The following is a 144,179-nucleotide window of genomic DNA, read 5'->3' on the forward strand; positions in this document are numbered from 1 at the left end:
CGTGTGCAACATCTCCCGCTGCTGCGTCTGCTCAACTTCTCCCGCCGGGATATTAAGAACAGCGGGTTCTCCTGGTTCGTATTTAGTATTTGACAGGTAGGATGCCTCCTTGTTAACCTCTAGAGACAGCCGGATGGGATGAAAAGCTCCCCCAGCAAATAAAACGGAGATGGAAAGCAGAATTGAGAAGGAACATCCTTTAATTGGAAAGGGAGTCAAAGATGGTGGTATGTTAGTACAAATGGTGTAAAAATGGGGTAATGAGTAGAGTCAGGAGTTATGTCAGAAGCTGGATGGACCTGTCAACATCTGGAAATAATTTGCTTCAAATGTGTGATAGTGAGTTCAGTTATTTAGTAAATTATGTCAGGAGATAGATAGTGAATAAAGATCAGCTAGAAACAGTGTGAGATGTGGGATAATGTTGTAGACTTCATAACACTTAATAGACCAAGTCTAATGGTATATTGAGTTTTTTAGTGAAAAGCACTAGCAGTTGGGTGATGAGAAGAGTTCAGTCAGAAGTGATTTCAGAAGTGAAATAAACTTCTGGAACATCTCATTGTCATGATTAAGGATGCGAGGCACCTGTGTGCGTTCCTTGGCGCCAACAGCCCTGGGCGCTGATTGGATCCCTGGCTCTTTTTAAGACCCCCGCCTTCCTGACACCACTCGTCAGATCGTTTGTGAACCCACGCTACACGCTAGGCAAACTTTTATGACTCCTGACTCTATCCTGCCCTGTTCTCCGTCTGATTCCCGTTGCCGACCTTTTTCTGAACCCGTTTGTTTTTGCTCCTCCACCCTGGCCATCGACCTGTTTTTCTCGTTGTCAACAACTACCTTCGCTCAACCCTGAAGTGCCACGTCCGCGTTCCAGCTATCTGCTACCTGTGACCAACGATCATCTTTTCTCCTTCTAAATAAAACGAACGCAATTGGGTCCCGTCTCCGTTCCTGGTTCGTGACACTCATGTCCGAAGTGTGATGGTTATCCAAGATATTTAACTAATTGTCTCAGAAATGGGATGACTGGTAGAGATCCCTCAGCAAAAAACTGTAGCAGGAATCACATATATGAGGTAAGTACTGACATTAAGGATGCAGAAGTTGGGGAGAGACAAGAGCTGTGTGAATGAAGTGTTTCAGAATTTGGGCAGTTCGTAGAGTTCAGTCAGAAACTGTGTCAGATTTTGGACAGATCTGTAGACATCTACAATGAAATGTGTCGCATGTGTAATACAGTGGGACCTCGCTACTTCGTGGTTCCACGTTCGCGGGTTCAGAGCTTTGTGGGTCTAAAGAATAACAATAATAAAATAAAAAAATAAATAATATATATATATTTTTTGGTCCCCATTAACCGGGTCTAAAAAAAATAATGATAAAATAAATAAATATATATATAATTTATAATTTTATTTTTTTTAAGCATTTTTGAAGGGGTGTCGCTACTTCGTGGTTTCACGTTCGCGGGTACAGAGCTTCGTAGGTCTAAAAAAATGATATTAATAAAATAAAATAATTTAAAAAAAAAAAAGTTGTTTTTTTAAGCATTTTTAAGGGGCGTCGCTACTTCACGGATTTTCACTTTTCGCGGGTGGTTTTGGTCCCCATTAACCGCGATAACCGAGGGATTACGTAGTAAATTGAATTATTTAGTAAACACAGTTTGAAGATAATTGATTAAAAAAATATCTCAAATATTGTATAAGAATTAGGATAGGGTTAGAGACTTCACAGACAAATCTGATGGTAAGATATTGGGGTAAATAGCATCAGAAGTGTGTTGATGAGAAGAGTTGAGTCAAAAGGGATGTAAGAAGTGGGGTAGGCTTGTTGACTTTGGGAGAAAAACATGGACAAAAGCTAAATTTTTGTAAATGGTGTCATAAGCGGAATGACAAGCTGAGATAACTCAGTGAAAAATTAGTGTCCGGAGTCAAAAAAATTAGGTCAGGTATGCGATCAAGAGTGCCAGAAGTCTAGCAATTAGATAAGTTTGTTTTAATGGTGTGAGAAGTGTTTTAGGATGGGAGACTTTTGGGGAAAACATGACAATAAGCTGGGTTACTTTGTAATTGTGTCAGAAGTTGGAAGAGAAGTTGACAACAGTCAGGTTCTGATATTGGAGGTGTCAGAAGTTGAAAAGTTACAATACTTGTACGAGTACATGTTTTTTCAAGTCATGTGGCAAATTAGGTCTGAAGTGGGCTTCATTTTCTCGAATTACTTTAATTAATTGCATGAAGAAAGCAGAATGATTAGTAGAGTTCTTTGAATGACTGGTGTGAAAATGGGATACCTGTCAGGGACCAGAACAGACTCTCGGATCCAATAGCGTTAGTTTCAGAATCGTTTTTATTTGAAAGAGTTGTTGGAGCTGGCTTGGGACGTCGGCGCTTGTTGGTCGTCAGCCTCTTCGGGCGGAATGGCAGCTCCTTGACGGATAGACGGAAGGTGCAGCTTAGCGGGTAAGTCGATGGCCGCGGCGGGAGAGTAGGTCGCAAAACGTGGAACGGAAACAGGTCAAAAACGGGAGGCAGGCATGAATCAGGCAAGAGAAGTCGTGGGTACCTTGTAGTCTGGAGAAACACTCAGGGATACGAAGAGTACACTCGAACGTCCATCTCTGGACGCAGACCGCTTAAGTGGAGAACGTCAGCCAATCAGGAAGTGCGCTTCAGCGCGCCAAACGATTGCCCCAGGTTACTTCACTTAGGCAATCACGACAACACCTTGGAGAGTTTTCCCCAAAATACTTTTGCAAAGTTTCTAAACAAATGATTTCAGAACTTAGCACCAGGAAAGGTAAAATAGTCCATATCAAAGTGAGTTGGATGAGTTTTTGAGTTTGAAAAAAAAAAAAAAAATCAATATAAATGCTTCAGAAATGACTACAAGCTCAGTAAACTAACCCGTGTATTTGTAAGTCAATATGCATGTGTGTGTGTGTGTTTTATGAATCCGTGCGTTATTGTTAGACAAGAGCGATTCAGACACTTTGTGACCCCGCGGTTACAAATATGTCGGTCAGAATATGACTATGAATATGACTTCCTGACGGTGCCACTGCAGGCAAAATGGTGGTGTGCACACGTTGCACATGAGGCCATAAAAAAATACTGATAAATGTTGTGTGTGTGGATAATTTGAGTGGCACTGGGGCTGTATGGTTAGCGCGTCAGTCCTATGGTGCAGAGGTCCAGGGTTCAATTCCAGCTAATAACCTCTCTGTGCAGAGTTTGTATGTTCTCCCCGTGACTGTGTGGGTATTCCGGTTTCCTCCCACATTCCAAAAACATGCATGGCTGGTTAAATTGCAGGTCCAAATTGTCCCTAAGTTGAATGAGCAAGTTAATTGTCTGTCTCTGTGTGCCCTGCAACTGGTTGGCAACTCACTAACTGAGTGTCATATCAATGACGCTGCAACAATAATGAATCTAGATCATCTCAGGGGCTGTAGAAAACCTGCTCACAGGCTAGATGTGGCCTGCAGGCACTGACTATGATATGCATGCTTTAAAATCCTTCACAAAATGAATTTGCCGCTGTGGCATTTTTCAATTGACTTTTATTGACCAGTGAACCAAGTGTACCGACATCAGATACGACACAGGCCGAAGCGGACACAAACAACCGATGACGACCGGTGGATACACAGCAACCAAGTCAGTTGTTCTTTTTTTTTCTTGTTAAATCTCTTAAAAGTAAGAAAATGAGTAAGGCCTCCACAAAGTCACCTACTTATTTAAATAGTAGCTTTAAATGTCTTCTGAACACATTATTTTCTTTTAAAATATGAAAGAAATGAGTCAAACGACACGGACGACTACTTGGCAACGTATTGTATGATAAACAGATGTAGTACAAGTGCTTCAACTTTTTTTTAACACCTGCTATTTACAGTAGTAGAACTTTGAAAGTTCTGTGTCCATTTCCCCCAAAAAGAGTCCGGCTTCAAGGGGGCAAAAGCCCAAAGTTTATTTACATAAGACTGCCCGGCCAGGACACGATGGTCAACGTGATCCTTCCCCGAAGTTCTTTGAGCAGACGCACCAAAGCCATGTGGGTCATACCCCACGTGCTCTTTCCGTTCACCTCCAGTAAGATGTCCCCGCACCTGCAAAAACGATCGTCAATAAATAAAAATAATAATACGGTGATACATCTTCGAATGAGCTTAATGAGTTCCAGGAATGTGCTCGTAGATTTAATTGCTCGTGCAATGAGCACATTTTCCTTATATGAGATAATTAAAAACTTATCGGTCTATTCCTGTCCTCCCAAAAGCATCCAAGTCAATCCTAAATAGCTATAAAACACATCTTCCTGAACAATGAAAACACATTGAAATAGTGATTGAATGCAGTAATAAGATAAATAGGACAATATATCCGAAATAAAAAGCGAGTTTATTATGAACACTTACCATGGAGGCACTGTAACAACGGTGTGCGGAGGAAGGGGAGTGTTTGCAAGAAGAAGTGGAGGAGATCACATACCTCTCAACTTATATATTGTTTGATCATTTCAATTTGTGTGCGATGTATAACGATTTTTATACGGGAATAAAAAAAAAAGACCGATATCGCCCCATTTAGGCTCTAACGAGGATTGTCTCGATCACTGGTACGAACGTCATCTAATATTGTCGAGATATTCTACATATGAATGAATGAATGAATGAATGAAAACTTTATTTCGAACATTAAAATAAAAACAGGACAAAACAATGAGTCAACAACAAAATAATGTTCGAAAAGCGATAGTTAGAAGCAGATGCTTATTTTCCCTATCCCTTTATCTTCCCTATTAAAACATTTTTACAAATCCTCTTCTCCTCTTGTGTCTAATATAACAAAATCTCATGGATATACTTATTACATAGGTCGGATATTGATAATTATAATAATTACAATAATCACATATCTTATTCACTAATCTTCGTAATACCCATCCCTCAACGTCATAATGCCACTAGTTACCAAACATCACTGCGGCACAAATGATAATAACAATGAAAATACAAATAATATTTATAATAACAGTTATGATATAATAATAGCAACAATAACAACAAAGTTAACCAAAGTTTTAAACGCAGTATTTCCAATGTCACTCATATCCAATTTTCTTCATCCCTGTATTTCGCCAGTAATGTTTTTTTGTATTTAAATTTGAACACATGAATAGTTGTTTGATCTCATCTTATAAATTATTCCAAAGTTTGACTCCACACACAGACACACACATACTTTTCCTTGTTGTTCTCACCTTTGGAATTTTGAATTTATTACAGCCCCTCTAGTTATAATTTCCCTCTTTCCGAATAAACAATTTTTGGATGTTTTCTAGCACCATGTTTTTGTTGACCTTAAAATAACAGTTGTGAAGTGAAAAATTGTATTAAGTCATCCAATTTAAATATTGTCTGTTTTGCTGTGGGTAAGTAGGTGTCGCATTTTGTTTACAAGACATATCATTCCTAAATAAGGGGAAGCAATTGCCGAGGTTGACCGGTATGAGATCGAGGGACTCTCGATGATACGTAAACACTTATTGTGCACTTAAAAATAAAGTTACTGTACCTTCAATTGAACATTCACAGAAACAAAAGTGCATTTTTTTGCCTGTAGTAGTTTTCATGAGCAAAGTGGAACAATCGTTCACTAGTGGTAGGAACGCTCGTGACCTGGATTTTCCGTTGTATGCAGGGCAAGATTTTTCTTACATCAAAATTCTCGTGTTCAGAGGTGCTCGTAACAAAAGGTACCACTTTGGTAAAAATACATAATCCCGCTTTGTATGTTACCTTATGCCGCCATCGTTGTAGGCCGGTGTGCCCTTGACGATGGAGCGTATAAAAAAGCACTGGTTGCAGTTGACTTCCTCATGACCCCCCACGATGCTGAAGCCCAGGCTGCCTGACATGCTTCGCCGTAGCACAATGTCCTTGCAGCTGTACAGGTTCCTGCAGCAGAAAGCAGAAAGGGGGCGCTGTGTCTTGAATATTTGAGAAAAAAACGTTTTGTGTCATCAAGCATGGACATGCAAAAAAAAAAAAAGGAATGTAGCTCCTGAAAGCTGTTGGCATTGCCTTTGATTTAAATGAGTCAATTGTTTTTTTCGACTCATTTAGACTCAATTAGGCTCTAAAAAAACAAAATATTTGTATTTTGTAGTATTTTCCATACTATAAGACGCATCCAATAACAAAAAAAATTTAAAGGTTCACTTGATGGAATAAAAAATTAGATTAAACTGAAAGAAGTTAAGTTAAACTGGAAATTAAAACTCACAGATCTCATAATGTTTATTTTCTATGAAATAACTTTTACACGTACTAAAGAAACACAAACAAAATGACTTCAAGTAATGCTATTCCCTTTAATGCCTAATGAGATGCATGAGATGCTCTGAATTCATGATGATAGAATCCATATCTAATACATTCTCCGTCATATCATGCTCAACAACACACTTTTGCCATATTTTCGGGACTATAAGTCACTCTGTAGTATAAGTCGGTCCAGCCCAAAAAACATATACAACCCTACCTAGTATGGAATCACTAGACTTGTCCAAGGCTGATGATTCTATACTTTTTGCTAGGGGTTGTATGAGTTGCACTTGGATTAAAAGTCACATTTTTGGGGAAAATGTATTTGATAAAATCCAACACCAAAAAATAGTCAAACTATGGCTGGTCTCAACTTGCATTTGCAGTAAATTATCGCTTAAATTGTTAAAAAGTCATTTTTTGCTTCCCGTAACATTTTTTTACCAAGACCAAAAAAGGGTCCGTGGCCCACTTATGGGCCCTGATCCATGAGTTGAGAAACACTACTTTAAAGGACTTTTACGGGGTCGAACCACCAACCTTGGCAGCTGCAGCCACGACACCCACAGCGGGGAGTAATCGCCATTGGGCAGCGGACCTTTGGAGCTGCTGTCTGGCGAGGACGCCAGGCAAGGCGGCAGTTCGCTCTCGGGCATCCCCTCATCGGGGGGCCGCATCTCCAGCACTTTTAGAACCACGGGCGATGACGTGTTCTTCAGGTTTGCCACCGCTTCGCTCCGTGTCACGCCCGTCAGGTCCACACCGTTCACGTTGAGCAGGATGTCGCCTGAGCAAAAATGGGAATCGAGATCCATGAAATATTCAAATGCCCGGAGCGAGCGCCACCTGCGCTTGGACCAGAAAGGTTGCTGTGCGAGCATATTCAAATATCAGGCTAATTTATTCACCCTTCAGTTAAGTTTCGGGTCGAATCCAGAAAATGATTTTTCTCCTTGGCTTGATAATGTCACGTTTTAAAGCTTCAGTCAAAAAAACTGGGTTCGTAATGACAAAAGATGATAAAAAATGTGTTTCCGCCTCTTTGATAATATATTTGTCACAATCACCCGGATCGGGAACACCTGGGCTCAGGATTTGGCGCCAACAGCCAGGACAGCTGATTGGCGCACCCTGTCCATTTAGATCCTCAGCGTCTGGAAACAAGCTGTCTGATTGTACTATGCTACCTGTTGCCATCTGCTCAGAAAGCCTCCTGTTTTCTTCTACTTGATCTCCGTTGCCGACCTGTTTCCGAATTTGCCTACAACCTGCCCTGCCCGTCTGACTCCTGCCCGTCTGACTCCTGATCACTCTTCTGAACACGACCATTCTTCTCCAGCCCCGACCAACAACACGACGATTACGCCTGTCCACGACCATTCCCCGCTAAGCCTTTACCCGCCTGTCAAGCTTCGTCAATCCGTCAAACAACGGATCGAAGAATCACGTCTTGTCATTCCTTCCTTCCAATAAAAACCAAGAAACGAGTGCAAGTGATCTCCGTTTTCCTTTCGTCTGACAATATTGCTTCCCTTATTAATGTTTGCAATTCCGGTCATTGAGAATAAACCTTACAAACATAACGCGGAACCTATTTACACACAGCAAGAGTATGTAGAATAAAAACAAAGATAATTTGTGTGAAACAAGTTTATTATATTTACCAAATAGATAACACAAATAATTCAGCATCTTTTTTAGTTCTTTACCCACTTGAAGTAAATTTAGTGTTGCTTATTATACATAGAAGTATTTTAAAACAAAACTTGTTATAAAGCGTGCATAATTCAAAATGATCAAAAGACATAAAATCCCGAAAAACTTATAAGTTGACAAGTATGCTAATCAGGTTTTAAACAATGAATTACTCATAGACTGCGATCAGCAGCGATATATTTCAAAAGCTCGGGAATGAACTGAACAATTTTGAATTTAGTACAAATACATTTAATTGAAAAAAAAGGATTTCAAAAAAACAGTAGGACAAGAATAAAATAAATACCGTATAGGAACTTAAAAAAAAACATAACCACCTCTTCTATGTTAGTTTCTTTTTAATGTTTGTCATTTATTATTTTTACTTTATTTTTATTTTTTTATTAATTTGTATTCATCTTTTATTTAATTTATTATTATTCATTTTTATGTATTTAATTTTGTATTTCTATTTAAAAAGGAAGAAAGCATGGTTGGTTTCTGCTCTCATCAGTTTATTTGTCTTTAATTTTTTATGTTTATGTTTATGTTATATTGAATGCAAACACATCTAAAGTAAAAAAAGAAAGTATTTTAAGAAGAGTAAGACACAAATAAAAGATGCAATCCTGGAAGTCTGGAAGTTAAAAAAAATGAGCCACTGTTACCTAGTATAATATCTTTACACCATTGGATAATTGTATTTGTCATAAAATGGTTAGTTTCTTTTTTAAATTACTTAAAAAAAATATATTTGATTTTTTTTTTCCATTTTTTATTGAATAAACATTTTTTTTCCTAATTTTGCATTTTCATTTATTTTATTTTATTTTGCATTTGTATTTGATTTGATTAGTCTTTCATTTTTGTATTTATTACTTTATTTCATTTTAATTTAATTTTATTTCTGCTCTCACCAGTTAATTCATCATTCATGTTTATTTTTCTATGTGCCGCGTGTACATTTTTATTTTAAACAATGGCTATTCCTGCAAATCCAGATTGCCTCATACATTGACAAAATAAATATAGTTTCATAGAGAAAAAAATACTTTATAGAAAAAGAAAGAGAGCGTAAGAGCAAAGATCACATGCAATCCAGTAACACGAACCATTCAGGCTTCACATAGCCATTAAGGGAGATTCATACCCACCGGGTCAATGACATGCTTAATATGCATTAAAGATGGCTGAGTCAGCAAAACCTCCCGCACGAGTGTTGCAATGACATAAAAAAATCTTGAAGATCACTCCTTGCTTTCTGATGCTATGCTATTGCTCATATTTTCTCTGTGTACGAGACAAATTGCAGCACGCACAACCACCCTTGTCGCATGATTAACTTTTATAATCAAACACGTGTTCCTTGATTAGTTTGTAGCATGGGTCTGTCATCACTGCTTGCTGCAAGTACTGTATTTCCCGGACTATTAGGCGAACCCCAAAAACCCAAATCGGCCCAAAAATTGAACGTGCACCTTATATGCGGGCAACATTGGAATTGTGTTACCATATCTGTTCATTTATTGTTCAGTTGATAAATGTAACACTGACAACAAATGCGTAATAATGATGCTATAGGGGATCGAACCGGGTAACAATAGTACCAAAACCAGACTGCTAAGGACATGGATTTGTCATGATTACTGATTCTGGGCACCTGCGGCTGCCCCGTTGGCGCCAACAGCCATGGGACCTGCCTGATTGGCTGTTGGACTCTTTAAACTCCCGTCTTCCGAAAGGCACCCGTTAGACCGTCTCTGAACCTATGCTCTCAGCTAGACAAGCTTTTGAACTCTCCGACATTATCCTGCCCTGTTTTCCTACCTGATACCTGTTGCCGACCTTTTTCTGGACCCGTTTCTGCTTTTGCTCCGCCGTCCCAGCCATTGATCTGTTTTGCCCTGTTTCCTGCCTGATACCTGTTGCTAACCTATTTTCTGGACCCGTTTCTGTTTTGCTCCCCCGTCCTTGCTATCGACCTGTTTTCTCGCTGTCAATGACTACCCTCATTCGAAGTGCCACTTCTGCGTTCCTGCCATCAGATACCTGTGACCGACGATCATCGGATCGTGGATGCAAGCGCTGCTCTCTTTCTTAATAAAAACTGAGTAAAACGAATGCTATTGGGTCCTGTTTCAGTTCCTAGTTTGTGACAGGATTATTGTTCACAATTGCATTACAATGAATGCAAGGGGGCTTTTAGTGGTCAAAGGCCATCTCATTATCACACTATGCTCAGTCACGGATTCAGATATGTTAGAGTGGAAAAAATATTGTTTCACTTTACTTTTTCTCAGCTTAAACTAAGCATTGTAAATGACAGACGTTCTTGATATGTGCCGTAATGCGTTCATATATTTCAGGAATTTCAAATTATTTCTTACAATGTCGCTCTCTTAATTCATTTCTGAATGACATAATTACTTCCCACTATGCCCGGACAAATAATAAGATTAGAATTTGGTTCCGGCTAAAATAATTGTGATACTGGGATAAGAGCGAATGTATTTTCATGTGTTGTCTGTATCCTTGGTGGCTTTATGAATAGGATTTGACGCACTCCACGTCACGGATCTGGGTACAATTCCTGTTGGATCCAATGTTATACAATTGTGATCCATAATACATACTAACTGGTCAATCACTGCACAAATATGACACTTTTTACCTATGAAGTATGCCTAGCCTTAACTGCAATTTTAATTCCATTACATTTGAAAATAAAATCTCAATATTTTTTCGGGTGCACTTCATAGTGGGAAAATAATTGTGTCATTACCAACTCTGAGGGACCACAGATTTGTTCCCGTTTGTTTTTGGCATAGCTAAATAACAGAATTTCCACTTCTGGATGTTACCTTTGCGTATGGAACCCTCCTGGCCTACGACTCCATCAGGGTCAACGTTAGTGACGTAGATGGGCAAGTCCCAGCCGCGGCTGGACATGCCACCGGCTACGGCCATGCCCAATGAATCGTATGGCTCCTTTGTTAGCGTGACCGTCTTTTCGTAGCAGGCGGGCTTCTGGCATGAGTCCTACGGGATTAATGATACAAATGTAATCTAGATTTAAATTAGAGTAGAAATGTCATGTTTGTTTGTGAGCTAACCAGCAGAGTTTGCTCAATGTCGACAGGGGAATATGGCGGCGGGCCGTCCATGGCCCACGGAGCTTCTTGAAGGATATCAGGCGCCGGCAGACAAATCTGGCGGGACACGACAAAGTGGACGCCTTCATCGCTTGCCTGCCGAAAGAAAAAGTGTTTAGCATTAAAGGTGCTTTTTTTAGTCACTATCACCATCTTTTGGCTTTTATCAGTTCTTGATGCGTGTGCAAGTACGTGCGTTATTTTAGATGTGCTTGAATAAACTCTTCTTTTTGTGTATTATATATTATTGTGGGGCAGCACGGCGGTGCAGTGGATAGCGCGTGTGCGGCACAATTCTAAGGTCTTGGGCACCTCCTGTGTGGGTTCAAATCAAGCTATCAACCTTCCTCTGCGGAGTTTGTATGGTCTCCCCCTGCTTGCGTGGGTTTCCTCCGGGCACTCCGGTTTCCTCCCACATTCCAAAGACATGCATTTCAGGTGGATTGGCCGGTCCAAATTGTCCCTAGGTGTGAATGAGCGAGCAAGTTGTCTGTCCCTGAGTGCCCTGCGATTGGCTGGCAACCAGTTCAGGGTGTCCCCTGCCCACTGCCTGATGATTGCTGGGATGGGCTCCAGCACCCCCGCTGACCTACTGAGGATAAGCGGTGCAGCTAATGAGATGAGATGAGATATTATTGTGTAAATTATAACCTTTATCTTCTTTGTTCCTTTATATTGTGTAAATTATAACCTTATCTTCTTTGTTCCTTTATCTTCTTTATTTTCTTTTATCCTCACTGTTAAATGTGAAACTGGAGTGCCACGTCCAATTTCGTTGTTACAATATGTTCAACCCATTTTGTAACAATGACAATAAAGGTATATTCTATTCTATTCTATTCTATTCTTTATTCCTCTTTTTGGGCATTTGGCTTGACGTTAGGACTGTAGGGTTTTTCTTACTTTAACCATTTCCATGCTACACTAACAAAAAACTGCAGTGACAAGCATAAAGTCACTCTCCAACCACCACCTCCACCTCCCCTTTTTCCTCCTTAGTAATGTGTTCCACGCCCCAAAAAATATAAAGTAATTTTTAACTCAGTTAGGCATTTCAACACATAGTTAATAGAGCAACTATTTCTCTTTCAACTTTTTAAGGACACTTCAGATGACGCATCCACCTCTAAACTAGTAGACCTGAAATTACAAGGTTTTTTTGACCTTTCTTTTTTTAAATGTGTCTTTTGTTCAATTTATTTGCTTTTCCAAAAAGAAGAAATCTACTCCTAAATACAATATTTTAGAGTAAGCTAAAGTACTTCAACAAGAATAACAACACATTTGTTCATATTTGGTCATGTTTTATAAGTGTAGTTAAACAAACTAGTGATGGTAAATGCCAACCTCCTGAGCCTTTTTATCGTTCGAATAAAGGTAGCCAGCTAATGTTAGCCTTACCCTGAAAATTAGATACTTTGCTTTGTTATACAGCCATTTTATATATTTATCTTCTTCATTCAAATTTCAGATAAAGACCGAATCAAAGAAAGAAAACTGTGTATTTACGTTACTTTTCACCTAATCAAACAAAATCATAAAAAAAAAAATACAGGAGCTGCTTTGAGATGAAGCAGCATTTTACATCAAATTAATCCGTTATCAAGCTAACTTCACCTTGCTCGCTAACATTGAGCTTCATTGAAAACAATACTACACAACACATTACTTTTTGTATAAAAAGACATTCATTGGTTTACAGCGAAGGATTTTATACATTTGACTATAAAGGATTTTATACGATTGAAAACAAGTTACATTCATTGAGTTTAATGCAAGATATTCACTGACTGGGCTTTAGTTCAATGACGGGTCACGCTGTTCCAAATGCAGAATATTTTGACTAGGGAATTTTAATAACAGGACTCTGACGGAGGACGACAGGCGTTGTTTTGAGAACAAAGCACTGTGTTGTGAGAACGGTGGGTGCAAGACAATTCCTTGGCACGCCCATGGGAGGAGCCGAGTCGCTATCTTGCGGGGAGACGTGGGCCAAGAAGAGAAAGCTAGAGAACTTCAGAAGAGGGCTTCCCAGAGACTCCAACGACACCAATTCGTCCGTTTTCGATGGAGTACACTTAGTTAAATTGTTAATGAAATTAAATCTGCCCCCGTGTGGAAATGTCGGCGTTCCAGTGCATCTTTTCCGTCAAGAAATGAGCGCGCATAAATTGTTGGTTGAATGTAGGTTGTGGACGTTATTTCAGACACTGCTTATTGTGAGTATCAGTGTTCTCGTTTGCCCGCGTCCCTGCGTCCTAGACGCGTTATTTTTGCTGGGGACGCATCGTGCCAAATCATCGTGCGTCCCCGGGACGCAACTTTTTGACACAAAATTGTCATTATAATTTTTAACAAAGATTTACCGCCAAACTTTTCGTCAGGCAAATCCGCCATTATTGTTTTGGTCTCGCGGTTCGAGTTTACGTCTGCACGCCGATCTCGAGTTCGAGTTGTGTAGTGAAAGTCGGTCTCTTTTTAGAGAACCGGCTTTTTCGGCTCAACTCATTAAAGAGCCGGCTCTCAAACGGCTCACTTGCTTTGATGCATTATATTACGAATGATTATGTTGTATAAAGAAGTTAAGAAAAAAAGGAAGTATAAAAGGAGAAAACGAAAAAAGACAGGTTTGTGGTGATCCCTTTTAATCAGTATATTACCAACAATAATTTAAACAGAAAATGAATTAATACTTTGAATAAGATGGATTATTCTACTTAATTATATTTGCATATATTTTTCCATCTGCAGTGAACGTCCAAGCGACTTCATTTTTGAACTTTTTTAATAATAAACCTCATTCAGTGTCTCCAACAAAATGTTCATTAACAATATATATGATATAAGGAAACACATGTACAATATAACATGTTAAACTACATAAATAAACATGTTTAAAAAAAAAAAGATTTTTTTGTATTTTGTAAGGGAAAATACGACAGTTTGTAAGGGCATGGAGCACACTAAATTTCGGGGACCCATAGATTTCTGTTGGGACCCATAGATTTTTGAGCATGCGAGTCCCCGGGACCCATCACTTTTCAGAGGTAAAATGAACACTGGAGTATATGTGATAATTTCTCACTTGAGAGTTACTTTCAGAGTAACACGTTACTTTCAAGTGTTAGTAATCTGGTAGAAGGGGGAACATAATTACTTTGTAAATGAAGCAAATAGTAACTGTCTTATGTGACTTTTTTTCACTCACACGCCAAACACATTTCACATGCACTCATTCACAGTTTTGCCTGATGACTAACCGACTGTTTCTGTTTCTAACCTCCTGTGGGAGTCGCCCCGGTCCCCACAGCGCACAGCTCAACTCCTTAATAGGCCAGTCCTGGATCCATTATTGCCTTAATTGGCCTGATTTAATTTCAGGCCGGCCGGCTCTTAATCTCTGTCAGAAAGTAACGTTCTGGAGGACCCAGTCACTCAGTCAATCTGCTCGAGTGGGAACTCGAGACCGAGGAAAAACCTCGCTGACTTAACGGCAATTAAATGCCATTAACCAAAACCACGGCACGGGTCTGTCAACAACTTGGCACAATCATTTGTAGACAAGACCAATTGTTGCAAATCGCAACAATTAGGTTTAATGCTGCATACGAGAAATAACATAGTAGAAGTCAATCCTGGTAAATTTTCTTGAAAGTATATAAAGTTGTGGTCCAGAATTTGAGGGTTTTCTACTTGCTGACTCCATCTTCTGACTTGCAATTGTCCAGTGCGTGACTTTCTTAGACACGCTCAAATAAATTATTGTTTTTTTCATCTTTTTGGGAATCTGGGTTGGCGTTTGGACTGAATTTCAATCAGTCTTTTCTTACGCTCATCATTTTCATGCAACACTAACAGAATACCGTGAGCATGAGAAGGAAATCACTGTACATTTGATTTTTCGTATTTTATGATACATTTTAGAAATGTATAATTATCTAAATAATAAAATGAAATGAACAATAATACCATCCGCTGGATCGTATGTTTTTTCTCCTTATAAGTAGCGTTGCTATTTTACTAAATGTTTCACGTTTAAATGTACTGTGTGTAATATAAAATACAAAAAAAAAACTTAATTCAGTAAAAAAAAAAACATTGATTTGAATAATAGGCAAAAAACATGAACTCTCATACCAATGTTAATTTTTATAAATATTCTTGGTTCAAGAAATTTTTATTTCTTTTCCATAGCAAAATCCATAACTTGCAGTCACCCCCATGTTTGTCTCATATATTGCTGCTACGGTGTGCTCATTTGGGACTGTCTTTTGTTCGCATAAGACAATGTAGTGCCATCTACTGATCAAATATTACACAATGTACCTTTAAGAAATGTATTATTTACACTCAATAACTCAAACTTTCCTGAATTAATTTTCGAATTAAAGGATTTGTTTATTTGATTTTACCGAAAAATATTTTTTAAATGTTAAGTATAATTTCCTCAAATTTTAAATGCTATTAGTTATTATTATGTGTTATTATTTCTAGTTATTATATGTGCACCCTGGAGTTCCATGTCTAATCTTGTTGCATGCAATCCATCCATCCATCCATCCATTATCTGCACCGCTTATCCCCAGTAGGGTCGCGGGGGTGCTGGAGCCCATCCCAGCTATCTTCGGGCAGAGGGCACGGGACACCCTGAACTGGTTGCCAGCCAATCGCAGGGCACACAGGGACAGACAACTCATTCGCTCATTCACTCCCAGGGACAATTTGGACCGGCCAATTAACCTGACAAGCATGTTTTTGGAATGTGGGAGAAAACCGGAGTGCCTGGAGGAAACCCACGCAAGCACGGGAAGAACATGCAAACTCCACACAGGGGGTTTGATCTCACGACCTCAGAACTGTGCCACCGTGCTGCCCTGTTGCATGCAACGTTTCACAATTTTATCATCAATAATCCAATTTATACTGAAAGATACACTAAATGCCACTCCCGGCGACTATTTTGTGAGCTTTTCACCAACCTGTATAAGCATGGCTGCATGCTCCGGGGCTCCGTAGCGTAGATCGTGCCCGTTGATGGCGAGCACGCGGTCGCCCACCCACAGCTGCCCGTCGCGCGCCGCCAGGCCGCCCTCCAGCAGGTCAAAAATGTACAGACCGGGCTCCTCGGGCCGTCGCACCAGCTTGATGCCCAGCTGCTCGTCCGGCGTGCTTTTGCTCAGCACCACGTGCACGTTGTCGTCCCGGAAGGGATGATGGTGGGGCAGGCCGTGCGAAGGGAACCCACCGGCCATGCCGGCCGCGTGAGGGTGGCGATAGCGGTGGCGCTGCTCCCGCAGGATGGTAAGACGAAGGAGTTGGCACGGCTGCTTGAGGGCGGCCACCGCGAAGCAGTGGGAAACGTTGCTGATGTCAATGCCGTTCACCTGACAGATAACACTTAAATTCAGGTCAAGTCGTATTTGTACAGCCCTAATCACAAAACGTCTCAAAGGTCTGCACAGACCACGATTACAACATCCCTTGATTGTAAAACCTACATAAGGGCAAGAAACCTTTGGTAGGGGCCGCACATGAGGTAATCCCCCTTCAAGGATGACCAGGCTGCAATGGAGGTTGCAAGGGCATCAACAGAAGATACACAGTTGTCAACAAAGTATTTAGTAATTTGATTAGTTTCAGTTATCACTAATACCACAGGATTACTGTTGACAATGAAAAATCTAGAAAATAAATAAATTAATAGTAACGATATAAAATTATAATCACAAAAATACAAGTGTAAAGAAATACAGAAAAATGGATACTTACAAAACATACATAAAATACATATACAGTGGAACCTCGGTTTTCGAACGCCTCTCAGTTCGAACAAATCGGAGTTCGACCAAAAATTTCGAGAAATTCTTGCTTCGCTGTTCGGTCAAAAATTCGGAGTTCGAACGCCGGTTAATGCGTGAGTGCATACGCTAGAGTACGATGCTGAGCGGCGTACGAGTGTAGATCGTGTAGATCGCCCCCACCCCTCGTGACCAACTGTTGTCACGTGCGCACTTGCCTTTTTTTGCTTTCGCTTTTAATATCGGTGAACGGAGTGTTTTAGCCCCTAACTATGCCTCCGAAGAAGGTCGGTGCAAGCAGGACAGGTGAAAAAAGAAAAGTTGTTCGTACAACTATTGCCTTTAAGAAATAAATAATAGCTAAATATGAAAGAGGTGTGCGAGTTTCCGATCTTGCTAGGGAATACAGCATGCGCCTTCTGCTGACCACCCCAAAGGTAAGAAATCCTATTCACAATTCTTTCCTTTATCCTTTTTTTTTTTTTTTTACACGTTCGTGTTAGCGTAATCTTTCGTACGGAAGATTACGATAACGCGAACGTATGATTAGCCTGGGTTAGCTTTATGATTAAGTTGAACATTCAGGTAGACATTCAGGGTGTTGGAACGGAGCCCCCTTTCCAATGAAGCGCTAGCCACTTGTGGTGCTAAATGACTTGTAAACGACCTGATTTTTTTATTTTTACACGTTCATGTTAGCGTAATCTTTCGTACGGAAGATTACGATAACGCGAACGTACGATTAGCCTGGGTTAGCTTCGTGTTTACGTTAAACATTCATGGTAAACATTCAGAGTGTTGGAACTGATTAAAACGATTTACATTCTTTTTAATGGGAAAAATGATTTCGGTGATTGAACAAATTGGTTCTCGAACAGGGTTCTGGAGCGGATTATGGTCGAGAACCGACGTTCCCCTGTACATACACATATATACATATTCATATATACATACACACACACACACACACATACACACATATACATATATATATATATATATATATATATATATATATATATATATATATATATATATATATATATATATATATATATATATATATATATATATATATATATATATATATATATATATATATATATATATATATATATATATATATATATATATATATATATATAAACATGTATATATACACATACATTACTTTTTGGGGGGGTTGGCATCTGTGAATTTTTTAAATTTGAAATAAAATGATGATGATGATGATGATGATCATAATTATTATATATATTTTTTACCACAACTATTATTATTATTATTCCCCTAAAAAAGGCACACAAACTTCCTTTATGTTTCTAAAAATAGTTTTTTAACATAAAATCTGTATGGCTTTGTATTTATGAAAATTTATAATTCTATTGAATTCACTAGGGATGTTTCTTATTCAACATATTCTGAAACATGAATTATATAGAAAAAAGCAAAGCTACATGAACAAAAATGAAAACTACAGCCAAGCATAATAAACATTGGGTCTGGATTCAATTTCTTAGTGTATTTCAAGGGACAGTGTGTATGATTTAGCGCCCTCCAGCGGTAAAATAAACCCTTTATTTATTAAAAAGTAAACTGATGATTAAAACAAAACAAACATACATGCAAATATTTGTGTGTCAAGAATTTTTTTTTTTTTCAGATGAGCCTCATCTAAAGGGAACTGAAATATTTGTCTGTCATCTTGCAGCGAAGGCTACCCAGAGACTTCAAAACAAGCTGTGCAAAAAAAAAGAGAAGTAAAATGATGCATTTTGTTTACTTCAAGTCACTGTATCCTTCCTTGTGCATTGTAGTTTTCGCTTACATTTCACTATACAGCAACATCTAATGGTCAAATTATACATACTGTCCTTTTGAGATGAAATTCCCAAACATAAAGCGCTTTACATTGTGTATTTAAGAAGTTGGGGCTAAAATTTTGACAAGATAAATACTGACTATAGTACCGGTTGACCTTCCGCCTCATGAGGCGTATTCAATGTTGTTAGTGTGCCCTCAACATCCCCTGTGTTTTCATTTTCTCTTTAATGTTTTAAATCAATATCGCTCAAGAATCTATCCTAAAATAAAAGGGTCTCCCGAGAAATACCTTGAGGATCATATCCCCGGGAAGCAGACGTCCATCTCGAGCAATGACGCCCTCCCTGTAGATGTCCTGGATCAGGATGCGAACCAGTGGTGTCTCATTACCACCGACAACGCTGATGGCGAGCGGTTCCGATGGCTCCACCCGCGTGATCTTAATGCTGGTCACTTCCCCATCGGGTATCAGGTGGTGGAGTTGTGGTAGAGCCAAAACTGATGGAGAAAAAGAACAAAATTTGGGTCAAGCTATGCAAAGAAAGAAAAAAACAATTCGGAAAGCCAAGTTAAACAGGAGAGGAAATCATGGAGAAAAGTTTGAGAAGATGCGGTGCAGCTGTCTCAGCTCCCTCAGGTTACTCAAACAAACCCACGCGGTCCAAGATAAAGCAAAAAACAACGCTTGGCTGATTGTCCTCACTCGATGTTTGTGCAATTAGTCACATGCATCTGTATGCAATGTGCACGGGAAGCAGCCCAAGTGCAAATATCCTCTGCCAGCCATGTTGTGGGACAAAGCGCTCTCGAGCACTGATTGTGGAGAAACAAAGACATCCCTTAATTCGCTGTGCGTGCAAAACTGCAATTTGAAAGGATTTTACTTGGAGGAACAGTCAGCTTTTTTAGCGCTGTTAGTTTTGTACTGGGATTATTTGTACGGTGCTGAATCAAAAAACTGGACTCATTACATCAAAACGAAAGTAACTCATTTTGGCCACATGTTTACTCCGCTAGCAAACACAGTGCAGCTAAACCTCTGTCTTGCAGATGTGAGTGGAAGTGATATCATTTGCTTGATTAGGAACTTTACCAAATAGAATCCAAATAATCATGGGCGGGAGGTCTTAGAACACGGGTCTCCAGCAATGTTCCCTGTAATTTTCCACGGGTCTGAGCGTTCACACAAAGTCGGTGAGCAATGCTTGAAACAACAGTGAGCAACCATAATCCCAAGTGTGGCAAGATAATTAATGATCAAACATGTCCAAAACTTGACATCAAGTTACATTTTGCTGAGTTTCCGGCAATGCAAAGTTATTTTTCTCTTTTGAATGAATTGACTCATGTACTATTGCAAAGGTTATACGGCCTACAAACGTCGTTTGTTCTTACAATTCTTTCACAAGATATCCATTTTTTTTTCCCGATATATTTTGTCGCATAATATTAACATTTTTGGGGGCTTATTTAGTTGGTTGCAAGATACAGAACTGTACTTAATCACATTTTTAGTGGAAGTACAATGTTGGCCACAAGCTTCACTTGATATAATTTGAAATTATTTGAATGCAACACAAACTTTTTTTTCTTTTTTCTGTGTTTTTTTCCACTTTTTTTTAAATTCCTTTAAAAAAAATCTCATTGTGTTTTTTTTTTCTGTGCTGTTACTTTTTTTCTATTTGTTCTCTATTTACTTTTTTCCTACATTTCTTTCTTTTCTTTTTTTTTTCTGGCTTTTTTCTAAATGTTTCTCTTTTTTTCTCAGCTTTTCACTACTTTTTCATTTTGGTATTTTTTCTTTTTTTACATAATATTTGGTCATGTTGGGATTAAAGAAACAAAAACAACCTGAAGAGCCATTTAGGACCCGAAAGAGCAGGTTCCCTTTAGTCAGCCGGGCCAAAGAAGCCGGTTCTTGACAAACTCTACTAAATTTACTCAACTTTGTTCTACTTTCGACTCAACTTCAAAATACCGCATTTAGGACACGTCAGGGGAACACGGGTATTTTTACCTTCATGCACTGTAACTTTGACTTAAGTAGCTTCTTAATTAGTAATTTTGAGCCCTCATTTTTGTGCGCTGGCTAGATTTTCTTGTGCGCTGAGAATGTGCCAGCAGTGCGCAATTGCTTCAAGCTAAGGACTACTTTGTGTTACTAGTTAGCGCAAAGGGCACACATTTTGATAGGGTGCCCTAAACTAACAACTTATCATGTTATTACTATGTTGTTTCTATGTTATAACCAGGTTAACTACAGTAAGTAGGGCTAAATAGACTCAATCAACCACTAAAAAGTAATTTTACTTGAAAACAAGAATGACCCAGCACTGGTGAGTTATTTTCTGTACAGGTCTACTAGCATCTCAGCTGACCTGAGGGGGCACCCTGGTGCCCGTGGGCACCACGTTGAAGACCCCTGGCTTAGAACAATGGGTGTTAACTAGTCTGACCTTAGGACCCACCATTCCACCCTAATGCCACGCTCCGACCCAAATCAAGAAAAAAATAATCCACCCGTTTTTTTTTATTAAATGAATGGATTGCACACTTTAAAACAGAGATAGTGGAATATATTCAACTTAAAGAAAAAAAAGACCAGCAAAACCAAAATGACTTCAAGTACCGTATATACAGGCATATATGCTTAAATTGCAAATAAGAAACCCTCTAAAACTGCTCTAAAATAGACACATACTAAAAGAAATTCAAAATAACAATAAAACGTGTACCTAAACATCAATAGTTATTACATTATTCAGATAACAAGGATTTATACATGGTAAAAAGCTAAAAATATACAATTTTCAACCATTCACTCTCCCCTCCAGCAGCACTTCAATGGCACGTGAACACCATTTTCATATTTCACAAACATTTCCTTCTTCTACTCGATCAATGTGTCATTTCTTTCTTTGTTTCCTCTCCCTTGACACGTTTTGGGGACACATTAATATTGGCAAAAAAAGAAACAAAACCAGCCAAATCACAATAAAACAAGATGTGGTCCCTATCCAACACAATTAAGACGGTGCTGATAGACTGAACAAGAAGATATCAAGAAGGTATTTGCCAACTACTAATAAGTAATGTAATTGAACCTATGTTTTTTTCTTTTTCCGAGCATTATTTTCCCAAGGCAAAGGCCCACGACCAACTGAAAATGGGCCCCAATCTAGAAAACATTGACAGGCGCTGCTGACACAATCAAAAAAAATGCCTCGTCAATTCAAAGCCACTTTCATTTTACTATCCGTGACCGTGTCAAGTTTGTTTTTTGTTATGTTTTGGACACTTTTCTGTCAAGAAGCAGAACAGGATCAGGACCCAATCGCGTGGCGTTCTCACACAAGCCTTTATTTTACGGGAAATGGGAGTCATGCACGTTAGGCAACCGGTTGTTTGGTATAATAAATTAATCAAACTTAAAATCAACTATAGGCCTTATCTAACACAATATGGTCGATTATTTTGCTCGTTTTAGGCATTTTTTCTGGTCATGGTAGAAAATAGCCACTAAAATGAGCAGATGCAATTCCCATCTGCTAGATAAGACACGTTTACTTACTTCACATATTTTTTGAAATGTATTTTTTTCAAAAATGAAATGAAATGAAATGAAATGAATAAAATACATCTCAAAACATAAAAAAAGATATATATATCTATATATATATATCTATATATATATATATATATATATATATATATATATATAGATATATATATATGAGCAAAACATTCTGCCATTAGGGTTGGAATGTACTTTTGTAGTGTATAATCTATATTTTATAATCCAGTATCCTCACACAGGTTATTGACTTTTGATGCTTTTAAGTGAAGTAATGGAGTAAAGTAACTCGGTTACCGTTCAAAACAAGCCACATTTACAGGTATGTTGACTTACATTAAAACAATTACTCCAGTATTTAAAACAATTGTTCAAACAATAAAATAAGAAACCTTTTAAATTAAGTCATTGTTAAAGTAACCAGACTACTTTTAAATGTTATCCAGCGCATTATGGTAAATTAATTTGCTTGTTTTAAGCATTTTTTGTAATCACGGTAGAAACTATTTATTGAAATGAGCAGATTTACCTAAAACATACTAGATGTATGTAGACATGTATTCTTGTTTCACGTATGTTTTACTCATTTTAGTGTTTCATTCATTTTATTAAAAAAAATGATAATAAATCGATACCTAAAATGAGCAAGATATGTTGCCATTGAACTACGAATTTACTTTTGTAGTGTATAATTGATATTTTGTAATCAAGTAGCCTGAATCCGGATTTCTACTTTTTGAAACAATGAGTTAGAGAAGTACTTGAGATCCTTTAGAGTTAGTAATGAAGTAAAGTAACTAGGTTACTTTTTAAAACAAGCCACCTGGTAAAATGGACGTCAGTTTAAAAATGTATTATGAGTAAAAGAAAATGAAGTACTTCAGTATTCAAAAGAGTTACTTAAAAAATAAACGAAGGGACCTAGACTATTTTAGATTGATTGTTTTTAAAATCAAGCAATCCACCAAGTATTTTAGTTACTATCCTTGTGCAAGATCGTGAGAACTAACGCTAAGGCGTTCTTTAAAAAGTGTGTTAAAAGCTTGTGGGAGTGTTGAAAATATTTGAAAAATATTTTGACGCGGTCTATCCGTAACTCATTTTTTAATTTGTCACAGGGGGTTCTGGAACATCTCGTCCGTGACAAACGGATGTTCACCGAGGCCTAATAACTAATTGTTCCTTTTCTCCATTGACACATTCTGGCGTGACCGAAGTGGATTTTGGCCGGCCGCCACGGGCTCTCTGCGACAGAAATGATGCATCCCCGCATTTATTTCTATTCTCCCGGTTAGAGATGAAAAATGTCTTCTGGTTCTTTGTCAGTTGCATAGCGTCTGGTCCCTCACTTTCTCCCTTTCCAGAGTCAATATTGCGCTTGCGTATCGGCCACGCAAGTCTCGCTTCCGTTATCACGCTGCTCTTTCTGCTTGTATCCTCTCTGCGGTGAAATGTTTGATCGGCGTCTCTGCTGGCAATTCGCTCCCTGCTCGTTTATCATTCTTCCCTCAAAGATGATTGTACTGCATCGTTGCTAGAGTGTGCATATAAAAAAAGGTGCTTTTTTCTTCCCTGCCATTTAAAACGGCTTTGAAACGAAGATTTCATAGCTCGCTGTTCATCAAACACACATTTTAAAAACTTTGTAAGATACTGTAAAATCACCCGGAGTGACTCGGTTGAAATTCTAGGTGTCATATTTGATCCTAATCCATAGTTTGTTATATGTGAAATATTTTGCAAGGATAGCTTCCTTCCACCTTCGTATTATTGCAAAGACTTTCCTGATGCTTTCGAACTCAAATGCTGAGATTCATACGTTTTTTACTTCTGGTCTAGATTACTGCAATGTATTTATTTTCTATCTCCCGATGTCTAGCATAAAAAAATGCAACTGGTTCAAAATGCAGCAGCAAGACTTTTCACTAGGACAAGAAAGTTTTATCACTCCAATTTTAGTTAACATTCATGGCTCCCTGTCAATTCAAGAAGTGGCTTTTTATTTTTCCTTTTTTTTTTGCTCCCTCATAACTCTCTGATTTGATACCCGCCTATGTTCCTGCCTGGACCCTAAGCTTGGAAAATTCTGGTCTACTAGCCAAGTAGAAATCTGCAGGCTTGAGAGCATTTTCTCTTTGGGCCCAAGTTCTGTGAAATGCGCTGCTCCAAGAAATAAGACCAGCAACCTCAGTTGCAGTGTTTAAATCTGGACTCAAGACTGCTGGCTGCCTACCTGGTGGCAAAATCAGGGCCAAAGACAAACCAGGGTGAGTCAGCAGACCAGCACCTGGACCTGAAGCGCGTCATCATCTACATCAACCAGCTGGCTGATATCAGAAGCTGTGTCGTCACTGTCTTGGACTTCTTGAACAATTTTACATACTACCAACGTTTATCGTTGATGTTGACTATGTTTTGTGTATTGTTACCCAATTCAACATATTTTGCAGCTTGTTCATCCTGGAAGGCGCATTACCTCTTGTGTAGTTTTCCTTGCCGGTTCCAGATCAGAAGATGTGTAATTGAGACATTTTGTTATTTAACGCGATACAAATAGTTGTGACTTGACTTGACTGGTGTGAGTGCTAATATATGGCTTATTAAACAAATTGGCCTATAAAGCACAATAGATACATATACATCCTCTTCAGTAGTGTTTTGTATTATACTTCCCTTAGATTTCTGTCATTGCAAATTGTAAATCAAAAGTATGCAATCACTGAGTACACAAGGAGTGAATACTTAAGCAGAATAAAACTTGTAGGTTACATAATGGTGCAGGTAAATGATTGTGAAAGACAACGCTTGCCCCTCTGAAAACCCGGTTCGTCTCCTTTTCAAGATCTGCGTCCTGATTTACTCCTAATCTCAGGTCTTTGAAGATAAAAGGCCGCCAACTAGAACACCTTTACAAAAGAACTGGATTTACAATACACAGAAACATGTTCATCAACACTCACATTCTTCTCTATAAGGTTGCCCTTGCACATAGTCAATTCGCCGACTACTCTGGAATCATCTCCTCCCAAGAAGGCAACACCAAATCACTTTTCTCTTTAGTCAACAAAATCCTCCAGCCTCCCCATTCCTTAACCCCCCACTTGCAACTCACTGATGCATTTCTCTATTGACAAAATCAGCTCCATCCACCAGTTCCTACCCTTTCCTTTTGACACATGAACCTTACCCCTACAGTTATCCATTCCCCTCCTTTCAGCTACCCTGTACAACTGAATTATCTGAAATAATCACTCCATCCAAGCCCTCCACATGTCTGCTTGACCCTATTTCTTCTTTCCTGCTAAAATCTTGCCTCTCTTCTCTGCTTCCCCCAATTTCTGCCATTATCCATTCTTCACTTTTCACCGGTTCTGTCCCCTCTACCTTAATACTGCTATGGTCATGCCCGACCTGAAATATCCTGGTTTAGACCCCAATAACTTCAACAATCTCCGCCCTATCTCTAACCTATTATTCATATCCAAAGTACTCAAAAAAGTAGTCTCCTCCCAAACTCAACTACTTCTCATTGGTACCAAATCCACCCTCTCTAAAGATGACTTCTTTTCTCTTTCTGTTGACAATCCCTCAGTTTTTCCCTCCCCTCTGGTCAAGAGTCTGGTGTCATCCACTCTCGTATAAATAACATCCCCCGGTCAGCCTACTTCCACTTGCGCTCCATCAACCGTCTCTGCCCTTCCCTTACCCCACACAAAACAGCCATCCTCGTCCATAGCCTTGTCACCTCACACCTCGATTTCTGCAATTCCCTCCTCTACGATTTACCTCAAAAGTCGCTCCATAAACTTCAGCTGGTCCAAAACTCTGCTTCATGCATCATCACCAAAACCCCCTCTCGCCATCACATCACCCTTGTCCTACAGCAACTCCACTGGCTCTCAATCTACCATAGAATAAGAATAAGTTACAAAATCCTACTCTACACCTACATGGCCATTCATAACCTTGCCCCTACCTACCTCTCCGACCACCTGCACACTGCCACGCCATCCCGCACCCTTAGATAATCTTCCTCCCTCCATCTCACTTTACCCCCTGCCCGCCTCAGCTCCATAGAGAGCAGAGCTTTCAGCCGCTCTGCCCCCCAGCTCTGGAACTCACTGACGCTTGACCTCCAAAATCCGGCGACCCTGTCCACCTTAAAATCCAGACTCAAAACTCACTTCTTCAGACTTGCCTTTTCTTGACCCTCTGCCCCGCATACCGCCCCCCTTTTAACTCTAATGTGTTTTATTTGCTATTAATTACTTGCTTGTTTTACTCTTGTTTTACTCTTCCTTTATTGTTGTGTCCTACTTATATGTACAGCGACCGTGGGTGTCCTGAGAGGCGCTTCGAAATACAAAGTATTATTATTATGTTTAAGATTTATTGGGGAGAATGACACTGATTCTAGGCGTGGTAGAAGATGTCCCAGAAAAAAATAAATAAAGAAAAACGCTTATATTTAAAAATAGAAGAAAAAGATCTTCTTTCTATTTCTGGATTCCAGAGTAGAAGAGGAAGATGTTTTGGGCATGAAAGTCTATGTTTTTTTTTCGTTTTTTGGCTAGGAACAAGTTCTAGTTTATATTTATATATTTAGTTATTCATTTTGCATAAACATAAAAAACATTTCAAAAACATTTCAAAAACATTCTCAAACATTTAAAATGTCTAGGTTAAATTTAATGCAAATGTTTTTAAATGTTTTTGAGATGAAGTGGAGTATGTTTGGAGTGACAAGATTGGATAGATTGAGAAACGAAATTGTGAGAGACAGAACTGGAGTAGTTGTGGAACTGAGCAAGCGTGTAGATAAGAGAGTACTCAGTTGGTTTGGACACATGGAGAGGATGGATGAGGAGCGAATGTTGAAGAGGATCTACAGAGCAGAAGTCAATGGAAGAAGACCAAGAGGAAGGCCGCGATTGGCTGTGATGGATGGTGTTATGAATGCACTGCAGGAAAGAGGTCTAAATCTAGTGGGAGCTCGAGCTCTTGTTGGTAATAGTAATGAGTGGAGAGGTGTTGTAAAAGGATAGTGGGATGTTTGGACGCGTTCTTAGGGATGGGCAGGGCACCTGCATGATGCGGCAGGGGTAAACCAGTGAAAGCTGTCGGGCCCTGCTGTTGAACAAAAGAGTGTGTTGTGTCAGCCTGACCCGAGCGACATGGCCGCTTTCTTGAGTCCCATTTTCATCTGGAGGGTTGAAAGCATGACCAACTTGGGTACCAAGGTGCCTAACTTGTTTGGGTGTTTGGGCATTTGGGTTGGCCATGGTCCAAAAATATTTGTTAGTGTTTTTTGCTATTTCTTCCCTTTTATTTCCTTTGTTATTGTATGTGTTTGTGTTGCTGTCGGTCACCCCTCTTGAGGGATATGACCAAGGTAGATAAATAGATTTTGCATAAAAGTCAATGCTAGTTGCTAGCTGTATAACAGGGGTCTCCAAAAAGGTGCCCACAAGCACCAGAATGCCCCTAGGGATAGCTGAGGTGCCGTGGACCTATCCTGAAAATGACTCATGAGTGCTGGTTAACTGATTTTCTAGTAAAATATTTTTTTCAGTGGTTGACTGCATTTATTTAACCCTACTTACAAAAATAAATCCAGGTAATAACATAAAAACACCATCGTAAGACAATGATAAGTTGTTATTTTCGATTTGCATAACAAACTGGGTGCCCTTTGTGCTAAATGTGAAAGGGTTTGCATTTAAATAGCGCTTTTCTAGTCACCGAAAACCTCCTGAAGCGCTTTACAATGTGCTTCACACTTAACACTCACACACCGATAGCAGCGTCAGCCATGCAAGGCAACAACCTGCTTATCGGGGGCATTAGGGATCCAGTGTCTTACCCAAGGACAGTTCGACATATAAAACAAAGCGGGGCTAGTTCTAAAAAAAAAGCACCCAGCACCAGTCAACCTGTTGCAGGAAGGGTTTTTTGTGCCATCTTTCTCAAAAGCTTAAAGCTTTCCTTGAGGTTTAGTGGATCCATCTCATGCAAATATGCCCCAGATTGTCTGCCCCCTTTCTCGGGTAGGTGTGGATCTAGGGTGTTTTATTTTACTTGTGGAGTCGGTACTTCATCTTTTAGATGGCAAAATCCCAGATTCTAACAAAGACCCTGAGGTCTTTGATGCAGGGCTACTGCCAACTTCATTATCATGTTGCTCTGTCCACAAGGATCAAAAAGTCAATCACATGCATGTCCCCGTTCAAGGTAATGATCACACAAGGCTAATCTTTCCACCAGGTTGCGTGAGTATTCACTCCGTCAAAGTATAGAGGACGACTCTCGTCCCGTGACATCCCTGCCTGTCCGAAAGTGCCTCGGGCCAGCGTCCCCCCCCGGCTTCCCGATAGGCCTCCCGCAACTCAAGTCTTATGCAATACACAGCTGAATTATTAAAAGGAACATCTGCTCGGCCTCGGAGCTGTGTCACCGTCCTTGTTTCAGCTGGGCGAGCGTCACAATTACACGTATGCATAAATACACACATAAGCGCACACAATTAACAGTTAGCCCCTCTGCACTCTTGACCATTTATGGGGCCAACATGACTTTTTTTTTGTATTTAGCACTTCTAGCGACTTTCAGAGGTCTCAAACTCGATTTTTTTGGGGGGGTGTAGGAGCTAGGGTCTGGCTGAGGTGGGGCCAAACTGGGTTTTCAAAAGAAAATCTCTGATAAAAACATTCCACTGTTCTCAAATTGTCAGGAACCAGAACAGGATCAGGACCCAAACGCGTGACGTATCTCTCACAAGCCTTTTATTTACAGGAAATGGGGAGTCAGGAACGTTACGCAACAGTCTGGCGTAAAATGATAGGAAGCCAGAGGCTGACCAGATCGATACCAATTGCCCGAGTTGTTATCGGACAGATGGGGGTCGATACCGGACAGGACAGACAGGATAGATAATGAGACAGGATATAGAAAAATAAACAGCACAAACTAGACGGGAACGAAAACTGGAAATCGATATTAAACAGGACAAAACTAAACCGGCACCATACCGCACCGGGAATACCAACAGGAAAACCGGACCGAGTCAAAACCTACGTCTTGCATGAGGTTCGTTGAACACCATGGCAACCGTGACACAAATACAGTGTTCTCTCATTCATCACAGTGGTTAAGTTCCAAAATGACCAAGAATAGGCTAACTTTGTGTAGAAGAACCCTAATTATTAAAAAAAAATGAAAAACTCTACAATGCATTGAAATCAACGAGCAAAACGTTTTTACAGGCCCAAGTATTCATTTAAGAAAATAAAAGTACTGTATACTGTAAAGATCGATTTATTTTTGACCAATAACTGCCATTTTGGGACTGTCAAGCCAATTACAATGCATGATAACCCTGAATAAAATTACTAAATTTTGTGCAGGCTTGGGGAGTAACGGAATACATGGAACGGCAAAAATGATGTTGGCAAGCTGTTTGGATTTATTTTCATTTTGTTTCTGTCGCATTTTATGTTAGTTTTGCCGGAGATCAAAGAGATCAAAGCAGGAGAGAAAGCTTACCACGTGTTGTGAGTCATCATTGTATTCATATTTAGTTTCTTTTGTCTTTTATTAGCATATTTGGTATTGGAGTAATCCAAATGTAATTGAAAGTAATCAAGTTAAAGTAACCTTACCCAATCCTGTTGGTTGGTTGGATACCTTAACCACTAGGGTTGTAGGGCACCATTTCCTGTGGTGTGTCTTGGGCAAGTACAGCCTAGTGGCGCCCATCGCTGCCCAGTCCAACTACTGAACTTTAAATCTATGTTCCCCAAAATACATAATTTTGGGGGGGAAAAGTGAAAGTTGATAAGTTGTCACTCCTTGTTTTCAATCCTTGAAAGCAAATCTTCGAACGACTTCTTGATGACCACATTTTGACATGTAGGTTTGAGAACAGGGATGTTTCATATTGCCTAACTGTCTTTTATTAGCATACTTGGTATTGGAGTAATCCAAAAGTAATTGAAAGTAATCAAGTTAAAGTAACCCTACCCAACCCTGCTCGGGAGCCATAAGTTCCCGACCCCTGTCTTACCTCCTTGTGGCACGCCGGAATTCCTGGCGTTGTCCCGTTCCTCGGATGTCTCGTGGTTGACAGCGGTGCCGCTCTTGGTCCTGCGCAGGACACTGAAGGCCCGGTTAAGTCTCCGGAAAGAACGACTCCGCACTGCAAAATGCAACAGAGGAGTTACAAGGAAGGGTGAGTGAAAGCTAGCTTTTGGCGTAAGAGTTAAACATGTCTCTACATGTCTGAAAAGGAGCTGAGGAGGTTCGAGCCTGATTGGTCAGACTGTGCTAAATCTTATTGTGTTGATATGAACCAGATGATTATTGTTAGAGTAACAATGAAATAAGCGATGCTAGTGGAAGTCAACCTTAAATAAATCTTAAAAATATGTTGTTAAGATCCCCCTGTGATTTTTTTGCAGAATATCCATAAGAAGCAATATACATTGATATCATCCAACTGCTAATATTTATTTCTGAGGCCGTCCATTTTGAGAACCGCCATCAAGTGGTGATGATGTCACCGTTGCCTAAGCTTTATCTTGAAAGATTTTATACATTTGACTATAAAATATTTTATTCGATTGAATACAAGTTACATTTATTGAGTGCAATGAAGATTTTCACCGAGTAGGCTTAAGTTCAATGAGCAGTGAAAGTTCAGGGCACACTGGCCTGGTACGAAATGTTGTCTACAGGAGTGGCGGGAGCTGACGAAGGGCTGATAAGATAATTGGCACTTTCCGACGCAGAGGAGCCCTGATGACGTAGAAACGCTGTTTCGACCATTCCAGACATCAAGGCAAGGTGGTGGAGCCCACGTGGGGGCTTCCCTGGCACGCCCATGGGACGAGCCAGCACACCATCTTGCGGAAAAATATGGGCCGAGAGGAGGAAACAGGAGAACGAGAGGGGAGGCTTGACTGAGACTTGAGCGACACTAATTCTGCTAATCTGCCATATATGATGGAGTTCACTTAGTTAAATTGTTTAAGAAATTAAATCTGCCCCCGCGTGGAAATGCCAGTCTCTTGTTCATCTTTTTCATCAAGAAATGAGCGTGCATTGTTGGGTGAATGTAGGTTGTGTTTGGTTAATGGAGTCAGATAACTAATTCGAACGATTTTGGTAAACGGTACATTTTAATATTTAATTCCTAACAATCTGTTGACCAATCATGACTCTTCTTCAGAAAGCAGGTGAACCATGATTGGTCGTTAGAAACATCAATGTCATCATCCCGTGATAACGACTCTTGGAATGGTAGATTTTGCTTCCACTTCATATTCTAAAACCTGATATTAATCAAAATATTGTCAGGGAATTCTTTGGTTTGACTTCTACTTATTAGATTTAAAGCTGTTTTATCTTAAGACCTAAATATAACTACTACAGAACAATTAAGAAAATTTGAATATTTTATCAAATACCTTGTGAAATTTGTACTTTCAAGAAAAAAGGTAATTATGTTACTCATTTATTTATCAGTTTATTTCTTTATTTGTTCATGTATTTATTCCTAATCATATGAAAAATAAATTCTGAATTTAAAAGATAGGAATCATTTTAACAATAAATAAATAAATCAAATTTTATTAAAATAAACTAAATTGTAAAATAAACATTATTTCGTTTTTACATTCCAGGCCTGTTGTTCCAAAATATCTTTATTGGTTTTTCTTTTTATCCAGTGTTCATTCTCATTTAACTTTAGCATTTTTGTATTTTCTTTAATAGAAGGTTTATATTTTTAAATTATATAAAAAATATTATTCAAATAATTCGTATTTACCATATATTAGTTGAGCGTCTGCAGATGCTAAAACACGTAGCATTTTATGCCCAACATTTTTCTCTTGCCTCATGGCAAAGGGCGAAAGTGAGACAAATTTGATACAGATTTGGCACACACTTCAGCCCCAGACAAAATAATTATTGATAGCATTAGCAAATTAACAGCAATGCAAGCCATGTAGTATTTTGGGGCGGCAGTAGCTCAGGAGGTAGAGCGATCGTTTTAGGATTAAGGGATCCCAGTTCGAATCCCGGCTTGTCCGTGTTACATGCCGAAGTGTCCTTGCGTAAGACACTGAACCCCCAATACCCCCAATAAGCAGATTAGCAGATCACGGCCGCTATTGGGAAATGTGAAGCACAATGTAAAGCGCTTTGGGAAGTCATTGACTTGAAAAGTGCTATAAAAATGCAGATCATTTCATTTCATTTTTTTCTACTTGCATAGAATTATTTTTTCATGGAGAATTAGCTATCAATTGCTGTTTTTTCCCCAAAACTAAAAGGTAGATTAATAAAATGTTTTCTTACAGTTTAGATGTCCGAGGAATGCTGAAGTTATAAAGTCACTAGGATTTGTTTCATAATAACGGACACATTTGTGAGTTTCAAAAAAGTATCGTCGCCTCAGCGAAGCCAAGGAGACGTGATGACTCCTGACAGAAGCATTATTCTTTAAAAGCCGTGGTGGCTCCTGGCCCTGACAGCTTGCTCAGCGTTGGTGACGAGCACGGTGGCGAACCCTTGCCTGAAAGTGCTGCGCCACGTCATTTGGGGTCCCCGATGGCTGAATGCTCCAGTTATGGGCGGGAACTTTGGATTGTCGTCACTTTCACGCATGCTAGAGAAGGCTAAATTTAAACTCCAACTCCCTTTTATCGTTGCATAACGTCCTCGATGAGCAAAATAACCACACTGATGTATCAAGCAGACAGATTCTAAAGTTGGTAACCACGCAACAACATTTTGGACCACCGCTAAACTATACGAAAACTATTACAACAATTTCAGGAATATTACCTTTACTAGCACGTATTTTTTCAGATAAAAAAATTGTTCTAGGTCCTTGACATATTTTGTGTGTTCATTGCGCTAGGCCTCGTCTGTCACGAAACGGACCGGGAAGCAGGAAGTCGGAACTCATATGCGTAGACGATCTGTCACTTTAATTAGGAAAGAAAAGTTGTCCAACACACAAACGGACCAAAAACAAAACAAAACAGGTTCAAAGGCAATCAAAACTACAAACTAGGCATTACTCAGATCAAACGGGCATGAACAGGGTTTCAACGAGGGTTAAACAATGATCTGGCAGCGGGCAGTTCCAAAAGGAGCGCTTAAGTACTCCAAGAGCAATCAGTCCAATGCGTCTCAGCCGGTGTCAAGGGGCGGGGCCAGCTGGGCGCCATGACAACCGTGCAGGACATGACATCGTCGAATAATGAAATGTGTTAGTGCATATGTAGTCATGATAGTATGAATTTCAAATGTAAAACCTTTTGACTATTTGATTCTTTTATAATTCCTTTATTTGTTCAGTCATAATTAATGCACTTAATTATTTTTGTATGATGCGGCAGGGGTAAACCAGTGAAAGCTGTCGGGCCCTGCTGTTGAACAAAAGAGTGTGTTGTCCCACCCGGACCCGAGTGACATGGCCGCTTTCTTGTGTCCCGTTTCATCTGGTGGGACGAAAGCATGACCAACTTAGGTGTCGAGGTGCCTAACTTGTTTGGGTGTTTGGGCATTTGGGTTGGCCATGGTCCCAAAAAAATTGTTTGTGATTTTTGCTACTTTTTTCCCCTTTTGTATTTTCTTTGTTATTGTATGTGTTTGTCTTGCTGTCAGTCACCCCTCTTGAGGGATATGCCCAAGGTAGATTGATAGTAGGCAAAATGTTAAAGAATTTTCCAAAATGTGCAACTCACACTCACTCTTCTTGCTGCTGCAACGCGCTGCCAGGCTGCTGGTGCTGCCCGACTGGCTGTGCTCCTCCATGCTGGCATCGAAGGCCGGGTTGACCAGACCCGCTTCGTCGGAAAGCAGCGCCACGGCGGCCGAGGTAGGGCCGTCGCATGGTAGGGTGGCAATGGTGAGCTCCGACGTGCTGTCGGTGCACTCGCCCTCCTGCGATCGCCGCTTCCTGTCCGCCGAAAGCCCATAATGGGAAGCGCCTTTACACCTGAAATAAAGGGCAGGGGGTCGTGATTAGCCACCATCGAGTTTGTTTGACAAATTATGTACGGGTGACATTTTCATGAATCTTTTGTAATGAATAATGTGTTGAAGATGTTTTGGCGGCGAGTAAAAGTCAAAATTCATGAGGGGGAATGAAAAGGTCACAGGGAAATAAAAAATGATTGTGAGGAGACTGTTTCTAACAAACAGGCATGGGGAGTAACAGAGCAGCTTCAGTGACAGACTGCTGTCACAGTCTTGTTCCACGGACAGACTGAAGAGATCATTTCTTCCTCATGCCTTGAGGCTCTTTAACACCACCCGACGGAGTAAAAGCCCACATTAAACCACACCCCCACATTGCATATTACCGTATTTTTATTACAGTGTGTATTTTATGTAGCACTATCTAAATACAGTGGGACCTCGCTACTTCGCGGTTCGACGTTCGCGGATTCAGAGCTTCGCGGTCTGTAATGGTAAAAAAAAATAATAATTAAAAAAAAATACAATTTTTTTTTTTTTTTTTTGAAGGGGCGTCGCTACTTTGCAGATTTTCACTTTTTGCGGGAATCCCCCTCGGCCGACGACCCTAGCACGGCGCACCGTTCTCGTTTCCCGGTGCGCGGTTTTGGTGCGGCTTTCGCTTCACCGCCCCCCTAACCCCACAGGTCTCCCCTACCCCTTTCCCCCGCGGCCGCCCGTCCATCGGCCGGAGCCATCGAGGGCCGTGTAGCGTCATGTAGAGCCATCGCGGCCTGAGCGGGAGACGCCGGGCACCGGTATTGTGCCCAAATCCGACTCCCGTACAAAATCCTCCCCCCCTCGCATGAACGCGCATTCTGCTGCGCTTCCGACAGGCCGGCCTCCAAGCGGAGCGCCCGACCCGCTCAGCTTGTCGCGGTGTCGTGCGTATCGCGCCCGAAAGTACCCGCGCCGCGGGTTAGGGGCTCGCTCGCGACCCTAATAAGGATAAGCGGTGCAGATAATGAGGTGAGATTTGTTTATTTATTTATTTATTTAATTTTTGAAGGTGCGTCGCTACGTCACAGATTTTCACTTTTTGCGGGTGGTTTTGGTCCCCATTAACCGGGTCTAAAAAATAATAATTAAAAAAAATAATAAAAAAAAATAGATAAAATAAAAAAATTGAAGGTGCGCCGCTACTTCGCGGATTTTCACTTATCGCAGGTGGTTTTGGTCCCCATTAACCGCGATAACCAAGGTCTTACTGTACTCAACACGTTACATTGGGTATTTATGTATTATATTCCTTTTACTTTATTATTGTTTTAATTTCAACACAAGGATACTGCTGGAATTTCCCTTCGGGGATGAATTAAGTATCTATCTATCTATCTATCTATCTATCTGACAGATTACATGTAATAGTGTAACAAAATCAGGATACGAAAAAATTGTTATTGTATTCCGTTACAGTTACAGAATAAAAGATGTAATCAAATTACAGGTATAGTTTGTAAAAATAAGGATTATTTTGCAGGATTTCAAATGTATTTAAAATAATTTTGATGTTGGACACTACAGGGGACAATACAGTATTGAAGTCATGTGTGCATGAGGGTTAACTCTTTCTATTATTTTCCTTGTTTGCATTAGCTTTGTTCACATTCGCCATGTCTGTTCGCTCCCATCTCATTCCACACACATCCAGCGGTGAGCTGCACTCTCGGTATGAACAATTGAAATTAAATGATGAATGGAATTTAATTCCTGGGAGCAGGTACCCTCTTCCACAGCATTCTTTCAAGCATCCATTCACTTAATGCACTCACAAGTGTCTTACATTTACAAAAAGTACTCAAAGATGAATTGTGTCCATCATAATTTCAATTACTGACACTAGAGAGACAGAGAGATGACAAGAAGCCCGAGAGTGTGTTGGAAATTAAAAAAAATAACACTTTGTGTGTTTAAAACTATATTGAGTTCTTGATGTGCTCATAATGTGAACTAAATCAAACACACTGTACTACGTGATTAAAATTGAGCAGTTTTATGTTGGACTACAAGCATCTACCTGATCTTGGTTTCCTCTATTTGTTTTTCAAGTTTACATTGTTCATTTATTTTAAACCAAATTTTGTAATTTTATTTATATTTAATTTATTTTGTCTTTTTAGCATAATTGGTATTGGAGTAATCCAAAGTAATTAAAACTAATCAAGTTAAATTACATTAATGTTAGGGTATTTGGATTACATTACTGATTACATTTTTCAACAGGTAATTAGTACCTGAATCATATTACATTTTTAGAGTAACCCTCCCAACCCTGCTAAAAAAACCTATCAAAATTTACCAATCTCCAGGAAAAAAAGGTGTACAGACACCAATGTACATTATTGGGTCCAAAATAATCAAAATTGGCCCAAATATGGACTATGCTATTTATTTTTAGCCAACCTTTGGGGTGTTTATTTTTGTTTTGTTTCTTTGCAAATCATGTTTTTAGAAATGTATTCACGCCTCACCCAATTAGGGTGTTATTTTACATAATAATAACAATAAAAAATACTACTACTAATAATAATAACAATAATAAAAAACTAAATATATATTTGTACCAGCCCAATATTTTTGTGTTGACCCAGTTTTTAGGAAAAATTTTGAACAAAATAACCCAATCTGTTTGGTTAGTTTGGACAAAATGGGTTGCTTGGGGATTGGTGTAAAAAGCACAGCTTTAAAAAAACTGAGGCAATCGTAAAAATAACCCAATTTTTAGATTTTTATGAAATTAGGTGTTTTGGCTGAACCAGGGCTCCATAATGGACAAAAGAAAACAAAACAACAAAGATGTCTAGAGCTGCTAAAATTTTAAGCTTTATGCAAACCAATGTTTAAATTAAGACAAAGAAGGGATACATTCATAAAGGTTAATAATTTGATATTTATTCCAAATATTTTTAAAGCATTTGAAAATAATAAGAATGTTTGCGTTTTGTTTTTCCTTTGCCACTAGGACAGTGCTAAAGAGCCGCAGGTTGCTGACCCTCAAGCTAAATAGTGCAAGAGGATGGGTCAAATTATTCCATGTAGTGTACTGGTTCATTCATTACCCAAATTGGGCTATTTTTTTTAAATAGATTTTGAATAGACTGGAGCAATTTTGATAACAACCCAAATTTGTGTTCTGTCCATAACAAATAAACTCATTTTGTAGCATTTGTTCCTTGCTAACATAGTGCAAGAACTTGCGTCAAAATCAGTAGAGTATTGGTCCATTCTTGACCCAAATTGGATTATAATTTTTCCAAAACTGTTTTCTGTAGTATTGAGATGACATCTTGTTCATAAGAAAGTCTACCAAAAAGTCCTGTTTTTTGCACATCATAGCTCGGTTCGGAATGTTGAAACAAATTGGTATTGCAAGATCCAGGCTAAAACCTTTCCTTCCTCATCTGAAACATTTCCACGAAATATGATAGAAAATTGGAAATCTGTACAATGGAAAGTCAGATGACACCCAATTGTGAAGCTGGCACAGTTAAAAACAGTTTCATGACAGAACCAGTCAAAATCCCAGAAAACTAGGTTAGTCAACCAATAAACCAGTAAATATCTTCCGTCCTATTCACTGCAATCCACTTACACAGTCCGACAAGGTGTAAAAAGGCTTTTCTGCAGAAAATAGCTTCGCCTGGCCCTCCTCCTTGTGTCTCTGCGGAGCCATCATCCTAGACATTAACTCGGTCGTAATGAGCTGGATAAAACCCAGGCTCTAAGAAGAAAAAAATCAATTTTCCGGGCCCGATGAGAGGGCTGAAAAAAAATCTGACAAAGTAAAGGCCGAGGGAGAACTGGGTGACCTGAACTGGGAAAGAAGAAAACAGTCCTTTGCTTGTACGTATCACTAACCCCTTTTACTTTCAGTCACAGATCACAGCAGGTCAGAGGAAGCTTTACACTCCCCACCCCCCTTCTCCACCCCTGAGACGCCATCGATCCCATCGAGCCGCCGCACTGTTACGTAACGCCGCCTGGCCTGGCCTCCAAGAGTTATTCCTACTTATTCGCTTAGTAAATTAAATGCTATCAAGCATGTCGCTGTGGTAACACGGAAGTTAACCTGTTAAAGTGGTCCAATAGAGCAATATGTCAATCTACTTCAGAAGGGGAAGAAAAAGGGGGGGTTTGCATTTTGATGCAGTGCAGGCTGGTTTGCGCACAGGACGAAAGGGCTGTCGACACGGCTGCCTTTGTGTTTTATGCTGCGCTATTAGCGGGCAGAGATAAATGGAAACTCTCTGCTAAGAATCTGTTAAGGAATTCAACATATTGCTGGCGGTGCCACATAAAAGAGTCTTCACAAATCAAAGCACAATATGCTGTCATCAATAAGATGAAAATCCAGTTTTTTCGGGGGGTGGTGATGTTTAATGGATGAAAACAATTGACTAAAATTGTAAAAAATATAGAGGCATCAAAAGGAAAGTTGATAGGCGTAGGACTTTTTGTGTGTGCAATTTGAGAGATAAAATCCCAACAATGTTATTAGTTTCGAATGTTGAGTATTTTTCCTATTATTTTAACTTTTAATTGGATTTTCTTATCAAACAATGAAAATAAATATACAACAAGCAAATTTGTCTACAATAGCAGAATACTTTTCTCGTTGAAAGAAATATTATCTAATCTACCTAGAGAATACTTCAATTGAGAAATAATCCATAACATCTGCTAAGATAAAAAAGCAACAATGTCTTTTCTCATTTAAGTATGGGGAAAAAAAAATCAATTGAGAAAGAATTTATACCATTTGCTATATCTGGCAATTTGTTCATTTTAAATATCATTTGACTAATTTCACAAGAGAAAAAAGTTCAAATAATCTTAATGTAAGTAAAAATAATAAATCTAATAATAGTAAGCTAAACTTTGTGCAAATGGGGTAAATAATTTCTTTTAGACAACTGGTTTAAACATGTCGCTGTTATACATACATGCTGTTTATATACAATACTTTATTGTGAGAAAATAATCATAACCTTTATTTTAAAAAACAATTGCTAAAAACAATTATTTTCAAGGAAGAATGCGCATTTAAAATCGCACAATTGTGGATAAGTAAATAATGTGTCTGCCAAGAGTATTACATTTAGTGAGAACCGTTTTCAGTACTATACTTTTTCAGTGAAAAACACTTTGTTTCCAAAATGTTCTTATGCAATTTTTGTGGATAACTGCAGAATATTTTGAAGCAAAGGTTTACAATTATACTAAAAATATGGCTATTTAAAATTAAATTATATTTTTGAATACATTTATGTGATATTCATAAAGGTATAATGATGGTCAGTGCCCTAAACAAGTTTGACTATTTAATAAAACATTGCTGACTTACTAAAAATGAAATCGTCTGTGATAAAGTATTCAGCTGCATAGGTCTTCTACGCCTCATAATTGCCCCATTATTCCATATTCCTCTATTCGTTCACATTTTAGCTTCTTAATGAATGAACCGACTCGCCTTTCTGTTTACTCCACATTTGAATGGTGATGTGTTTTGTTGTATGGCCTTCCTTGAATTAGTCCTTTGACATGGCGTCGTTTGGCCGTGACTTGTGGGTAATTGAAAACCACAATCAAGTGGTGCAACTTAGCAAAGAGACAAGTAGAGTAATTGCACTTTTTTATGCGGTCTCCGAAGTGTGAATTTTATAGGCAATTTGATGGGGGAAAGGGGTACTTTTGTACCTTGTGTGCAACAGTCGAAGCCTTGCCACACCTGTTTGTCAGTCAGAAATAAACTGCACACATTTTTATGTTAACATATTAAATCATTATGAATAGATTAGTATTGTGACCTACAAAGTCCATTGCATTTTTTGTGTCACTGGCAGTCACTATTTTGCTTTGTATTGCAAATGAAGTAGAGGGGAAAGAAAGGTAACTATAAAGCTGAGGTAATGCCCTCGCTTGCAGAGAAGGAAATCAACCATCTCACAATGAGAACACTCTCAAGTGATCCTGTTTGGCCAAATGTGTCTTTAAATTTTAATTCAGGAGTAAAGAAGCATTTAAGCATTCACTCCTTAGTTAAAGCAAACTTAAACCTTTAACTCCAGAGTTAAAGTGAATTAGACGCCTGAACATGACAGTTAAATTCATTTTAAAGCTTTATCTTTAAAGATAAATGTCGTGTCCAGCAGGGTCGCCGTGGCAACCGGCTGGCCCCGCCCCCTGGGCAACAGCTGAAGCAGATCGCCTAATTTGCGTTTGGGGGTTTGGGGTTTTGAGGGTGCTGGCTCATTGCATTTTCTGTTTTGCATTTTCTGTCTGCATCTCCCGTTCTGTTTTGCTCTGTCCTGTTTTGTTTGAGTCGGAAGAAACCTGTGTTTGCACGTTTTTTGTTAAAGCCTGTTTGTTCTGTCTTGTCCCTGAGTTTTGGACGACTTTTATTTTGGTAAATAAAAGTTTTGATCGTCAACGCAATTGAGTTCTCCCTTCCTGCCTCCTGCCTCCGTTCTGGTCCGGTCCTCTCCCTCGTGACAATAAACCTTTGACTATATTGTAACAATAGAGTTAAAGCTTTAACATTGCTTTATCGGTTGGGTTTAAATAGGTAGGTAGGTAGGTAGGTAGGTAGGTCGGTAGGTGGATAGATGGATACTTTATTCATCCCTGTAGGAATAAAAGATAAATAAAAGATATATTAATTTTAAGGCCACGGCGTGTCACGGGAAAAAGCACAACTGACTGATTGGTCGCTAGCTGTCAATCATAACGAAAGCCCCCTGCCCCCTCTCTCCAATCCATTAAGATGCTTGAAAACAAACATCGGAGCACGTACATGCTTCCCCTAAGGGCAACTCGTGGTGCTCGTTAGCATTACCGGATCATCGGCCCGGCCTCATTCTTGCATCTTTTCTCGATGCGGGATGTGATTAAGATCATGTGACGGCGTATCATTGCAGGATGAAAATAAATACGGTGGTCCCTCTACAAACAAGCTACTTTAGTTTAAGAGAAACTTGGGATATGAGATGAGAGAAAATAAGAGAGAAAATCCAAGTTATGACAATGTGGAGACACAACCAATAGAGGGCGAGACCGCTCACCACTAGCATCAGCTCCTCCCATTTATCACGTGTGTTTCCCGCCATACCAACCTGATCCAGCACACTTCACTTGTGTTGTTTTTATTTTGATCTTCCTGTCTTATGCTCCTTCACTACACCTGCACCTTTCTTTCACTCATCCACCACCAAGCATACACCTCCGTTTGCAACCACAGACTTCCCTAATGATTAGTGCTCATAATAAACTCGCATTTTATTAAATTTATATCATTTTACTTATCTTATTACTAATTTTTGTATGTTCAATTACTATTTCAATGTCTTTTTTTGTGATCAGAAAGATGTGTTTCATAGCTATTTGGGGTAACTTTGACAATTTTAGGAGGCAGGTTAATTGGTTTTCAGTCATTTCTCACAGGAAATATTTTTCGAGATGCGAGACATTCTAGATACAAGCTTGATCTGGGAAATAATACATTTTGTATGAAGAGGGGAAAATTGAGGTGACCATCATTGCAGATCTGAAAATAACTATGAGAAAAAGCAACCAAAAAAAACAATATTGAATCGAGTTGGATTACACAACTAAATACAATACAAAATAAAACTAAAACCGAATGAATTTCATGTTAATTTATATAAAATATCAACTCAATAAATAAAATCAGTATCAATATCTGGTGGGTGGCTTCGGCCGACAGCGCAGCAGATTTTCCCCATTATTGGCTAAACAAGTAAATGCTTACGTTTATTCAGTGTTAATATGTTAACCCATTTTGTAACAATGACAATAAAGATATATTCTATTCTTTATTCTGTTCTATTCTTCTATTGTGTTAAAGTTTTTCTCATTTAACTTCAATTTTCTTTTTTTTTACAAAATCACTGAATTTTCAGATTATATTATGAACATTATTGATACAATCATTATGTAACATTCTACGGGGCTGAATGTCTGCTTATGCAACATGAGGCATGCAATGCCATCCAGTAATTGTTATTGTTGCATGGACTTTTTTACATAATGGCGGGCCATTTACACTGAAGTTTTTTTTTTTCAAAAGGAGTAACACAGAGACCTAATTTATAGGTTAATGTAAGATAATAAACCATGTTTTCTATGCTACAGTTTATATATTGATTTCTTGCTCCAACAATCAAATTATGAATAATTCATTCATTTGTAGATCTGACTGGGCCTCACTAGACTTGAACCTTACCGCATGATACAGCTGGCCATAGTCGTAAGGGTCGGACATAAAAGAAGCTCTAAATGCATCCTTCCGCCTCCCTTCGTCCCCGACTCCGAATGCACTCAAAATTACCCACAATGCTGCGGAGCCTGGCTGGATGCGACACAAATGTCCACGAAATAAACACCCAGCTCACAAGTCATCAAAGCCCGTGAGACTCGACAATCCTCTTTGGGGCACCAACGGATTATCCGTACTAACCCACATACTCTCGCTCTACGCTCCAGGCTGACGACAGACATCACGTCGCAAATTAACACCCTACCACTCCCAACACACACCTGCACGCACGCACCCGCATATCAACCACATCTGCTACGCTCACAACACACACACACGTAAACATGCACATATCATGCACCTCAGCTTTTGAGATGACTGCAGGTCAAACGAGTCACCTTCTGAAACGCTGCAAGGATGCTCGCAAAAGCTTTAGGCCTGTTGTCACAGGTACAAAACTCAACTGTGTTAGTTTTAAACCGGGTGCAAATGTGACTTTTAAATGTTCGGCTAAAGCAAATACCGAGACCTCTTTGCGCTTCGATTATTAATGGTTAATGTCTTTGCAAATTTTTAATTGAATTGATTTTGTTTTTTTTATGTAATTGATGTCATTGTATCGTGCATTGTGTTCTGTTAGGCAGCAGAGACAACTGTGATTGGCTGGTGAATGTGGTCAATCAAACAGTGGGCGGGTGCTGCATCTGTAAACAAACTGCGAAGCATAGCGACCGCTAACTTTTAGAAGCTCGTTACGTTGAAAAGAAATTCATCAATTAAATTGGACTCTGTTGAAAGTCAGAAGAGCGCAATGAAATCGTGATCACCAGCAGGTGCTGCGTGGAGGGTTATTGGGCCCGGGAATTGACAGAAGCGCCGTCGGGAGAGAAAGCAATTGCGTAGCATGAGTTCCGGCCAGGGTTGGGTAGGGTTACTTTAACTTGATTACTTTCAATTACTTTTGGATTACTCCAATACCAAATATGCTAATAAAAGACAAAAGAAACTAAATATGAATAAAATGAAAATAAATCCAAACAGCTTGCCAACATCTTTTTTGCTGTTCCATGTATTCCGTTACTCCCCAAGCCTGGATAAAATTTAGTTTTTTTATTCATATTTAGTTTATTTTGTCTTTTATTTGCATATTTGGTATTGGAGTAATCCAAAAGTAATTGAAAGTAATCAAGTTAAAGTAACCCTACCCAACCCTGGTTCCGGCCTAGTGCTACGTCTAGGCTAATCCACCACTGAGGACCCTGTATCTTTCCAACGCCAGGTCCATTAGCCATGAAATGAATGACTTGAAGTCACAGATCGCGGAAACCGATAAATTCGGGACAGTTTTATTTTAATCATCACAGGGATCTGGCTCAATTTGAGGACAACAGTTGCTCGCGCGCAGCTACCCAGTCGCTCTCTAAATTGCTTCCTTACACTGAATTGCGTTTACTTTTGTGTAAGGACAATAAAAGCATTAATTCAATCAGATATGTATTCAGTGCATTGATAATCAGCCAAATTGGGATTGAGCTTAACCCAACCGCCCCTCGTGCTGGGAACATTGTGTGGTGGGAAGCATTGTGTGGTTTGAATCATGTTTTGTTAACAGCATTCCAAAGCCAATGCTGCTTCCGCCAACCCTATTATGCAGATCTGCAGCAAAATATTCTATAACACTGTGTTGGCTAAGGCAATTAGCAGTCATGGAACAAAGAGCTCATAGACAATAGGCACAAGGGGGGAAAAGATGAGCATGACAGAAGATACAGGCTGCAAGCTTGACAAGACAACTGTCTATGCTGTTTGTTGTCTCTCTCCAGTGGATTCACTTCACATTGTGTTGTCACATGACATCACCTCACTGAAAAAAGGAAAAAAAAACGTGTCTTTTGTTCACTTCCCGTGACACCAACCATCAAACAAATCCTCTGAGAGCAGTCTACCGGTTTCTCTATCCCAGACTTATCGATCTGAGAAAATCAACGGATGTCGTTGCCAATTGAGGGTGGTACGGCCAATTTTCTAAGGCTCGGGGAAAATACATCAGCCGTACCTGACAGGTAAAAAGCTGAGTGGTGAAAGGGGAAAACTGAGGGGGGGGGAACATCCACTGTGTCTGTGCCAGCCCGTAGAACACCGGCGGCTATTTCTCACTGAAGAATGTGCGAAAAACAATATGGAAGAATATGCTCGCGGGTAGCTGCCAACCGTCACTAAAATGGAGGGCAGCGACTACTGCAGTCCTTGGATTCAGACCTTTTTATATTATCCAAGAAAAGTAATGCAAAAGCAAACAAATTAAAAGGACATTTGAGGCTGCCTAGTTATATAAATGTTACAAGCCAGAAACGGAGACAGGACCCAGTAGCGTTCCTTTACTCAGTTTTATTGATAAAGAAAGAGAGCAGTGCTTGCATCCACGATCAGATGATCGACAGACACGGGTAGCAGGTGGCTGGAACGCGGAAGTGGCAAGGTTAATCGTAGGCAGCAGGGATACTGGTCGCTAGCCGGGACGGGAGAGCAAGGGCGGTATCGAGTCCAGAAAAGAGGTTGGCAACAGGTATCAGGCAGGAAGCAGGGCAAAACAAGTCGGTGGTCGGGATGGCAGAGCAGGGCAGAAACGGGTCCAGAAACAGGTCGGCAACAGGTATCAGGCAGGAGAAAACGGGGCAGGAAAATGTCGGAAGGTATGAGCTTGGCTAGCTGGGAGCATAAGTTCGCAAACGGTCTGACAGCTTCTTCTTGGAAGCCGGGGGTTTAAAAAGAGTCTTTGAACCAATCACGCTAAAGGCTGTTGGCGCCAAAGGGGCAGCCGCAGGTGCCCCGAATCAGTAATCATGACAATTAAATCGTTGAGGGCCATTTACTGCTTCAGGCTATATTTTACTGTAACTGGGCAAGCTGTGAATGAGGTAAAATATATTATGCTATACATAAGGTTGTATTCAATAATAACTTTTTAATAATTTTGTATCTAAGATTTAAATGGGTGTATGTTAGACTTATTGACTTTGGCGAAATGATGTTTATCTTTCACAGTTGATCCGTCGCTAATTTGGCAGTTTGTTTAGGCGTAATACAGTTCATGGCAGAGCACATGAGAGTTTTTAATTCATGTGATATTTGGAAGATTATCGTTTTAAATTGCTGGTCAATTGCAATAAAAGCAGCTCATTTACGTAGTGAGACATGGCAACGGTAAGACACTCAGGTTTGCTAGTTAGCACGAGCTAACTTATTATGTTGAGTGTCTTTGATGTGACTCGTACCTATTTAACGTAGAATTGATCAGAAATTCATCAAACGTACCAGGTGAAAAATGCTCGCTGCAAATCCTGAAATAATTTGAGGGCTGCGTGTGTTTTGCTGATAAACATCGCCTTCTTCTGACTTCATCAAAACGGATACAATAAAATTCCAAATCGGGCTAAGAACCTTGCCGGTTAGCACAGCGATAAATCACCATCGTAAAAATTCGGGGTTATATTCTTCTGTCGTGGTTATTGGTGTTTGTTTCATCTCAAATGCTTATTCAAGTGCTTTCCGCTAGGGTGCCTCTTGCCGTCAGTCAGGGCTACCATTCTGTCAGGGAAGGCAACGTGACGTCAAATGCAAAGAGTCTATACATTCTTCTACAGACTATAATGCTCAAATAAATTTTATGTCATAACAATCAAACAGTCACATAGTCAAGACCAGAGTTTCCAGACCGTTTCTGAGGCCAAGGTACACACTAAATACACACCATCCATTGAAAATGTGTAAACATTAATTCTCATCACCAGTTTCATGTTTGTTAGTAATAAAGTTGCCTCAATAATAACGTTTTTCTTATCATTTGTGACCAGCTATCCTCAGGAGGTAAAGCAAGTTACTAATTTTGGTCAATAATAGTGCTGTGATTTGGGATAGTACTATAATTTCCACCTGTTTTACTATATTTCTGTCATTTTTCTCCAGAATAATAACTTAAATAATACTTAAAATGCATCCTCCCGCCTCCCGTCGTCCCCGACTCCGAATGCACTCAAAATTACCCACAATACTGCAGGGCCTGGCTGGATGTGACACAAATGTCCACGAAATAAACACCCATTATAATTACGTGCAATAGTTTATTTATTAGACTGTTTTTTGCAGTTATATCTTAAACAGCTTCTTTGAACAAAATAAGTTATTACATGCATTTCCATGGTACTACCTCATGAGAAAATAATATGTTGTCATAATTACTGATTCACCTGTGCCCGCTCATTTGGCGCCAACCGCCGTGGGTTCTGATTGGCTCCCTGTCACTATTTGAACCCAGTCTTATCAATCCCCTGTTGTCAGTCCGTCTGCGAATCTGTGTGTATACAAGGCTAGCCTTTTTCGACCCTGACTCCAAACCGTCCTGTTCTTTTGCTCCTTTTTGTGTCCGGCTACGACCTGTTTTGATCCCAACCACGTCTGCTCTCCCGTTCCGGCCACGACCTGTTTTTATCCCGACCACGTCTACTCTGCCGTCCCGGCTTACGACCCTTTTTGATCCCAACTACGTCTATACTTTCCCGTCCGGGCTTACGACTCGTTTCCGATCCCGACCACGTTTTTGCTCTCCTGGACCTGTTTTTCTGTCCCTGACACCACCAACGCCCGCTACGGAAGATCCACTTCTGTATTTGCATCACAATCCGACTGAGAGAGCGACTTGCGTTCCTGTCTAGCGAGCACCGGATCGCAGATGCTGCCCCTCCTCTCTCTACCTCAATAAACGTGTGAGAGACGTTACGCGATTGGGTCCTGTTTCCGTTTTGGTCCTGACATGTGTAAATAAAAAGGAAAACAAAAAATCTGCTGGCATCTAGATATATGGATGAATGTAACAGTTAACCGCCTGATAGCTGGGAAAAAAATGAATTCTACTAAAAAAATGGATGCTTTTTTGCAAAGATAAAATTCGTCAATTTCCTTCAGCTCACTGGACGATTTGTTTAGGACAATAGTGTCAAACAGGCGGCCCGCGGGCCAAATCAGGCCCGCTGAGGGATTGAATCCGGCCCACAAGACAACACTCAGAGAAGCGCAAGAGAAAAACAGGCTGCAGGTTGAAAAATGTCGACTTGATGTTGCCAAAGCCAGATGCCTCTCACAAAGACACTGCACTTGTATTTCTCTCTCTCTCTCTCTCTCTCTCTCTCTCTCTCTCTCTCTCTCTCTCTCTCTCTCTCTCTCTCTCTCTCTCTCTCTCTCTCACTGGTTAAAAAATACTGGTCAAGGCAGTCACACTTTAAGCGACACCTGGCATAACAATCACAAACTCATGTAGCTTACTCAAAACAACTACTCTTCAAAAGTAACATGTGGCAAAACAATAACATATCAAAGCTTTATAGATAATCCTCTACAAACACTGAATATGTGATTGGATATTTTGAAAAAAACTCTCCAAAAACTTTGTGCAACATAAACTTACCCACTTAAATGACCACATTAAAAATGAGATCGGGCATAGTAATCACGTTTTGTTTACAATAAATTTGAAGGGACAGTGTGTATTATGTAGCACGGCCTGGTGGTAAAAAAAACATTATTTGAAAAAACTAAACATTGATTTAAATGATAAGCAAAAATATATGAACTATCATGTATACATGCATTTTTAAAAAAAATTAGGAGGTCGAGAACTTAGCATTTATTCGACGCAAGATGATCCTTACTTAGAAAAAGCTGACATGATTGGCCGACATCTTGTCAATTCTCCTTTTCTTCTGTTTTTTCTTTTGCACATGATTTTAAATATTTCTTTCAACACAGATACAACACAGAAAATAATTAGAGCAGAGTTTGTCATGATTAACCGAAGAGATTCACCTGGGCCCGCTCATTTGGCGCCAACCACCGCGGGTTCTGATTGAATCCCTGTCACTATTTGAACTCAGTCCTGTCAGTGCCCTTTTGTCAGTCCGTCTGTGAACCACAGTTAACACTACTCAAGCCTTTTTCGACCCTGACTCCCACCTGTTTTTTGCTCCCGTCTGTTCCATGGGTCTGACCCATTTTTGATCCTGACCACCTCTACTCTCCCGTCCAAGCTTTCCACCTCTTTTGTCCCCGACCACGACTACTCTCCTTTCCTGGCTTACGACCACGTTTTTGCACTCCTGTCCCGGCTACTGACAGTTTTTTCGTTCCCGACAACGCCATCGCTCGCCACGGAAGATCCACTTCCGAGTTTTGAGCGACCTGCTTCCCGCACCTGGCGAACGCCGGATCGTGGACGCAGCCCTCCCTCTTTCCTTTAATAAAACTTGTGAGAAACGTAACGCAAGTGGGTCCTGTCTCCATTCTGGTCTTGACAGAATTAAAGAAAAAATGTTCCGGTGTAAAAAATGTGCTCGTTTAAAGTGTTGTTTTTGTTATTTTTCCTTTTTCCTTTATTCTTTTTTATATTTACTTCTTCTCTCTTTAATTTATTTTTTGCCTTTTTTTCTCAGTTTTTTTCCCCGTTATTCCGACTCTTTTCTCTGTTAATTTTTCCATGTATTTCTTTCCTTTTCACATTATTTCTATTTTTTACAACTTTTTTCTTCTTTATCTTCGTTTTCTTTTCTTTTTTTTTCTTTTATTTTGAAAGGCAAGGCAAAAAGTGAGGGAAAATAATGTGTTTTGGTCACTTTGAGTCGTCTGCAATCTTCCTTGAACATTTAGAACTCCTTTTATGTTGCACAACGCCATGCGGAGACATCTAGTGGTCAAATATTACACACTATGCCTTTAATAGGTATTATAACAATTAAATACCTTTAGAACGCCTGAATGAAAGATATCCTGACAACCATTGTTAACTTCATCCACTCCCCCTCTATGAATGAATGTATCGTTTCAGAAAACGTCGTAGGCACTAAATACTAACTTTCAATTAATGTGAGCTTTGACATTGCCCAAAAAAGTTAAAAAATATTCAGATACTTTCCTTTCCCTTACGAGAAGCGAAAATATGCAAGACAAGCCTTTAAGCAGCCATAAAAAAAAACATCTTTAATCGGATTACTTTCTTAGCAAGGTCTTCATCGCGCTCTTTATATGGGCAGATGCATGAAGTTGCGTCGGAACGGTGGCCAGGAAAGAGAACGAGCAGAATAAAGCAGGCGTAATCCCGTTAATGGCGAATTATCGAGTCGGTAATCAGGGAAGGGCCCGTTGATTGGATCCGAAACCGTGTGCACGTTTGTCCCATCTGCCGCTTTGGCAACAGATGCGCGGATTACAAGAGCGATGTTGAGGTAAGGGAACGCTCTGCCGTTTATATCCTTTGAGGTTATCGAAAGCAGTTTGGTATCTTAAAACAATGGTTCTCAACTGGTCTGAATACAGGACCCACTATTCAAACCTAATGACACGCTACGAACCAAATCAAGAAAAACAATCCAATGAAAGGACGGCGTTAAAGCAGAAGTAATAGAATCAAATCACCTTATTTTCAAAAAGCAAAATGACCTACAAAACTTAACGACTGAAAAAAAAACAAATAATATTCCTGCCTATACGCCTACATTACTTGTAAGCAATCCCCAGGGTTGGGTAGGGTTACTTTGACTAGATTACTTTTGGAATAAATTACTAAATTTTGTGCAGGCTTGGGGAGTAACGGAATACATGGAACGGCAAAAATGATTTTGGCAAGCTGTTTGGATTTATTTTCACTTTGTTTCTGTCGCTATTTATGTTAGTTTTGCCGGAGATCAAAGAGATCAAAGCCAGGAGAGAAAGCTTACCACGTGTTGTGAGTCATAATTTTATTCATATTTAGTTTATTTTGTCTTTTATTAGCATATTTGGTATTGGAGTAATCCAAAAGTAATTGAAAGTAATCCAGTTAAAGTAACCCTACCCAACCCTGCAATCCCCTAACACTGCTTTGAAATAGCCACATACTAAAATAATATAAAAGTATTATTGAAGCGTTTACTTAAATATTGATGATGTCACAAACCAGGAACGGAGACGGGACCCAAAAGCGCTCGTTTTATCAGTTTTTATTGATAAGAGGGAGAGTAAGGCTTGCTTCCACGATCTGCGGATCGACAAACACGGGTAGCAGGTGGCGGGAACGCGGAAGTGGCACTTCCGTGCCGAACGAGGAGGATCGGATACAGGCGGGAATAGCAAGTCGTTGGCCGGGGCTGGAGATCAAAGGCGGTGTCGAGTTCGTAAGCGAGGTCGGTAGCAGGAGGCAGGCAGGTAACGGGGCAAAACAGGCCAGGTAAAAAGCAGGCAGAATGGGGCGTTGTCAGGTCCGGAAACAGGTTGGCAACAAAGATCAGGCAGAAAAAAGCAGGACAGGAACGGAGTCGGACAAAAAGGCTTACTGAGCTGAAGGCAACTGTTCACATAACGATCTGACGGCTTCTTGGAAGCCGGGGGTTTAAAAAAAGAGTATCAGCCAATCAGCTGTCCGGGCTGTTGGCGCCAATTAAGCTGTCGCAGCTGCGCTCAATCGGCGATCATGACAGATAACTATCTAGTTATGTATTTAATTAAGATGAATATGCAAGTAAAAAGCTTGAAATATAACATTTTTAAACCGTTTACTGTACCTTCCAGCAGAGCTTCTATTGCCGACATTCTTAAACCTTTTTCGTAATTTTACTCGGTCGTCGTTGTCACTATTTTCCACTTTTCCTTCCCCTTATCGCTGACTTTCGTGGGACCCATTATGGGCAGGAAATTGAAATAAGAAGAACAAAATCATGATATAATAAGATATGATCCCTCTAAAACGCTCTGATTGGGTGATCAGGTAGAAGAGATTGGTCAGGGCATCCTTACCATCTACTCTTATGGAGAGTTATTGACACTGCGTTTTTCTTTTAAGCATTTCTTGGCCAAGAAAAGGCCCGCAACCCTCTAAAACGGTCCTGCATCCCACTTTTGGGTCCTGACCCAACAGTTGAGAAACACTGGCTTAAAAAACTTTGAAAACTCGGTAACCATCATCTTCAAGTAATCAAAAACGTATCTCCAAACGATGGTTGTACTCCCAAAAGTAAATAAAAAATATTCATTTGTTAGCAAATTTACATTATTTTTCTTTACTGAAGATTCCGTTTTTTTTTTGTATTTCTTTTTTTCATTTATTCTGCCATTTTGTATAGTTTTCCCATTTTAATTACTAGCCATTTTCTATATATTTTTGAGACTCTTTTAAAGGGATATTGTCTATTATTAGAAGACTGGATGTCGCTGTGTTCTGTAGTGCAACTAAAAACCACGAGGAAGAATACAAACTACGGAGACTCTAAGTGACCAAACTGCATCTTCTTCAGTTTTTTTTTTTTTGGGGTGAAACCTTGGGGTATTTTCGGGTACCCGTAGCAGCAAGATGGTAAATAATTATACCAGCTCTACCTGGGTTAGGCTCATGTTATGCAAAATAAGTGTAAATTTGTCCACATCCGAAAGTTTTATATTTTTATATTTTTAGCCTTTTACTGGTATATTCCTCTTTATTAACTACATAATTATATAGGTATCCATGTTTAGGTACCCGCTTTATTAATATTTAGAATTTATTTTATTATAGTGCTACTTTAAAATACGGGGTGGCTTTTATGTGATGTAGGCTTATATGAGAGTTTATACGGTACTTTAATTCGTTTTGGTTTCACTGGTCTTTGTGTTTTATTTTTTTTTAAGGTGAAATTATTCTACTATCTCTGTTCCAAACCGCACAATCATTTCATTAGATGATTTGAGAAGTGGATTTTTTTCTTTATTTGTGTCGCAGGTTGTCATTAAGGTGGAATTGTGGGTCCTGAAGTCTGACCAGATGAGAAGCAGTGCATTAAAAGATGTAAAGTATTTGCATTTAAACACATTTATCCTTATAAGAGGTCAAAAAGCTAACATAGGCAACCAACCAAAAATAGTAAACACAAACAGCAGGAGAGTGCCCTCCGTTTTTCTTTTGCAACACGTTCAGCAGATTTGGCCTGCTAGCTCCACTGAGTCATGGCTTTCCTGCCCAATCAATATGTCCAATCATGAGTGGAGCTGGCCTCCTGATCGTAGCGGAAGGGCACTTTTATGTGGCAAAGGTTTTTCCTTACAATCAAACCAACCAACAGAAGCTCCCACTAATCCGGTTTCAGGGACCACACCTTGAACAGTTCTACAACATCTCATAGACAACAGTGTTTCTCAAATGGTGGGTCTGGACCCAATTGTGGGTCACGGGCCTTGACCTTTGCAAAATGATGCAAATGAGAAGGTAATTTAACTTCTTAACAGTAGGTGGCGATCATTTCCTGCAAATGCGATTTGACTTTTTCCACACCACAGAAAAAGACGGATGAAGGTTGTTTACACATGTTGAGCATGGCAAAACAAACATACGGATTTTATTATCTTAAAAAGAAAGTTGCAGAAGTGGAGGGTTTTGGATTTCATTAAAAAAATCAGCGAATTGAGCACAATTTTTTTTTGCTATCATCTACTTATCGATATTATCGATACTATTGTCTTGGGTCAATGCTGTCTTCCCAATTTATTGATTTGTAGAATAGTGTTGTTAGTGGATCTTCAGAGGATAGATTAGAGGTTAGAACGGTAACACAGGTAATAAAACCCTACACAGCCCATGCCGACAAATTACTAAATTGCCAAGCGCACAGACACGGCCGAGAGAGAAGCCCAATCCTGCCGGAACCCGAACGTGATGATAGATATTTAAGACCGACCTGACCCCGATTTAGGGTCAAGCTCGGGCTTAAGACTTTACCTCTATTATACATACAATAATAGTTTCATTTTTTATACTGTTAACATTTTCACTGTAGTAATTTGAAAAAGAATGGCACATTATATTGCCCAGGATCTTCGTGCTGTTTTTATCGTAACTTTAAAATACCTAAACAAGGGAGGGGTTCAATTATTCACAGATTATGGTATCGGTAATTGTATCGAATCCGTATTTATTGATTTTACGTGGTATTTCCTTGGCTTAGATCGATACCAAAATTCCTGGTATCGCCCACCCCAAATTTGCTCTTCATATTTTGTTTCTTAATATGAATATATTTGACTTTCTCTATTTTATACTGCACAATATTTCCATTCAATGAATTTAAAAAGTGACATTTTTTGTTTATTTGAGTTGCAGCTTGTAATTAGGGTGGGCCGGTGGTTCAATAACTGATCTAAAACAGAGATCAGCCCAGACTCTCTTGTTGCAAATCCTAAGTAGCCCTTTCAGGGCTTTTTATTGTACACCAAAACCGTGGTTAATTTTCCTGACTTGAACTGTGGTAATCCTTTGAACAGAGAATGACTCGTGGCAGAGAAAGCTTGGACCTCTATCCTAGTCAGCGTCCTGGTTTAGCGCCCTCCCACGTGCTGACAGGCGGCCAGCCTCGGCCAACCCTGACCCCGAAGCCCTGGTGCTTGCGCCACTCGCGTGAGGGATTAAGCCGCCGCTGTCACTTACACCGTGCTGCAGACGGGCCAAAGAACGAGCGTCGGGAGAATTGTTGCGACTTGTTCCGAAGAGCTAGGTTGTCCGAGTGCAAGGGGGTCAAATGATTGAGGCGTCTCAAGTATCTGGGCCCCCAAAAAACACTAGAATGATTTGGTAGTAGGTATAAAATGTGCAAATATGTATGATAAGAAATAGACTTTAAGGAACACCTGACTATAAACTGCACTGTACCCATTATGTTTGTAATTTTCTACAGTATTAAGCAGCACCGGACTATAAACCAAAGGAGCTCTTGTTGTTTACTTGTATCATTACCCAGAACGACGGCACATGGAACGTTTTTCTGGTTTTAGTAACATACCTTAATTATTCATTTCACATAGTGCTAGCAACGTGGTTGCAACACATCACTAATTGGGCACTAAAAGCATACTAGGGGCGGCAGTGGCTCAGGAGGTAGAGCGCTCGTCTTGGGATCAAGAGATCACAGTTCAAATCCCGGCTCCTCCGTGTTACATGTCAAAGTGTCCTTGGGTATAACACTGAACCCCTAATACTCCCAATAAGCAGGTTAGCGCCTTACATGGCTGCACGGCCGCTGTTGGGAAATGTGAAGCACAATGTAAAGTCTTGACTTAAAAAGCGCTATATAAATGCAGATCATTTCATTTCATTTCATACTTATCAACACCACCAGTTTACGCGTTAGACCGCCACCCTTCTTAAAAACGCCTTGACTCGAGACTAGTATTTTAGTCGACGGCTGCTTTATTCTGAAGCAAGACTGAGTCTTTGTTCGCCAAACAAACAATGGCTTAGATTTCCCTTAGGTAAAATTTTGCCACTTCCGGTTTCAAACAAGTTCATTTGTTCATTAAATATTCTGGAGATAGATTGTGTTTTGCGTGTGACAATAGAGTGCTCAATAACATCTACTTCTACTTAGCAGAGCAGGAAACATCATCAAGGACTTTTCTCACCCCGGCCACCATCTCTTCGACCTGCTGCCTTCCGGCAAGCGCTACAGGTCACACAAAGCAAAAACGAACAGACTCAGAGACAGTTTCTTCCCCACAGCCATTACCACCCTAAACAGACACCGCACAAAAAACTGAAAACTGTTGCAAAAAACTACCTCACACGTATGTAAATGGTACTCAAGTACATGCTGTCTGCACTATGCTTGTTCACCGCTCAAACAGACACCGCACTAAAAAAAAAAAAAAAAAACTGAAAACTCATGCCAACACTACCTCATACGAATACAATGTTACTCATGTCTTGTTCTTGCACATGCCGACTGCACTACGTTTAATGCTCAAATTGCACAATGTCTGACCATTTCCTGTTCCTGCACTATGATGTCTATGTTTGCACCAATGCATATGCTGACTATTTTTGCACTATGATGACTTTGCACCAAATGCAATATTGCACAACCGTTACGATACCAACGTTATCACGACAACCCTGTATGTAACATCCCACATGCCGACATTTCTTGTGTAAATACCATGTAAATTATAACTATAGCCTTATCCCCCTTGTCTTATAACATTATCTTCTCTGTTCCTTTATCTTCTTGCTCATACCTCACTATGAATGTGTAAAACTGGAGTGTCATGCCCAATTTCGTTGTCACAATATGTTAGCCCATTTGTAGCAATGACAATAAAGGTATATTCTATTCTATTCTATTCTATTCTATTCTATTCTTTTTAATGTCAAGAGATGGTTGTTCATGTAGTTTGACTAACTTCTTGTGGCCAATATATTTGTTGTGTTGTACTATATTTATAACAGGCATGTTTTTGGACACCTATAAATCTTCTCAAAATTTGGGCGACTGAACAAGCAGTGTTCGTTACATACTCCAATTTCTCTACCAAGTGAACATTATGAATATTACGATACATTAAACAGTTTATCGATGACTGCTGCTCTCTTTTCCCACATGCCACATGAATTTTAGGTCAGTTCCCTCATTATTTCTGGTCATCCTGAAAGGGGGATTACCACTTGTGAGGTCCCTTCTCAAGGTTTCTCTTTTTCCTCACACTGAGGTTTTGAGCTGTTCCTTGCCTGCATGTTGGTTTAAGATTAGGTAATTGTGTCATTGTAATCCTGTGCAGTCCTTTGAGACATTTTTGTGATTAAGGGCTATATAAATAAATGTGATTTGACTTGACTTGACTTGAATTTCTCAAAATTGTCACAAATGTATTGCAGACATTTTAAAATAAAGTGCGATGGGTTGAAGGATCCCTTAACCTCTAGGATTGTAGGGGAACCACTTCCTGTGGTGTATCTTAGGCAAGTACAGCCCTGTGGCACTCATGGTAAAATTAGAATGAAAATTCTTGTTCGTGTTTTGATGGGCTGAGCTGACGCTCGCTCTTCTGCATGAATAAATGAACACAGCATTCATAATATAAATGGTCTCAACACATGCTGAGCAGAGACGTCAGTTCTACGTCACAAGACAGCACCTTCTGCGTACAAACTTTGATTTATTGATGAGAAGGGTAAGCGATCAACAGGCATGAGAGTTCAACCCAGATCCTCTCACTGTGAGAGCTTCCATTCCACTGAACTGCCAATATGGAGAAAATTGCATTCCATCAGAGCTTGGCAGTTTTGTGAAAATTATGTGGCATTTGTGTGGCAGTTGTGTTCGTAATTTGTGATTAGTTGTAGTTTCACAGGGTGCGTCATTGATTAAAAAAAAAAAGAAAAACAATACGGCGACACAATTACCATGTATTCCGAGAGTTTTACCGTGTTCAAGATTTTCCTGCGACATTGATGACAACTGTGAATATTTCTGACATATTCCAATTACATCTGTGAGACATTGCTACCATTTTAAGATGTTCAAACTTTCTCTCTGACAAAACGGACACTTAGGAATACTTTTGACAAATTAAGAACACAATTGTGACACAAATACAACACTTTCAGAAAAAGGTACCCTGTTGTAGATTTTCTTTCGACATTGATGACCACTGTCAATATTTCTGACCGGTTATGATCACATCTGTGACATGTTACTACGCATTCAAGATGTTAACATTTTCCCTGTGACTGAAGGGACATCAAGGACTAATTTTGACGAATTATGAACAGGACTTTGACATAAATGTGCCAGATTCGGATATTTTAACGTGTTAAAAAATTGTAAGACTATGCTGCCATATATGAGTTATTTCTACAGGTGACATTTTAAAAATATTCTAAACTTTTCTTTAGAAACAGCAATAATTACAAATAATCCCAAAAAAGACCGAACACAACTGCGACATAAATGCAACATTTCCCGACAATCTAAACATCCTAAATATACTTGCAAAGATATCGACAGCTACGAGTAATCATAAAAATTTGTATATACAACTGCGACACAACATATTCCCACAATTTTCTTAACATTTTCCCTGCAACAATAACAAATTAAGACCACTTCATAAGACAATTGTGACATTCTAACAGCTGTCAAAATCAGACAAAGTGCAGGATATAAACTTTAGCTCAAATCTACAAACTTCCTCATTGTGTAATTTCTTGAAGTTAAAACGAAACTTTAGCTTGTAAAAAAATGTTCATCTAAATTCTGTGCACTTAACAGCATCAAATTTGATATTGATATTTTTCCTGACTTTCAACAAAACACAGTTTTCTGTTCCATATTGCTATTGATGTAAATATAATAGCCGGCACCTGAATTCCGCAAAACTCATTAAATTCCTCACAAAAGTTATGCTTTATTCATGGAATTCATTATCATAACCCCCCTGAGTGACATAAATCTTGATACAATGAGACAGAGGCTCATAAAAAAAGTCAAATTAGTTAAGAGATCTAGTCATGAGGTGCTTTGACCCTAAGACTCGGAAGCGAGTCTGTAAAACCAGTGACTCGTACGGTTTGGATCCAGCCCACGCGTACCCTCAAGGTTGCTAATCCCGTTAGGGTGCGTCCATGCTGAGGTGTGATCAAACACCTAGCAGATGCGGGCTGAAGGGCCAAGCGTTACCGGGCTAATGGTAGCGTTTAAGAAGTTGAGGCCTAGAGTAGAAAAGTCACAGATTGTTTTTTTTGTTAATAATTATCGGATTATGGCACTGTAGGTGGCGGTAGTGCACATAGCATGTAACGCAGCATTTATTTTTCTCTATGCAGATTTGAAACAGCTTTTGTGTGCATGATACATTTAACTTAATACCACCCAACTTTTGAATGAATTTCATTTAACAATGCAGCTGTGTGATAGTCATGCCACATTCACAAGCAAGATTGTTATGGCACTTAAAACATATTCTTTATGCTATGAAGCAGGGGTGCCCAATGTTTTGATCGCGATCTACCAGACGATTGCGACGACAGTTTGGGTAGATGGTGACGTAATGACGGACCTTTTCGTTCGTTTGGTGGGAATACAAGTTTGTGAGGCGATCATCACGCAGTCAAACATTCTGAACACTTGAAGATGTTGTTACAAAGTGACGTGAGATGAAAACATAGAGGGAAATTCCCACAAAAAAATCCCATAGTTTTTCCGTGATTCTAAACATGCAGAATACAACCAATATGACAGTCAGCTGGTGCTCGAACTTGCATTTTTAACAGATCTGACTAACACGCCTTTGGCCTCAACATTTCATCCCTTTTTATTTTACAGGTGATTTGTTCATTCTGTAATTTGATTTTTGTTGCAGCATGACAGAAAAGAAGAAAAATAAACAAAATTATCTTACCATAGAGCTGCAAGGGACAGACAAAAACATGATCAGTTAGGTTACATATTTTAAACGAAAAATGCAGCATCTCTCCTCAAAGCTGCTGCGTAGTGATTTGGGAAATTACACATATTACACATTGGGGCTTTAAGTTTGTTTCCTTTGGGTGAACTGTTGTGATTGTTTTGCCGTTGAAAGGGGTTATTAATAAGACCATTTGACTAAAATTGCATTTCTTTAATTGATATATGCTACATACACAGGTTATGGCACATTGTTAAGATACATATCTGTGGACGAGCATATGATTTTATGATGGATGGTTATGCCTCATGTCCCTTTTAGTGTTATGGTTTTGGGTGCCTGATTAGGTGTTTGTTATGCCAGGTAAGGCTTCCAGTGTGAGTATTAAAAGTGTGTGACTGTGATTGCTTATCTATAATTGATGTGGTGTTTACAAAGGTTATGATACATTGATATCTCTACATGAGTATATGATTTTGTAATGGATTGTTAGGCCCCATCTACCTCTAAACGTGATTGTTTGATTGCATAAGTGTGATTGGTATACCAGGATTAGATTTGTGTCTGTGATTTTTATTTCATTTACAGCATTAATTGAGATTTTTTGAGGACTACTGGGAAAAAAATACCATGCCTCCTTTTATCATTTGGCTTTTAAGACCAATCTTTTTAGAACAGGGCTATTTTACTTTTGCTTAAACCAAAAACTACATTTCATTTCAGTGCAGAGCCTTTTGTGGCACACCTTATATCTTTTCTCGCGTGCTGGATAAAGAAAATTATTTTCCCCAAAACATTTTTTCTACTTAGAAACTCCACTACTTCCACTAAACCCCGGGCTTCTCTCAGTTCAAAGTAGACCTGTAAGTTGTCCACAGCATCCCAGGCTCCATCAGCATCGGTCAAACCGAGAACCTAACATGCATCCTAGAAAACCAAAGCTAAAACCTGAACAGGCAAGCAGCACAAACCTACTCCTGTCAGCTTGGAAAACGAAGAAAAATGAAGCACGACCGCCGGCAGCAGCCAGCCGGAAAAACACAACGTCCGCGTTAGTCCGTCACATCATAATCAAACGATCGCGGCTGTCATGGGAAGGCAGACGCTACCCCCACCCATGATGACTATTTGCCCCAGAGCTCGCTACGCTCCGGCTGACCCACATGCTGTAAGCGGGCACCATTAGAAGTCAAGCGGGCGTATGTGCGGGCAGATGGAGGGTAAAAAGCACGGGAAGTGACCTTATACCCACTCGTCTAATCCTATCTGACGGTAGTTTGAGAGCAAAGCAGACTTGTCGCTTTCTATCCACAAGCATAACTATCTGGATAGAAAAACCACACACAAAAACATTAATCTATTTACTAGGAGACAACCTAAAAAGAACACTATACCGCCTTCTCTTTGAAGCCACTGATCAATACTCCGATAAGGTTACACCAGCTTAATTAATTGTTTACATTCAAAGGACAAATGGAAAAGGTCTTGGAGGAAGGAATTTTCTCTTATTTGGCAATTTATATCCAAGACATATAAATTGGACAGTTGAGACAGATTTTGGTTTTAACTGAAGGACAAATGACATTTTTTTCTGATAAAACCACCATTCATTCTTTTTGCATAACCATAAGTGGCTTCAAATGTGGGATGGGAAAATGATTCCAGTGGACACCTTGAACTGGTTGCTAGCCACGCGCAACTAACATATAGATGAGCAACCAATTATAATTGCATTCACAACACTGAGAACTCATTTGTTCTGACTGTGTTACTAGGACCACAACAGAAACCAGATTATTAGTACTGAAACTAAAACCGGAATAGGGCGTTTGAAGCTCAAAACTGAGATAAGGTCAAAACAGAATAGATTAAAACTACTGTACATCCCTCCCCAAAACTGAACAAAATAACCAATACATTACTGCTGTAGCACTTGCATAGTGCATTTGTCATTGGCTCACAACAGTACTAGCCTGGTCCAGACCACATTTACTCCAAATTCTTGAAACCATGTTGAAGATGCAGATGAGACTGAAATGAAATGCATTTGAGTCCAATATACAACAAGATTCTTAGGAAGTAGTCATGGTATTTATCCTAAGTTCAAGACTGATCTAGAATAGTATTTACGAGAATGCTGAAACTCAATAGGTAGAGATATTGGAACCTCGACCTTTTGAGGCATATGTGTTGATCATTCTCCTGTTTTTCTGTGAGGTTTGTTTTTAAACACTGCTAGTACATTTTCTGTTCATCAGAGGAATTCAAACAAAAACCCAAATGTGAAATTAGTCAGCAGAACTTGTCACTTGTGTTTATTTGGATTTGTTAAAAGCGCAACAATCATTCCAGCTCTGTGGTATTCCAAAAACTGAAGGATCGTAACAGTCCTCGGACGCACAATTGGAATTTGAGGGAAGTCTCATTTCCACACAATCAGTGGAGTGGAATGACAAAGGACAGGCAGGTCTTGGAAGTGATGGAGGAGTTGTTGATGTTATGGTTTGACGGGATGAGGAGTTTTGTACTCACAGCTCTGAATAGAGGATGTGCAGGTTGCCCAAATTGTCAGTGTAGTTGGCCGGGCTTAGCCAGGGCAGAACCAGCAACAACAAAGCCTTCATGGTTGCCTGCTTTCCCCTCTTCGCTCCACTGGCTCCTCTCCGAGCTCTTCGACTTCTCCTTCCTCCTCCTTCCCCCGTTTCAGTCTTCCTCTTTCACCTCCACTACTTCAATCCAGACCTAAGCAACCTCCCACTACCGCTGCCACCCCTTGTTCCCACCTTATCTTGCCAGAATTACTCCTTTCCGTCCTGCGGCGCTAGGCAGGGTGCTCATATGCCTTAGGCGGGCCAGAGGACGTCAGCTGAACGAGATGATGGAGAAGACAAAAATGAGAGAAAACAAGAAAAAGGTCCCACTGTGGCAAGAGAGGAAAAAGACAAAGTATGGGAAGAAGGTAGAGGAAGAAGGTTGCACATTTGGACCACAATCGGAGATGTGCAGGGGCACCCCTCCTCTTTAATCTGCTCTGTGCAGCGGCCAGTTGTAAGAGGATTTGTGCTCGTATGCGTGTGTGTTTGTCTCCATCCCTGCGTTTGTGAGTGTGCGTTAGAGACAAGAGTGCAGGCTGTGACTTATACTGCAGCAGAAACCAATGAGGAGGAGGGAGGGCGCTGGTGGTAAGATGGAGCGGACCAAATTGAGGAAGGATGTGGGGGGGCTACCTGCCGCGCCACCGCGATTGGCTATTACATCGCTATTCATGGTTGTGCAAGCTTTGCATTGGTCTTTGAATGGGAGGAAAGGGAGCAGGAGGTGGGGGCTGGCGATGAAATCAACCCCCCGATTGTCTTCATCGATGGGATGCTCGCTGTGCAGCAGATTGGTGTGACGGCTGGAATGAACCTGCCTCCTGTACACTGGAGATGTGCAAGAGTCCAAAGGCATAAAAATACACAGGAGGGAATTAAGGTGCAAAGCCAGGATGGGAGCTGCAGCTCAGAGTACAGAGATGCCGCGACTTGTGATCCCAGAGACCAAACTGAATGGTCTCATTGGCTTTCAAAAAGTAGAAGCAGTTATAGTTTAAAATAAAAGTCATAATTTCTCACACAAAAAGAGCAGATCTAGCGCAGGTGGCTGCCATGTTAGCAGGCAGCAGGTTAGCATCATTGTAAATTTTTATTTTGATCAAAACGTCAGGTTCATGTATGACTGAAGAAAAGGATAACATGAACATTGACACCAAATCAGGTTTTGGAAAAGGTTGATTGACAGAAAGGGATTTGTTTTAGTTAGGTTACATGGAAGAAACAAAAGATTTTCCCAAAGGTTGGAGTCATCAAATATATATAAAGCTGGTCTATAAAAAGCTAGAAAACAAAAAAAAGAGGGCCAAGCAGCTAGGAAACTATGCTTAAATAATGACCAGGCTAAGTATAATATAGTTTTTTTAAATAAATGATGGACATGGTCTCAGTGGACAAAAGAAACATTTTAAAACATTTGATTCCTTATTCACTCTGTAGCCGATTTGTTACTTGACAATTGGCTGGTCGTTAATTTCCAAATTACTTTAAAGATGTTTACTCACATCTGGCACATTTGAGCTGCTGGATAGCGCAAGGCTATATTTACTACAGCTCTGTTACCTTAACGTTAATGAATGAGCTATTCAAAAGACCCTTTGGAGTGGAACATTAAAGGGGTGCCCAATCAAATGGACATTTTGACCTTTTTTATTGCTTAAAATGTGCTAATTTTGTTGTAATGTACACTTTATTTTCACACTACTGCAATAGTCAGTCAATAATAAATGATGACTTGAACTTATAGATGCTAAGGATCTGTTTGAAGCTTACTAATAATAAACCATCAAATTTCACTTAACTTCTTCAACTCTTGAATATATAAAAGAAAAATAGTGTACGTATGTGAGTGTGGTTCTTCGAAAATGCTTAAAGATGTTTACTCACTCCTAACACGCATGAGCTGCATGAACGCAAGGCTAAATTGGTACAGTTCTGTTACATTAACGTGAAAGCTTTAGCTATTCTAGGGACCCCGTAGAGTGTGTCCATAAACGGTTGCAGAGTATTTCACTGACCTAATAATGAAAATTTGGACCTGTTTTTATCGCTTGGTATAGGTTTATTTTGTTCATTTCAGTACTTCTTATGACAAGATGTTTTGTCAATAAAAATCAATGATTAGGACATACAGACGTCAAGGATCTAGTTAATGCTCTCTTATAATACCCAATCACATTTCTTTCTATATCTTACTTGTAAATTCTTGAAATTAAAAGAACAAAAATACCGTGTATTTACATTTTTGGAAAACGGAAGAATACGTCTTTGGTTTTGAACATGTTAATCATGGTCTATGGTCTGTTCCTTAAAATAGATCAATGCAACAATAACAACCTAAAACATACAGTGAAAGTTTTAAATATTTTGACATTTAGAATTGTATGATAAATAATCGATCCAAGCTTTCTAGACCACATTTTATCTTCACCATTGCATAAATAAAGTAGGCTCTTTGGTTACAAGCTGAACGTGTCACTTTGGCGAATATTACATTTCCCAGTCCTATTTGAATAGTCCGCAGGGTAGGTGGGGGAAATGGAAATTGCGATGAATTGCTGTTTGCGTGAGAAAAACTGCGTGGCCCCTCCAGGAGTCTTTTAATAGGTTCATACATTAACGCTCTGAAACACTCGCATCTCAATTTTCCTTGTTAATTTCCCACCCATGGCAGATGATTATTTGACTATAATGAGCAGTCTACCATGTTGTAGCAATTGAAACTATTCTATATACATACAGGGTTGGGTAGGGTTACTTCAACTTGATTACTTTCAATTACTTTTGGATTACACCAATACCAAATATGCTAATAAAAGACAAAATAAACTAAATATGAATAAAATGATGACTCACAACACGTGGTAAGCTTTCTCTTCTGGCTTTGATCTCTTTGAGCAAAACTAACATAAAATGCGACAGAAACAAAATGAAAATAAATCCAAACAGCTTGCCAACATCATTTTTGCCATTCCATGTATTCTGTTAATCCCCAAGCCCGCAAAATATTGAGTAATTTTATTCATATTTAGTTTCTTTTGTCTTCTATTAGCATATTTGGTATTGGAGTAATCCAAAGGTAATTGAAAGTAATCAAGTTAAAGTAACCCTACCCAACCCTGTATAATGTATGAAATTATTCAAGTTACTAAATATCTACATGCGTTTAAAACAACACAAGGCTCTTATTAGCATTAGTGGTCTGAATTAGTACCAAAACATTGCAACTCTCAACAACACAACACTAAATTCCTTGTGAGTTCCGACACGATCGGGCAACAAAGCCGTCACAAAAGAGTGAAGGCTACGGCGTCCATTTTGGATTTAACTGTGCTCTGAATAACTATTCTTCACACGGGCGTCGGTTCCGACCGGGAATCAACAAGCGCGAAAAACAGCAATGAGACCAGATGGCACGGCACAACGGCTTCAGCCATGACAACACTTGAAACGCTGCCAGATCGCTCCCTGACGGTTCTGTCTGCCTCTCCTACCATGGGTTGTGTTTGGGGGTGTGTGAAATGCAGGAATGGTTGATAATTGCTTTTAATCCGAGCGACTGTGAGCATGTGCCGTTCCCCAGCCGAGAATCATCAAAAAGTGAAAAACATTTAAGATAAGCACAGTCTTTGTTATGGTTTTTAAATAGATTTTACTTTGAGATATAGCCAGGGTAGGGTAGGGTTACTTTAACTGGATTACTTTCAATTACTTTTGGATTACTCCTATACCAAATATGCTAATAGAAGACAAAAGAAACTAAATATGAATAAAATTACTAAATTTTCTGCAGGCTTGGGGAGTAACGGAATACATGGAACGGCAAAAATGATGTCGGCAAGCTGTTTGGATTTATTTTCAATTTGTTTCTGTCGCATTTTATGTTAGTTTTGCCGGAGATCAAAGAGATCAAAGCCAGGAGAGAAAGCTTACCACGTGTTGTGAGTCATCATTTTATTCATATTCAGTTTCTTTTGTCTTTTATTAGCATATTTGGTATTGGAGTAATCCAAAAGTAATTGAAAGTAAACCAGTTAAAGTAACCCTACCCAACCCTGGATATAGCCCTAGCACATATCATGCTGATGCTAGTAATTCCTTTGAAACAAATTTCAACTGTCTTCAGTTTTGGGCCATTTATGAGTATACATATCAAAATCTTACAAAAGTTTTGCTTTGTACCAATACCTTAAAAGTCATGGAAAACTGTACATTTGGTAAGTCCGCAGGTGGAAGGGTAGGAGAGCAATATGTTAATGCTAATTTATGTAGCACTACATCAGCTTAGCTTCTTGAAAGTAAACCAGAGATTCTAGAGGCAAAACATAAGCTATGCATTGAAGTGTACAACGGTTAGTACTTACAAAAAAGAAAACATGCTTCAAATTGCACATAAAACCTTTAAAAGCAAAGTTTATCGGTTCTATAAGATGTTTTTCAACATGCGGTTGCTGTGAAATCTAGAATGACTAAAGCTAAGCCTGCTAGTTAAGCCAACACCAAATGGCTACATTACTGCTGCAAAGAAACAATTAGCTTTTAGTTGAAAAAAATAACTCATTGGTTAACACTAGGCTAGTTGCTATACACTCTTTTTGTTTTTATTTTGTATACTTATGTAATTTGTAATTTGTTTGGTAGAAATACACTAACATCATCAATTACAACTGACTTTGTGACTTTTCTGGTAGTGTGTGATAAACTTGATGGGTTGCGCTAATCATCTTGCAAGGCTTCAGGCTAGCCAAGCGCTAATGAGCGTTAATGAAAACACGGCTCCACCGAAAGGAGAACCAAAACACAGTGCTTTTAATGTTGGATAAACACAGGGGCTGTGTTAGTTTGGATGAAAGCTTTCCCTTTGGGCACATAAGCCAGAGTTTGACAATTTAGGAGAAAGTGTTTGAACACAGAGTAAATAGGAAGGAAGATGGAGGAAAACACATTTCGTGCCGGGTGTAAAACTGCATCATCACATCCGTTACCTGTATTTGAGGTGGTCTTCCATATCACCGCGGGCCAAGACTTCAGTGCAGTGATCCTTGAAGGGGCAAACCACAGTAAGCTTGTCCAGCAGCTTGTGAACCAGCAAACTGGGCTTCCTGCAGTTCTGCAGCATAAGGGCTGCACGACACACCGGACAGAAGTCGCTTTCAAGGAGGAAGCTGGTGAGGCACTCCTGACAGTAGGTGTGGCCGCAAGGTGTGTCCAGTGGCCGGATGAGCGGCTGCAGGCAGATCTGGCACATCATGTCGTTGTCCACTTCCTCTTTGTAAATATACTCGTGATTATCCTCTAGCTGGTGGCTGTGGCCACACAAGGCGCAAAGGTCTGGTTGTGGGGACTGACGACCTGGATCTGAAGAAAAAACGGAGGTGGATTGGGTGTCACTCACCTCCATAGTAGCTTCGAGTTGCTCACTAAAAAAATAATCAACATTTTCAAAATCGTCATGGTGTTTGAAAAAGAGTGTAGCATGACATCCAGTGTTCAGACTGTCTTACCTGTTCATAGGCTCCTCAGGACAGGTAGAGTCTTGATCTGGAGTGACAGGGAAACCCACAACCAGCTCATCCAGCATTTTGTCATCCTGCGCGGCTTCCCTGCATTCCTGCGGCACAAGGGCCTTGTGGCACAACGGGCAAAGGTTGCTCTCTGACAGGCAGCTGGCGAAACACGCCTGGCAATAGGTGTGTCCGCAGGGCGGGTCCAGCAGTTGGACAAGCGGCTGCATGCATTTGTGGCAGATGGGATCATTCAGAGGCGGCGCAGAGGCCTCAGCCATTATGACTTTGGTTTGCAGTTGGTTTGCAGTTATGGTGATATCCAACTTAGGTGGACGCAAGTTGGAAGCATTTACCTGGGAACAGGGAAAATATGAAAGATTAATGAACAAAACTGTGTGTATATATCAATCCTGGAACACACACTTGCGTGCTGTTTGGTTTCCTTCAGCTCTGTTGAGAATCAATGGGTTGAAACATTGTGTCCTTAAAAGACTGTTCTTTAAGAGACTTGGGTTGAAGACCCCTCAAATTGGTTTAAAAATTGACCGAACCACATTTTTGTTTACCTTCTTGAATCAATTGTAAAATATAACCCTATTTTTTTGGATTATATCCTAAAAAAATTAGTGTATTTGGATTATGGTTGGGTTTTGACTAGGTGTGAAGACTACTCTTTGAACCCTGCTGAGCAAGAAACAAGCAGATAAGGGTTATTGACCAAAGACAATGCAATTCATCTCATTAGCTGTACCGCTTATCCTTATTAGGGTCGCGGGGGGGCTGGAGCCCATCCTAGCCATCTCCGGGCAGTGGGCAGGGGACACCCTGAACTGGTTGCCAGCCAATCGCAGGGCACACAGGGACAGACAACTCACTCGCTCAGTCACACTTAGGGACAATTTGGACCGGCCAATTCACCTGAAATGCATGTCTTTGGAATGTGGGAGGAAACTGGAGTGCCTGGAGGAAACCCACGCAAGCACGGGGAGAACATACAAACTCCGCACAGTAAGGCCCGTAGCTGGATTTGAACCCACGCAGGAGGTTCCCAAGACCTTAGAACTGTGCCGCACACGCGCTAACCACTGTGCCGCCGTGCTGCCAATGCAATTAGTTTGGTCAATTGCAAGCAAATCTTGCCAAATGTGCTCAAATATGAACGCTAGAAATCAAGGTAGAGATAGAATAGAAAGAAATCAGCATTTCTTTGATCATGCGGTTTCTTTGGCTGTATGTGAACCCTGGCGAGCACTCAAGAAGAAACTATGTATTCTTGAAACATGACTTGCCATGCATGTTTATTGTTGAGGTGCAATCCATTAACTACACAGTATATTTGTCCTAGACCTTTATTGATCTGAAACTGAGTCTTGTTGAATCATCAAAACATAAAACAATCGATTAAACACAGTCCAACTCACAACCATTTTATACCCAGAAAATTCTTGTGAGGGCCCAGTCTTCTGCTCAGCGGTAAGACCTCTTTGTGCTGATCCTCTGTTGTGCAAGATGCACGAGCCAACATGACCAATTGTTGTTCAAATGCTACGCGGGATATACGGCTTTACGTCATCCAGAAAGCAAGCCTTAAACAGATGGACTCAGTCAGATGAACGTCACCTTGGCAAGTAGCCTCTCGAACAACAGGACACTGCTTAATTTCAAGACCCTATCTTTCGGTCCTTGGTACAGCATCACATTTTGTTCACTGCTCAATAAGGAAAGCACATATGGTAAAGTCTTCCATTTAACTGTCAAGTTATCTCAATTGGATGATATATAAGACGTGAAATAGGATTTCCCATGTTTGAATTCAATAGCTGGCAAAATAGGAGCTCAAACAGTTTGAAACTAAAATAAAGGGAAATGAGGGTTACAAACATTGATGCAAACTCACATACTGGTAACTATAGCACTGTAAATACAGTACTAATGAAATAAATGGAGTACGGGTCACAATAATAAACAGTAAATAAAACATGAACATAATAATACATTAAATACAACTTCAACATGGCAGCACGGTGGAGCAGTGGATAGGGCGTGTGCGGCGCAGTTCTAAGGTCTTGGGAACCTCCTGTGTGGGTTCATATCCAGCTACCGGACTTACTGTGCGGAGTTTGTATGTTCTCCCCGTGCTTGCGTAGGTTTCCTCCGGGCACTCCGGTTTCCTCCCACATTCCAAAGACATGCATTTCAGGTGGATTGGCCGGTCCAAATTGTCCCTAGGTGTGAATGAGCGAGCGAGTTTTCTGTCCCTGTGTGCCCTGCGATTGGCTGGCAACGAGTTCAGGGTGTCCCCTGCCCACTGCCTGATTATTACTGGGATGGGCTGAAGCATCCCCGCGACCCTACTGAGGATAAGCGGTGCAGCTAATGAGATGAGACAACTTTAACATAGAACGGTTACAATTCTCTCATACGCATATTCTTTTAATTTATTATCACTGCTGTTGAACTGCCTTCAGCAGCTATTTTATCTTATTGTAAATTATCGTGCACTTCAGACTTAAACTTTTTAATTTCATTGTGCACTTGAGAGGTTTTAATGACAATAAATTCAATTCTATGAGTGTTGGAAACGAGACATATGTTTTTAGAAATCTTTTTTTTATTGAGGTTTAGACCACTGGTGTCAAACAGGCGGCCCGCGGGCCGGATCAGGCCCGCTAAGGGATTGAATCCGGCCTGCGAGACAACACTCAGAGAAGCGCAAGAGAAAAACAAACTGCAGGTTGAAGTATGTCAACTTGATGTTGCCAAAGCCAGGTGCCTCTCACAAAGACACTGTACTTGTATCTATTTCTCTCTCTCTCTTGCTTTCTCTCTCTCTCTCCCTCTCTTTTTCTTTTCCACCCCTTTTCTCCCACTCTGTCTCTTTCACTCTCCGTGTATCTCTTTTTCTCTTCCTTTGTTGCTCTTTGTCTCTTTCTCTCTGTGTGTCTTTTAACCTATTTTGCTCTAACTCCCTTTTCTCCTTTTCTCTCTTTTCTCTTTCTCTCTTCATACCCTTCGCGCTTTTTTTTCTCTTTTCTCTCTCTCTCCTTCTGGTTTTTTATTTCTCTTTGGATTTCTTTCTTCTTCTCCCTTTCTTTTCCCCCTCTTTCACGACTTTTTATCTTTTGTTTCTCACGCTTTATCCCTCTCGCTTCTTCTTTCTTTGTCCCGCCGTCTCTCCTTTTCCTTCACTCTTGCTCTTATTTCTTTATCTATTTTTTTTCTCTTTAATCTTCTAGTCCGTCCCCTGACAGAATGTTTGTTCCATCGTGTGGCCCCCGAGTTAAAATGAGTTTGACACCCTTCGTTTAGACGATGAAGATGATTAACTGCACAGGTAAATGAAAGTTTTAATGCTCGTCAGATCGTCGTCGTCCATTATGTCTTTGTGCAACTCATCCGTCAGCCTTCGCGTCAGGAGCTAGGTTATTATTCAACAATTTCGCTTTTGCCTGAATCATTCTAGTAGTGAGACTTGTTTTCTTCTTGCAGCAGTCCGAAATCCACACACACAACAGACTTCACTTCATAAAGGACCTTGCAAACCACCGGCTCACACATAGCTGATGCATAGCTATCGCTATAGCATATCCAGTAAAGCCACTTTCACGTTAAAATTGTTGGGTGCGTTACGGACAAAAACAATAGAAAACTAACAATTACCGTAAATTCCGGACTATAAGCCGCTACTTTTTTCTCAAATGTTCAGCCCTGCGGCTTATTCAGTGAAGCGGCCAATTTATGTAATTTTTCCAACGGCCACCAGCGGCACTCGAGTACAAAAGGTACGATTTAGACCGGTGGAATTGTGCGCCGAGGTAGACTGCATCCTCTTAGCTTACGTTCGAATTGTCCGTATGACAAAGGTTCGTTCTGATTTTGAGGAAGACGCCCTTGATGGCGACAGTTATAAGGAGAAAGACGAGGACGGTTTACCGTGAATTTCGCAGTTGTGGTACGGCTTTTTCTAACAGCTACGCTTTATGCGTTGCGAGCGTGTTAGGAGTAGCGTGGTGGTACCTTTCACAGGCACGGTTTGGGATGAAAGTTATGTTATTATTATTAAAGCTTTGAAAACTCTCTCGGTGTACCGTCTTTCTTTGTAAATATATGTAACCATGTATAATATGTATTTGCAACTGTATATTTTTGTAATGTATTTATTTTAGAGACTTATTGTGATATGTTTTCTACGAGTGAATCAAAAAGAAGGGGCGGAGCAAACACGGGCTGACGGGAAGTGGGGTAAAGCGGAGTTAAATCTCTTTGTTGTTGCAGCGGACAAAAGTGGATATATATTTTTCCCACCCTTAACTTTGGAAATATACATTTTTTTCATTGGATTACTTTCAACGGGACCTGGACTTTAAAGGTTTGCATTAAATTCTAACTACTGGTATCATTTTCCGTTCATGTTGCCGATTGTGGGGGATGGATTAGGTATTATATCTGCAGTTACAATCGCTTCACCTAAAGTCAGGAATGGGATAAACTTGTGACTGTGTTACATTTTAAAATGTTGGCACATGCGGCTTGTATACAGGTGCGGCTTGTGTAAGGACAAAACCAATAATGGTCGCAGAATTTGGCGTGTGCGGCTTATAATCAGGTGCACTCTATAGTCCGAATTTTACGGTAGTTATTAGTTACTTAATTAATAAAGTAACAGTGTTATCTCCCAGATGACTGACAACCAAAAGTGACCATCAAGTCACAAATTACCATCAATACTCATATTAAGGCCAACCCCCTAAAACTGTTGTAAAATAACCACATAAGAAAATAAATAGAAAATAACATGTGCGCCAACCTGTCGAAGCGATGAATTATTTACATTACTGTGCAACCTTGGGAGTTTGCAGACTATCATTTGAGACACTACATATACAATTTGTCATCAAACCACTCAAATATTTCCTTTTTGATTTCTGGGAAATGTCCGAGACGTTTTTTTTTTTTCTCCAGGCCTATTTTATTTACCAGCTCGGTGGCCTTAGGGGTATGGCGCCCGCCCCGAAACTGGGAGGTTGTGGTTCAAGCCTCGGCCGAGTCATACCTAAGACTTAAACATTGGTACCTGTTGCCTCCCTGCTTGGCGTTCAGCATTAGGGGTTGTAATTGGGGGGTTTGGTAACCTAATGACTCCCAACACCTCAGTTGGGTTGAGCGAGGGGGCTGGGAATCCCCTCCTCTGAATCAATCTCCCAAAAAGAGTCAGAAATGATTTTATTTGAAAAAATAATAGTAATCAAAACCCACACCAAAACTCAGCATTAATTTACCATAACTTCTGTGCTCAAGTTTGCCTGATTGATTTTGTCGTTCTTGATAAGCAACTCCCTAGTAACGTGTTATAGTACATTTTACCGAGAATAGTAATTGCATTCCAGGAACGCATTATTTTGTAACGTGAGTTGGAGGTCATCGAGTGGCAAATACAAATGAGATTAGAGTCATTTAAAGAGTTACGAAATTTCTACTCGCTCGTGCCCCTGATAGGATTGACTTCAATATGAAATGAGAATCAATCATATTGAAGTGCGGAGTTTTTGAGTTTAGCGTTGTGTTAAATGAATGAGGATTATATGTTTCTTCATGAGCGAAGCTGAAACTGTTGCAGTATAGTAAACATTGTGATTCATGGTCTGTTAAGGCACCACATTGTAACGACAGTTGAGTTACAAAATAACGTAACGCGTTACAGTACTCGTTACGGGGGAAAGTAATTGTGTTTCAGGAACACGTTCCTTTGTAACGCGTTACTCTTAACACTGCTCTTTAACCATTAGCATCCTAGTCCTTTTCTCCATCCTTACCTCCTTTTAGGGACGACACGAGCAGTTTTACAAAAACAAGAATAACGAAAATAACAACATACCAGTCGGCTGGCAACCAGTTCAGGGTGTCCCCTGCCCACTGCCCGATGATTGCTGGGATGGGCTCCAGCACCCCCGCGACCCTACTGAGGATAAGCGGTGCAGCTAATGACATCAGATGAGACAACATACCAGGACTATCAAATATGTATTAAAGAAGATGAACGTGCTTGCGGGGTACGCTCCATTCGAGATTTCTAATGACGAATGATGGGCAACCGGTCTGTGACATGAATTCTGTAAATTCTGAAATTTGTGACATGTTTCTTGCCTTTAACTGATGCATGCACGTCTATCTCTGCACATCTTTGTATGGCACAAAGGCAACTTGCCCGGCAATTTTAGTTTTTTATAATTTTTATGAATATCTTTCGACCCACAATGCAAAGAGGCCACCGGGTAGAGAGCACAAAGTTGCAAGGTATTACAGTGTAGTAATTTAAATACCTTTGGAATTTTTTCCCATGCACACTGATGCATGTAAAGACATGCACATGTGTGTTTTAGTCGGGGATTATGAGAAATTGGCAAAATCCGATAAGGCTGTTGTTCAACTTGCACCTGAAAAGCGACGTTTAATCAATAACTTGCCCTGAAATGTAATACACAAGCACTCCGAGCCCTGCAAAGTAATCACTCCTCGCTTTGTTATTTGTGATAACAAAACGAGGGAAAGGCTCTTGGCACGGCAGGCTCGCATTTCAGTTTGTTGAAGAGGGCTTGTGTCAGTACTTTGCTGTTGATTTGCCCTCTTTTGCTGAGTGTTTTGATACTATGATGTACTGTTAGATGTGAAAAGTCTACATTGGGTACAGTGTGGCCTCAGGTATCTTGTATATTGGGGTGCATTATAGTCATATAAAGTCGTTATTAGCCTGCTGTGGTCTTCTGTTAAATTTAACTCAGAAATGTCTTGAAAAAAATATTTTTGGTTAAATGGTCACTTATATTCTACTACTAGGTGTTACTGTATTGGTTATTACAACCCAAAAATAGTGCTACAAAGCACAGGGAAAAATCAAACTATGGAGACTCAGAGTGACCATTTTTTTCTTTTTTTCTTGCCCAGCCTTTCACAAAGTTTTTGGATTTTGAACGTACCCGTAGCAAAAAGATCCAATCATGTCAGTTCCCTCTAAGTGAGCCACATGCTAAGTAAATGAAATTCAAATTTCTTGACCTACAAGTATCTTAAAGAGATGCACATTTTTATAATAGCTCATGTACTTTTTACTTATTATTCAAATGAATATTGTCTTTTTAATGAAGGAAGTTTTTTTTAACCACTAAGATGTTCTAAATAATAGGTAATGTCCTTTCAAATTAAACAATAAGTCTGATATATCATGTAAAAAAAAAGATCTGGTCTGAAGCTCACCACAGCATGACTGTGAAAACATCTTTCTGTTGTTAAAACCATACACTGTCCAAAAATACCTGCGGCAAGATGAAAATAAAACCAAGTCCCTCAAGTATAAAAGGTGCATTTTCCTATCATTCCAGAAAAAATTGCCTCTATTTATGGTCCACTACACTTCTCCGGAGTGACGTGAAGCGATGCGCGTTTGATTTGTACTTTAAAAACGGGAGGCACAGCACTTCACTGTGATTTACTAAAGATGGTGATGCTGACAAAAGGAAACAGGCAGCTAACATCCAAGAATAATGCGGAAATTTGTAGGTACTAAAAAAAAATCCTCACCATTATTTTGCGTACAGGCGGTGCTTTTGACGGACAAGCGAGCAGCTTTGCGTGGACGCGAAACTAAACATTTACTCGTAGCTACAAATTAACATCGGGCATGCCAAAATGCAATCAAGACACTTTTTTAAAATTTGTTCAGACCTGTTACTGAATCATGCAGAATTCTAAGAAGGCTGATTTCCTTCAAATGCTTATAGTTGAAATCCATTTCAATTGCACAAAGTAAGCCTTAAAACACATCTCGATATGGAACTTTGCATACTTTTAGAACATTCTATGACTTAATGAGGGACAATTTGCATTTCACTGAGCTAAATAGCAGCCAAGAAGAAAGCTAAACCATTTGCGGCATTTGGTCAAGACTCTTTCCAAAGATTCATATTAATTGTATTTATTTATTCATGTATTTATAATTTACACTTTTCCCAAACTTTCCATTCATGAAAAACAAAGTTAAAATAGAGATAAGTATTTTGAGAATAGAAGCAGTACTAGACAAATGATAGCAATACTAGACAAACACTTCTAGTTAACTAACGATGTTGTCACTGTCTTGTACCACGGACAGACTGAAGAGATCTTTTCTTCCTCATGCCATGAGGCTCTTTAACTGCACCTGGCAGAATAAAAGCCCACATTAAACCACACCCCCTACATTGCATATTACTGAATTTTATTGCAATATGTATTATGTGTAGCACTATCCAGATAATCTATAGAACACGCTACAGTGGGTATTAGCACTGTATTAGCATTAGTTTATTTTTGCTTTATTATTGTATTGTTCTCAGCGCAGGGATGCTGCTGGAAATGTGAATTTCCCTGCGCGAATGAATAAAGTATCCATCTATCTAACTATCTATCTAGATGGCTCATCGACTAGCTAGCCATCAAGTTCCCCCGGGAGCTTGACCACAACTCTTCTCTTATTAATTTGGAAACTTATCTTCTTATGGACCATTCAGCATTTAATACCTGAACTGTTTCCATTCACACTTTCACTGTGTATTTTCAAAAAGACTGAGGAGTAGTGTAGTAAATATAAGAAAATACCAGGTCTGCTTTACATTAATCAAATCCACTTAAATGATATAATTCGACCTGCTTTTATCAAGTCTAACTCTTATTTTTCATTCTGTGACGTAATATCTGGCGTGGGCGTATCAAAGAAAACGCCTTCAGGGGAATGCAGATTGGTCTGCAAAATTCCCAAACACTTGTCCCGGCATGAAAATGAAAATGCGGCAGTTGTTCCAGGCGAAAATCCAGCTTTTAAAGTTATGTAAAAAGGAGTTTAATGGGGATTTCAAAGCCGTCGAAGGCTCTCTATTCCCTTCCAAAATGTAAACATATGACGAGAGCACCTGCAGGCTGATGTAAAACCCCCTTTAAGTGTTGTGAAATTGAATCGCAACATTGGTAGCACTGGAACACAATCTAAACACACACAATCAAAACCAGAACCTGGCAACCTCTGTCATGGCTTAAATCAGTTTGTAGAAAAAAAAACATGAGGGTTTTTTCTTGTCTAGCGCAGAAAAAGAGAGTACCTACCTGTCATGAGCAGTCTGTATCACCTGCACAGGTAGAATGTTGTAACACTAAACCGCTGAAAAAAGAGGAAAAAAGGAAGGACTTTGTCCCCGTCCACAGAAGACAGCCTGGGAATATGGCGTTCCTTTTCAGGGAAAATTCTCCTACACAACCTGTAGTGACTTGACATGCGGCAGCTTACCTACACAGGTGAGAATGAAGTAGGAAGTGGCAATGAAGGCAGAGGTGGGGCCAGCAACCTGACAAACCTGATCGCCTTGCAGGAGACAGATAAGAACAAAAACGAAACCAGGGAGAGCGTTTTTGCTAACCGCCAACAAACAAGGTCACGGATTGTGTGGGAAAAAAAAATAGAATCGTATTGTACAGCAGTGGTTCTCAACTGGTCTGATTTGAGGACTCACCTCCCCACCCTAATGACAAGCTGCGACCCAAACACAAAAACATGTCCACTTCTCAAAAGGATCCAATTAAATTTTAGGTCGGATATAGCGCTCGTCTTGGGATCAAGAGATCGCAGGTTCGATTCCCGGCTCCTCCGTGTTATATGTCGAAGTTTCCTTGGGCAAGACACTGAATCCCTAATGCCCCCAATAAGCAGGTAGGCGTCTCGCATGGCTGCATGGCCGCTATTGGTGTGTGAGTGTGTGTGTGAATGGGTAAGTGTGAAGCCCATTGTAAAGCGCTTTGAAAGGTCTTCATTGACTTGAAAAGCGCTATAGAAATGCAGACCATTTACCATTTTACCACATAGTATAGTAAATTCACCTTTTTTACCAATTCAAGTCAAATCAAGTCAAGTCATGTTTATTTGTATGGACCTTAATAACAAGTCTCAAAAGGCTTTACAGATTAAAGACTACCATTGCATCATCCCCTTTTATAAAGCAGCGTTGTTTTCAAAAACGAAATGAACAGCAAACACAAAATAGCCTCATTCTAAAATAAATTCAAAATATTAACAAAGCATGTACCTAAACACCAACAATTATTTAAATAGTAGGTAATAAACATTAATTTACTAGTAAAAAACTGGAAAAATAACATTTTTAAAGTATTTCCTGCACCTTCCACCAGCGCTTCAATGACAGTCTCATACATTATTTTTGTATTTTGCAGTCGTTTCCTTCTTCCATTCAATTGGATTTGTTACTGTTTCCCACTCTTTCTTCCCCCTATAAGTACATACATTTACTTGGGACTAATTTTAATGGGCAGAATAGGAAGCAAAAGCAACAAACTCAGAATAAAATAAAACAAACCCTCTCAAACGCCCCGATGGTCTAAACAGGAAAAAGAGTTAGAGCAGAGCACTATCGCCAACTACTGTTAAGGATTGTAATCGATGCTTTGTTTTTTCTTCTTATTAGCATTAACTTGCCAAGGCAAAGACCCGTGGCACACTAAGAACTGTCCCGGGACCCACCATTGGAGAAACACTGTCTTAAAAGAAAAATGTTTTAGCGTGAAAAGTAATGTAAGTTCATCAAAAGAACGTATTTGTGTATAAAGCATTTTTTTTATACTAAAATAACTCAGTTTGGGTGCGTGTTATACACAAGGTTTTAACGTATTTGTGCAACGGCTAATCAGTCCCAAAAAATTCACTGACCACAATTACCAAACATTGGTTTCAACAGGTTCCAAACCCGGGCTTAGCAATAAGAGCGCCAAATCCAACCACTAGACCCCCAGTGTGTCATGATTACCCAAGTGGAGCCACCTGGGGTAATCATGTGGCGCGCTGGAATGTGCTTCCTGATTGGTTAATGCTCCCTTTTTAAACGCGTTACGCGGAGAACTCTTCGTCGGAGGATACTTCTGTACCCCGTAAGACTCTCCCGATTACATGTGCCTTCTTGTTTACCTGATTCTGCCTGCCTGCCTCCGATCCGACCTGCCTCCGATTCGACCTGCTTTCGTCCCACGCTACGATCTTCTCTTCAGTCCTGGTAAACTCGACCTGCCTTCGTCCCACGCTACGATTGATCACGTCTCCCCCTAACCCTTACGCTTCCCCAAATAAAGAACTGTACGAACGCTCTGGGGTCTCCTGCTCTGTTCTGGTCTTCCCTGACACAGTGACACAAATGCCAAAATAAAAGGCATTAGACTTCATCTCATTATCACACTATTTTTACAGTTCACAGTCTCTGGTGCCGTAAAAGTAGTGTCATGATGAGATGAAGTCTGATGCCTTTTCATATGTCATGGACAATCACTGGTGGTTAAGATTTGGTGCACTCACTGTTGAAAAAACATGTGGCCAAGTGAGATGAGCGGCCATCTTAGCTTCTCTTGCTTAGTCAGCCAGCATCATTTTGAGAGAGATCGTCAGTCCGACAACACGTGTTGAGAATTTACTTTGACAATAACGTGATGAGTATATATTTTAGAAATTTATGTCAAATTGGTAGCCCTCCGTGCCAAACAGTCAAAGCTTCAAAAAAAGTTGTAAACCCCCTGTTGTAAACCCAATGTTTTCCAATGTTAGTCGTTAGTTACCGAGACGAAGAAAAGACATAGAATTATGATTCAGAAGATTTTCTAACAAGTTGTGTCAATAAGCCGTTTCCGAAAGGACTAAACAATAGTCGGGCACAGAAAAGCCCATAAAAACGCCAAACTGACAAATGTTAACATCTGGAAATGGCAAAATTCCTCATTCAAGAACTCAAGACTGTTACAATGCATGTTTCTTTTATTTTATTTTATTTTTGATTTATGCAAGAACCTTCAGCATGCCACGCACTTGGTTGGCATGCCATAATTCCCTTGTTGCACTGTCAATGCTACTGGTTATGTTTTTGGGTTGATTTCTTTTATTTTCTTCCAGTATTACTGAGTCCTTCTTTTAAGTGAGTAGGTGATTTTGTTTCTGTTTTTTATTTGATAGTTTTATCATTTATTTCAGTTGGAAGGTCATATTGAGATAACATCAGCTTTTTTAGTCCAAGGAGTCTGCGAAGCAAACGATAAAAAGTCTCATAGAGAGATACCAAGAAAAGCAGTCAATCACATGGAAAGGGGTTATAAGAAAATGCTTAAGGCGAAAACAAGCGGCCTCTCAGTTACCACAAGGTTCACGTCGAATGAATGAATAAATGAATGAATGAATGAATGAATTTGGGCTCAAATAATAAAATAAAAACAGCATCAACCACTAATTAATAAAAGGAAGCAACAAAATATTTTCACAAAACAAAAAACAAAAACAGCTGAACAATACTACAATATTATACATAAACGTGCCCAAGGTCTTTTAAGTGCCCACATGTTTTGTTTTTTCCTTTTTCATCTTGCAGGTAAGACAAATTCAAAACCAAAACAGGAAAACGGAACTTTACCCTATAAAGGAAAATTACAGGGAAATTACATTTCAAACTTATAATAGTGTTTCTAGTCACCCGTAAAGCTCTTGATACTGAACGTAAATCTTTTAAACAAAAGAAGAAAACACAAGGTAAAACATTTCATACGAATAAGTGATTCGTTATTACTTTATGTTTTTTCACAAATCTCATTACAAGAACTTAAATAAGGCAAAATTAATGAACTGTGCATTATAAGAAGGGTTTTCTTGTCAAATGTAAACATGCATCCACTCTTAACTTCAATGTTCTTTGCTAATTCGGATTGTATGCTAATATCCAGGCTAATTATCACTCTGAGAAACTTCAACTTTTTTTATTTGAACGCTACCTATCTTTATTTGTATTTCAATGTATTGTTTGGATTTTCCAATGACAATAAGTTTTGTTTGATGCTGAACATTGAATGATAGTTTTTTTTGTTATCAACCACTTTTTTTACTTTGTCAGGATCCAAAGTCATTTCTTCCTGCAATTCCTATAAATTTGTACACGAGCCTAATATTGTAGTGTCGTCACTAGAAATACAGTCGAATATGTTTTGATTTTGATGATACATTACATAGGTCATTCATATACAATAAAAACAATAAAGGTCCTAACACAGACCCTTGAGGGACTCCACAGCTTAAGACTTGAATTGGTATCACCATTGTGTACGCACTGGGATCTTTTTGAGTGTGAATCAATTTCTCTTATTTAATATGACTGTAACTTTTAAAGTAGTGTATAATGATTTACTGTGTCAAAGGCTGTGAAAATACGGACAAAATATAGCTTGTTATCTACGTCTTTGTGTCGTCTCTTCTACGACATTACAAAAAGAACCCATGATAGGCGAAATTCATGAAATATAAACCCGTATTTTAATTTAATTATGATACAATATTTTACTTACTAATATCATACAACTGCACTGTCAAACAATAATTTGAATGATCAGGTAGGAAAGAAGGGCAGCACGGCGGTGTAGTGGCTAGCGCGTGCGCAGCACAGTTCTGAGGTCGTGGGAACCTCCTGCGTGGGTTCAAATCCAGCTCCCGGCCTTACTGTGCGGAGTTTGTATGTTCTCCCCGTGCTTGCGTGGGTTTCCTCCGGGCACTCCGGTTTCCTCCCACGTTCCAAAGACATGCATTTCAGGTGAATTGGCCGGTCCAAATTGTCCCTAGGTGTGAATGAGCGAGTGAGTTGTCTGTCCCCGTGTGCCCTGCGATTGGCTGGCAACCAGTTCAGGGTGTCCCCTGCCCACTGCCCGATGATTGCTGGGATGGGCTCCAGCACCCCCGCGACCCTACTGAGGATAAGCGGTGCAGCTGATGATGATGAGAGGTAGGAAAGAAGCTGAGACACCGTTTGGCCAATCAGAATGCAGAACACAATGCACGATGACAATCAGTGAAGTAGACCGTGAAATTGAACCACGTAATAGCAAGGGTTCATTGTATATATGTAAATATTTGCATTATGATGAACACGGCCAGTCGGTTTCAGTCCTGTATGTAAAGGACGGCTTCATCGAAGAATTGATTGCTTGGTGTCCACTTCCGACTAGGAAAAGCTTGAGACACTTGTGAACATTGTTACGTGTGGGTAGGACCGCTAGCTTGGCAATCTGTTGCCTGTAGCATTGAAGAAGGAGGAAGGTGTGCTAGCCCTAGCTGCACGACAGGCCACTTGCTAAGTATGATGTAGTGTCGGAATGACGAACCACTGCCTTGCAGTGAGTTGCCATCTTTTTTTTTCCGGCCTCAGGAGTCGGCTAACGACAGGCTGCAAATGAAGATGAATCCATTGAATTTAGGGAGGTGTCAGAAATGTACCTTTGAACAGTCTAGCTAGGATTGTTCAACTCAACATGAATTTCCATTAGAATAGAATTGTCTTTATTGTCATTGACATTTACGTTGAAAAACATTTTATGCGACGAGATTCAACATGACACTCAAGGGTAAACATTAAAAAATTTCAAGAGAAACATAAGATAAAAAACTGTCAGGATAAATAGGTAAGATTTATTCAATGTAGTGCTTGGAGACTGGCCTTAAGTCAAGTCAAGTCAAGTAATTTTTATTTGTATAGCCCTTAATCACAAAGAGTCTCAAAGGGCTTCACAGGTTATTACACATGAGCAGTTTAGGTTATTCATATGCTATAGAGTAGAAGTGAGTTTTAAGCTTAGATTTAAACATTTCCACTGAGGTTGCAGATCCGATCTTAGGGGGAAGAACATTCCACAACACCGGTGCCCGGATGGAGAACGCTCTCGAACCAGCGGAACACTTCTTGGCTCTTGGGATCACCAGAAGACCGACGCTCTCAGAACGAAGGCTTCGGGCCGGAACATAGGGGGAAATCAGATTTGAAAGATATGAGGGGGAAAGTCCATGTATGATTTTGTATAATTATAAGAGAACCTTGAAATCACATCTTAGGCTAACAGGGAGCCAATGCAGGTTAGCCAAAATTGGGGTGATGTGATCGGACTTTTTTGTCCTAGTTAAAAGCCTCGCTGCTGCATTTTGTACCATCTGGAGACTCTTGAGTCTGGTCATCGGAAGACCGGAGAGTAGTGTATTACAGTAATCGAGACGGGAGGTAACAAACGCGTGAATTATAATCTCCTCATCCGACTGAGCTATACATGCCCTATTAACCTTATAATAATAGTGCAATGAAAGAATAGTGCATCGTAACAGTAGTTCAATGAAAAGTAGTCCAAGAAAATTATCAGCAACAAAAAATATCTAGCAGAAATGTGAAGATACCCAAACAATAAACAATATATATACAGGGTTAGTAGGGGTGTTTGAAATCCTTAAAAAGTGCGTGAATTTTGGGTGAAGTGCTTCTAAATGTTTAAAATGTTGGCCATGTTTCTCAACAAGTCTGCTCAAAATAATGCTCCCTAGTGGCTTCTCTTTCTAATTTGATTCCTTCTTCCTTTTTGATAAATGGCATCTGGCATTAGTTTGTATGGCATTGTTCAATGAAGTTTCATCGCCCCCTTTGGGTTGCACCCAAGAGGACAGGTGCATGCTTCACCATAACGGGGATCTATGAAATCTGCAAGGATTACGTATAGATAGATAGATAGATAGATAGATAGACATAGATACTTTATTCATCCCCGTAGGGAAATTCACAATTATCATGTACATTCATAATGGGCCATGCAAAAAATTAAGGTAGTGTTTCCTAGTGGTAAATTGTAACGGAAAGAACTTACTTCAACTGAAAATGTAAGCTACATATAATCATTTCTACCCAAGACCTATCGTATATGGGGAGATATTTGTCTCAAAAACAGATATATTTGTGGCTCTGCAAAATATGAGATGCTTGAACTCGGCCATGAACGCCATAAATATTTTTTGCAGTTTTGCACGCATGTTTAGGGTGGAGATGGCCCTGGAAAATAAACTTTAGTTAGTCTTTGTCTTAAGGGACCTGTAGCACCTATCATTTAAACATTCAAATTTTCGAGATACTTTCTGAGACATTGATGTAGAAAAGCCTTACTAATGATACTTTTATTAACATATTTGCATTTCCTGGCTTGTTCGATAGCTTCTAAGTCAAGTATTTGGTCGTTTGCAGGGAGGGGTTATCATCTTTTGCTGGCGTAAAAATATCAGAATCATGTGATGTGTTGTGAGCCACAGCACAACACACATTATTTCTCAACCGCACCATGTTTTACATATATAACACAGAATAAAGTATTTTCCTTTAAGTATCGACTTGTTTTATTTTCTTTTATTGTATTGCGTTTCAAACTTTATTTATTATCACAATTCACGAGGGTTGCAAATAAGTTTTCATTCATACTTTATGTTAATGACAATTAAGACAATCTAGAATCTGGAATCCTGACCAGTAATTATATTTTATCTATGAATACTCATTAGATAATTCAAAATTGTCTGTCCGGTTCCTTTCATTGCTTTTTCCCTGGTTGCACCACTTCAAAATGTGTGCTTTCATATTTGAGCTTTTAACCAATCACATTTCAAATATTACTTGTTGCGAGGGTCAGAAATATACCCCGGGGCCTTCACATTTTGTTCTGCAGGCCTTGAGGGAAAAAAAACAAGTGACTACAAATTTGTTGGTTTAGCCAATCAGATATCGAGCTGGCGGAGCTAGGGCCTTCTAGCTAACCAAGAAAATCGTCAGTGGTATCTAAATTTTAACAATAAAAAAGTAAAGTAAAATATACACATAACCACTGCTTCTGTTGAACGGACATATTCAGCCCTTAATCGAATGAACACTTTTTATACCAGAAATACAACGGGAACGGTACAACTTTCAGCATTAGCTTTGATGGCAATGGAAAATAACATTTTGATGGAACTGAAATGCATGGACAATCTGTAAATGAAGAAGAGTAATTGACACCTTTTTAAGGAACGAAAAAATGATAGACTTTGTGCATGAATAAAAATGTTTTTGGTAAGTAAATTGTGTCAATACTCCTAAAAAATTGTGCAATTTTATGAGATTATTTTCTTTTATATTTGACCTGCAGTAAATGTTTTATAGCCATGAAATAGTTATTGAGGGTTGTGTTGATGAATACTGAAGGTCTAGGTGTGATATGCACAGGCCACCACATGGTTTGAACTCAATGACATTCACACGACATAACTTACATATCTGACCGCAAACATTTGTCTATATGTGACGGTGAATATGTTTTCCGTGTCTGATGCCATGGTAACATACGCATCTCATTGATGCTCACCTCGTCCTGGCGTGTTGTCGTGGCGACGTGTAATACTGCCCATTGTAGTCATTGTCTCTTGAACACGACCACTAGTGAATAACAACATCGCCTTTGATGTGAAGCATCATACGAACGGCATGGGATTTGTGTTTGCGAACAAATACAGCAGGTCGCATCAAATACAACCTGGGACTGCAATAATGCGTTATTGTTGATGAATGCTTAAAAAATACACACACACAGGCTCACTTAATGTTAGGTACATTGTGGTTGTTTTAGCTTCGAATGCTGTTTCAATGACTGGACGGGTAACTAGCTAGTCCCATGGCTAGTAGTACCGTAAATTCCGGACTATAAGCCACTACTTTTTCCCCAAACTTTCAACCCTGCGGCTTATTCAGTGATGCGGCCAATTTATGTAATTTTTCTAACGGCCGCCAGCGGTGCTCGCGTACAAAAGGTAAGATTTAGACTGGTGGAATATATGCGCCGAGGAAGACTGCAACTTCTTGGCTTGACTAGCGGCGAGAAATTTTTCACTAAAACTGGCCGAATGCGAAAGGCAACTTTTTCGCAAGTCTGCCAGTGGATCCTGACAGCGTGAGGCAGCATAAAAAAATCCACCATCCCCAACGGGTTCCGAAAAGCTGGTCTGCTGCGTGATGGAGAGGAGGACACAGAATCAGGAGTGGATGAAAGTTCCAGCGACAGTGACAGCGCGAGTCCGGCTGCGGGAGCGTGGGACGACGTCTATATGACAAAGTTTCTTTCCGACACTGAGGAAGACGACTTTGATGGCTTCAGTTCTAAGGAGGAAGATGAGGACGGTTTACCGTGATTTTTACAAGTACGGTATGTTTTTTTAACAGACCCGTTTACTGTGTTGCGAGCGTGTTGCTAGCGTGTTGCTACCATTAACTGCCCGGATAAAAATTATATTATTATTATTAAAGCTTTGAAAACTTTCTCAGTGTACCGTCTTTCTTTGTAAATATGTGTAACCCTGTATAATATGTATTTGCAACTGTATATTTTTGTAATGTATTTATTTGTATTTATTTTGGGTACTTATTCCGATATGTTTTGCACGGGCGAATTAAAAGGAAGGGGCGTAACAAACGCGGGCTGACGGGAAGTGGGGACCGGTAAAGGTGAGTGTTTGTGGACACGGCGGACAATAGTGGATATATATTTTTCCCACCCTTACTTTTGGAAATATATACTTTTTTCTTTGGATTACTTTAAATGGGACCCGGACTCTGCCGGTCTGCATCAAACCTTAAGTACCGGTATCATTTACTTTTCATTTTGACGGCTGTGATTTTTGGACTGTGTACTTTAATGAAGGATATAAAGTTACAATCGCGGGACTCAAAGTCGGGTCAGGGTTAATTTTGTGTTTGTGTTACATTTTTTTAATGTGGGCGCATGCGGCTTATATACAAATGCTGACACTAATTAATATAATAAAAATGTTCCAAGGTGGTGTGAAGTTTAGCAAGCCAGCTAGCTCGCTAGTTAATTTATTGCATCAATCTCAACTGGGTGAATTATTTTAGTTGCTGAAGGACTTTATACATTTGACTATAAAGGATTTTGTACGATCAAATACAAGTTACTTTTAAATACAAAAGATATTCACTGGCTTAGCTGTAGGGCGAGGTCAATGCAACCTTGTGAAGAATGATGTTTACAGGAACAGCGGGGAACCGGGACAAAGGGCTGATAAGATAATCAGCACTTCGCGACGCAGACGGCCCTGGTGACGTAGAAACGCGCTGGGATGTTTTGACCATTTCAGACATCGAGGCGAGGGGGTTTTCCTGGCACGCCCATGGAGGAGCCGGCACACCAGCTTGCGGAAAAAAACATGGGCGGAGGAAAAAAAAAAGAAGATCAAGGAAGATCGAGAGAGAAGGCTTGACGGAGACTCGAATTCGGCTAATTCGATGGAGTTCACTTAGTTAAATTATCTAAGAAATTAAATCTGCCCCCGTGTGGAAATGCCGGTCCCTTGTCCATATTTTCCCATCAAGAAACAAACGCGCATTGTTAGGTGAATGCAGGTTGTGTTTGGTTAATGGAGTCAGATAACTAATTTGAACAATTTGGTAAACGGTACATTTTAATATTTAATATCCTAACATTGCCATAACATTAAATTTTGTAAAGTGGTTTTATATGTACCTCAGTAACAAATAAAACCTATATTCTTTTTTAAATGTATTTGTACAACTGGAGTTCCATTTTTATTACAAAACGAGAATAAAAGCTCCAATGTTATCCGACTTACTCATTGCTCTTATTTAACTGGGCCGCGTCACCCAAGAAACACAGCTAGAACACGCTTGGTGTAACCTGAGGGCCACACAAGACATAAACTCAATAAGCAGGACAAAGATTAGAATGAAAAGTGAACGGTGGCACTAATGTGCTTAATTACAGGAAGCCAAATGTCCGAAATGGCCGCTCAGATGGGTCTTGTTCTCTCATCCTTCCCTCCTCCTTGACCTCTCCTGCGGCGGCGATCATGGAGGATGGAAATAGAAAAGAAGAGGAGGGGGGTCGGGTGGATGTTCATAAATAATCGCTGACCTATCGAGAACACGCTTAGAAAACACTAACTCCACTGTATTAACATAATCTCTTTGGTGTATTTCATGGAATTATCATTTGGAAAAAAAAATGATTTCATGGAAACCACGTCCTTTATTTGACCTTCACTGGAAACCGTCGCAAAGTCAGCGAAATGCAGTGTTTGGAGTAACGTGTTACTTTGTAACGCAATTACTTTTCTCTGTAACAAGTACTATAATGTGTTATTGACAGGGTTGGGTAGGGTTCCTCTAACTTGATTACTTTCAATTACTTTTGGATTACAGTACTCCAATACCAAATATGCTAATAAAAGACAAAAGAAAATAAATATGAATAAAATTATGACTCACAAAATGTGGTAAGCTTTCTCTCCTGGCTTTGATCTCGTTGATCTGCGGCAAAACTAACATAAAATGAGACAGAAACAAAATGAAAATAAATCCAAACAGCTTGCCAACATCATTTTTGCCGGTCCATGTATTCCGTTACTCCCCAAGCCTGCACAAAATTTAGTAATTTCATTCATATTTAGTTTCTTTTGTCTTCTATTAGCATATTTGGTATTGGAGTAATCCAAAAGTAATTGAAAGTAATCAAGTTAAAGTAACCCTACCCAACCCTGGTTATTGATACATTTTTGTTACTCAACTGTCGTTAACACCATGATGCTATTTTTAAAAGAAGTCATGACATAAAATACTGTTATGTTCCTTAAACTTTCCTCCTTCATGCACAAAGTAACATACAACCCTCAATCTGCCAGCAACACAATGTTTAACACAATATATAATATATCTACCTACAAAATACCACTTAAAATGTTCTTTAGTACAAAGTTGTTGAATTTCACTCTATAAATATTCGGATATTCTCTCTACCCTAAAGACCCGCATCCAAGTCATATTATACAATAAAATAACTATAAATGGAATACTGAAACGAGGGATTCAGTTTGAATCCACATATTTGGTTGTGTCATCATCAGTAAATGGTGTACTGTATGTACCTCTCCCGTTTTATATATATATATATATATATATATATATATATATATATATATATATATATATATATATATATATATATATATATATATGTCTCCTGAGCAGGTTTAGCGGGTGGAGAGGTTGAAGTTTGTTGGCGATAGAAAGCATCTTCTTCTGTTTAGTCAATCAGAATCCAAAACAAAATGCACCATCAAAATCCACTGAGCAGTGAACCACCAATAACCAAAGCGCAAAGTAGCCTGGTGTCTTTATTATACCACAGCCATATCCTTAGTTATGTTTAGGGGGCTAGAGTCATTTCTGACTCTTTTTGGGAGATTGATTCAGAGGAGGGGATTCCCAGCCCCCTCGCTCAACCCAATGACGTTTGCTTTCACCGGCTTTTGACAGTCCGTCGAAAATGCGCAAGACATACTCAAGGCATTTTTTCTAGGTGATTTCTTTCCACAAATTCCAAGTCTTCATGGAATTTCGTTAAATGTCTTTTATTTGGGTTGATTGAATGATGGCTGTCTCGGTAACACTACTCCTTGTCTGTGAAATTTTAAACCAGCGGTGTCACAGAGAGCATGCTGGGAGAACGCATGGTTAGGCAGATTTGAAGCGATAGCCAGTTTGTTTACATTTGGGAAAACTCTGGAAACAGTAAATAGCAATGTACTGACTTTGTAACTAAGAGCAATGGTTCCCCATTCAGGTACGTAACCTGAAACTTTCATATATAGAGACATTCGTAATCAGAGGTACCACTGTACTTATTTTTAGTGGCCACTTGTGTTCGAAACTAATAGCCAACTATTGTAAACGGGGCCCTAAATCATTTTCATCCAGTTTGTTTGGCTTTATAGGCTTCATTTAGCGAACGAGAAATAATGAATTGGATCGATACCTCAGTCAGAGTAAAAAGAAGACAGGGCCATATAAACACGCTAACGGCCCGTCTGGGAGTAGTGCGCACTCACATACACACACCGCGTTAACGGTTCAAACGATCGGTTGAAGTTCGTATAAGAATCAGCGATAAAGGTTGACATTGTTCATTCCCTCTGTGTCACTTTCATCAAAGCGTCAGCCGTTATGCTGAATTATTAAAATGGAAACGGGCTGGCAATAAAGCCGTTACGTAAGGCAGCAGGCACTGGTGATATTAAACAACTGGTGATGCCTGCTCTTGATTGGAGTGTGTGCATATGTCAGGAAAGACTTTTTTCATATTCCTCATTTGTAAACATACTGAAGAAGAAAGAGGGTATGAACAGTGCCATTCAGCTATGGCGGTCGCGCAAAAAGGTCTTTAAAATCACAAAAATAGTTGAAATCACTGTTTTTTATTACTACAAAATGAGTGAATTTAATAAACAGCTGTCATATAGATAGATCAATGGACGGACGGACACTATGGACCACAACATATTACTTGATCATCAGGAAGAATGGATTTGCATCTCAAAAAACTGTACAGTTGTGGTTTTATCAGGAAACCAGAACAGACCAGTGGACCCCAGAGCATTCGTTTAAGTATTTTATTAAGGAAGCGTTCAGGGCTTGCTGGAGACGTGATGGCCGTCAGACGTCAGCAGCGGCGCCGGGGAGATAACTTCGGAGCGATTCGGGAATCGTAGTGCGGAAGTCAGGCAGGTCGTGTTTACCGGGGCTGGAGAGGACATCAAAGCGTGGGATGGAAACAGGTCGGATCGGAGGCAAGCAGAATCGGGTAAGCAGAGTTCTAAATGAACGGGATATCAGGAGAAACACACAGAGTTACAAAATGTACGCTCTGACACTGCTCTCTGGGCGCAGGGCGCTTAAGAGAGGAGTGCCAGCCAATCAGAAGGCGCCCACCCAGGCGCCACATGATAGCTCCAGGTGACCTGAGTTAGTAATCATGACAGGTTTAGGTTTTACCTCTTAGACTTGACGTATTATGTTAACTTTGGCAATATGACCTCTGAATCTTTTGATGTCACCTGTGACGTTCCACAGGGCCTTGTACTTGGCCCCCCTTTTTTTAGTGTTCGTATGCCTTTTCTTGGAAACATTGTCCACTCCTATCATTTTGGTTTTATTGCTATGCACATGACACTAAATTGTATCTGCCTTTGGAGGCAACCACTCCATTAACTTGTGTAAATTTGGATGCTTGTCTTACTGAGATAAAAAGATGGATGTCACTTAAATTTTCGCACACGATGTTGATTTTTAGGTCCAGCTCATTGTTGTGACTTGTTCTCAAAAACTGCTTTAACCTTTCGCAAACATTTTATCAACCATAGTGACTCGGTCAAATATCTACGTGCCATATTTGACCAGAATCTTTTTCATTCGAATGCAAAAGATATTGGCAGAATCGTTTTTTTCTTTCTTCGTAATATCGCAAAGATTCGCCTGATTCTGTCTGAATCAGTTGATGAGATTAATATTCATGTGTTTATTACTTTTTGTTACTATTTCAGCAATTTATTATTCTCTGCCTTGTGACAGTGAGACTTTTTCCAAGGACAAGAAAATTTGATCATATCACCCCAGATCCAGCTGTCTGGCACTGACTCCCGACCCATTTTAAGATGAAACCATACGTTTCTGTTTAATAACATACACATGTTTGCATGGACTTGCCCCCTCTTATCTTTCTGATTTAGTTGTGCGCTATTTTTCTGCACAGAGCCTCTGCTCGAAAAATGCTGGTTTACTAGAGACTTTAAAAACCATGAGGAAATCAGCATGCTCGAGACTGTTCTCTATTCAGGCCCCGGTGTTGTGGAATGCTCTGCCCCCTGAGATAAGATCTGCAAACTCAGTGGAGTTTTTAAATCTGGACGTGAAACACACTTCTATAGCTTTTGATTGATGCCGACTTCATAATTTTGTTTTCCTGTCCTTTCTTGCTGCCAGGTTGGTAGATAAGTAAGGGGAGAGGGCCAAAACCAAGTGAATCATCGGACCAGCTACTGAAACTGAGAAAAGTCACCATCTGCATCGTTGCTGTCTTCTGGAACAATTTCAGTTATTACCTATGTTTAATGTTGATGTTGACTTGTTTTTTTTGTATTGTTGCCCAAGCAACATCAATTGCAGCCTTGCCATCCTGAAAAGGAGATTACCTCTCGTGTGGCTCCTTATCATCTCATCTCATTAGCTGCACCGCCTATCCTCAGTAGGGTCGCGGGGGTGCTGGAGCCCATCCCAGCAATCATCGGGCAGTGGGCAGGGGACACCCTAAACTGGTTGCCAGCCAATCGCAGGGCACACAGGGACAGACAACTCGCTCGCTCATTCACACCTAGGGGCAATTTGGACCGGCCAATCCACCTGAAATGCATGTCTTTGGAATGCGGGAGGAAACCGGAGCGCCCGGAGGAAACCCACGCAAGCACGGGGAGAACATACAAACTCCGCACAGGAAGTCCGGTAGCTGGATTTGAACCCACACAGGAGGTTCCCAAGACCTTAGAACTGTGCCGCAAACGCGCTAACCACTGCGCCACCGTGCTGCCCCGGCTCCTAATCAAGGTTTCTTTATTTTTCTCATCCTGAAGTTTTATAGACTCTACAAAAAAAGTGACTTGACTTGATTTGACCTGAAGAACGGATGGACGGACAGACACACAGATAGCAAAACCAAGATAAGAGGAGTAATGTAGATCGAGAGAGTGGGGGGTGGCTTATAATAAGGGGAAAAGAAAACATTTTGAAAGTACTGTTGAAAGGCCATTTAAATAACCACCATTTGGAACCAGTTGTTTTGCAGCATTATGTTCCTTTCAAGATTTTCTTTTCTAAACGTGATGAAAAACCGTCTTTCAGTCTAGCTTTGAATGTGTCGTGCATAAATCAGCAGGCGAAAGGAAACTGGTGCGCTGTTCTTACGCTCATCTTTTTTGAGATGTCTTTAGAGATGTCAGGCAGCGTTGAAGGCAGGGCCATCCATACCATCGATTCAAGTGCCTGCATCTGCCCGTCCCTCAAGTGGCGTTATGTAACAGAGATCTGACATCCACAAAGTTGTCAAAAAGGAGGAAGAAAGGGAATTTTAAACAGGAGGAATGTGACAACTCCATCTTGGGATCCACGAAATGTCACTGTGGTATGTAAACAAGTACAAACCAAAATAACTTAATTTCTTTTTTCTGTGTATTGAGATTTTAAACAGTATTTCCTCACTTTTAAGAAAATGGAAGTTTGCCAATTATAGCTGTATGGCACTTCTTTACATGGATCTGTGACGTTTATAGCCTTCACTGGAAGTCTAATAGCTAAACTCACTTAAGACCGTAATGTTTGTAGACTTATTACCTTTTTCGTTAAATCTTTGTGAATCTGCATCATGTCACACATGCTGGAGAAAATCATAACTTCATCATTGTCAACGCCGTGTTCTTCACAGAGGTTCTTTGCCAAAAGATGAACGGGGGCTAAGGTATTTTTCAGAACGAACTGCAAAACCTTCCTTTGAAATGCATTGACTGAAAGGATTGATGCATTATCGTATTAATTCAAGCTAACACCTTCCTTTTTTAACAAAAAAAAGTTTGGAATTAAACATTAAATTCATAATTATTTCTTTTGAATTATGAGCAGTTTGGAGGATTTTTTTTTTTAAAGGGTGAACTTCATCTTCTGGTGATAATGATATTATTGACTTCTCAAGAGTTGAGCATTGCATCAATAATCATCTGGATGAAAATCAAACACAAGTCAAACTAAGTAAAAGTTTATTTTATTTTTCAATTGGAACAAATATGACTTAATTGTGTTAACCGTATTGTAACATAAGCATTAATAGAAATTATTAACAAGGGACACCGCAATATTGGATGAATAAATTAATGAAGTTTATCTGGGCACCACCATCTAACAAAATGAACAAAAAATATTTGCACAAGAAAATGTGCTTAACCTTTTAACACCCTGCGTCTGAAACAAGATACCCGAAAACTATAAAGCTATGGCTCACTCAAAAGTGCTGTGAAAATGTCACTATTTCCTGAAAAATGATGTACAATGTACGTGAAATAACATTCAAGAGAGTCCAGTCGATCCGACCATGTGAAATATTTACTCCAAAACACACAATAATGCCAACAGCTTGCAAGCTTTTTTTCATGGTCCTTAGCCTGCCATGGCCTACGAATGCCTGTTTTGAAAAACAAAAAAAAACAAAAAAAACCGACATGACCTACCTCGACTTCAAACATTTTTAGCCAATAGTGACCAATTCAAATGTTGATTGACACATTGGTTAACCAATACAATTCCCAAAGACATTTTATGCAATTATACGGGCCATTAAAACCAGAGCCTGAAATAAGTGTGTGTAAATGCAACCCGGGATCCATTTTTATGCATGATTATTACAATCAGTAATTTCTTCCTAGAAAGAGCAGTCAAACATTCACAACTCTTTCATGGTGTCTAAAAATGGCCAAAGTAAAATACACGGTTGCAAAGGTTTTAAGGCTGTAAACTGATCGTCTCCAAATGGCCACTTATGGAAATGCCTTGACACACTGTTAGAAAAATGTGTCAAGTACCATGTTTAGATTTTCAGATTGTGATCAAATTTGACCTGGGACCAGGACAGGACGCATGCAATTGCTCCAGCTGTTTTACAGCTAAGACGGAAAACTCTTTTGCAGACATGTGATTGAAAAAAAAGAAGTAAAAAAACCCACACACAAACTACGCAGACTCAAAGTCATTCTTGGCCCTGCCTTTCACAAAGTTTTGGGTTTTGGGGGATACAATCAGGATCCGACACCCATGTCAGCTCCCTATTGGTAAATCATATAGTGTGTCAAATAAATGAAACATTTTTTGACCCACGGGTATTTTTTTAAATGCATCTTTATATGATACATTTTACTTATCATTTAAACTCCTATTACGTTTTAGAATTATTTTTACCACTAGTAGTCACAAAATAATACACAATGTCCCTCTGATGTAATTATTTTAACCATTGCAAATATTCTTGGTGCATGCAACTTGGTCACTAGGTAGCAAAAAGTCACCGAGACCGTAAAGAAGAGTTTAGCAGTTACCCCACTGTAAGCGGTCCTGCTGTAAAGAGGATAAAGATCTTATGCCATTTAAACTATCAATATTTTGGAGTCATGTCATACCCACATCCACTTTACAATGTATAACATTAGAAAAAAACGGCAGACAACCATGTCAGCTCGGTATAGGTAAAATTCATGTTTTGTAAAATATACACAAATGTCTCGACTACAAATGTATGCCTTGACATACATGATACTTTTAAACTGGTTCATCTGCAGATAACGTCCTTCTTTCCTTTTACGTCCAAGTCGTCCTCGTAATCGAATCACAAAGAGCCGAGTAAAAGTTCACCTCTAAACAAAACCCCCAAAAAACAAATTGACTAAAACGTTTTTAAAAAAGTAATTTTATTCATGGAACAGAAGCAGAGAGACAAATAAATACGTTGGTACGTTGCTTGAGTCTTGTAAAAAGCTCCATGTGCAATAAAAATCTATTGATGTGCTTTTTGTGACTTTTTGCAAGTTCAATGAAATCCAGTACGAAAGGTCAATGAATAAATGAATCATAGCCCAGACATGGAACAAAGTAGCCTGATGATTCATACATCCAGACGCTCAAAATAACATGACAAATTAGAAGGGTTGTTTATCGTAAAAACAAAGCATGTTTTTACTTTATATGAAAAAAAGAAAAACATATACATGTGCTTTATGCATGGCAGGCAAAGAAAAAGAACAAATGAAGTTTTATTTAAATAAATGAATATTCTATAATGAATCAACTAAAATGTATAAAAAAGAAAAATGTATTATTATATAGAAATTGTAGAAAAAAACTAATTTCGTGAGTGAAGTTCTAACACTAAGCCCACTCTATAGGTCAACATAGTATAAGAAAAATATTTGCCATCAACAAACAAAAATATATATTTTTAATAATTGTTTGATTTCCTTTTTAAATACAATGAAATAAAACCCTTGAATATGCCTAAATATAAAGATTGTTAAAAAAACACAAGTTTTGTATTTATTTGTCATGAATTTGGACATTAAATTAAAGTACATATTATTAAAACATTTAAAAATAAGGGAAACATAGCAAAAAATCGTTACAACACACATGTACTGGAATTAAATTGGGTTACGATTACAATGCAATTTGTTGGATAAATATTAACATTTTTGCGTAAATTGAGGAATCCATTTTCCATTTTGTTTTTGTAAATACAGTCTGCTTGCCCTGCCACACACAGGACCGGAGTGTCACACCATCTTCAAGGTAATTTTGGTTGATTTTTGATTGTACTTCATGCAGACCTGCTAGTAAGTCCAATGATCACTATAGCAACATCAACAAGTGTATTTACCATAAGTCCATTGATATAACAAGAAAAAAAATAACAACTGATCCGAGTGAGTTTTTCTTTCGAATGGACCATTAGCACTGTGCTGCGGTTGCTAAGCAATATCCTGATGTACAATGGAGACCAGTCTCACTTTGAATAATGTATTCCAAACCATTCGCATGCAGAGAGAATTCTAATCAGCTAACGTGACCATTCTCACAGATAACCGACTATTCATAAGAACATTATAAGCATTACATTTATTGCTTATGATTTGTGAGAATTTTTTAACTGAGGCTCCCATTATACAGTGGAACCTCGGTTCTCGACCATAATCCGTTCCAGAACCCTGTTCGAAAACCGATTTGTTCAATCACCGAAATCATTTTTCCCATTAAAAATAATGTAAATTGTTTTAATCTGTTCCAACACCCTGAATGTTTACCATGAATGTTTAACGTAAACATGAAGCTAACCCAGGCTAATCGTACGTTCGCGTTATCGTAATCTTCCGTACGAAAGATTACGCTAACATGAACGTGTGAAAATAAAAAAATCGGGTCGTTTACATGTCATTTAGCACCACAAGGGGCTAGCGCTTCATTGGAAAGGGGGCTCCGTTCCAACACACTGAATTTTGGGCTCAGTTCCAACACCCTGAATGTTTACCTGAATGTTTAACATAATCATAAAGCTAACCCAGGCTAATCGTACGTTCGCGTTATCGTAAACTTCCGCACGAAAGATTACGCTAACACAAACGTGTAAAAAAAAAAAAGATAAAGAAAAGAATTATGAGTAGGATTTCTTACCTTTGTGGTGGTCAGCAGAAGGCGCATGCTGTATTCCCTAGCAAGATCGGAAACTCGCACACCTTTTTCATATTTAGCTATTATGTCTTTCTTAAAGGCAATAGTTGTACGAACAACTTTTCTTTTTTCACCTCTCCTGCTTGCACCGACCTTCTTCGGAGGCATAGTTAGGGGCTAAAACACTCCGTTCACCAATATTAAAAGCGAAAGCAAAAAGAGGCAAGTGCGCACGTGATAACAGTTGGTCACGAGGGGTGGGGGCGATCTACACGATCTACTCCCGTACGCCACTCAGCATCGCACTCTAGCGTACGCACTTACGCATTACCGGCGTTCGAACCCTAAATTTTTGACCGAACAGCGAAGCAAGAATTTCTCGAAATTTTTGGTCGAACACCGATTCGTTTGAACTGAGAGGCGTTTGAAAACTGAGGTTCCACTGTACTAGGGAAGTGTGTGTGGGGAGTGGTTAAGTGACACCCTTAAAACAGAGGCTTTTCAACCGTTTTTGAGCCAAGGCACACCTTTTTCATTGAAAAGATCTTGGGTCACATCGTCTGTGGAAAGTGTTTGAAAATCAATTCCAGGCACCGCTTTCATGTTTGTTAACTTTAATCCAGCTCAGTAGCCTAGATGGTAGTGTGCCCGCTTTGAGACTGGGAGGTCGCTGGTTCGCGCCTCGACTGAGACATACCTAATTGGTATAATGGCGGCGCCCTCTGGCTGCGGCTGCATCGACTCGCTACAACGGGTCAGATGTATCGACATTTCGTTCTGTGTACATTGTTACAAAGAATGACAATACAAAGGAAATTAGTATTATTATTATTATTATCACGATGCCTTTTTCTTATCATTTGTGGTCACCGTGGCTTGGGAGGTAATAGCGGTCTCATTTTGGGGAATTAGTTCGCTGTAATTTAGAATTTTACTCTATTTTGAAGCTGTTTTACTATAGGTAAATCTTGTTTAACAAACAAAACAAAATGAAAAACTTGATCATATAAAACAAGAGACAGAATCCAATCATAAATTCCGTGATTACGTTAATCAACAATCACCATGCTAGAAAGACCACGGAAAAACACACCAGGCTTAAAAGCAACATCAGAACACATTATTTTGAAACAGTGAGAGTCAGATCAGACTAAATAAAAACGAAAATCGTCAGTAGTCACCGCGTTCAAAGGCACAAATTGCTATCTGCTTTAATAGTTTGCACATGGTAGAACGTCTTCATGGGTAAGAAGATTCTTCAAAACACTGGCTCGGAGCAGGAGAAGGGGGATGCTTTAGAGTGATAACAACGGTGACCAGATGATGAGTATGCTGTATTTGAGTCTGAGTAGGACACTTCTGCTACTGATATCTATGGAAACAAGTACTATCTATATGTGGGGGAGCTAAACACCCTATTCAAATAAACAGCCAGGAGGGATGGACGTTGTCTGGCTCTACATTCCCAAGACACACCACAGGAAGTGGTGGACCAGGTGGTTGAGGGATCTGTAAACCGTGAACGAACTACCTCATGAGCATTTTTTTTAATATATGAATAGACAACATCATAGTATATTGTCGCCACCAACTGATGTGGATGAATGTTGTCTGCTGGAAGAAAGCAAATATACTGAACTGATCAGTGTTCTCGTTTGCCCGCGTCCCCGCGTCCTAGACGCATCATTTTTGCTGGGGACGCATGGTCTCAAATCAACGTGCGTCCCCGGGACGCAACATTTTTGCCACAAAATTGTCATTATTACCCGATTACTTTTTTTAAACAAAGATTTACTGCACTCCAAACTTTTCTTCAGGCAGATCCGCCCTTGTTGTTTTGGTCTCGATTTCGTCTGCACGCCGATCTCGGCCAACGAGATCTCGTTGTGTAGTGAAAGGAAGTCCGTCATTTTTTAGAGAACCGGCTTTTTGGGCTCTCAAACGGCTCACTTGCGTTGATGATTGATATTCCGAATTATGTTGTATAAAGAAGTTATAAAAGTAGAAAATAAAAAAAAGACAGGTTTGTGGTTATCCCTTTAATCGGTATATTACCAACAATAATTTGATGCAGAAAATAAATTAATAATTTGAATATTAAAACTGAATGAATATACAGATTTATATTAAATATTTGTCGCCGATTTACGATTTCAACCTCGATAACACTAAATTTTGGGGACCCATAGATCTCTGTTGGGACCCATAGATTTTTGAGCATGTGAGTCCCCGGGACCCATCGCTTGTGCTTTGTAGCACTCCTTTTCTCTTGCAGTATACAATGCAGAGGTATCTAGTGGTCACAGTGTACCATTCATCAAACGCTGGAATTTTTTGGAGGGCATGTAAATGACAACACTATATTTTGCCATAAATTACCTTAGTAGTTTAACTAAAAAGCAAAATAAAAAAAAATATTTGAAAGAACATGGATAAAAATAGAATAGTTACTAAGAATATTTTTCATTATTTTTATTGTTAAGCCGTAAGCAAAAAATATGTTTTTTAAAAGGGAAGATTTTGATAAATTCACAAATGAAAAGCAAAGCACTAACAATATATTTTCAGCAAATATGTATTTTGCATTAAAATGAACACTGTGAACATTTACATTTTTTGCTAAAGACAAATCAGGGACATTTCCTGTGGCACTCTAGACAAGGTCTCATGGCACATGCGAATGCACACTACTTTAGAAGAGAGATGCTGCATAAACGTTTGTGAAAAGAAAACAAAATCCAGAGTAGCACTTACATGTGTTTGTCAAAGGCAGATGTAAATAATATGATCTGAATTAACGAGCGAGAGGCCTTCGAGTCATAATGCAAGGTAAACACAGGAGGTCACGCGGCGGCGTAGGCCGACCCAAGCGATGACCTGGAGGGTGACCTGAAGGGCCAATGGGGGCCACCATCCATCACATGTCTGGAGCACCCAAGGTGAGCCCTAGTGATGGGGCCGCACGCCGAGAGGATGAGACGGACGGTCAGAGGTCAGAATTGTTCTCACAGTAGTGATTGAGGAAGAATGTTTGCAAGGAAAAAGAAATGAAAAAAGAAAAGGGTATTTTTTGATAGTTGCATGCAACTTTTTTTTAAATTTTGATTGTACCATTGTGGGGTAGAGAGTTGGGGGTAAAGAAGGGTAAAGAGTGTTTGGCAGTTTTATATCTCATCTCGTCTCATCTCATTAGCTGCACCGCTTATCCTCAGTAGGGTCACGGGGTGCTGGAGCCCATCCCAGCAATCATCGGGCAGTGGGCAGGGGACACCCTGAACTGGTTGCCAGCCAATCGCAGGGCACACGGGGATGGACAACTCACTCGCTCAGTCACACCTAGGGACAATTTGGACCGGCCATTTCACCTGAAATGCATGTCTTTGGAATGTGGGAGGAAACCGGAGTGCCCGGAGGAAACCCACGCAAGCACGGAGAGAACATACAAATTCCGCACAGTAAGGCCGGGAGCTGGATTTGAACACACGCAGGAGGTTCCCACGACCTCAGAACTGTGCCGTACACGCGCTAACCACTGCGCCGCCGTGCTGCCTGCAGTTTTATATAAAAACAAATATTAAAAAAGCTCAAAAAAACTTGTTTTACATGTAATAATTCAATATCACAAAAAGAAAAGTAAAAATATTATATTTTGTCTATAAGTTTTATAAAAAAAAGTTGGAGAAAACATCTATAAAATGCAGTCACCAAAATGCAGATCAGGGATGGCAGTAGTCTTCAGTTCTAGACTTTGTTTCTATTTACATACATTATTCATAGAAAATAACACAAATGATGAAGTAAATAAATTCAAATGACACCTGAGGTTGTAAAAAAAAAACTACTTAACCTCTTGTAAGTCGTATGAACACATTGTGCTTTGTTGATAGCTTTAATAAGACATTGTGTACTCCTTAACACAACCCTGTGGTAAAAAAAAAAAAAATAATAAAAATAATAAAAATAATAATAATTAAAAAAAAAAATCCTGGAAAAAATTGGTGAACTATCATGCAAACTTGTCTTTTATAAATACTCCTTAGTCGAGACATTTGTGTCTATTTTACATAACATAAAGCTCACCTTAATGGAGCTGACATGATTGTCTGCCATCTTGCTGTTCCGCGGACTCCCTAAAGACAAAAAAACTTGCGAAAGGAACACCTTTGAATCTCTGTAGTTAGTAATCCTCCTTGTGCTTTGTAGCACTAGTTTTCTCTTGCAGTATACAATGCAGAGGTATCTAGTGGTCACAGTGTACCTTTCATCCAACGCTGGAATTTTTTGGGGGGCATGTAAATGAATACACTATATTTTGCCATAAATTACCTTAATAGTTTAACTAAAAAGCAAAACTTAAAAAAAAAATATTTCAAAGAATATGGATAAAAATAAAATAGTTACTAAGAATATTTTTCACTCTTTTTATTGTTAAGCCGTAAGCAAAAAATATGTTTTTTAAAAGAGAACATTTTGATAAATTCACAAATGAAAAGCAAAGCACTAACAATATTTTTTTTGCAAATATGTATTTTGCATTAACAGTTTCAGAGCCGTTGATTGTTTAAGACATTTAACCTCCATATCTTCATTACGGTTAGGTTTTTGGGGAGACCCATGTGACGGAAGCAGGAATGGGAGACACAAGGATCAATTAGAGGGATCCTATTTAATAATGAACGGAGGTAGAAAGTGACAAAAAAACAAGGGTTTACAAAAAACATGTCCACACAAAACCAAACCCTATACAAAGTCCAAACCCGGAACAAAGGGCGAAACCGGAAATGGAAAAAGCAATGTATGATGTAAAAGACTAACGAAATGTCCAAACAAGGAACTACAATAAGAAAATAAAACTAACTTAGCGCGGTGTTGAAATAAAATTAACCTGGCACCTTGTTCTGTTCAAAATGTCCTTATAAATGGGTGAAGATAATGGGGACATGCCCAATTCTAGACCTGCTCTGCGCCCACTGGTGGAAGGAGGCGCAAAAGCACAAAACAATTACAATCCTCTCCAATTCAAGCTTCCGGACAAGAGAGCAGAAGTTACTTTTCTTTGTTTCTTTGTTGAACTCTCCTGTCCCCGCTTTCACCCCAATTGCCGTCAGGTGCACCCGCCCCGGAACCCACCAATGTTACAAACATCTCCTGCTGGATGAGAGAAACCTGTCGTGCTCTGACTTTGAGTGAACGCTACCGTGAATCTTTTGAGTCACTCCTCCGAGCTATTTCTCGCTTACTAGAAACTCATTGGCTTTATATATAGGCACCATATACATACAGTATACAGGGTGTCCCAAAAAAATGTATAAAAACGTTTACATTAAATAGCCCGAAAACGTTTTTTTTTATTTCAGTTTTGATTTTTGAGAAAGAATGGCTGGGTCTACAATCAAACGATTAAAAATTGTTCTGAAAATGTCAATATAAAGCTGAAGTACCTAAAATTGGACACATGTATGCTAAAAACCCATCTTTGAACTTCCATTTTTTTTTTTACATTTCCAGAAAGTTTTCAGAATATTTTTGCATAAACGTAGGCTCCGTATCCATCATTCTTACTTCAAAACCAAAGATGTAAAAAATAGAATAAAATCAAATAACTATTTAAAGTGTGTACATTTTGGGACATACTGTTTATAATTATCTTGAAACCATGAGAAGTTTCAGAGATAGCAAATTTTTTCAATGCCATTTTCCTGAGAATTCATATAAATTCCTACTTTTGGCTAGCGCAGCTTAAAAATTACATGGGGCACAGAGAATTGGTGTTTTTTTCACGCAAAGGGGAGACAACCATCAATAACAGGGAGAGATAACCACCCAAATTGACCCTCTACTACTACAAAAAAAGATGTTGTGCAAGACTATGGTCAGTTTTAATTGCAATATAATTATATTATATATTATTTTAAATCAGCTCGTTGGCCTTGGGGGTAGGGCGCCCGCCCCAACACTGGGAGAACACTGGTCATACCAAAACTGGCACTCAGGATTAGAGGATGGAATTGGGGGGTTTGGTCCCCTAATGTCTCCCAATGACAAGTGTTTTGACACGTCGGTTGGGTTAAACGAGGGGGCTGGGAATCCCCTCTTCTGTATCATCTGCCCAGAAAGAGTCTATAATGTGAGTGTGTTCATGGCTCTAGCCACCTTCCATTGGGGCGTACAGCTTATTATTGTATGCAATATCATATATTGTATTATATCATAATAATACTAATTAATAAAAGAATACAAATACTAAATATAATCCATAGGGTTTGTTATAATTTTGTTAAGGTTTTTTTTAAGATGGAGGAAGGAATACCTTTTTTGGGTAGAATTTTTTTATCTTATTTGGATTTTTTTAACATTTATTTATTTTTATCAAGAAATATTTTTTAATGACGATATGAATGTACAGTAGTCCTTATACAGTAATTTTTACAGTTTCGCTACTTCACAGATTTGTCACAAACCAGAAATAGACACAGGACCCAATAGCGCTCGTTTACTCAGTTTTATTAATAAAGAGGGAGAGTAGGTCTTGCTTCCACGATCCGATGGTTGACGGACAAGGGTAGCAGGTGGCTGGAGACGCGGAAGTGGCACCTCCGTGTCGAGCGAGGATGGTCGTAGATTTGCAGGAATACTAGTCGTTAGCCCGGACGGGAGAGCAAGGGCGGAATCGAGTTCAGAAACAAGGTCGGCAACAGGTAGCGGGGCAAAACAGGTTGGATGTCGGGAAGGCATAACAGGGCAGAGTCAGGTCCGTAAACAGGTTGGCAACGGGTATCAGGCAGAGAAGAACAGGGCAGGAAAAGTGTCTGAAAGTGAGAGCTTGCCGAGCTGGGAACATCGGTTCGCAACGATCTGACAGGGTTCTCTTGAAAGCCGGGGGTTTAAAAAGTCTATTAGCCAATCAGCTCTCAGGGCTGTTGGTGCCAATTGGGCAGTCACAGGTGCCTTGAATCGGCAGTTATGACAAGATTTGTTTTTTGAATAGTATTCTGTATTGTGATCGGCTTGACAGTCTTATTTTCTGACTGTACAGTCGAAAAGTAAAACATGTAAAATGATATTTTTATTAGTTAAACAAATGCTTGAGCCTTTACAATCTTTTTGTTCTTTGTTTTTTGTATGATAGAGCATTCAATTGTATAATAATTGTGAATCCAATCCGCCTATGACGGTTAATTTGGGAACCTAACCCCCACAATAAACGAGGGATCACTGTTACGTTAAAAACAGCAACAACATAACATTTAAAAAGGTCTGGAAGTAAGAAGACAGCGTCCCCTCTGGAAATAAAGGTAAATTACTTATTTTCTCCGAAGCATTTGGACAACAAAACTTGTGACCCAAAAGGCAATGACATTTATCGCACACGTGACCTGCTTCTTACGAAATTCAAAGTACGATTCTCAGTTACTGACAAAAAAATATATACAAACACACAACTATCCAAGCATTTACAATCACACAAAGAAAAAAAGGAAATGTGAGCGGGCTCAGCGGGAGCAAGATGCTGCTGGCGCACAGCTTTAGATAAGAAGGTAAGTAATCTCGGGTCTTGCTATCGCAACAGCATCCAAAACATGACCCTAATCCCCACGCCAAAGTACACATCCGCTTTTTTTTTCATGCGTATTTATGTCTCGAAGCTCTGAAATAAGAAGTATTTTCCCTTTAGCATCACAGTGAGTGACTCAAAATTTAGCACCTCATTACCACTAATTGTTCAAAGTTGATTGTTTTCCCTAAAAATCGTAACATCCATTTTCCATCTACGGTTTTGATCACCAGCAGCGAATATTAAACGTTCTGCTTTGGAAGACTCGGCGGCGTTCCATACATCCTGGCTGGAGGCGGCGTATGAATAATGTAAAGCGGTTATGCATATGCATCGGATCCCGCCCATCTTGGGAGGAAGTCCCGAGGGTTGTATTAATACGGCTGCGGATCATATAGCCTTCATGCTTCACGATACTTTGGATTGACTACGGATTCAAATGTGATATCTTTTTTCGTCTTAGTGTGTGAGAAATCATCTTTTTTGCTCGCAGAGTTAATATTCCTTATCGTTCGCGTAGAACAGTTGTCAACAAACCTTTTAAAACTGAGCTAAGAAAAAACAACTTATCGCGTTATTATCATATTATCAAATCATATCAATTCAAATTTATTTGTAAAGCAGCGCTTATGCAATACATTTCCAGTCAAAGCGCTGTGTAAAAATATACTGTGTACAAAAGGACAATAAAATCTCCTCCCTTATCCTCGCCCAACAATATGAAACACATAACACAGACACACACAATGGTTGAAATACAATAAATACAAAATAAACAGTAATAGAAATAAGATGCGAATTGTCTGTCCCCGTGTGCCCTGCGATTGGCTGGCAACCAGTTCAGGGTGTCCCCTGCCCACTGCCCGATGATTGCTGGGATGGGCTCCAGCACCCCCGCGACCCTACTGAGGATAAGCGGTGTAGCTGATGAGATGAGATGAGATGAGAAATAAGATGGAGGGTATGAGGGTCAAACAGAGTTCCCGAATGTTTGATCTTACATTACACAGTCCAGCGTTTTTCCGAATTGCTCAGTCCAGCGTTTTTCCGAATTGCTCAGTCCACAATTAGTAGATTTGGGAGTCCACAATTGAAAGGATTTGGGAGTACAGTCAATAAACATGCCCGATTAAAGTCGCCGTCGACGATAAAGCTCCGTTGGGGTAGTGCAAGCTGATGTTTAGCAGCGGGCAGGAGATATAGCGCTATGCTAACGTTAGCATCTGGTGAAACTGTTGGCGGTGGAAAGTATACAGCAAACACAAAAACCACAGTTAACTCTCCCGGTACATAGCTAGAAACTCCATATCGAGTGAGCATTGTGTATCAATGGTTCGACTATTATTGTAGCGCGTAGTCTCCAACCCCTGTTTTTACCGGAGTTCTCGTCTCGTTCGAGCCGGTGATGTAGTGCGGCGTCGGGAAAGCCAAGACTCCGTGATGGCAAAAAAAAAGTCCTCCAATTCCGGACGTTGTTGGTGGCGATCCGCAGCTCAATTCACTCATTGTGGACGGATGGATCTGGCGTTGGTTGAACATGCTTGGGAGCGCTGGTCTGTGTGGTCGCCTTCTTAGCTTAGCTCAGCCTTTGCTCCGTCGTTGTCATTGTCGGCAGGCGGCAAATCTTCCAGGGAGATCCGGTGGTCTCTGTATATCCCTCGGGATGTAGTGGATATTATTGTAAGTGCGAAGGGAGTCGAAGGGAAAATAAGAGGAATAAACATAAACATGTGGAATCAAATTGAAGTATGATAAAGTAAAAGATTGGAAGTTAAACAAATTAAACAAAGTTAAACAAATCGAAGCTAAACTAAAGTTAAATCCATATTGAAAAGTGGGCCTTGAGCCTCGTCTAAAAATAACAAGGGTCCCTGCGGACCAAGTGTTGTTTGGCAGACCGTTCAATAAGTGAGGACCAAAGCGGCTGGATGCTGCTTCACCATAGGTTTTAGTCCTCACCCTAGGAGCAGTCAACGAATCACTGCCAGAGGACCTCAGAGACCGAGCAGGCTGATATGATAAAAGCAAATCAGACGGATAGGATGGCCCAAGATCGATTAGAGATTTACAACATAGTAAAAGCACCTTAAAATTGATTCTGAAATACACAAGGAGCAAATGCAGCTATTTTAAAATTCGTGTTATTTGATCCTTCTGCCCGGCCCCTGTTAGCACACGTGCTGCTGAATTTTGTTGTTACTGCAAGCTGGCAAAATTATTTTTGGGGGAAGACCAGGGAGCAGGGCATTACATTATTCTGACAGGAAGATATAAAAGCATGCATCAGCACCTCCATGTTTGCCAGGCTCTGGATATATTTTTCATATGATAAAACCCAATTTTTGTAATATTTTGGATATTTGAAATAAAATTTAACTAGTCGAAAATTATGCCCACATTAACCCAATCCAAGGGTCTAAAATACTATAATTGTAGTATTACTGTGTTATTAACAGGTTGTAATTATTAGGGTTAATATCAGCTCAATCAACCACTGAAACATCTGTATAAGGGCACTAAGTGATTTACATATATCAATTACAGACTAATTTTGAAAATAAGTTCAAACTAATTGATCATATATTTAATAGTGTGGCCCCCAACCCTTTCTGTACCACAGGCCTGGCCCAATGATAATAACAAAAACATAAAATAACATAAAAACAATAACAATAATGGTAATGATATCAGGCAGCATGGTGGAGCGGTGGGTAGAGCTTGTGCGCCACAGATTTGAGGTCATGGGTTCAAATCCAGCTACCAACCTTCCTGTGCGGAGTTTGCATGTTCTCCCCATGCTTGTGTGGGTTTCCTCCGGGCACTCCGCTTCCTCCCACATTCCAAAAACGTGCATGTCAGGTAAATTGGCCGGTCTAAAGTGTCCCTAGGTGTGAATGAGCGAGCGAATTGTCTGTCCCTGTGTGCCCTGCGACTGGCTAGCAACCAGTTCAGGGTGTCCCCTGCCCACTGCCCGAAGACAGTGTAGATGGGCTCCAGCACCCCCTGCGACCCTACTGAGGATAAGCGGTGCAGATAATGGATGGATAATGATCTCAATAAGCCAAACACTTAATTACTCCCACAACACACAAGTTGAACACTCTCTTACACGATTCAAAAATCCCCACAATTAAATGTTCTCTTATGCATTCTCAATTTTTTTTTTTTTCAGAAGGGTGGAGTCTTCTATTTAGTAATGATACCATTTGAAATGCTCCTTTTTTTCTCATGAAACTTTATTGTTTCAGGCAAACACACCGTTGCAATTAGGCGGTATAATGGATTTTTGCGTTAAAATATCAAAGTTTGTTTTCCTTGTAAAAAAAGGCTACACTGATGAGTATTAATAAAGAGGATGACTCAGTGTTTGCTCACACATCGGACCAAATGGGTACTAATGAGCAGCAGTGACTCACATGGGACCGACTGCACACACTGTAATTTCTGGCCGGGCGCTTTCATCTGCGTTGTGGCTGTGATTCGAATGATGTAACAGCACCGTTGAAATACAGTCAGTATACATAGCAGAGGGAAAAGGAGGGAAAAGAAAGACACAAGAAGCAGCTTGCCGCCCTGAAACATAACTGGAATATTCATGGAGCTCTTACGTAAGGCTCAGCACAGATCTGAGGAACTTGATTTGTGTTGTGAATCTCTCTCGAGTCGGACTTTTGAGACAGGCTCTTGAGGTACTTTTACATGGCAAAAAGAATGGCATATTGTGCATGCCAGGCAGACAAAACAAGTGCTGATGTTACAGAAAGCTGATTTTACCATCGCGCACACTTAACACCATTAGCATAGGGAATTTAGCATTGACGCTATAGGTTTCAGAAGGCCAACGGCGCTGTCCCCAGCCCACTTGGAGCCATTTTCTGCTGCAATGTATGTAGCTCTACTCCAACTTGTCTTGGTCATGTCCTTTCAGATCATGTGACCATTCAAAATGGGGAAAACCACAGTGTCAGATAGCTATCACAAAGACACACGCATATTTATACCTCCCTAAAGGAGAAGACAAATGAGGGTTGTGTCACATGAATTTTCGTGTAAGCCCAACACAATAAAATCACCAGTGTTCATTTAACACTCGTATATAAGGACCATATGTTCACTGTGATAGTGTTATATGTTTACTCTCTAAGTGTTTAGCACTGTTTATTTTAAGGTACGCAGTAATCGAGTAATTTTTAACACTTAACGCTAATTCAGTGAACATATGGACCTCTTTTACAGAGTGTTAAAGTAACACTGGTTATTTTACTGTAGATGACAGCGTCAGGGAACTTTTGACATCCTCATTATGAACAATAGTGTGTAGAATAGGGTCAGATTGCAATATGCACATAAGAAGTCGTATTTTTCTGTTCTTGTCATCGGTGGTTGCCATGGTATCAGAACAAATAACATTCATTTCTCATTGCTCCTTAAGAAATTGATGGATATCCAGAGACTGGACATACACTCCAAACACACCAAAAGGGAACTGCAGGATGTAACTGTTCAATTGGGTTGTATAAATGGTGGACTTTTCACGATGTGTGGGTTTAAATGTTGAAATGTTCTGAGTACATTTTAAATGTTGTATATCTTGAATAAAGTACCGCCAAACCTTCTGCTTTGGTCCTGTTTTAAAATATATGAATAATGTTGGCGCAAATCCACATATTTGTCCACCCACAAGTGTATCTGAAATGTTTTGTATTTATTCCTATGTACTACAAAGGCGAACCGAAGCACAGACACACAGCATGGTAATATGTAAATTATAAAACAATGGAAATTAAGAAAAAGACCGATCGCACATGGGAGGATGAGAGAAAATGCTCAGCAACCCAGTCCGAACAAAATTCACAGCTGGCAAAGAAACAGGAAGTCCTGAGTCTGTCAAGGATGGGCATCAAGCGATGAGTAAACAAGTCCAGGCAGGAACATATCAAAATGGAAAGCCCTTTGAGACTCCTTGTGATTAAGGGCTATGCAAATTAACATGACTTGACTTGAAAGCAACGGTCCGACAGCTTCTACTGTCGGCACAGTCATTATATACAGGCTTCTTAACAAGGTGCGTGATGTGAGGCAGGTCTGGGGATCATTCAGTTAATTTTCCCACCAACGCCCTTTGGAAGATCTTCACAGCACAAAAGTGCCCCCTCACATCTGAAACCAAATGCAAAATGCCGATAGCCAGTGACATTTTTTTCACCTATTTGATGACGTTTTCCATAAATAACTTCCTGATTACAGTGTGATGTGACATTTTATATTAAAGGTTTTCAGGAAACACTTCATTATTACCCGATGCTGGTCGGATACACACAGATATCTTAAATATTTACACAAGCCATGTACAGACATTCTATCTCTGCTTCCTTTCGCTCTTCCTGCCACGTGAAGGGCTGGGGATTTTCTACAAACATGTTTATTACATGCATTAAATCAAACTAAATATTTGCTTCAACTATCAATGAATCCAGAAGAGTAAAACATATATAATTAATCACGGACATGTTGTATTTTTGGTGTGCGACAACAGAAACGGTTAAAACCAGAAAAACATGTTTTGTTTTTTTCATTTAAAAGAATCCCTCATCTTTGAAATATGAAAACATATGTACAATATATTGATAGAACAGTCTTTTATTGGAGTGAAGCATCTAAAAAGTAGAAGGACATTTAAAGCATTCAGTACCTTGTTTCAAATAAAAGTAAAATGGCAAGAAAAAAGGACCCTTGTGAACCAAGCCGTACTGCACTTAATCAGATCCCTTCCTTACTGAGTCCATCTAAACCAAATCGTTTATCCCTCCAATTGAACCTTCCTTAGATCGTTTCATACATTGTTAATGGAAAACCATATTAATATTTCCAAAATTTGAACTGTTTACTTTGAGCAACACATCAAAATGTTTAACTCTTTGTCACTGTATTCTGTGTGTGCTAAAAAGAACAAGGGAATGGATTTAATTTCTTATTTTTTAAGCCAGCCTTTTCGCAGTTTTGGGGTACCCATAGCAGCATGATGGCAGAAAATTATGCAAAATAAATGCGACCCACAAGTATTTAAAAAAAAAATCTACTTAATGTATCTTTGCTTAATATTTAAATCAACCGTTTTTTCTAACATCACTCTTACAACTAGGAGGTTCTAAAAATACTCACTGTCCCTGTTATTTTCATCAAAATAATAATAAACCTTTCCCAATTGGCAAATTATTTTGCCCACTTTGAATATATTTTTTGTAATATGAATGATTTTTCAAGTTATGAAAATAGTACTTAAAACAGCAGAAAGCAAATGACTATGGTTATTTTATATATTAGATTTGTATTTGTATTTTTCTACATTTTTTTTATTTGCAAATAATATAAGTTTACTATTGGGCAGCACGGCGGGGCAGTGGTTAGCGCGTGTGCGGCACAGTTCTAAGGTCTTGGGAACCTTCTGTGTGGGTTCAAATCCAGCTACCTGACTTCCTGTGAGGAGTTTGTATGTTCTCCCCGTGCTTGCGTGGGTTTCCTCCGGGCACTACGGTTTCCTCCCACATTCCAAAGACATGCATTTCAGGTGGATTGGCCGGTCCAAATTGTCCCTAGGTGTGAATGAGCGAGCGAGTTGTCTGTCCCTGTGTGCCCTGCGATTGGCTGGCAACCAGTTCAGGGTGTCCCCTGCCCACTGCCCGATGATTGCTGGGATGGGCTCCAGCACCACCGCGACCCTACTGAGGATAAGCGGTGCAGCTAATGAGAATAGAATAGAATAGAATAGAATAGAATAGAATAGAATAGAATAGATTAAAATAGTAGGGGCGGCAGTAGCACAGGAGGTGGAGCACTCGTCTTGGGATCAAGAGATCGCAGTTTGAATCCTGGCTCCTCCGTGTTACATGTCGAAATGTCCTTGGGTAAGACACCGAACCCCCAATGCCCCCAATAAGTAGGTAGGCGCCTTGCATGGCTGCACGGCCGCTATTAGTGTGAGTGTGTGTGTGTGAAGGGGTAAATGTGAAGCACATTGTAAAGCGCTTTCGGAAGTCTTCATTAACTTGAAAAGCACTATATAAATGTAAATCATTTCATTTCATTTCAATTCAATAGAATAGAATAGAATAGAATAGAATAGAATAGAATAGAATAGAATAGAATAGAATAGAATTGAATTGAATAGAATAGAATAGAATAGAATAGAATAGAATAGAATAGAATATACCTTTATTGTCACTGCTACAAAATGGGTTGAACATATTATGACCACGGAATTGGTGTCCCCTGCCCACTGCCCGATGATTGCTGGGATGGGCTCCAGCACCCCCGCGACCCTACTGAGGATAAGCGGTGCAGCTGATGAGATGAGATAAGTTTACTATTGTTTAACTGAATTTAACTGATTTTTAACTGAAAAATAGGTAGAACATATATTTTAAAAACAAAATAAATCTAAATTACAATAGAGTGAAGAAACAAAATAGTCCTTACAGTGAGCAAATTATCTGCCATATTCTTAATGGAAGCTTGACAACCGCACAAGCTTGAACTTTATTGAAATATTTTGCGAACCATTACAGCCTAAGATTGTTGTAATGTTAGATGAACTGACAGCATAGCATAATCCAGTCTCTAATTCTTTAGAGTGGCATTCCTGTTTGCATTTATTTTGCTGTCCTTTTCCAAATTTGTTTTTTTAAGCATCTCCTGCAAGTATGCCTGTGGACTAATATTTGTCTTTCCACCTCCTACGTCCTCTGTGAACATCTGGACCGAAGCTTTACGGGAACGTAAACTTCCCTTGGACACTTTTGTGGCTTTTCAGTTCTTGCACACATATCACAGCATCAACATTTAAGTGTTCTTCTCAAGCAAAAGCTCAATGGTTTTTGCTGATGAGCTGCTAAATCCATTTTTTAAATCAATCCTACAACCGTACTTGGAACGGACTCACATATGTGGTCAACTGTAGCAAAAGAAATATAGCATGTTCCAGCCTTATACGTAATGTGGGACAAAACAGGAATAACATAAAAAGATAAAGGCAAAAAAAAACAGAATTCTGAAAAAAGAAGGACCAAATGTTGCAAACTCTAAAAGATTAGTGTGAGAAAATATATGTTAATACATTTTTAAAAATTGGTAAAAGAGCAAAAACCCGAACAAAGTCAATGCCGTAAAAACTGGAAAGAAATGAATACCATAATAAGTCTAGCCAAAATGTCACTTTACTAAAAAATAAGGCAAAAATCTTTCAAGGCAACAAAAATATCCACTCAAAAAACAGGGGTAAAAAAATCTGAAAAGAAATAAATGAGAATAAATAAAATCTATTAAGAAAAAAGATTTAACCCTCAAAAAGGCCAAAACTGATGAAAGAAAATGTGAAAACCAAACTAATTCTTGCCAAAATGACGCTTGCTGAAATAAAAGGCAAGAAGTAATACTACGGGAAAGAAACGTAATAATTTTTGGACATATTCTTTGGAAATATTTGTCTTTACCTCAACTTTGTGGATATCATTGTAAACAAACAATGTCTTGCAGTTCTATCTGGAGCTGTCAGGAACCAGAAACGGAGACAGGACCCAATTGCGTTCGCTTCTCTTAGTTTTATTGAGAAGGAGACAAAGGCTGCAGCCCACGATCCGGTGGTCGTCGGTCGCGGGGAGCAGATCGCTCGGAACGCGGAAGTGGCACTTCTGTGGCGAGCGATGGCGGTGTCGAAAGCCCGGAAAATAGGTCGGTTGCCGGGACGGAGGAGCAGAGACGGGGTCAAACAGAAACTGGTCGAAGCCGGGAAACATACGAGAGCCAAAAACAGGAGGGAGGCAGAGTTGGAGAGGCTGGCCTAGCAGGAGCTGAGGGTTGCAGACGGTCTGACACTGGTAACCGGGAACCGGGAACCGGGGGTTTAAAAAGTAGCAGGGAGCCAATCAGCACCCAGGGCTGTTGGCACCAAGGAACGGGCACAGGTCCCTCGCATCAGTAATCATGACAGGAGCATGCAACTAGGACATAAAATTCAGGTTTGATAGAGAAAAATTAGAGTTGATGTTTTAAAGAGTAGAGTACAACTCTGACAGGAATCAACATAATAAACAAACACAGTAATACCTCTTTTTTCACGGGTTTTAAAAACGTCCTGTGATAGTCAGAACCGGTGAAATGGAAACATTGAATTACTCGTTAGATATATCAGGAACATATAGTCTTTACGCCTGTAAGAAAATAACAACTATAGATCTATAAAGACACAGAACACAGCATTTAGGCAGAATGAATGAATTATGGTCTTTATGTCACGAACCAGGGCAGGAAACACGAATGAGAACCCAATCGCGTAACGTTACTCACAATGTTTTGGGGAGAGGAGGAATGCGAGCACACTTGATCCGGGGATCAATGGTCGCGGAAGTAGATTGAAATAAGGAGTGGTCAAAATCAAACAGATCGGGCCGAAAACAAAACAGGATCAAACTACAGGCAAAACGGGGATTCACAGGCTTGACAGATCACGAAAAAGTTTAGCAGGAGTTTTGCAGACGCTCTGACACCAGGCAACTCGCAAGACCGCTTTTAAGTGGTCCCGCAGCAATTTGTCAACGGGTTTCAGCTGGTGTCAGTGGGCGGGGCCAATTGGGCGCCGTGGCAACCGTGACAGAACCTGGCGCAACACGGCGGGGACCAATTTGGCGCCATGGCGACCATGACACTTTATTGTTATTATGCAATACATTTCCTGATCTGATACAGAAATGAGGGCAAGGAAAAACTCAAAACATCAACACGAGGGAAAACAAGAAACCTTGAGAAGGGGCCACACAAGTGGTAATCCCTCGTTCAGAATGACTAGACTGCAATGGATATTGCATTGGGTAACAATACACAAAACATATTGAACACTAAAAAACATAGGTAAAATGTAAAATTGCCCCAAAAATCCTTGACAGCAACGACGCAACAATTCAGCCAGCTGTTCAATGCATATGATGACATGCTTCAGGTCCAGGTTCTGGTCGGCCAACTCATCCCGAAAAATCCTTCTACCTCATTTCACCACCACCCAGGCAGAAAAGAAATGTATGAGGTTGGCATCAATCATAAGCTATAGAATAGAATAGAATAGAATAGAATAGAATAGAATATACCTTTATTGTCATTGTTACAAATGGGCTAACATATTGTGACAACGAAATTGGGCATGACACTCCAGTTTTACACATTCAAGTGAGGTATGAGCAAGAAGATAAAGGAACAGAGAAGATAATGTTATAAGACAAGGGGGATAAGGCTATAGTTATAATTTACATGGTATTTACACAAGAAATGTCGGCATGTGGGATGTTACATACAGGGTTGTCGTGATAACGTCGGTATCGTAACGGTTGTGCAATATTGCATTTGGTGCAAAGTCATCATAGTGCAAAAATAGTCAGCATGAAACAGGAAATGGTCAGACATTGTGCAATTTGAGCATTAAACGTAGTGCAGTCGACATGTGCAAGAACAAGACATGAGTAACATTATATTCGTATGAGGTTTTTTTTTTTTTTTTTTTTTTTTAGAAGTGTGTGTTAAGTCTAGATTTGAAAACCCCCACTATGGTTGTAAATCTTATCTCCGGAGGCCGAGCATTCTACAGCACCGGAGCCCGGATGGAAAATTCTCTCGAGCCTGCAGATTTCTTCTTGGCTCTTGGAATGACAAGTATACCAGCAGTTTTGGAGTGGAGGGAGGAATATATGGTGAAATAAAATCAGAGGGAAACAGGGAGCAAATCCATGTGAACATTTCCATGTTAGTAAGATAAACTTACAGTCACATCTTACGCGAAATGGGAGCCATTGCAAGTAAGCTTTAATCGGAGTGATATGGTCATAAAGTGCCTGGCCCTAATATTAAGCACACCACCATCATTTGTTTGAAAGTAATCAAAAGGACAGAGGGGATGCTCTTTTCTTGCACTTTCCAGCAGAAAGAAGTGCAAACCAACAGGGTTCTCTACTCCAAGTCCAATTTCTAACAAGTGATGAGAGTCCTGATTGTTCAGCTTCTCGCCTCTGATTGAAGTTCTTTAAAAAGAAGCCGCGATTGCCGGTCAGGGAAGTTCTCTATGGAGAAAAGGCCAAAAGCCTGCTCCCTAATCAGACAATCTCGATTGGCACGGATTGGGAGTTGCGGGGGGCGCCTGGCTGCTTCAAGACTGTAACATTGCATCTGTGAAGCAAGTTAAGAAAAAAAACAGTTTATATACAAGTCTTCTATACAATTCGGTGCCCCGAATCAGCAATCATGACAAATCGGGCAATAATCGAAAGAAACTCATAGAAAAACAAAAAGTGTTAGAAACAAAATAATATAAATAATGTAAAATATAGCCCCACCCCTCCAACCAGACAAAAATCACAATAATCAGAGGGAAAAAAAATAATTTGTTTGGATAAAAGGGAAAACTATACTTTTCAAAATGTCTATCAAAAACAGATGAACAAAGCACAATTAACATTAAATAACAATGTTGAGAAATTACCGAAATGAAAACTTTAAAAACAATCATAATCATTGGCCTTGAAAGAAACAAGAAAAAATGAAACAAACAGACGAAAAAAATTCTAGAACATGTGTGTAAATACATACATTTTAAGAGGTCAGGTCATGGCAACTTTCACATGTTTAACGCATGTACAAAATGTTCAGTTCACATGTAAACACACGGGCAAGTGGTCATTTCCAACACGCATTAGTCACCTTAAAAACAAGCTACCTTTTCAAACATGTTTCTGCTGACCAATGACAGAACAGTCAAGGCGGGAAATGACTCGGCGCCGAAAGAAGGAGATGGATGGGAGCCGGCAGTTCGACACGTTCCCTCGAGAGGTCCTGCAAGGGCCTCCCCCCAACCTCGGCTCGGCCCTCCACCCTCCCCAGGGCCCCGTCCTGGGCCCCGACATCTGGAGCCTGTTTAGCCTCATCCACGCGCCGTGACACTCGCTGGAAAAATGGCAAGAATCTCTACTTTTTGCCCAGTTAAGGTTTTTCTTTCCCAACTGATCTTCAACTAAAAAATCCATTCAACCGTTTGGAGTGTAAATGTCAAATTATTTTGAAGATTTACTTTTGTGTAAATCAGGAGTCACCGACATTTTTCAAGCTAAAAGCTTCTTTTGTTACTGACATACTTGTCAACCTCCACGACTCCATGCCCTTACAAATTGTTGTATTTTCCCTTACAAAATACAAAATAATCTTACACCATATTTTTTTTTCAAACGTGTTTATTTATCTACTTATTTTGACGTGTTTATATTGTACATGTGTTTCATTATATCATATATATTGTTAATTAACATTTTGTTGTGAGATGCTGAGTTGCTCGACATAAATGAGATTTATTATAAAAAGGTTCAAGAACTAAGTAGCTTGGATGTTCACTGTAGAAGGAAAAAATACATGCAAATATAATGAGAATGATGCATTTTCTTATTCAATCATGAATTCATTTTCTGCATTAAATTATTGTTGGTTATATACTGATTGAAGGGATAAAGTCTTTTTTTATTTTCTCCTTTTATACTTCATTTTTTTCTTAACTTCTTTATACAACAATAATGATTAGTAAAATAATGCATCAAAGCAAGTGAGCCATTTGAGAGCCGGCTCTCTTTAATGAGTTGAGCCGAAAAAGCCGGTTCTCTAAAAAGAGACGGACTTCCTTTCACTACATAACTACCACCTGAAATCCGAGGCGGCAGATGCATGCGCACAGTAGCATCAAACCGCTCGCTTCATTTGCAACGAAAAAAAACAAAACAGAGATAGAGGCTACCGCGGCGAACTCGTTTGTCTTGATTGATTTGCCGTTTTGTCATAGTTGGTGTATACCGGATGGTACCTATAATTGACAAATTTGCGTTTTTTTGTACAGATTTTCTTGTACGTCGTACACGACTTAAAATGCATAATAAACATACTTTGTACAGCAAAAACGTACAGGTTGACAGGTATGTACTGATAAGCATGAAAGGCTATCATTTTGATATGCATTTATAAAATAACCACTTATCATGGTATCACTATGTTGTTACTGGGTTATTATTATGTTGTTATTAGGGTCAGGGTTGGGGTTAGGTTGTAATTTTTAGAAATGGTGCTAAAATCGGCTAAGTTAACCATTAAAACATCTGCCTTGATTTAAAATGATAGAATATGTTATATTTAAAAATCATTTTGTTTATAGTGGTTTTGTTGCCCACTTGGAAGGTTTAGTTAACTATAGTGGCCTACAAGGCCAGGCGGGGAGTGTGTTGCCCAATATGATACAAGGCTAATAACGGATTTAATTTAATGAAGAAGAGCTTTACTTAAAAAACAATTCTTGAATAATTTGAGCTGTTGGTTAAAAAATATAGTGAAAACAATTCTTCTTGCCCCTACGTCCGGTTACAGTAAAAGCAACGCACGCTATGGCTGACTTGACGGTTGAATGTCAAAACCATTTCCATTCTTGTTAAAAGATTAAAAAGGCAATGCTTTAGGTTGTTAAAAGTGTTTATTTGATGTGTAAGCAATTTGATTTTGTATTACTTTGAAGAAATGTATGTCGCAAGCCAGAAACGGAGACAGGACCCAATTGCGTTAAACTCAGTTTTATTGAACTAGAGAGCAGTACTTGCTTCCACGATCCGATGATCATCGGACACGGGTGGCTGATGTCAGGAACCCGGAAGTGGCACTTCCGCGTCGAGCGAGGATAGTCGTGGGTGGCAGGAAAGCTGGTCGGTAGCAAGGACAGGGGAGCAAGTGCAGGAATCGAGTCCAGAAAAAAGGTCGGCAACAAGTATCAGGCAGGAAACAGGGCAAAACAGGTCGATGGCCGGGACAAAAGAGCAGGGCAGAATCGGGTCCAGAAATAGGTCGGCAACGGGTAACAGGCAGGAGAAAACAGAGCAGGAGATTGTCGGAGGGTACGGTGCTTGCCTAGCAAAAGCGTAGGTTCGCAGGACGGTCTGAAGCCGGTAACAGGGAGCCAGGGGGTTTAAAAAGTGGTAGAGAGCCAATCAGCGACCAGGGCTGTTGGCGCCTACGGGGCAGCCGCAGGTCCCCCGAATCAATAATCATGACAATGTATGCTTTTCACTTTCACATATCAGCTAATGTTCTCAAAACACTGTATCTTTTTGTTTCAGTTTTCATTATCTGAAGATAGAAATTCAAGCCTCAATAACACATCCTCCGTGGTCCGGTTATCTCTTTGGTGGTTTAATTCGGTGTCAAGATGATGCTACATTGTGATGGGGAAGAAACTGTCTCTTAACCTGAGTGTGTTACAACTATGTTGTTACTATGCTATTATTATGTTCTTACCTGCATGTATGGTTAAAATGGGTCGTAGCCAATGACCTGTTTGAAATCAAATTTCCTAGAAACAATGACCTATTACGGTGTTTTCAGAACCGGTCCGTGGGTTACACGGGTGTTCCCATCAGTGACCCCTGGTTTTAATGCTACTTAATAAAAAATGCTACAATGTGGGGACAAAGCACTACTATTTTACCAAAATAAAACTCCTCATCTCAACGTAGTTCTTCGGAAATGCAGACTTCACGCCTACCTCCAATTTTACGGGGGGTGTGCTTGTGTGTGTTGTTTACACAAATCAGTCGCAGTGTGTCTGTGAAAGTCTTCACTAAAGATGGATTTTTCACGCTGCTCACTCAGCGAATAAGTTAGCAAATTCCTAATGGGTGTGAGTGTTGACCTCAAAACACCTCATTCTGATTTTTGGCCGTAGGAAACTATTTTCGAAGCAAGCTGATATAGTGATGCATAGACAACTAATGAAAAATCATCTTTCATGAGGTGAAAGGAAATTATTTTGGACGTGGGGACGTAAAACGTTCAATATAATTTCTGCGGAGTTTTTCTCTTGACAGGTTTTCAAAGTGGGTATTGAAAATATTCGAGGGATGACATAAAAGTCATAAAATCGTCATTCGTAAAATAAAACTGTGCCTATTATGAGCAAGATTTGTCAGCATCATATATTTAATGCAAAATGTGATCCTGTCAGGAAGAGGAAGGGAGAAAAGGCAATAAGATTGGGTACAGCGTGTATTAATCGACCACTAGATGGCGTTGTATTGTGTAGTTAAACTGAAAAAAAAAGTCCTAAAATTCACAAAAAAATAAAAATGTGTTGACCTAACCATATTTCAAAATCGCACATTTTTATAAATTAGCAAAATACATAAATTATTATTGAAATCAAAGAAGTAATTTAACAAATTTGGTCTTGTTTTACTATTAGGAGGCACAAAATGTGAAACTGTAAGAAATTAAAAAAAAATATGAGAAAAATACCTTGACATTTCAAAGGAATGCTGAATCCATCAACAAACAATATATTAAAAAGTATTAAACCCAATATTTTATTCAAAAAAATAAAACAAAACAAACTAAATGTTAAAAAAACTCCCCCAAAAAAACATACAAGAACAAAAAACGGGCAAACAACAAAATAATAAAATAAAATAAATGAAAAGTCAACCACGTTTAGAAAAAATAAAACAATAAATAAATTCATGTAATGTAATTTAATTCAATGTATTTTAAAAATCATTCAAGACATTACAAAGTTCTGAAACACATAATACGCAATCAAATGAATGAACGAAAATACTGAAGAAGCTTGAAAAATAAAAGGGGCATAAACATCATCAACAACAATGAAAGGGAAGAAATAAAACAATATAATAAACAACTCAATTAATGACATAAAAATATCATATTGTTATTAGTTGTTTTAGACTGAAAAAAAAACATTGTAAAAAACGGTCTACAAATTTTTTTTTTCTTCCAAACAACAGTTTTTGCTGTAAAACATTGTGAGGCACCACATTGGAGACCCCTAAGGACAGCTGGGTACCCAGTGGACTGGTTCTGATGGTAGCCCACCACAGCTTGTTCATTGTGATTTTTCAGTACAATTATTTTTTAGTGTTTGACGAAGTCTGTTTCGCCCTACTTCCTCTAAATAACCTAGTAATAACATGATAACAACATAGTAATAACAGAAGTTATTATTTTAGAAAGACGTAGCAAACTGATTCTGCTAATAAACAACAAATAGTTACTCTCAGCTTAAAAAAACATTGGAGACCTCTGCTTGAGATCATGTCAGTCCGATTAACTCGAGGCACTCCGGCAACATCCTGACTTTTTAATCCTTTCCTTTCAATGTGTATTCCAGTGTCACAAACGCATACTATGAAAGAGTCCAAATCAGTGCAATGGGAAAACAATGGCTGTTGTCTTAACAAGGAAGCTGTATTGGGGGGTTGACCAGAAGAGCCCCCAGGTATGCCTCACAAGGATTAACGTGATAGCATCACATTGTCATGGAATGAACCAATGATGTTTTTTTTTTCATTTCCCTCCGGAAATCATTTCACGATTCGATGAGCAAAAACATCGACAACACAGCTGACGTCCACAAGCATGCAAGAAAATGTTAGCTGATACAAATAACTGCAATGAAAAGGATGTTTTGGACACATTTTCATTGTTTTTGTATCCAACAAATAGGATAATAGTAGGAAAAATATTTTAATAATATTTTATAATAGTTTTTTTTTAATTATTAGGTCCATTCCATTTTTCAAATATATGTTAAACTGGGAAAAGGGGGAAAATGAAAAAAATATGAAAGGAAAAAGGAGAAGAAACAGAAGAAAGGGGGAAATAAATAAAAAATAAAAAAACAAGGGAAAAAAGGTTTTTGTCTGAAAATAAAAAATATATACTAAAAACACCAAATGGTTTGCTCATTTAAGGATGGATCGTAACTTTTATTTCTTTGAAAATAGTTAATTTTTAACTTGTTTTTGACTAGGGGAAATGGAAAAATGGAAGAAAAAGAAAAGGAAAAAAGAGAAGAAAAAGAAGACAAAAAAGTAAAAAGGGGAAAAATTGACACAAAAGAATGAAGAAAAAAACAGAAGAAGAACATTTTTTTTGCCTGAAAATAAGACCAATAAGCCAAATATTTTTTCCACATTTCTAATTCTAATTTGAAAGAAATCTCGTTCCACTTGCAGATAATGTTGCTCATGTAAAGTATATTATTTTCCCAATTTTCTAAGGGAAACAAAAAAATGAATCAGTATAATCATAATATAATTTACATTTTTCTTATTTTAATGAGAACGTTACTGTTCTGTACTGTACTGTTAAATTATGCCTGTTCATGTCTGTCTGTCTGTCTATGCAATGTGTTTATTGTTTAGTAACATTTTAAAAAATCACCAAAATGGGAAAACACATTTTGTGTTGTTGTTTTTGTTGTTGTTATAAAACTAAAAAAAGGAGTAAAAATGAATATATTTGATCATACAAATGCATTTAAATGCCACTTGTGACAAGGACAGCCCTGAATTCCCTCCATCCACAGATAGAGGGCAGCGGTCCTCTTTTCAAACTGCATAAGGCCTGGAGGCAAACCTCAGCACCAAGCACTCAAGTGCTCCATCCCAAAATAAAGTGACTGTTGCCCATTTGTTGGCATTCCGAATTCAATCTTTTCTTGCAGCTTTTTCGGCAACCCCGACCCTGCTTGCAAACCCCCCACCCACCTCGCCCTACTTTTGTTGCCGCCTCTAAGTATGATTGCGTTTTAGTGTAATTGGAACTCTTGTAACCTTTGTATGGCGTCAAGAGAGCGTCTCAAGACCGAGCCCGAGTGGATCCGTCTCCAGCGACGAGTGCCGAAGTAAAAGGATTCATTGACTCTCTGGCGCCGCCAACCTGCAGAAGATGCTTAATGGTGCTTATGCAATGAGCAAATCATTTGAACTTAATAATAAAAGGATACCTGTCAAGCTCCAGGGCTCCATGCCCTTACAAAATGTCGTATTTTCCTTTACAAAATACAAAATAATCGTACACCATATATTTTTTTCAAACGTGTTTATTTATGTAGTTTAACATTTTATATCATATATATTGTTAATTAACATTTTGTTGTGAGATACTGAGTTGCTCGACATGAATCAGGTTTATTATAAAAAAAAGTTCAAAAATGAAGTAGCTTGGACGTTCACGTAGAAGGAAAAAATACATGTAATTATAATTAAGTAGAATAAAATATTTTCTTATTCAAATTATGAATTCATTTTCTGCATTTAATTATTGTTGGTAATATACTGATTAAAGGGATAACCACAAACCTGTCTTTTTTCATGTTCTCCTTTTATACTTTCTTTTTTTTCTTAACTTCATTATACAACATAATAATTCGTAATAGAATACATCAAAGCAAGTGAGTCGTTTGAGAGCCGGCTCTCTTTAATGAGTTAAGCCGAAAAAGCCGGTTCTCTAAAAAGAGACGGACTTCCTTTCACTACACAACTGCCACGGAATGATGCATGATGGGAAATCCCCTGGCGGCAGACGCATGCGCACAGTAGCATCAAACCGCTCGCTTCGTTTGCAACGAAAAAAACGAGACAGAGATAGAGGCTACCTCGGCGAACTTGTTTGACTTGATTGATTTGCCGTTTTGTGATAGTCGGTGTATACCGGATGATACCCATCATTGACAAATTTGAGTTTTTCCGTACAGATTTTCTTGTACGTTGTACACGTCTTAAAATGGATAATAAACGTACTTTGTAAAAACGTATAGGTTGACAGGTATGATAAAAGACAAAGAGCAAAAAAAAAAAAAAAAACATGTAATGGAAAATGGAAACAATGTTTAATAGATAGGATCAAAATGATAACCACGCAAAATGGGAGTAAAAACTGGAAAGAGAAAGAAAGAAAGAAAGAAATAAAGAAAGAAAGAAAGAAAGAAAGATGAATGGGAAATTTGAATTCACAAAAGTCAAAACTTTTAGAACTAAAGAGAGTGTTTGTAAATCAATCAATATGTTTGGAAGATGAACAGTACTTTTTAAAAATGTGGAAAAAAAAACAATAAATGCTCAAATGAGTGAAGAACAAAAAAGGGAAATAAGAACGGCAACTAGGTAGTAAAAGTTAGGGAAATCATAAATGGAGAAAAATGGAAAACCATGAGGTGGAAAAAAAAAATTAATCAGAAAAAAGGAGAATCGAAGAAAAATGTTAAAACTGAAAAGGAGAAAATGTCATGAACCAGGTCAGAAAACAGGAATGAGAACCCAATCGCGTAACGTTACTCACAGTCTATTGGGATCAGGGGATCGATGGTCGTGGAAGTAGAGTGAAATCAGAACTAAAGAGTGGTCAAAATCAAACAGATCGGGCCGAAAATAAAACAGGATCAAACACAGGCAAATTCACAGGACTTGGCAATTCAAACAGAGTCTAGCAGAAGTTTCGCAGACGCTCTGACACCAGGCAACTCGCAAGACAGCGTTTAAGTGGTTCGACAGCAATCTGTCAACGCGTTTCAGCTGGTGTCAATGGGCTGGGCCAATTGGGCACCGTGGCAACCGTGACAGAACCTGGTGCCACACGGTGGGGACCAATTGGGCGCCATGGCAACCGTGACAGAAAAGAAGGATTGTGAAGAGAACAGAGGAAAAGGCATACAAAAAGAAATGGAAAAAGTAGACTATTTGGCAAAAAGAATACAGACAAGACAAAAAGAAAGAAAAACAAGTGAACCTCTCATAAGGAGCACAATAGGGGTTGTGCATCTATTACGTTCAAGCAAAATCTTCAAATATAATTGTGTTAACAAATAGCTTTCGTCGACTCAGTTAATTACGGCCGCTTCCTGTTTTTCTGTTGGAGTATAGCTCCATGACTCGTACGCGACTCGTAAAAGTGACGAATCAAGTCAACGCAAAATGGTGACGACCGCATTACTCGACTTTATGCTCCGGCATCTCGTAGAAGGACGGGGTACGTCAGCACCGCATCTCTGGATCACCCGCAAGTGTTGGAGAATCGTCGGTACGGTTGAGAGAAAATTTCAAAACCGACAGCAGCTCAAATGTTACCGACAACTTTGTCCTCACATGTGTGTTTCGGGACGGCTAATCAGAAGCAGCGAAAACCTGCTCTCCAGACGCCCGAAGGCTCAGTAGATACGCCATGAGGACAATTTGTTTTTTGGGGTCTGAATGAAGACAAGATGGTCAACACAAAACACCAAAAGAGGAAGGCAGACTGCATCAAAACATTTCTGAGTGGTAAAAGGACAGGGTGGGTGTGATTTTGTTTTATTTTTGGCTAGAAAGACTTTGAAAAGAGACCAAATTTGAAGGCCTGCTTTCTGAGATACAAAGGTTTATTATAAAAAGTGTTCAAAAATTAAGTAGCTTGGACATTCACTGTAGAAGGAAAAAATACATGCAAATATAATTAAGTAGAATGATACATTTTCTTATTCAAATTATGAATTCATTTTCTGCTTTAAATTATTGTTGGTAATATACTGATTAAAGGGATAACCACATTCCTGTCTTTTTTTCATTTTCTCCTTTTATACTTACTTTTTTCTTAACTTCTTTATACAACATAATAATTCGTAATATAATGCATCAAAGCAAGCTCTGATTTGATTTTCCCCTATATTCCGGCATGGAGCCTCCGCTCGTAAAATGCTGGTCTACTTGTGACTCCAAGAGCCAAGAAGAAATCTGCAGGCTCGAGAGTGTTCTCTATCTGGGCCCCAGTGCTGTAGAATGCTCTGTCGCGAGAGAAAAGGTCTGCAGCCTCAGTGCAAGTTTTTAAATCTAGACTAAAAACTCATGTCTAGTATATAGCTTATGATTGAGGCCGACCTTTTGCTTTTCTTTTCTTGTCCTTTCTGGCTGCCAGGTTGCTGGTGAAATGAGGGAGAAAGACGTATCGAGAAGTGTCAGCGGAACAGTATCTTCAATTGAAACATATCATCATCTACATATTACCTATGTTTTTATTTTTTTTATTTTTTTTATTGACGTTCAATATGTTTTATATATTGTTTCCCAATGCAACATAGTTTGCAGCCTGGTCATCCTGGAAGGGGGATTACACCACTTGTGTGGCCCCTTCTCATGGTTTCTTTTTCACGTTAATGTTGAGGTTTTGAGGTTTTCCTTGCCTGCATGTCGGTTTCAGATCAGGGGATGGTGTAATTGTGGCTTGTGCAGTCCAATGGGACATTTTGTGATTAAGAGCTACACAAATAAATTTGCTTTGTCTTGAAGTTTGAAGTAGGACACAAAGAAAAGACTAACATGTCCGATTTCTTGGACCATCTAACGACAGAATCCATGCTAAAAAAATTTTGAATTCACTCGAAGAGAAAACAACTATAATCCTATACTGAGACAGTTTGGGTATACACTACAGTAAGGTATCAGGTCTAATCCAAACCGGACCAGAAAAGAGCTGAAAAACCAAAGTGGTAGAGATCTAATTACATGTACATAGTAGTTAGGGTGGCAAGGGAGAAAAAGACAGACATGTCCCCGAATTGATGGAATAGACACTAAAGTTTCAATCAAAAAAATGACAGATGTGTTAATTGCTAAACCCAGAGAGATTTGCTCTACCATTGGAAAAGAGAGGGAGGCTGGACTTTAAAAGAAGAAGGGTTAAATACAGGAAGTATATTAAAGCGATACTTTAGGGCAGTTGGATATCAGATGCTTCAAAGGGACAATGTTGTCTTGGAAGGCAAACTAGACCGGTCTATATCAAAGAGAGAGATGGGTCAGGTATAGAAAACTAGAGAATAGATATACTGTACCTATATGGATTCAATCTTGGCAAGCGGCAGAGGTTTTAGATTGCTGGGCCTGTCACAAGCCAGAAACAGAGACAGGACCCAGTAGTGTTCGTTTACTCAGTTTTATTGATAAAGAGAGAGAGAGCAGTGCTTGCTTCCACGATCCGATAATCGACGGACACGGGTAGCAGGTGGCTGGAACATAAGGATAATCGTAGGCAGCAGGAATACTGGTCACTAGCCGGGACAGGAGCGCAAGGGTGGTATCGAGTCAAGAAAAGAGGTCGGCAACAGGTATCAGGCAGGAGAAAACAGGGCAGGAAAATGTTCGAAGGTATGAGCTTGCCTACCTGGGAGCATAGGTTCGCAAACGGTCTGACGGCTTCCTCTTGGGAGCCGTGGGTTTAAAAAGAGTCTCTGAACCAATCAGCGCTCAGGGCTGTTGGCGCCAATCGGGCAGTCAAAGCTGCCATGAATCAGCAATCATGACAGGACCAGAGCAAGTCAACTGAATCTACAGGGACTGAAAATAAGGCATAAGGGTGAAAAATAATTTCTCCAAAGGAAGTAAAACTACCAAAAAGTCAAGAAAGACATAACCCTGCCTTTATATTTAGCTAGAGAAAATGTCATTTCTACAAAATTCAATTACTTGCTAGTTGGGTAGAAGTACATTCACTGAAAGTCAAGCTCAAGTATGATATGGTTTTGTATTTCTGGACTTCAATCTGCCACCTTTGAATAATTCCAATGTAGACCATCACTGACAGGACTGGTTGGGGTGGAATTTGATTGGAAGATGTCTATTGCCAGCGTCAGAATTACAAACACACTACGAGGCTCAAATGTGGAGTTCAGCTGTGCGCTTTTGAAGAAAGGTCTGCAAGGACTAAAGACGTTGCACGGAACACAGCGACGGGGACGTGCCAAATAATTTGGGGGCCAAACCACAATGGATGCAATTGAAAGCATCAACAGGGTTTTATGAAACAGTGTGGCGGGTAATATCACGCTTCGAGAGATCATGGAAATTGCTCAGAATGATGAGTGTTGTTCTATCACCAAATAGATCTTCTGGCTTATCTTTGATCGCTGTGTGGGGCAGCGGGACAGCCATCCCCTACCCTGCTCCCAGGGCCCCCCGCTGTAATGAAAAGTGTTATGAATGTATGTGCGTCTTAATGCTCCGGCAGCCGACTCTTGTGGGTGGCGAGATTGGGGTGGGCCGACATAAATGGGAGACCGTGTCCAGTTTAACCGAGCTTGCGCTAAGCCAATTCTTTGAGGTCACGTTGGCACCAATGGGGGATTAGCTCGGGTCGAATCAATGTCTGATTGGGAGCTTTCTCTTGCCCATAGCCTCCCTGGGTCCTGGCAAAATGCTGCCACAGTCTGCCCATTTGTACCGAACCCACAAGAAAGCTCTCCCCTCCCACGGCGGACAAAGACCGACATTAGCTCACATTTTCTTTTTTTTTGTGTTCTTTATTTTTGTTGTGCGCTGGGCCAGCAAAAGGATCACTAGGAACGGGTTTTGAAGGCAATGGTTCTCGGTTAATAGCATGTAGAAACCCTGCTATCTGTAAGCAGATCATTCAAGTTTTTATTGGAACAAATAATTGAGGGATAGAACAATTCAGGACACACATAAAATGTGCATAGAAGTTAAAGTGAATCTTGATTTTAATACCAACACAAAGCTGAAACCCTATTTCTAATCCTCAACTTTAACCCAAAACCCAATCATACTGACGTATTGTAGCAGCCTCAACTAAAGAGTTGATACAGCTTCAAATATTTTGAGGCAAAGTTTTATAGCTGTGACATTAAAAATGTTACGCTGTGACTGGCTGGTAACCGTTTCAGGGTGTCCCCTGCCCATTGCCCTAAGACAGCTGGGATGGGCTCCTTCACCCCCAAAAACTTAGTGAGGATACACAGTGCAAGAAATGGATTTCTGGATTAACATTTACAGTATAAAAAAAGGCCGGCTTTGGAACCACGAACCTGGCTTGAAACCCTAGCCCAACATTTGCTCACATTTTTTCGATTTTGGGATTGTTCATTTTTTGCTGTGTGCTGTGCCAAATGGTTTTGAAGGAATTAGCGTGGTTTAATAGCTTGTAGAAACCCATGTAGCTCGAAGCAGTAAATTCAGATAAATAACGAAACGAATAGTTGAGTGATCAAACAATTTTGGACGACTCACAAAAAGTGCCTAGAAGTAGAACGTGATTAGAACAGCAACACACACTTAAAACCCTATTTGTAATCCCTAAAACCTCACCAATTAGGCAGCTATAAACTTTTCATTCATAATTGTATAGATTTAAGGTTTGCAATATTAACAAAATCCATCTTTTAAACCTTAAACCAAGCTTGAAACCCTAACCAAGGTTCTATACCAGGAGCAGGAAAACTATGACCCATGGGCCAGATACAGTTCATTAGCCTTTTGCAAACAACCCGTTAAAAATGTAATGGTGATAAATGGAAACAAATGCACTATTAAAGAAATATTTTGGTTTTGGTGTTTCTCCTTTCTCCAGTGTCCCTTATTGTCAGTCAATTATTTTTTCACATGTTTCGGGCCCTCTGCCATTTTTCAACCCAGTGTTACCCACAATTCAAAAAGCTTGCCAACTCCTGCCATAGCCTACCCTTATAGTGATTTGATGCCACTTTTGTCCTCATTGTCCCTAACTGACAATCAAACAATCAGTCAATGATTTTTTTTTCTCCCGGCCCTGCAACTCTGCCAACAATTTCAACTCCATACTCCCTGCAGCTCATGTTTGTCCACTCTGGCCTCAACTTACCTAAAACCAGAGCACTCTTGTCCCCAATGTCCCTTAATGTCAATCAATCAATAAATTTCCCTCTCAGTCCGGACCCTTTGCTTAAATTTTCAACCAAGTGTGGCACACGTCTCGAACAAATATAAACAATAACATTAAACTATAACCCAGGTCTATAAATTCAACTTCGAAACAGCTTTGAAAAATAAACCCCAGTTTGGAACCCTAATAGAGCCAACAACAGCATGAAGGACTCCTCGCAGCCCAGCCACTACCTCATTGACCTGCTACCCTCTAGCAGACACAAGGGTCCCTTGGAAAGACTAAAAGGCTCAGAGACAGTTTCTTCCCAAGGGCCATCACGCCCCTTATCAAGCACACAATACTGTGAAGAAATCTATATTTTGTTTTTGTATCTTATTTCTTGACTCATTTTGTAAATATGTTGCAGCTAAATGTAACTGCACTACTATTGTTCTGGGATTACAACTTAGTTCGGTCTCCACGCATTACCTTGTACAGACGCTCCCCTACTCATGAACATTCGAGTTGCGAACAATGGTTCATACGAATATTTTTATCCGGACATTGCTGTAAGTTAGATTTTGTATTCTGTGCACTTTTTTCCGAGCACAGGACATTACTGTAGTGCTTCTTTTAGCTGCTACCGGTGTGTGGTAGCGCTGTGAGAAGTCACCCAGCATCCACCCCGAAGAACAAATCAGCTTCCTCTTCCTATTTTGTCTGTGAACATTCTATACTGTATTTCCAGCACACTAAGAACTTTGACATTTTTATTGTTTAATATCTCGTGCATCCATTCAATATGGTTGGTGTAAAGTGTGAAGAAGAGGCAAGCCGTTTCATTTAAAATGAAAGTGGAATAAGAAAGATTGATGCGGTTGAGAAAACAGTTGGACTGCTTTTTTCACCCAATTTCTACCACAGAGGAGGAAGTAGCCAAACTCTTGAAGCCCATCTTCCACAAGTAAGTCAAACTTCACTTTATCTTTATAGAGCATATTATTTTATGAAATGTTTATTTTTTAGTACAAAACAATACAGGTTACTTATACAAGCCTAAACCGTTTTTATGTAAACCTTAAACATACAAAATATAGTTCTGAAGCAACTTACGAACAAATTCAGCTCACTAACGATCGTCCGGAACGTATCTCGTTCGTAAGTAGCTTCAGTGTTAGCCTGTTTATACTTACTTTTTTTTTTTCTTCTTTTTCTCGCTTGAGTCTTTATTAGAGGTTTATCCTGGCGTGCCAAGTCTAATCTTGTTGTAAACAATGTTGCTATCAATTTCAAGAAAGACGATTCAGATTCTAACATGGGTTCTAAACTTTATCTCTTGTTTTAAAACCAGACCTTCACTTAGCCTGACTTAAAATTTTCAAATTGATGTTGCGAGTGATTTTACCTACGGGGAGGAATAAAGTAGCGAAATAAAGAAACAAAAATAAAAGATAATAGATTATATAGGCTGTGTCAGGTCTGCAAACTGGTAAAACTGCCTGGATTATAAGCAAACGACATTGAGGACGTTGTCGGCGCTGGTTTGAGTGGCGGCTCCGCGCCTGACACAACAAGTCTCAAGTGAGTGGCGGGCGCCACAAGTGGAACGCGAGGGCCACAAGTGGACGACGAGGGTCACAAATGGACGGCGAGGGCCCGAATCGCCTTCAGAATGGACGCTTCGTCCTCTTTAGTCGGAGGCCATTGAGAGGCTCAGCAGCTGGGAGTGTTTGTCTCCTTGTCGCCAACGCGGGGGGGGGGTTTACTGGGCGTGGCGGGGGTCAAGGCGCCCAATAGATTTAAATGACATGGAGCCGGCCGTCACCTGTGACATCCCCGACATAATGACAAGAAAGCTACTCTAGTCTTTTAATGAGCAAACAGGCGCACAATGGCGGCCTTGTGGGCGGGTAGAACTACGGCGGGGGACAAATGTTTTGAAATGTTCGCCATTCTGCTGACAGGAAGTAAAGAACGGCCTACATTCTCTGAAAGGTTTTTGGCAAGATAGCGGACTATGTCCAAAGGTGGTTAGTAGGCTGCAAACACCATCAACGATTTTGTATTCGCGTACATTCTGAATCTTAACCATAACTGAAATCCCTCAACCAGACTGAAAATCCTTGCAGTGCTTAAGGGTCATCCACCAGCTCTGGCTAAAGCATGATTGTTATTTAAAAGCCCAATTTGGATTTGAAACCCTAACCCAAAGGCCGGAAACCCAACATTTAAAAAATAGCCTTTAACAAACCCATAAAAAAACAAGTATGTTTGGAGGCGCGAAAGATGTAAAAGCCTTATATAAAACTACTTTTGAATTAAAAGAAAAAAAGGAGATTCACACATAAAAGTTAGTCATTTGATACAGTGGTTGGCAGCTACCAGGCTGTAATCGTTTAGTATCCAGCCGCACTAAAAGAAGATTTTTTTTTTCTAAATTAGCCTTTTTTTCCATGCTTATATCATATTTATATGTGAATACATGCATTTTTTGCTGTGTCAATGAACATGTCAGTGCTGTCAGAATGGCAAGTCCTTGTTTCATTGAGTAGAGACAGGACAGCAATATTGGTTAATCAGCTACTCTAGGTGGAAGGTTTTAATGCTGAATATGGTTTACGTTAGTTGGGATGACAATTGTAAATTACACCTTTGAGTATGGGAGAGTGATTTAAAGAGACTGGACAAGACTCAATACAGAAAATCAAAAGACAGTTTAGTCAACATCAAGTTTGCAAGGATCCTGATCAATTATTCCGAGATTCAAAACTGTCATTATTGTTATTAACATCAAACACCAATGATATTTTCTTTTTAGTCTCGGTGTACAGTGTTTACAAGGGAAGATCAAATTTACGAAGGGAGTTCGGACCAGGATATAATTACCGTATTTTCCGCACTATAAGGCGCACCTAAAAGCCTTTATTTTTTTCAAAAGCTGACCATGCGCCTTATAATGCAGTGTGCCTTATATATGGATCAAAATTAAGTCGCAAAGTCTTGCAACTAAGGCAAGCAGCCGCCGACTAGATTTTCCCCCGAAGGCGAAGTAGTCCGCGGTGTATGCTGGGATTTATATACCGGCGTTTCATTTCCTAACCAATGTGTCAATCATCATTGAATCAGTCACTATTAGCTAAAGTTATTGGGAGGTAAAGGGGGCGGATCCTTTTTATCATTTACAGGCTCGCATAGGCTAAAGGGGCGAAACAAAGCCTGCAATTGGCCGAAAAAGATGAATGTGAATCACACGTTGGGCTGCACCACGGCATAGAGAAAACATTTTTTACTATTCTGTATTTGTAAATATTTTACTCTCCTGGATTTACTACACTCACGGTTGTAAGAAGACCATGGTTACGTATCATTATTGAACGTGATGGCTGCAAGAGAACTTAGGTGAGCTATGCGGCTTTATATTTTCCCGGTGTCTTGTTTTAGAACGATCTTGATGTTTCTGTGATGAGTCTATTTTTAAACTAAATTCAATTCAAAGTGTTTATTGTCATATGCACAGTAAAGAACCCCGTTTCCCTGCACAATAAAATTCTTACTTTGCTGTCCACACAGTTGCCAGCAAAAATAAAATAGAAACTAAGACATGTTTGGCATTTCTTGAATCCCAAGACTTTAACCTTCCGAATGATATTTGAAACGATGCATTTGAGTGATCGGTGACATCGTACAGACACTGTTTCCGTACATGTCTGAGACACGTATATGCTTCTTTGCAAGCTTTCGGAATGTTAAGGGGGTAATAAGTTTGACTGAACTATCTGACTGTTTTGTCGACGTTCCCATTGTAGCGCCTTCTAATCCGGTGCGCCTTATGTATGGAAAATATAGGACCAAAAACTATTTTTTGGGGGTGCGCCCTATAACCCGGTGCGCCTTATAGTACGGAAAATACGGTAAATCAAATATATTTATATATGTGTATACAAAAGGAAAATACAGTGTACACGTATGTAAATGTTTTACAAAGATTCATGTTTGGACATCCTAGATTGACAGTGCATCTGTGAAGGAGCAAGCTTTGAAAAGAATCATCCTCGGCTCGGAAAACTACTTCAGTTCTCACTTGAGTGCCTCTATTTCGACCCAGACCCCTAGAGTCCGAGTGCCGCCCCCTTTCCCAAACTTGCTTCTGTCTGAAATTCCTCCACTGACTCCCCCCACCCTTGGTATCGGGGGGCATACAAAACGAATTAACACCCAATCAATGGCAAGGGAGGGAGTGCAGAAAAAAGGGCAAAAAGAAAAACGGGGAGAAATAGAAGAAAATCTCCTTAGCAACATAATCTAGGCTGTCTGCCAAGGGAGGCGGGAAGGTGCGCTCAAAGGAAGAGAAAAGGGAAGCTTGTCGGCCTCGCAGCCGTTTGGGATGGGGCACAAAGGCGCAGGGCCACAAAATGGAAAAGGAACACATAAGAAACTGTTCCCTTTTTAGCCTGGCAGAAAAGCAGCACAATTGGCGGCGCTAAAACCCCAAACTGGCCTCGGAACAAACCGCCAACAGCAGAAAGGAAGTTGCAATTACCACCAGAAAAATAATCTGTGCAATGCATCATGAAAATGCTAACATTCAACAAAAGGAGCTGAAACTTCCTGTGACTAAAATTTATTATACTGCATGTAACAAAAGTCAATACTTTCTGAAGTATTTTCCTAAAAACAAGAGAATCTGGTTGATGTCGGACATTTTCTGAAGGAAACTGACACTTAATTTTCCTTTCTCCTAAAGCAACAAACTGGAGATGCAGCAATACACTTAAAAGAAAGTAAAACACTGTTGTAACAAAACCAACCTCTGATGTTACACTCCTAAACCAAAAGCAATGCTTTCTTCATGTTTTACTTTCCTAATGAATAGATAAATCCATGCATGCATAAATCAATGAATGATGAATAAACAAAAAAACACATATGTACATAACTAAATGCATGATACATTGATAAAAGATCTTAAATTAATGGTTGAGATTACTTATTCTAAGAATGAGGTTTTTGTTTTTATTTCATTAGATTCCTATTCCGACTGTCTTGCATCGTTCAACTATAATTTAACATTATAAGAATAATAATAACCATTTAAAAAATCATTCTAAACTTCTTTGATAAGAAATGAATGTCTTTCCTTTTTTCGTTTTTTTAATTATTTTTCTGTTAATTCTCATAACTATGTCACCTCCCTGTAAAAAAGTGTTGTCAGAAATACTATGTTTAAAAGAAAGATAGAAAGAAAGATAGAAAGAAAGAAAGATAGAAAGAAAGAAAGATAGAAAGAAAGAAAGATAGAAAGAAAGAAAGATAGAAAGAAAGATAGAAAGAAAGAAAGATAGAAAGAAAGAAAGAAAGATAGAAAGAAAGAAAGATAGAAAGAAAGATAGAAAGAAAGAAAGAAAGAAAGAAAGAAAGAAAGAAAGAAAGAAAGAAAGAAAGAAAGAAAGAAAGAAAGAAAGAAAGAAAGAAAGAAAGAAAGAAAGAAAGAAAGAAAGTAAAAAAAGATTGAAAAAATCCAACCTAATACATATATAAATCAATGTTAATGATGGCTGTGCTGATGATGTCTGTCACTTTCCCCCCCTCCACCCCCAAAAAACCTAAATTGACTCTATCAACTGCAAAATGTAAATAAATAAATGTCATGATTACTGATGCAGGGAACCTGAGTTTGCTCCGTTGCCGCCAACATCCGTGGTCCCTCTTTTTAAACCCCCGCCTCCCTGTCAACATTCGTCAGATCGTCTGCGAACCTAAGCTACACGCAAGGCCAGCTCTTTTGACTCCTGACTCTATCCTGCCCTGTTTTCCCTCTGATTCTCGTTGCCGACCTCTTTTCTGAACCTGTTTACGTTTTTGCTCCTCCGTTCCGGCCATCAACCTGTTTTTTTCTTGCTCCCGACATTCCCTTCGACCGACACGGAAGTGCCACTTGCGCGTTCCCAGCGATCTACTACCCGTGACCTACGATCACCGGATCGTGGGTGCAAGCCCTTTTGTCCTTCAAAATATAGCTGAGTACAACGAACGCAATTGGGTCCCATCTCCGTTCCTGGTCGGTGACAATAAATACAAATACATAAATGATGATCTGCATTTATATAGCGCTTTTCAAGTCAATGAAGACTTCCCAAAACGCTTTACACTGTGCTTCACATTTACCCATTCACACAAACTTACACACCAATAGCGGCCGTGCAGCCATGCAAGGCGCCAACCTGTTTAATGGGGACATTAGGGATTCAGTGTCTTGCCCAAAGACACTTCGACATATAACACGGAGGAGCCGGGAATCGAACCTGTGATCTCTTGAGCCTCAGACGAGCGCTCTACCTGAGCTAATGCCACCCCAAGAAATAATAAAGAATATAATACAAATATAAAATAATACAAATATAAATATAAAGAAATAATACAAATACAGTATGAGATGATATTAGAGTAGTTTGAATTATGATGATTTTAGGTGTTTTAGCTCTAATAATAATGATGCTACTACTAATATAAATAATAACAAAATAATAATATTAATAGTAATAAAAATAATGGATGTGCAACAAAAATAAATTAGAATAAAATACATATTGTAAAATAAGATGAAAAAGAGCTAAATATGATCCGTCAACCAAAGAGGCTCAATAAATCAATACATTAATCAATGTAAATCAGTGTTTGTTAACTCACTACTTAAAAAAAACTTCTCCCAAGAACACAAAGCACCCATGATAACAACCAAAGTCTATTTGTTTAACATGCATTCACGCGGCAAAGTCTGTTTGCAACCTTTCCTTGTTCAAGTCACTTGTGGGAAGGATTTACGGCGTCTCGTCCATCCTATCTACAAACACTTCGATTCTGATTGCAACAACTCCGGCCCCATCGAGAGCCCCGATGGGGTCCGAACAAACGCGTTCCCCCGAGGCGCTGTTATGATATTGTTTCCATATCGGAGAGCAATTAGCAAGGGGAGGGAGGCCCGTGGCCCCACCAGCCGCCCCGTATGCGTCCTTTGACCTCCCGGCCCATTGACAGGAGGGTGGGCTTTAATTAGGAGGCCAATAACCCTCCAATTCTATTCCTGTCTCTGTAATGGCAATCATACTACAGGGGTCATTTTGACCCGGGTGAGCGTTTGCTCAGCAAACGGGTTGAAAATAATTCAGTAAAATGCTAACTGGGAAAAGTAGCAGATGAAGTAATAAAAGAATGTTTTTTTAAGATTTAAAAAAAAAAAAAAAATATATATATATATATATATATATATATATATATATATATATATATATATATATATATATATATATATATATATATATATATATATATTATTATACTGTAAAGTAGAAAACCTTTGCTCAAGGTCAAACTGACCTGCTGACTTTGAATCAAAAATTTAAATAGATAGATAGATAGATAGATAGATAGATAGATAGATAGATAGATAGATAGATAGATAGATAGATAGATAGATAGATAGATAGATAGATAGATAGATAGATAGATAGATAGATAGATAGATAAATAGATTCTTTAATTACATTTGTCTCATGTATTCAATGCTATTTCACTTCACTCTATGTTCATAAATAAGGGTTTTCTCGTCATTTTAAGAGTGACTACATTTTTTGAGACACCCTGTAGAGTATTTAAATAGTGCTACATAAAATACACACTGTAGTAGAAATAGGGTAATATGCAATGTGGGTGTGTGGTTTAATGTGGGCTTTTACTCCCCTGGGTAGAGTTAAAGAGCCTCATGGCATGAGGAAGAAATGATCCCCTCAGTTTATTTTGATGCTTTGGATTTTTAGCACTATTGTTTTTTTTTTGTTTGTTTTTCTATTTTTTCTAATAAGAAGATAATGACAAGCTTTCTACAGTTTTCTTCAAATTTTCAGTAAATAATACAATTTTAATTAAATATTTTAAGGAATGAGTAATTTTGACCAATGATATAAAAAGGAGGTTCCTCAGCTGATGTTCAGAAATACTGTGTTAGTTGGCTTTTCTTAACAAAACTCAGAAGAACTGCTAACATTTCTAAACTTTTGTAAGAGAAAAGAATAATCTAAATCAATGTGGCTCAGGAGGTGGAGCACTCGTCTTGGGATCAAGAAATCGCAGGTTCGATTCCCGGGTGCTTCGTGTAATATGTCAAAGTGTCCCTGGGCAAGACACTGAATCCCTAATGCCCCCAATAAGCAGCGTCCTTGCATGGCTGCATGGCTGCTATTGGTGTGTTAGTATGTGTGTGAATGGGTAAGTGTGAAGCACATTGTAAAGCGCTTTGAGTGGTCTTCATTGACTTGAAAAGCGCTATATTAATGCAGACCATTTACCAATTTGATCCACTGGATAACACTTATATTTTGCACTGGTGTTACCTTGCTTTTGAAATGGAGTGAAGACATTTTTTTTGGAAGAAATACAGGACTTTCAGCCCTGCGACTGGCTGGCAACAAGTTGAGGGTGTCCCCTGCCCACTGCTCGGAGATAGCTCAGCTCCAGCACCCCGCGACCCTACTGAGGATAAGCGGTGCTGATAATGGATGGATAGATACATATTTCAAACATTGGTCATTTGGACTCAAAATCATTCGATTGTAAGATAAATATTTTTTTGTTTTATAACTATTGTACTTGATTGGCGTGAACTCATGATTTCCATGCCGAAAAGAAAAGAAAAACACTTTTATTGTTTATTTTTTTCAACTCTAAAAATGGGTCAATTCGACCCATTGAAAAGCAGCCACTTTGTGAATGGAAATCTACACAACAGAAAGCAATTGGCTTTGATAAGGACACAAGGAACACTATTGCCTTGTGATTCAACAATGTTTTGGAGCAATTTTATACATTCAAAATATCAAAATCAAACTTGGATGGGTAATTTTTTGTTATGGGTCACTCCGACCCATAATAAAACATTACCCACCCAGCCCAGGATGTCTTTTAGACATTTTATTTAGATTTGGACAGGTTTGTTTTAGACATGAATAGGTCCTAAAATAGGTATCTAAAATTGTTTTATGGACCAAATTTAGCCTGAGAATAGTCGTGTGTTTTTTTTTTAAGCTTGCATTATGTTGTCCAAATTTGGCTTTCTAAAATTTGTCTTTTCAACTCCTGAAAAATACTTTCACTTTTCAACCCCAAAAAGATTTTAGGTGGGAACTTGGTGACTTTTTTATCGTCTATTCAACCAACTTTTGCTAGGTATTTATTTTACAAAACAGCGACTGAGGGATTGGCGCATCTGCGGCAAAGTCCCGAGGTCATGGGTTCAAATCTAGCGACCAGCCTTCCTTGCAGGGTTTGCATGTTCTCCCTGTGCTTGCGCGGTTTCCTCTGGGCACTCCAGTTTCCTCCCACATTCCTGAAACATGCATGTTAGGTTAATTGGTCGGTCCAAATTGTCCCTAGGTGTGAAGATAGCTGGGATAGGCTCCAGCAACCCCGTGACCCTACTGAGGATAAGCAGTGCAAATAATGGATGGATGGATGGATGGATATTTATTTGCTATACTCTTGCAAATAACTCAGTCTCATGATGTCGGAGGTGAACCCAAATGCAGAGAATGGGATTTATCAGCAAAAACAAACCGGGTCTTTAAACAACTTGCAGTGTCCAAACCATAGACAAAATAACAAACCTGATACGGTGCCAGCAGATAAGGCAAAAGTGGTGCGGAATGGCAAAGGCCCAAACAAGAATGAAGTCCAAACAGTCATGAGGTGTTTGGAGATCAGACACACCCATGCCCAGTTCCACACCCTATTAGGGCCCTATGGGGGAAGATCAGACCATGACACACAGATTCACAGTGATGGCAGAAAAAATATATTCCTTGAATGATTCAAATTAAATAGTCAAAAATGACATAAGAAAGTGTACATTCATTAAAAAAAACGATTGATTTGAACAACAGGCACAAAAAAATGTCTGTCATTTAAAAATGCATTTTTAAAAAAGCTCGTAGGTCAAAAACTTTGTATTTATTTTACATAACATGCGGCTCACCTGGAAGGAGTGCAAATGGCGTGGTTTTGTCAGTTTGAGTCCCCTTGGTTTGTTTTGTTTATTGTGCTTTGTATCACTGGTTTTCAGTTGTACTACACAATGCGGCAACATCATCTAGTAGTCAGCTATTATGTGATGTCAAGAAAAAAATAATAAATTACTTTAATTAAAACCAGGTTTTATGCTTGTATCTCGATGGATTCACAGTACCTCTCTCAACTTATTTAGTCAACATTCAGTTCACGTCAATCGTGATCAAGAAAATCCTATTTTCAACAAAATTCTGCTAGGAAGGTAATTTATTTTCTTTACTCTTGTGATAAACACAGATTTACTAGTGGAGGATTTGACACTGATGCAAAAAGATACTTTTAAAAGAATGAGTCAAATTGACCCGTCAAAAATGCCGAAATAGAGCTTGATTGAATCTGACTTTAAATGCAAACTAGTGAGTAAAACCCACTTGTTTATCCTCCATGTTCTACACGTGTGACGTGAAGGTCACGCTTAAGAAAAGAATATGAAAGGCGGGTCAGACCCAGAGCAGAGAAAAGCATCTAAAGAGGTGAGACAAAGTCAAAAGGTGGCAAGAGAAAAAATAAATGACAAGAGCGATTCTCTGCATTCAAGCGGCTGATTTCACACTGGCACAAAGACGCTTTGGGGACATTTCATCCTTTTCACATTTCCTGCCCGTTTATTCAGCCTTGATTCGCCAGGCGCGGCGTCCACTGGAAAGAGTTGGCCCCTATTCACGACCGCCTTTTTTTTTTTTATAAATGGCCCCAGCGTGCAGCGGCGGAGCGCGGCCAATCGGCCAATTACGCCCCCAACCATACCCGGGCCCCCCTTGGGCACACCGGGGCGGCCGAAGAAGGCGGCTTACAATGGGATCACAGGCCAGATAAACGACCCTTTAATGAAGTCGCCCTGCAAACAGGCCCGAACCGCGCGCCCCACTTACGTATTCCATCACGACGCTGCCCGTCGCGTTTCCTCTTGCGGCAGGCGCAGCTGGGGAGTCGCCATGGCCGAGAAAAATCACTCTTTTTTTATCCCCGGGGGCCCCGGGCTGCCGCGGCCCCTTTGAGACTTTTGGCCGAACAAAAGCATCTGTTGCAATACTGTGCTGTGGGCCCCCCTGTCTTAACTCTCTTGGCAGCTAAATTAACGCCTTAAAAGTATTTATTGTGTAAAAAGAAGATAGGAATATACACACAGTTGTGTAATTTTGTTACATTGTTGTTATTCTTTTATTTGATCTGTATGTTTTGGTACCTTGTCCTAAAAGTTTAGATAAACCCTTTACCTTATTTTTTAGACTATAATGCAAACCTGAATACGACAAAGTTGTTTGGGGCACCTTACAATTGATGGTGCACCAATTGTAATTGTAAGTGAAAATGAATTCCTGTGATTCATAACTCCTAACAGAATTTCCCAGAAAACCCGCATCAGACACAAAAAAGCAAAATAGTCAAATCATGTTTTCTTTTTTTGCCCTTAATTACAAGAAGTCTAAAAGGGCAGCAGAGACTATTGCAAACTTCAGACTCTTATTAAACTCTACCCTGATACAAAACCCACACAAGGGAAAGGAAAAATTCAAAAACCTTAGCACGAGGAAAATGGAGTAACCTTGTTAAGGGACAGCAGATAAGGTAATCCCCCTTCCAGGATGACCTTCAATGAATGTTGCAAGGGCATCAACCGAAAATATACAGATATTGTCATCTTGATAATAATATTAATATTCAGTGTTTTTCAACCAGTCTGCCGTAAGACCTTTGCTAATTTGCCGCAGGAAATAGACTATTTTTATCGTTCCAACAAAAGCATGCATTTTGTTCAGTATCTTTGCTTTCTTCCAATGATCACCCAAGTAACTGTATCATTCATCTATAACAGTGTGAGGAAAACGATTCCTTTTTTTCTTTTCATATACTAATTATCTGCTGATGAGTTAGAATAGGTAAATGTTGTTTAAGTAATTTTATGTGAATGCTGTTTACATTCATCCATATCAATAGGTGGCAGCATTTTTCTTTTTTTTCTTTTTATCTTTTTAAGTATCTGCTCGTGAGGTAGTACAGGGAAATACATACCATTCCAAAAGTCTTGGACTCATATGAAGTCCCCATATCTCCTTGACTATAAATGGTTTTGGGATAGCATTTGTGCCATTTTAAAGCTGATTACATTAAGGTTTTTTTTAGAATAGAATAGAATAGAATATACCTTTATTGTCATTGTTACAAAATGGGTTAACGTATTGTTACTACATTTACATTTAGACTGTTGATTTTTTTAAATCTAATTTCAGATGCATTAGCGGCATTAACTCACCCAGGACAGGTGTATTGTGCACTTGAATTTGAAAAAACTGAATCGTGGATTGACTTGCAACGTGCATTTCACAGAAAATTCGGAAATGAGTCACCAGGGAGGAGTTCCATAGTGATATGTTTTGGTACATTCAAAGCAGATAGGTTCAGATGCCTGGTAAAAGAACGGGAAGCCCCTCAATTTCAGGAGAGGTGATTGTACACGTTTTAACTGCTTTCTAACAGAGCCCCCATAAATCGACCAGAAGGGCCAGTAGAGAACTTCAGTGTCCTATAACAACTGTTTAGCCTGTCTTAGGAAGACATCTGCACATGATGCCTTACAAGCTACAGTTACCCCAACAGTTGAAGGATACAGATAAACTAGCTCGTCATGACGATTGCATTGCAATGCGAAGAATGTGGAAGATGACCAGGGTTGGGTAGGGTTACTTTAACTTGATTACTTTCAATTACTTTTGGATTACTCCAATACCTAATATGCTAATGAAAGACAAAAGACACGAAATATGAATGAAATTATGACTCACAACACGTGGTAAGCTTTCTCTCCTGGCTCTGATCTCCGGCAAAACTAACATAAAATGCGACAGAAACAAAATGAAAATAAATCCAAACAGCTTGCCAACATCATTTTTGCCGTTCCATGTATTCCGTTACTCCCCAAGCCTGCACAAAATTTAATAATTTTATACATATTTAGTTTCTTTTGTCTTTTATTAGCATATTTGGTATTGGAGTAATCCAAAAGTAATTGAAAGTAATCAAGTTAAAGTAACCCTACCCAACCCTGAAGATGACAGATTTGACGATCTGCTTTTTTTAGCAATAAGTTGACTGTTCACATAAAGGGGAAAAGTGACAGTGTTTTGTCAAAGACATTTTTTTATGGACCACTCGTCTTCGAAAGAGCAACAGTCGTACCTCAAAATCATGTAAAATTCATCAATGCATAATTTGAGGGAAAAAAGAGTCGCCATTTTCCAACAGGATGGGCGCCAACACCAGTGAATCCTCAGGGTTAGACAGTTGTTGAACACAACACTGCCAGACAGACGAATTGGACAGTCAAGGTAGAATGATCATGAGCTCTTCAACATGGCGGCGCATGGATACATGCTTGCGGCTCGTCCAGCTAATCTTCTATTTATTGCCGTTCTCTTGTCTTTTTTGCTTTCACTTTTGGACACATGTGTGGCCAAAAACACTTACAGTAGGGACGAACTTATTCGGTTGGGTGGGCGTCTAAATTTCGACTTTTCGGGCACTTTTTATAACGCCTATGATATACCGAGCGAACTTCAAAGAGACCCGGCATCCTTGTGGACAGCTATTCCTCTTAATAAACGACGGCGGCGGCCCCGTAAAGAAAGAAAACAGAAACGTGGTTGCCGTGCAGGTAGATGTGTGAAGCGTGTGAAGTCCAAGCAGCAAGATGGACGCGAGGATGTAACTAATTCCACCATTCATTCCTCGCCGGACAACCGACGCTTTAAACTCAGCGCTCACGAACGGCCACATCGCCGGGAGCTTTTGAAGATCTCGACAAAGACTACAAAGAGTTCAGCTAAGTCAAATGATTCAGCAAAACTGAAATTTGGTCTGTTAAATATTAGATCGCTTGCTCCAAAAGCTTTACTTGTTGATAACATTATTCGTGATTATAAACTTAACTGTATGGGTCTTTGTGAAACGTGGTTACGCCCGGATGAGCACTTAGCGCTAAATTATGCCTCTCCCCCAGACTACGAGAGTAGTCATATAGCACGCACGCTGAAAAGAGGTGGTGGTGTTGCGCTAATCTCTGAAAAATCGCTCAAATTTAATACACGTACCTCTAATAATTACAAAACGTTTGAGGCTCTTGTGATGCGGTCCCCTCAATTGTCAATTGATGTAATAACTATCTATCGTGCACCTGGGCCATACACAACTTTCTTAGACGAATTTGCTGAACTTTTGTCTGAACTAGTAACCTATGCAGACAAAATTATAATTATGGGAGACTTTAACATTCGTATGAACTCCCCACACAGTTCACTTACTATTGCGTTTAGTTCTCTAATTGATGCATTTGGTTTTACTCAACTGGTTGACTTGCCAACCCATAAAAATGGGAACACGCTAGACTTGATTCTGACTCGAGGAGTTTTAACCTCAAACATTATGGTGCTACCGTGTACTACTGTTATCTCTGATCATTATTTAGTGACATTTGAGGTGCTAACTAAATGTAGAGTTAATAAAGATGAGGGATTTAGCGGACGCAATATAAGCACTGGCACAGTTTCTGAGCTCTTTGAACTCCTTCCTGGAGCAGTTGCGTCCTTTCCTAAATACAATGGCTCGATTGACTCACTCATGAATGAGTTCAATACCACCCTGACTAGTGTGCTGGATTCAATAGCGCCCATAAAACTAAAATCACGTCCTAAAAGACGCACACCTTGGTTTACTGATGAAACTAGAACCCTTAAAAAAGAATGCAGGAAATGGGAGAGAAAATGGCGCGCTACCAAGCTTGAGGTTTTCCATCAAACCTGGTGTGACAGCTTGTTAAAGTATAAAGCGGCCCTTGCCTCTGCAAAATCGGCCTACCTTTCGAAGGTGATTGCGTCTCAAAAGAACAACCCCAAAGCCCTTTTTGACACTGTAGCATCGCTTACAAGGCAACAGCCTATCGCAGACAGTTCGACACACTCTGCTCAGGAGTTAATGGTCTTCTTCACTAAGAAGATTCAATGCATACAGGAAGAAATTGCAAAAGATATTGTTAGTACCACACGTATTAAAGGACTGAAATTTACAGATGCACGACAGGGTGGCTGCCCTGGGAAAATGGCCGGTTTTAGTGAACTGTCACTTGATGATCTCAAACAAGTGGTGAATGCGGCCAAACCGACAACTTGCCAGTTCGACCCGCTCCCAGGTTCACTTATTAAAAGTCTTTTTAGCGTCCTTGGGCCTTCAGTTCTAAATATTATAAATACATCACTCTCCTCAGGTGTAGTTCCAGCAGCTTTTAAGTCCGCCGTTATTAAACCCACACTGAAACGACCCAACCTTGATCCAGAAATATTAAGTAATTACAGACCTGTGTCAAACCTACCTTTCCTCTCTAAAGTACTCGAAAGAGTAGTGGCACAGCAGCTGAATGCTTTCATATCCGAGAATAACCTTTTTGAATCCATGCAATCAGGATTCAGGGCTAACCACTCTACTGAGACAGCTCTGATCAAGGTAACAAATGATCTCCTAATGTCAATGGATTCTGGCGCTTCATCACTTTTGCTGCTGCTGGATCTTAGTGCTGCTTTTGACACAGTGCGCCACAATATCCTACTAGAACGGTTGGAAAAATGGATTGGTCTCTCAGGAGCTGTCCTCTCGTGGTTCAAATCCTACCTCTCAGATAGGACGCACTGTGTTAAATATGGTGAAACGACATCTGAGCCCTTTAATGTTACCTGCGGTGTTCCGCAGGGTTCAGTGCTCGGCCCCCTACTTTTCAACATTTACATGCTTCCATTAGGTGATATTATTCGCAAGTACAATATCAGCCTCCATTGCTATGCAGACGACACTCAACTATATCTTCCGTTGGAGGAATCTTCCACACTAAACTGTGGAAATTTGGAGGCCTGTCTCACTGAGATAAAAGAGTGGATGTCACTCAATTTCTTGCGTCTTAACTCTGAAAAGACTGAAATGTTAGTCATTGGTCCTTCT

At 39.5% G+C, this 144,179-nt stretch overlaps 1 protein-coding gene across 2 annotated transcripts; it reads right to left on the minus strand.

Moving 5' to 3' along the window:
* Positions 1-3,557: 3,557 nt before the first annotated feature.
* lnx1 (ligand of numb-protein X 1) lies at positions 3,558-76,322 on the minus strand. 2 transcript variants are annotated; one of them, XM_088349473.1, is made up of 12 exons: positions 76,146-76,322; positions 67,011-67,366; positions 66,492-66,926; positions 34,149-34,396; positions 30,449-30,580; positions 19,102-19,310; positions 16,170-16,574; positions 11,152-11,286; positions 10,900-11,077; positions 6,884-7,130; positions 5,816-5,974; positions 3,558-4,123 (listed from the first exon to the last, which is right to left on the minus strand). In XM_088349473.1, exons 2-12 carry the CDS (start codon positions 67,289-67,291, stop codon positions 3,988-3,990), a joined length of 2,565 nt encoding a protein of 854 aa, XP_088205599.1. In that variant the 5' UTR covers positions 67,292-67,366; positions 76,146-76,322; the 3' UTR covers positions 3,558-3,987. The 2 variants fall into 2 exon arrangements, with proteins under 2 accessions (XP_088205599.1, XP_088205598.1); XM_088349472.1 differs by having other exon boundaries at positions 34,143-34,396.
* Positions 76,323-144,179: the final 67,857 nt, after the last annotated feature.

The sequence above is a fragment of the Urocampus carinirostris genome, chromosome 12, assembly GCF_059441175.1.
Source record: "Urocampus carinirostris isolate Australia breed hairy pipefish chromosome 12, RoL_Ucar_1.0, whole genome shotgun sequence".
In the NCBI taxonomy this organism is placed as follows: Eukaryota; Metazoa; Chordata; class Actinopteri; order Syngnathiformes; family Syngnathidae; genus Urocampus; species Urocampus carinirostris.

Bases quoted from the DNA above. Each gene is read 5' to 3' on its own strand.
- lnx1 (XM_088349472.1), bottom strand. From the start codon at position 67,291: ATGGCTGAGGCCTCTGCGCCGCCTCTGAATGATCCCATCTGCCACAAA. The intron at 34,397-66,491 runs GTAACGGATGTG...CCTTTATTTCAG, and splicing joins GAAGACCACCTCAAATACAG to GTGTAAAGGCGCTTCCCATT. The intron at 5,975-6,883 runs GTTGGTGGTTCG...TTTCTGCTGCAG, and splicing joins TCGTGGCTGCAGCTGCCAAG to GAACCTGTACAGCTGCAAGG.